This window comes from Camelus ferus, chromosome 8 (genome assembly GCF_009834535.1).
Source record: "Camelus ferus isolate YT-003-E chromosome 8, BCGSAC_Cfer_1.0, whole genome shotgun sequence".
Taxonomy (NCBI): Eukaryota; Metazoa; Chordata; class Mammalia; order Artiodactyla; family Camelidae; genus Camelus; species Camelus ferus.
Window position 1 is genome coordinate 33,318,874 of NC_045703.1, and position 121,896 is coordinate 33,440,769.

Below are 121,896 nucleotides of genomic sequence, written 5' to 3' on the forward strand. Positions count from 1 at the left end.
GGAAGTGGATTAAAAATGCAGATAACTGCACTCTATTCCCAGAGAGCTGAGTTCAAGTGGTCTTGGGTGGAGTTTGTTTGTTTGTTTTTTAAAAGAGACTTTGAAGCAGGTGGTTTGAATCTCACATTTTGAAAAACACAGATGTTGATGTTCTGCTAACCTAACCATTTTAGGTTGACACTTAATACCTATCCTGGATTATTTCTTTCCTAGCCCTGGCTTCTCAATCCATGATTAAGTAACATAAGCAAAAAAATTTTTTTTCACTTTTTAACCTTAATTTTTGGCAGCAAAAATAATTTTTAAAGTATTTTCACAAATAACACAGTTTAGAATAGCATTTATGCTTCAGCACTTTTTAAAGCTACAGCAAACAATGTCAAAAAGAGGACAAGCTAGAAAGGCACATGACACAGGTCATGGATCTAAAAAGGATTAATATCTTTTTTGAGCATGATGTACTTTGCTGATGTGAAAGACGAAGGAATCAAAGGCTGTGAGGCTTGCAGGCTTGTCCAGCTCTTTGAAAGTATGCTTTTGCAAATACCTCTACCTTTCTTAGGTTATGTGATTCATCTTGCGTTCACATTGACAGCCGACTGCCATTTTGCCAAGAAGTTGACACAATCTGCAAAGCAGTAATTGACATTTCTCCCGGAGAGGTACAGCCCTTAAGGGATAGAGGCTTTGCTGAGCAGCCCTGTAAACTCAGCCTAAGTGTTCCAAGTAAACAGACTAATCACAATAGCCCTGGGAAGACCAGGGTGTTTGCTCTGGGCGTGGAGCAAGCATTGTTTTCTCAAAGCTACTACGGAACCTCAGAGGCCTCTTAGCTCAGCAGCTACTACAGTTTGAAGTATCAGAAATTACAAAATAAGCTTAAAAGCAAAAGAGATTTTCACAGTGTGTATCCTTTTACCCTGGTCCATTTTAATTGCATGTCATTATATCTGGGACAAAAATGCATCCAGTTATTAAGAAATTTAAATTGTAAAAGTTTTCCCCAACTTAATTGGTACCTCTATATGGACCTCGTTAGCGCCTACCTCATACTCTGCCCTGGACCAAAAGCCACTGGAGGGCAGGAATATCATTTCAGGGCCAGCCTGGCTCAGAGACTGGGACCTTTTGACAGCAGGGGCTTGGGTGGAGCGACCCAAGGACCTTACCTGGGACCTGTCCTGGCCTAGCGTCTTGACTCACCTGCAGGGCCAGGCCCTGGGCTGGAGTCCCGGCTCTGCCACTCACCAGCTGTACAACCTGACTCTGGGCCACCAAGTTACTAGATATTTCCAAACCTCAATTTTCCTTGGCTGTATAAAGGTGACAATCAGAGCCTCTTCCCCTCAGGTTTGTTGTGGGAATTACAAGAAGTGATGTATGTGAAGCACTTAAGACAGCACCTGGGACACGTGCTCAGGAATTGTTAGCTACTATTTTCAACCAAAAACTTGGACAAAACACAAAAATTACGCTACTGTGAAATCTTGAACTGGGGAAACCTCAGATAATGACAGTCAACCACATGACAGACAGAGCAGCCCTTAGCCAGAGCCACTCATCAGAATCACCCGCAGAGCTTTCTCAACATGCTAATAAGCCAGAGTTCCTGGGAAGCTGTGAGGAACCCACACTGCCATTTGGACACCTATCTTTGTGGTAATGACCCTGGAGCAATATTTCTGGACAGATGGTGCTGAGGGAGTCTGGGATCTATAAGGCCGCTGGGAGCCAAAGGGCACCTGGCTGCTGATGGAGTCTCTTAAGAACGGTTAATAACTTGCTGCTCATTTACAGAAGAGTCAATGTCAGCAGGTCTTTTCAATTGATCTTTTATATTCCAAAATATTTATTTTCTTTTCAGATTCATCTTTATAAGGAAGAGGTAAGTCACAGAGTTCCCTTGTAAAAAAAAAAAAAGATTTAAAAACTCTGCATTCAATGTTCACTTAAAAAAGGATTAAAATGGTAAATTTTATGTTTATATATATAGCTACAATTTTTAAAAATTAATAATATAACAAATATACTTTAAATGGGTGCATTGTATGATATGTGCATTTTTTAATCTCTACTCAAAATAGGAAAAAATTTTCAATCTTTTTTCATGAAACAGGCCCCAACAAATGTCCTTGTGCTCAGACAGAACTCATAACTAACTTCCTCCATTCATGTTTTCAGCCAAAGCAAAGCAATTGGTCACTTGGGACTCAGGGATTTTCCTTAGAAAATACTGACCCAGGTCTCCTAAGAAGAAGGAGGGTGAAGAGAAGAGGAAGGAAAACTAAAAATAAACATGTAATTATAGAGTATTTCTTCCCATCTAGCTCAGTAATCCTACCTTTATCATTAAGAAATATCAAAATACCTCAATTTTGCCATTGCTGGTTCTCCAATCTCCTTTTTCCCCTTAATCTTGCTTTCTCTTCCCAGAAATAATAAGGTCCTTCCTTGGGATGCTTTTGGAGAGGACAGAGCCTTTGCATCAGCTCCCCACTCCAGCTTGCCCTTTCCTTAGTCAGACTGTTCTTATCTGCACACAAAGTCATGCTAAGGTGTGAAGGGTTATCAAAGAGAAGCATCTCTGGGAAAGTTAACTACAGTGAGCTAACATTCCCAGAGATGCTTCTCTTTGAAACGTTTAGCTCATTAACTAAAAGGGATGACTATCTGGGGGCTGTATACATCCAAGGTAATTTTGTTTAGATGGGCTTTTTCATCCATCTCAAATGTAACCACAGTACACTGTGTCTGTGCCTGAGGTTGTCACCATCTATCTTTCCCTTGAAGTTAGAATCCAGCATACCGGGTGGATGCCACCAAGATGAATGATGTAGTTGACCTTGCCTTCAGACTCAGCCTGCTCAGCCTGAAGATGGTCATTTAGAACATTCCTCTCACTGGAGAAATAGAAAAGCCATTTGTAAAGCATGTATCCATGTCCTTCACTGTTTACAAAGCAGGGATTGGAGAGTAAAAGTTTTTTAAGTGCATTATACTCAGAAAGTACCACTTTAGCTTTTTAAAAGTTAAGAGATTCATCTATGGTCAACTGGTCAACTAATGGCCAACAGAGCTTGAAACGGAAACACCAAGTTATTCAAGTCTTCAAATCACTACCTGGGCTTTAATCTTCTTATCTGTCTGCTAGAGTTCAGAAGCCAAGAAAGAGATTATATGACTTTCAAGGTCCTTCCTAGGTCTATGACTGCAATTTTATTGCAGGGAAAGTCTCATCAGGATAGTGACAGATTAGCCAATGCTGCCCCACCTAAGGATGACTCAGGGTCATTCTGCTTTTTTATCTGGGCTAGTGGGTTAACCATCCCTCTTCTGAATACAACATTAGATACACAAGTGCACAGATTAGAATTTGTGATCATTGTAGAAAAATATCCAGTAAGTGGCTGAGACTTGTGTTATCTTAATAACGATGTCATTGTACCAATGGCAGATTGATAATGTCTTATGCAGCTGGGTAACAATCTGGCTGTCGGCTGAGGATGAACACTTTGGCCGGATTTTCCTTCCCCCAGCAGCTCCCTTGGTGGTTCCACTTGTATCAGGAGAACAGGAGCCACATTCTCCCATTTGCTGCTTGAGAAAGAACACAGGCTTCGGAAAGAGACCAAGGGAGACCAAGACCACCCTCCCTTGGTCTCTTTTAAGTCAGAACTCTTACTTGAAATAGCCCAAATCTCCCCTACCAGTCCCCCATCCATCACCTGTTTCACTCATATTTATTTTTGATACATAGCATCTCCATCTTATCTTGTCTTCCTTTGGCACCCCTCCACCCCTTACACAGATCCCATTGCACCTTGTGCCTCCCTGTTTCTCCCTTGGAAGGTAGTTACTATTGTTACCCTCATTTTACAGAGGAGGAAACTGAAGCACAGAGCTAGTCTAGTGATACTGACTTGAAACAGTAGTAGAAATTTTGAAGTTAGAACAAAGTGTGATGAGGCTGTGAAAGGCAAGAACTACTTAACAAGGCTGACCCAAAGGGCAAGAAAGGGGAAGGAAACCTTCTTCTTGCCTTTCCTCCACAGCAAGGCCCGCTTTGCCCGGGGACCTGGAACTCAGAATCCTTGAAATGACTCAGTCAGTTAAGAAATCACTGAAGGCACATCTTTTGTGTCACACAGCCCAAGTTAAAAATGATTAGGGAATTTGCTTCTGATTCCACACTTTTTTTGCATTATCCCAGGGATTCAGATGCTACTTTGAGCACACATACCAGTCAGAAGAGACAGACCCATGTGCTGCTCAGTTCTGTGCCTCCTGTCATCAGTATTTCCGAGATAGGAGAAGCAGAGCAGCCCTTGGGTGATATTTGCCCAAATAACTCCCGTAAAATATAGATTTCTAAAGTAAAGGAAAAAGCCACCACACATGGTTTGTATGTGAAACCAAAATTATACCTGATTCACAGTCTTCAGGTAATCAATTTACAGGCACAGCTTTCATTTATGAAATCCTGGCAATGATCCAATTAAGAAATGAATTAGCTTCTTCCTGTTGTATCACCTTTGTTTGAATACTGACTCTGCCACTTTCTAAATGTGTAATCTGTACCAGTTACTTAAACTTCCTAAGCCTCTGTTTTCTTATATGTACAATAAGGATAAAAATATTTTCTGCTTCTAGGTTAGAAAAACTAAATGAGGTAATACATATATGAACTGCCCAGTCCATAGAAACACTCAGATGTTGCTATCATGATGTCATTTATTAAACAGACATTTATTATCTTACTTAGTACCTTCCAGGTATCAGCTGTGTTAAGCCCTGGGGATATATAGATGAATATTTTCCTTATTAAACCCTCTAAGTTTAGAATTTTTTTCAGATGATTTACAAAGATATAAACAATGCTGCCAGATAACAGGAATTAGAAGTAGATAACACAGATGAGGCGGGGGGGGGGGGGGGGCAGTAGAGAAGAAGAGGCCAACATGGAGGCAGGAAAACTTCCCTGAAGGGTCACATACTTGCTAAGGGTGGGCCACCTTTCTGGCTCAGGACTTCCCTGCAGCCAACAGGAAGCTGCAAAGTTGAACAAGACAAGATTTCCGACCTCAGGGAGCTCTGAGTCCAGTGCAGGAAACAGATGTGTAAACAAACAATTACACTGCAATGTGATGAATGCAAAAGTGGAAGTTCTCTGGCAAACTTTGCAGAGGAAGTGATATTTGAGATCAGTTTTAAAGGATGGAGAGGGTTATAGAGAATAACCAGGAAAAGGCACAGCACAGACAAAGGCTGGGAGCCTTGAAGAGCACTGCTGTCAGCTGGGAAAATGGGGTAAAATTAGTTACAGTCTCATCAGAGAAGTTGTAGAAGGCATCCAGGTGCTTGATAATTTTTTTTTCAGTGAAATAACGAGAGGGCTCGTGATAAGTTTTTCATGGCTGCAAGAACAGTAAACACAGCTTCAAAGAAATCAGAGTGAAGTTAAGAGATCAGGCAAAATGCCAAAAAAATAAAAGAGAAGCCCTAAAACTCAACCTCTCTTACTCTTTGTCCATTACAGTTTGGATTTCCTCAGGAACCTGTTGGGAAAGAAAGGGTTCTATGCTTAGATATAAATATCGAGCAATTCACAGTCATCTAAAAACAGCATCTGAAACGGTGAACTAACAGGACAGAATTTTGGAGCAGTGTCAGATCACTAGAAATTACCTAATCCCACACTCTCACTTTAATTAAAAAGAAAAGAAGCATAAGGTTTTTTTGTTTTGTTTTGTTTTTGCTTTTTTGTTTGTTTGTTTTAAATAGTTGGATAGTGGTAAAGCTGGGATGAGAACAAAGTTTTTCCTACTTTCATTTGAATCTCTTTTGAATTAACCACATGGATTCTCCCAGTCCAGTGGCAGGGTTTTGAGATTTGATATATTTCTTCAAAAATGAAGGAGTAACACAGGGCCAGAAATAGGAGAGTAGCAGAGGGACTAAATAAACTCCAAGGGTCCAAAATATCTGTTGCAATACGCAAGAAGTTATTGACTATGTGAAGAATTCTGTAGAAGGAACTATAATTAAGTACAGTGTTTTCAAAATTCTTCCAGCTTGACATAAATGCATCCTCACATTTACTGATACCCAATTCAAAAATAACAGTTTCAATGAAGGAACAGTGGCTAACACAGAAGTTTTATTTTTGCACATTGCCTTGCCATTGACCCCACTGGCTTAAAGTGTCTTCCCAGAAGTCCTTTATCTTCTTGGCTGACTAATGGTCTTTTAGCCCTGAGTCCTAACACCGCACTGTGGGCTGGTTCCATCAGCTCTCAATCAAATAGTTCATCTATGAACACACACGTGTAAGAGCACTGAGACAGCTTCATATTCAAAGAAACTCTTTGTTGAAATCTTTTAAGTGAAGCAAAGACAAATAATTCCTCCCCCACTGTACTCTTTGGGAAATTCTGTTTACATATTCTGCATTGTATTGTTATATTTTAAAAGGGATCACTTATTTCTTTTTCACAGCTGACCGGATTTTCCTGGTGTGAATGACTTGCACGTAGCCACTCCTGTAGTTGGTCTGTGATTTTAGATTTTACAGGACCTGCTTCACCAGGCCCAGACCCTGCTTCCCAGATGAGCTTCTTGGAGGCACAAAAGCCCTATCCTGGCCAGGACTGGGATCCCTAGGCTCATCTTGGGACTGCCCAGGCCAACCTAATATCTGACTGGGGGAGCACTCAATGGAAATCCAGGAACAAACTGAAAGATAAACATTCAGGACCGGGCAACACAGGTAGGTATGGAATGTGTGTCTTTGGTAACGCCCAACTTCCTTCTCAATTTTTTCTTTTCTTTTTCTTTTTTCTTTTTTTATTTAATGGAGGTCCTGGGCATTGAACGCAGGACCTTGCACAAGTTAAGCACATGTTATCACCACCCCACCTTCTCAATTTTGAAGGGTGTTTTTTCTCTCCCTCTGTGAAAGCAATTGCTCATTGACCAACAGCTGTCCAAAGCCTACAGCTTCACTTTTCGCCCTTATAAACATCAAACACTCTATATTATTTGCAGTATTAACATATACTACTACTCAGTGTAAAAGGTCATTTCTGTTATCTCCTTGGGTCCACAAAACCAGCAAGGGTTGTTACCGGGACACACAAGGGAGCCAGGAGCATTTCTGCTTGAAGAACCTGGCCATTAGCACATGCACTCCATAGCACTGGTGTTCCCACTCCATCACAGCCTTTTGCCCTACTGAATATAGTCCTCATTCTACAAAAGCAGCTTTCATTCTGCATTCTCTTTCACTCCACATAAAAACATCTACAGCTTAGTTAAGTCATTCAGGAGACTCTTCTGATAAAGAGGTAAAACTGAGTTTCCAATCCAACTTCTACCCCATACCCAATGGCTCAACCTGCCTGAATCTCAGTGGCTCCACATGTCAGTTGGGTTCATATATAACTTCTTGTTACAACGAGCATGTATTCATTTATCATCTCTGCAATTTAAAACATGTTAAGAGAAATTTAAATAAAGTGATGGTTAATTGAGACGCCTGTGTAAAGTACCTGATAAAGAGTAGGTCCCAAATGTTTGTTCTCCTCCTTCCCTGAGCAGTCTGATCACCTAATTAACAATACTGATAAGCTTCACTAAAATAGATTTGTTGGAAAAGACGTCCACACTGAGTGACTTTCTAGTTGGTAGACTGTGTAAGAAACAAGCTCACCCACATTCCCTCTCCCCATGCCTTCTCTACTGCAGGGGGAGGTTTGGCCTAGGGGCTGGGGGCTTCCTTGCACATGGGGAGGAGGGCACTGGGGTTGGGTTGATCTCGGGCAAAATAGCAAAATAAGGTTAAGTTTGCCTTTGCTGTCCTTTCGCTTCTCTCTCGAGCACCTTCTCACATTTTGGTTTTCCTCTTCATCCACTCCACGTACATTATTAGATCCTGTATTTTAGCATTACCCTCTCAAACTAATAATTACGAGTTTGTTTGGTTTTAAGGCTAACCATTCCACCACATTCAGTATCTCATGTGCCAAATAAAGTTAATGATTATCAGTACAGAGCGTCAAGACTCATTCTCTTTCAGGAGTAAATCCCATATACTTCAGGAATGCACCATACCTTTTATTTATCACATAATTATCCTGGTCTCACCACACCAGATGGCAGTCAGGAAGCTTTACTCTGCTGTGTCCTGGGGCCAGGACTTTTACAGATACTTCCACTGCATTATGACTTTCCTTAAACAATGAGGCTACTTATTTTTCAGAGAACACAGAGAAGCACAAACAAATATGCAAGTGTGTGTGTGTACGTAAGAATGAACACACACACACACACACCCTGAAATAAGACTTTCTCCTTTCTCTAATTTGAAAGATACATTCCATGAAGTGGAAAAGTCCAAGAATGGGAAGTATTCTTTTTCCATTTGTTTTTAGTCATTGTCAGTTGAACCTTAACTTTGATGAACAATGCGATGCTATGACCAGCTCTACCTAAACATCATATATCTAAACTTTGTAAATGTGTGTTTTTATATTCACATGACCATAGGGGAATCTATCCAAATCTAAAAGGAGTTGGAGCATTCCTTGTGGTTCCTAAATGTGGGAGAATTGACCCCAAATCTCTGAACTGTCGAAATCGATATGTCCAAAATGGCAGCTACTGGCCACATGTGGCTACTGACCGCTTGTCTGAGTAAGTGTATAATACACACTCTAAGTATTAAATACACAGTGGATTTTATGATTTAATATGAAAAGGAATATGCAAAATTATACTCTTTATATCAATTACATGTTGAAATGATACCATTTTGGATATATTGTACAAAATAAAATAAGAGTATTAAACTTAATTTCACCTGTTTCTTTTTCTTTCTTTACGCCTGTGTAACCTGCATTATGTGTCTATAGGACAGCTCTAGTCTAGATGTTAATTCAGTCGTGAAAAAGGAACGTTTTCTTATTCCAGAGTCTATGGGGCTAGCTGAGCAATAATCTCCGGTGGCCATGTTCCATCCAACGTATCATACATTTACTTGCTTATTTGTTCATTATCTCTCCCTCTTCCCCCACTAGAAAATAAAGTTCATCTAAATAAAACTTTATGGGCTGTTAAATCACAGTGTGTGAAATAACTGAAAATTCAACACGCACCTGCCCTCCTCCATTGTAAGCAAAGCTTTGTAGGAAGGCCTTTTCAGCTTTTGTTCTTTAAGAACCATGGGTTTCACGCATGTGGATGCACTCAGCACAGCAGCTGCATGAATGGTGTAGCCTGACCACCGTCAGCCTCTGGGAAAAACTGCCACCTCTCAAAGAGTGTCTGAGAAATGTGAGGGCCAACGTTGGGGACTGTGATTCAGTTTTGGTTGACGGCTTTCTCACTGTTCCCTTCCTTTCTCTGTTCCTTCCTGGGGCCTAAGCCCAGAACCTTCAAGGTATCCCTGACTCTTTTTCTCCCACTCTCCACTTCTAATTCAGTAGCAAATCCTGTTGGCTCTTCCTTCAAAATATTTCAAACTCTGCCACTGTCACTGTGGCCCACGTCACCCACATCTAAATAAACAGAAATCAGATCATGGTGCTCCTGTACTTAACAGCATCCGATGTCTCCACTGCAGTCAAAGTAAAAGCCAAAGCCTCTCTTACTCCCGGAGTCTCAGATCTTAACACCTTGGCCCACTCTGCTCAAGGATTGCTGGTCTCCAAGTTGTTCCTCACACCCCTAGGCACACTCCTGTCTCAGGGCCTTTGTACTTCTGTTCCTGGTGCTTGGAATGACCTTCCTCCAAGTCTTTGCATGGCTGTTTCTTCCTTTCCTTCAAGTCTCTGTTCAAATTCCATGTCTCCTTTGATCACCTCTATAAAATGCCATCTTCTCCCTGTTACTGAATTCATTGTTCTCCATGGGTCTTATCAGCATCTGACGTAGTGTATATTTCCTTATTTGTTTGTCTGGCATCTCCCACCATTACAACTTTAGGTCCAGAATAGTGAGAATTTTGCATTGTATCTCTGGTACCTAAACACGGCTTATATCATAGGTGCTTAATGATATTTGTTGAATGAATGCATGAAATAAATATTTTGTAACTAACTCCCAAATTTCAAACTTTTAAACATCTACACCTACAATTGGTAAAGTACACCAGAGGTATTCCCAGAACCCTGAAAAACAAGCCATTCATTTTAATATCCCCCCCTCCATTGATAATCTCATAAATTATTTCATATGCAAATAATACATATATAATGGTGGTTCAGGTTACAATTATATATATATGAATGCATTCACATATATACAAATTATATATATATTCATATGTATATGTGTGTGTGTGTAATCATACTGTTAAAGTTACATTTACATGTTAGACTTTGTGGGTTGTTAGAAAAAATATGACCAGAACTTTCCAGCCATAACTCATCTTGTTAACTGCACCTGGAGTACCCTTCCATGGATTAGAATTCTATCCATTTTTAAACAGTACATTTTCTATATTTTGAAGCTCTAAATACTTTTTAAAACACAGGTTAATTGTGGGATGTACCTTATTTTGCCCTTTAATATAGGTTTAAGATGTGATTTTATTCTTTCCTACCTCCACTTTTGCAAGTAGCCTAGAAACATCTCCAGAAGGCTGTCTTATTTATTCCTTGCAGCCACTAGAACAATCCTTTGTAAATAATAGATACTCAGTTATATTTGTTGTATAGAATTTAAGTATAAGAATATCTCTATTTTTTAAAAAAGTTTCATCAGTGTTTTAAACCAAATTTCTTTTAGACAGAAATAATTTTATCAGTTAAGAGTCTGAACTCTATACACTAGCTGTGTTTCAGTATACGTAAGTTTAACCTGTCAATTTAAATTTTCCACTGCGGGTAAGAACTTTCTTCATCTCCATTATCAGCATCTCTTTTGGGGGCTTAGCACCTCTAGCCATAGTATCCTTTCAACCAGTTTATTTAGTCTCTTTTTCTCAGAAGAAGTTCTATTTGATAAAACTTTACTGTACAACACACAGCCACACACCAAGGCAGTGTCTGAGGCTGGACCAAGACTGTGCTTCAACATAGAAAAGTATTTTCAAATTGTCTTCTTTCCTTACCCATCCCTGTCCTATCCAAATAAAGTATATATTTAATTTTTTTAATTGTCTCTAGAGAAGAACCTATTTCTTTGTTTTTATTATTGGGAAGAAGTGAGGGAGGAGGAAGCAAATGTCACCCCATCAAGGTCTTCATTTTTTTTTAATTGTTCTACAGGCAGAAAATTTAGGATTTTTTTTTAAGTACCTTCTCCAATTTGCTTTTGCCTAAGAGAAAGTAAAAATGCTTCCTAACCACCTCTCATTGTCTCACCCATCATTTAGGCTTTCTAATTTCATCTCATCACCACCTTGAAATGAAACAAGCTTGTGTGAATGATATGTCACTGTTCTAACTCAAAAGGGCCTTTTTAGAAAGGATTTTAAAATTTTTTCTATCATTGGATAAAAGCTCAAAGAACACACTGAGGTCTTTTAAGCTTAGCTGGAATCAATCTATTGGGCAAGTAATGAATCTAATTGTTATGCTAGCTTCCATGTCAGCAAAATAACAGATGTACAGTATAATGGAGGGGAAAAAAAGTTGCTTTGGGATTGCTAGAGCAGGTGCTACATAAAAAAAAAAAAAAAAAAAAAAATCACATGGAACTTTATCAAGTGCATTGGAAAGAGCTGGAAACTAGCCAGAAGAAACGTTCTCCTTCAATCCCTCAGACATCCAGTTGTGGGCTGGGATTAGGCCCCTGAACAGCTGAGTCAGGAGGACACTGACACCTTGTCACTTCTTCAAGCTCTTTATTCCCTCCTCACCCTCCAACAAAAGCACCAGAGATTGCCCTCCCCCAACTAGACACACACACACACACAAGTCCAGCTGCCAGACACGGCTTTCAGAGAACACTAGATAGCGTTGAGTTCAGGCAAGTTACCATGGTTCTCTGGCTATTATTGTCCAGCACATCAGGGAATGGAAATAAGTGTGCACATGTTCTAAAAGGCCCTTTGGGAAGGATCAGTGGGGCTGCATGGGGAACACAATGGCAGGCTTTGTCGCAGAGAAAGGGTTTGGTCTGGCAGGCAGCAGCAGTCCTGCTGGATGCAGGGTTTGTCTGCAAGGGCAGTGGGGGAAACCATGTGCAGGTTTACAGAGCACCCTCATTGGGAAAAGTAGGGCAGTCAGTGTAATTAAAAGTCATCTTGAAGACATCAGGTAAGAGCCTGCTGTTTTTAATTAATTGCTTCCGTGATCCTGTGACTTTAAAAGGGATGCCGCTCAGAGAGCTTTATGATTATTCCAGAAGCACGCCATTCAGATGAGGGCAAAACAGAGCGTCTCCAAAAGTGTGATAAAGGCGAAAGAGGGAAGAGAGAAGGAAAAGCATGCAAGCATGAGAAAGAATTAAAAGTTACAGTCACCCATCTATAATTTGCTAAAATAATTGCGTTCTCTTTTCGTGCTCTTTGCCTCAACATCCTCACATCCGAAGTACAACTCCCCACTGACCTGCATCCTGCCTCGATGCATAAAATACTTGGGGAAAAAAATTCCAAGAGCCAAGGTTAACAGAAAACAGCTGGAAAACAAACAGAGCCATATGTCATATATTTCTCCAAGTAGAGAGATTTAAAAAAAAAAAAAAAACAACTCTATTTTGAAGAATCAGCACGTCCAGAACAAGCAGGGTGAACCAAGGACTTTTACGTGGTCTCCACACTCCTGAAAATAAATATGGTGAGGACTATGTAACTGTATCAGGCAAAGAGGGGGATGACTGGACAACACAAGAAATCCAATCTAAAATGTTTTTTCTTTTCTCATTTATAAAATCCCCAACTAAATTATCTAAGTAATTACTTCCACTCTTTGCTTCTCTTGTGCATTGTTTGCTTCTTAGATGGAGAAATGGTTACATTTTAAAGAATACTTCACAGTTCATGCCTTTAAATTTTCTGAGATATATAAGCCTCTACTCTTCATGGGTTTTTTGGACGAAAGAATAATGGTGACAGTGGAACGGCCTCTGGAAAACATCATCACTCAGCTCCCACCACCCATCAAAAAGAAGAAATTCGGGACCTAAAACAGGGCACTGTCTGGGCCCTGTCTTGAACTGTCTACCCTGTTTGTTTCCATAAATCATAATAATAAAACAAAGTTATTCTCGAAAAAAGAATACTTTAATTTAGATTTCACTAACTACAAAGTACATTATATAATGTCTGGACATGAGATAGAATTTGGTTACACCAAAGGTTATAAAGGAAAAATAGCATTGACTCACTGACTAAATCATTTTTTTTAAGTTGCATATTTTCTTATTTTCTCCCATTGTTTTAATTGTGTTGTATAAATTTGCAGTCTTCTTTTTTCACTTAATATAGCAAATATCTTCCCATGTCATGGCAGTGTAGTGGACATTCCACTCAAGATGTCTGAGAAGTGTACCTCCCTCTTTTCAGAAGCCCCAGAGTTTTCATCAAGCTCTTAGCTCTTTGCGCGCGCATGTGTGGGTGTGTGTGTGTGTGTGTAGCCAGCTCTGTGCCCTGTGGCCCCACTACCATAGGCTTATTCAGAACTAGTGTTGACACTACTCAACATAGACACTCTGTTCTATTAGGTTTCATCAAATCTGTCGGATTTTCTGTCACAGGTTAGAGAAGGTAAGAGTTGGTGGTTGGTGGAGTCATGAGGAAGCCCAGAGAAAACCACAGAAAAGGCAATAAAGCAGGAACCATGAGGCAATACAACTCATGATGTAGAGAGTGGAGTAGAGAGAAATTGTGGGTCATTGAGATAAAGCTGAGTCACCCTGTCACGTAAACCACTAACAGAGCCAACAGTTACTTTCAAGAAATGATGAAATAATTGAATCAGGAAAGACATGAAATTCTCAGTAATAACAGTTAACATCTAAATAACACTGCTGGTCAGGCGTTGTTCTTTGTTCTCTACATGTGTCGTTTGGTTTAACCTTCCCATCAATCTTATGGTGTGGGTTCTATTATCATCCTTATTTTAAAAATGGGAAAACACAGGAGCAAAGCTGTTAAGTGACTTGACAAAGATTTAAACTCAGGAAGGCTGGTTCCATGATTGAAATATATCTGGTCTTCATCCCCCTTTCTGGCACAGAGCTCCTAAAACCCTTGAAAATTCCTAAGTGATAAGATAGATTAAAGGGTCTTAGCAATCTTGACAAACTCCTTTCAACTACAGCTGGGTTTATGTTAGTGAGGTGATTTAGGGACCACACCTAAGGATGGGGGCTGGTTGCCAGAGGAATCAACCACATGATTGGAGGATTGGAAATTTTCAGTCCCACCTCCTTGACCTCTGGAGAAGGGAGAGAGGAGGAGGGAGAGAGGTTGGAGATCGAGTTCAATAACCAATGGCCTATGATTTAATCGACTGCGCCTCTGTAATGAAGCTGCTGTAAAACTCCAAAAGCATGGGGTTCAGCTTCTGGGTTGGTGAACACCAGGAGCTTTGACAAGAGTGGTGCACCCACGGAGAGCATGGGAGCTCTGTATCCCTTCCCACATACCCTATGCATCTCTTCATTCTGCTTATTCTTGAGTTATATCCTTTTATAATAATCGTGTAATCTAGTAAGTAAAATGTTTCCGAGTTTTGTAAGCCACTCCGGCAAATTAATGGAACCCACGGAGGGAGTTGTGGGAACCTCTCTTATCTATAGCCAGTGGGTCAAAATAATGGATGACAACCTGGATTTGCTATAGGAGTCTGAAATGTGTGTGGGGGGAGAGGGAGGCAGGGAGGGGGAGTCTTGTAGAACTGAGCCTTTAACCTGCGGGATTTGATGCTGTCTCTAACACCTGAATGCACATGAATGCTGAATGCCTGAGTCTTTATAGCTCACACATAACTTTACACATACATATAAATGTTCATATATGTATATGTATGCATACACACATGTATGTGTGTATTTGTGTGTATGTCTATACATATAGACAGAAACAGAGTGTGTGTGTGTGTGTGTGTGTACATAGTTAACCTAGTGCCTATGCCAGTATTTACATAGGCCATAGCCATTACAGAGAGATAGAAAGGTAAGTGGTTGCCAGGGATGCAGATGGGAGAGGAGGAGGACTAAAAGTTATAGGGTAAAATGTTTTAAATTAGATAGTGATGAGGGGGGAGGGTATAGCTCAGTGGTAGAGTGTATGCTTAGCATGCAGGAGGTCCTGGGTTCAATCTCCAGTACCTCCATTAAAAATAAACAAAACAAAACAAAAAAAGATAGTGATGATGATTGTGCCACACTATATTACAAATACCATAAATTATATACTTAAAAGATGTGAATTTCATGTATTTAAGTTATAACCGAATAAAGCTGTTATTTTTGAAAAGTCATACTATGCAACCATTTCTTCTGTAAGTAACATTTCCCACCTCTGCGCATCTCTAAAGGCATGTCAGAGAAATGGAGAACATCTTGAGAGGTCATCTACTTGCCTTCAGGCAACCAACTGCTCAATTCCTGGCAGAAGCCTAAAATCCTGTCAACCTTTGGAATAATGTCAACCAAGGTATCTTTCTTCCTAACCACTCTTTAGTGAAATGTTTATAAGTATGAAGCCCATGATTTAAATAAAAGGAAAGAAATAATTCTAGTTAAAGGTTGATCCAAAATTCTCTCTAGATTTACAGCATATATATCCTGGTGGAAAATGTGGTTTTTAATTCATATATTTTATTATCATATATATTTTTAATTATATATACATTTTTTTTAGCTAAGCAATGCTAATAAAGAAGCATGGATAAATGTGTTGAGACTTTGATTCTACCGACATATGGTAGTTCTACTAGCCGTGAACTCTAAAGTGAACTTATAATTTATCTCCAAAAAGAGAAGGCAAATGTTAACTAATGATTCATTTCATCACCCCGCAAAAGACCTGTTTTCACCAGATGGGGGTACAGAGCCAGGATTCACTGAGACTCGCTTCTATTCATGCTCATCCACAATGGCCAGTAAGACGTGCCCCTGTCTATAGAGCACTCCTCACCACTTCCCATGAGGAGCTGCCCACTTTGAGTGGATGTTTGCTCAAATAAACTCTTAAAATTTTGAACATGTCCTAGTTTATCTTTTAACAAAGTAAAACCTCACTAGTGTTCATATTAATGGGTGTTCCACAGAAGAAAGCAAAGCAAAACTTTCTCAGCATTAGCAATATTTCCTCTCAAATTACTCTAGAATATGTACAAGAGAAATATCAAACACAGAGGTATCACTTTTTAATTTTTTTGTGGTAATTTCCCTTTAAAAAGAGTGTGGCAAGAATACCAAGCAGTCACTTGTGGGATGATACATTGCAGACCATGTGATGTGAGGTCCACCATTGCTAAACAGGTTACACCTACCCAGCAACCGGTGCCAAACTCTGTCTTTTTTTTTATCATTACCAGTCTATGTTAGGTATTTCATCTTATAATTTCAGCATATATTTTTAATGTTATCCAATGTCAACTGTATATTTGCATATAAATCAAATGTCAATAGCTTCTAATTGAAATTAATTTGTTTCATGAGACCCTTTTATGATTTCTGTTGATCCAAGTCTATTTCTCATGAGCTCCAGTTGCTGTCCCATCACTATGCTATACTTCTAAAAGTACTGTATTGGCAGATGAATTTGGGAAATTCAGACTTAAATATACAAGAACATTTGAATTTAGAGAATCCAACAACTTTGGGTTTTAATTCAAACTCTTATCAGTTATCACCTAGTGAAGTGAAATAATCCAATTAACTACAACCAGATATACTTGTCATTCATAATATCCTAGGTACTAAAAGGAGTAGAGATAGAACGTAGAGTTCTGCCTTTCGGTCCTCACAGTCCAGAAGCAACATTCCTTTCTTTTAGTCACATTCTGATCACAGATAGGTATAACTATTTCCCAGAATCGTAAAACTTCAGAACAGAAAGGATGATGGAGATTATTAAAGTCCCCCAATTAATAGCTGAAGATCAGAGAGAGTATTGTGTTGCATATTTAGGAAGCAGTGATAAAATTGTGATTAGAACTTGGGACAGATTGTATCTCTGTTCCCAAATATTCACTTCCCTTTCCTATGAAAGGATTAATTAATTCCACCTGTTAGGATGTAACATGCAGTGCCTCCTTAAGTATATACCTCCACTCCACTGACATTGGGTTGGCCATGTGCTTTGACCAATGGCATACAAAGGGAAACTGCATGCTGTGGCCAAGTAGAAACTTTACCAGTCACCATGTGGTTTTGCCAGCTCCCTATTCTTTTCCCTGTGACATGGACTTACATGCCTGGAGAGAACAGTTTCTTCAACCTGGAATGAAAAGGACACTTGGAGCAGAAATGCCAAGATCCATCTTCTTACACGTCAAGAACGTGAAAAACAAACTTTGTTTATTCTCTGTTGTTGTAAGCCACTGAGATTGTACAGTTATTCATTACAAGAGCAAAGCTGAATAATTTAGAACATGGAACTAAAAAGGATAAGTGATTTGCTCAAGTTTACACAATTAGGCAGGTGAATGGCAGAACCAGAATTAAATCTCAGTTCTTTTAACATCCAGTCCAGGATTCTCTCCATATTTCAGAACTCCTTAATGAACAAAGTAAGATATTTAGAACATCTGCAAAAACAATTTACTGCATGACTACAGCTTTGTCCAGTTAATTGTTCCTTATCTGCTGAGGACAACTAAGAGGCCACTAACAATCCATGAAACTCTCACTCATTGTGGTCATTACTAACCGTACTGACCAGGAACTGTTTCTCCTGATGTGAACAGAGTGCTGTGGAGTTGGGGACTGAGTGAGGCTTGCCCTTTTCCAACTGTTCTCGTTGGCCTGGTCGTCTTCAAGTGCCTGTTATCTGGGGTGAGATAGAGGATTCTAGCAACCGCCCCATTGCACAATCTTATCTTAGGAACATATGGGCTCTTCCACACTTGGTTTCCCTAAGTAGGCATTTAAGAGTGATGGCAAATTCTGTCAGCAAGTCACACCTGTTTTGTGTGCTCTCCAGAAAAAAATCCATCCGGGAGCCTCAAGAAGCTCATTCTACTCAAGACCATTTTGTGCTTCTGTTCCACTTTCTTCCTCCCAAAGTAATATCAAAATATATGTTATCAGTAAGCACCCCAGTTAGAACTAGAACTTTTTATCTACTGATTATGCTCTTTTTTGGACCTTTATATGCCATTTGAACTACATGATACAGATTTTCTATATCTAATTCAATGTTTTTTCTGTGTTCAACTTTTGGGTGATTCTTGGTCCTGTCATCATACTAGACTATGAAAATCTGAACATGGAACTCAAACTAATAAAGTAATTTATTGTGTTTAGTGCTGTAGAATTTAAAGGCATTCAGCATATGCTGAATAATTTTATATTACGATTAATTAAGCTTGTCTTATGAGCAGTTACACCTCTTTGTTAATTCAAAGTTCTTGAGTTTGGGAAAGTTGGAAGTTATATAGATAATATACAGTGTGAACAGATAATATACTGGGATTTTTGGTTGAGTAGTCATTTAGGCAACAAGTCTGAGTGACTCATTTAGTAGATAGATTCCGTTTTTTTATCCAAACTATAGGAAGATTTTATTTTGGTTTTCCTGAGTATGTCAAAAGATACTTTATTGATATATATCTGATACTGTACATCAGGATAAATTCCAAAGAGATCAGAGATTTAAATATGAAAAATGACACCATAGAATATTTAGAAAAATATTTTAAATTTTGGAGTGTGGAAGGCTTTTTAAAATTTGATCAAAATTTAGACACCATAAAAGAGGAAGTTGATAAATTCAACATTTTTTCAAACTTTTTTTATTGAATTATAGTCATTTTACAATGTTGTGTCAAATTCCAGTGTAGAGCACAATTTTTCAGTTATACATGAACATACATACATTCATTGTCACATTATTCTTTTTCGCTGTGAGCTATCACAAGATCTTGTATATATTTCCCTGTGCTATACAGTATAATCTTGTTTATCTATTCTACATTTTAAAATCCCAGTCTGTCTCTTCCCACCCCCCACCCCCTTGGCAACCACAGGTTTGCATTCTAGGTCTATGAGTCTGTTTCTGTTTTGTATTTATGTTGTTTTTGTTTTTGTTTTTATTTTAGATTCCACATATAAGTGATCTCATATGGTATTTTTATTTCTCTTTCTGGCTTACTTCATTTAGAATGACATTCTCCAGGAACATCCATGTTACTGCAAATGGCATTATGTTGTCGGTTTTTATGGCTGAATAGTATTCCATTGTATAAATATACCACCTCTTCTTTATCCAGTCATCTGGTGATGGACATTTAGGCTGTTTCCATGTCTTGGCTATTGTAAATAGTGATGCTAGGGACACTGGGGTGCAGGTGTCATTTTGAAGTAGGGTTCCTTCTGGATATATGCCCAGGAGTGGGATTCCTGGGTCATATGGTAAGTCTATTCCTAGTCTTTTGAGGAATCTCCATATTGTTTTCCACAGTGGCTGCACCAAACTGCATTCCCACCAGCAGTGTAGGAGTGTTCCCTTTTCTCCACCGCCTCTCCAGCATTCGTCATTTGTGGACTTTTAAATGATGGCCATTCTGACCGGTGTGAGGTGATACCTCATTGTAGTTCTGATTTGCATTTCTCTGATAATTAGTGATACTGAGCATTTTTTCATGTGCCTATTGATCATCTGTATTTCTTCCTTGGAGAATTGCTTGTTTAGGTCTTCAGCCCATTTTTGGATTGGGTTGTTTGTTTTTTTCTTATTAAGTTGTATGAGCTGCTTATATATTCTGGAGATCAAGCCTTTGTTGGTTTCATTTGCAAAAATTTTCTCCCATTCCATAGGTTGTTGTTTTGTTTTACTTATGGTTTCCTTTGCTGTGCAGAAGCTTGTAAGTTTAATTAGGTCCCATCAACAACATTTAAGAGAAATTCTGAGACACACATATATACACAAGTCAGATATTTAACAAACTGACAAAAAATTTTTTCAATTTAAATTGAAAAATGCTAATTTTTCAACTATATAGAGAGCTATTAAAAATTAATAATAAAAAGAACAACCACCCCAAAGTGGGCAAATTACACGAACAGAGTATTCAAAAAATGTAACTATAAATGACTCAAACATATGAATAGATCCTCCCTCACTACAAGAGGGGTACAAATTAAAATTACACTCAGATATTATTTTTCATGTAGATTGGCAAAACTTCAGTGGCTTGAAAAAAATCTCTGTGGGAGTGTAAATTTGGACAAAATCTCTATGATGACAGTTTGTCAATATTAACAAGTCAAAAAATGCACACAGACATTTTTCCAGTAATGTTCTTTTTGATAATTTATTTGACTAATGTACTTGCCAGCTTGCAAAATGACATTTGTACAAATTTATTTATTGGATCGTTGTTTATAATACTAAATGTAAATATATACCAATAGAAGACTTTATATTCATTACAGTACATCCTTACAAACAAATACCCTGTAACAATAAAAAAGAATGAGAAAACTCCTTACATGCAACATGAAAAGACTGCCAAGGAAAAGTGCTTGGTGAAAAGAGATAAGAATAAGAGGACAGCCAGACAAGGATAAGGTCAGTAGATTTATCTCAATAGCTTTTATACCTTTTGGTTTTTGAACCATGGAACTGTACTACCTATTCAAAAAATTTTAGTACAAAAAGAGATGTTTTAAAGGGTCAGTGAATTAAACAGAATTAATAAAGCAGGTTAGATGACTTAGTTTTCAAATTTTACTGGACATTAATAACCAGAGCCTCAGATATTTTTCTTCTTTTGTTTTGAAAACTCACTCTAGAGAAGTGGTGTGGGCTAAATCGATACCGCATTTCACAATGCTGCTAGGCAAAATCCCAATGAGCATGTTCTAACACATTTTAAATATACGGGGCTTAAACACTATTTCCTGGCTCCCTCTTAAGAGTAAGTATGTGAGAAGAATTTTGGTGTTCTGATATATTTCTTACAGTGTCTGAAGACATAATGGTATTTTGCAGCTTTCTTTTTGGCAAAAGCCTTATTGGTTAGATAATCTATTTCTAACCACATGGTTTCACAATTGATGGCTATATAGGAGGAGAATCGTGTTTCTTTGGAAATTATTTTGAATCCATTATATAAAATATTTTAAACACTAGGGGTAGGGATTATCTTCTAGTCATCATTATCCAGGCACCTCGTAGAAGGAACTATTTGGTGAAAAAGAAAGAAAGAAAAATAAGGGCCTGACAATAAATAGAATACCTACCTATCTACCTACACACATATGTAGAATAAACAGATAAGTCCTATGTACTGAATTTCTACGGAGTGTAAGGCAGAATTACAGGCACAAATAGAGAGCGAGAGAGATTACTAGAAAATGATTCCTACCAAAAAGAGCTTAACTTTAATAGATCAAATAAGATATGTAGACTGTTCAAAATACAAAGTAGAATGCAGTAAGCTGTTAAGGGGCAGATTTGTGGAGCACAGAAATCACTTCCACCTGGATAGTTGCACATTCAAGAAAAACAAGAATTGCAAAGTAAAAATTTACGAGCATTCCTTCAGCATTGTGTAAGGAAGATCAGCCTTCTTACTCCCAGTGACTTCTAGTCATTTATAAAGATGACAATTTCCCTGGCTCTGAAGCTGCCTGGACAAAATATCCTCCAACATTCACCAGCTTCCTATGTATGTGGTGATTCTTTCCACCCTCAGAAATCTTCTGGTTACTGACCTAGGATGTCTTGAGACCCTGAGATTCTTTGGGGTGGTTCAATTTCCAAAATGAACTCTATTTCATCCTACAGATTACTAAGTCTGACTGTTTGAACAAATCTCTCAGGAGTAGACTAGCATGAGAAAGTTAGTCACCTCAAAGCCCTATCAATCCTGTATCAACAGAAAACCTCACATTTCAGAGCCTGGGAAGACAAGCACCAGCCACAAGACCTGCTGGGACCTTGGGGAAGTACCGGCACCCGGGGCAGCTCAGCCAGAAACAAACAGGGGGCCACACACTCAGCTGTCTCCTTTACAACGTCTTCACATCTGATAGCAAATTTTAGTTCTTTTGGAAAGTAAAATTTGGTGAGCCAATAAATGTGAAAACAGGAAAGTATTTTCTGAGGCAAATTCACGTTTTTACAACAGTTTGAGCAAGGCAGTTAGTACAAGTCCCAGGGCAGACAATCAAAATTATTTGCCAGGATAAGACTGTCCAACTAAAAATACGGTTCAGCAAAACTCCATTTTAGCATCCCATCATTAAATATAAATGAACTAGCTTTGGGTTGTTTTCCTTTTTTTTTTTAATCGGAACATATAACCTTATGTATAAATATAGCTTAAGCTGCCATTTCGCAAATTCCTATAACGGTAAAACACCTCTAAAATTGTCATATAGTGGATTAGAAATTTATAAAGAAATGGATTCTTGGATTAAAGTGAATAGCAAAAAAAAAAAAGTCTAATCTGAACTAATTTTTGAAGTAAAATACATAGCATTATGCTAAACGTGATCTAACTTCTGACAGGAAACTCATTCATACGGGGCTTCTGACGTTCATCTCTCAGGACCGATTTTCCTGTCTTTGAACATCTCTGAAGGACACTGGGGCAACAGTGAACTTCAGCAGAGTCCCCTCCAGAGAACTCATCTTCCTCTTCCTCCCCTTCGCCCTTTTCTCCCTGCCATCCCTCTGCACACCCTCTCTCTCCATTCACACACTGTTCTTTCCGTGTCAGCATTATGAATCCTCAAACCAAACTTTAAATTTTTAAGCAATAGCTTCATCATTTGGTCTTTGATTATACACCCTGCTCAGAGTTACATTTTCATTAGAAAGTAAAGGTTACCAAAGTTCAACATGTGTTTGGCGTTATTTTAAAAGGCGTTGCTCTCTGGTAAGCTACAGGGAAAATTTAAGACTGCAAACCTGCAAGCTAGCAACCCAAGGTATTACTCCATGGATTTGCTACTTTCTTGCAATAGAAACCTTCACTTTCTTTCCTTCTGCTTTTTTTCCCTATTTTAAACATCAGTTTAAAATAGGAAAGGACCCGTAACACCATCATCAATAGCAAACTTCAGTTATGAAGTGAGCACTGTACTTGAGCAAGATGTGGTCTCTACCCTCCAAGGAAGCAGATGACATCAAAATGCCTCCAGCCTACAAAATGAGAAGAAATCCTGGAGTAGAGCTGGGAGGATTCTAAACCCTTAAGAATGTTTAGAGGAAGAAAGTTTTAATACTAAGTCTAATACAAAACAGGGAAGCAGTTTTAATTCTGGCCTTGATATATTCTCTCTTCCTCTCCACCCTTTTTAAAACATCTTTAAAAAAGTTGTAAATGTGTTGCCTTGGTATATTCTCCTTCTTTAGCCAGAGGTAAATCACTAAATGACTTAAAATCTCTTTTTCTCTCTCAATTTCTCTCCTCCTTTCTCTCTCTTTCTCCTTCTCCCTCTTTCTGTTTTAATAATACTTAGCTACCTCAAAGTGTGGCTGGAAGGATTCTTAAGTATGTTAAGTGCTTTGAAGATGAAAAGCAATATATAAATCCTTAAGTATTACTATAAAAGTTCAAGTAAATGAGCTCGGAGCATGTGATTTAAATGGAATGCATGTGAATACACAATCCACAGATAGCCAAACAACTAAAGAAGCTTCAGCTAAGACTCATAACCCACATGACAATAAGCCTTTAATATCATAGAATGTTTTCAGAGCTGAAAGGCTCTCCGAGATCATTCAGTGCAAGTCCTTCATTTTACAGGCTGAGAAAAGGGAAGTCACAAATAACCCATCCAAGGCACACAGAAGAAGAGGGATAGATATGAAGAAACCAAGTCTTCTTAGTGTCACCAGTGTTTCTTACACTGCTCTCCCCAACTACAAGATGTCAAATGTAGGGAAGAAAACAGCAAGTGCAGTTGAAATGTCGGTAATTGTTGCCACACACCTGGATATTTAATATACTGATTTAAGATTAAGTTATTTTTCATTAAGAAGAGGTGTCCTTCTCCTACTGTATATAGCACTGGGAACTATATTCAATATCTTGTAATAACTTTTAATGGAAAAGAATCTGAAAAAGAATAGATACAGATGTATAACTGAATCATTTTGCTGTACACTTGAAATTAACACATTGTATGTCAATAACACTTCAATTTTTTTTTAATGCTAAAAAAAAAAGAGTGTCCTTCTGTAGATATATTTTGACTCAGCTGTATATCTGAAGCTGTTTTCCCATTAGGAGAGTAGGTGCAAGGATCTATATCTATACTCACAGTCTAGTGATCTTCAGAAAATTGGTAAATGTGAGTGAGAGAGGAAGTGAGTATTTTCAGCTGACACCAACCACAACTGGAGCAGTTGGTAAGAAAGAGTAAATAACCATTGACGTAATCCCTAAACTGACAGCTAGTCTTTAGCAGACTTCACAGATGAGGCTCTCCATGCTCCTTTGGAATTACATTTTTTTCAAAGAAACATACCAAAGTATCTATTAACAGGGTAATGATACCTAGCACCACTTGGAATGTCCAGATGACATAACCAGAGAGCTCTGACTCTGGGATGCTGGTAGGGAGTTCATCTTATTACCAACCCAATAGATCTGCCCCAGTTTAATGAGGCTGCCTTAAGTTCTCTTCAAGTAGACTGGGGTCCTCAGACTTTGGGCACCAGAATCACACGGAGAAGCTTGTTAAACCAGATTTCTGGCTCCATTCCCAGAGTTTCTAAGTGGGGGTTGAAGCAGGATATCTGAAACTAGCCCATTTGGGGTGGCCAAATCTAATTTGTATTTCTAACAAGCTCCCAGATGATGCTGATGTGAGGTAAGAGTACACTTTGAGAACCAGTGGGTTTAAGGAAAACCACGCAAATAAGAGTCAACAAGTTGTTTGGCTCTGCTCCGATTAGCTGCCCGGGTAGAAACCTACCCAGAGTACAAAGAGGAGTTGGGAATTAACCAGGAAAAATTAATCCCTAAAGATTGGAGTACACAAATTAGCACAGCCAAAATGGCCCAAATCTATTTTGTCTGACTCACATAGTACTGTTTTTTTAAATTGAATTTGTTGTCAATATTTAAAATTAATGACATTTTATATAAAAATCCAAGTTCTACTTTTCTTCATAAATCAACCACCTGACAGCATGGGGCTATGGATGCCCCATTAAACAGTGGGCCACATTAGGGGACCACAGTTTCCACCTGATTTGCTTCATCTGGTCAGACTGTCTTCTGGCTTTTGACTCTGTGTTCTGATGTAGATAATGAATCCAAAAATTTCAAGCCTCCAAATCAGTTTTTCAGTTTAGGTATCTACTATAACACATCCTTATTAAGTAAACCAGGCATGTTACCCCTCATTTTTTACTGTATTCTGTTTGAACGCAGTCTACATACACAAGGAAGAACAAAATGGAATCTCACATCGTTGGCTGGAATCCCTAGGATTGGCCAATTTTCTATTTTTCTAGGTGATTCTCACGTGAAGTTGGGGGTGAGAAGCCCTATTTGCATTCCAAATTTCTGGCAGTTTTCCATTTTTTACTTCACTTTAGAATAGCTATATAGTATATTATGTATGTTTCAAAGCAATTCAGAAATAAGAAAAAGCTCAGGAATGATATAAGATTTGCTATATAGAATTGATACTCTCAAAAGCATATTTTGATAAAAAATAAGATGTTTTATTTTCTGTATCTTACTTCTTAAAATAGTTTCTATTTGTATGTGCTGTTTGATTTTATTTTACTACTCAAGCTTTCCTTTCACCCAAATTTCCTTATCTTTTTTTAATTTAAAATTTTAACCTATTATGTATACTTTTAGGGAATTGTTCAAATCCATTTTGGAATGAAAACAATACTAAATTAAATATCCACATTATTCTTAACACACTTATAATGAGCTTTTTGGGAGAGGTGTTCTATTCCACCTTAGTCTGCTATAGTCCTAGGTCCAACCTCATTCCATCCCAGACTCACCAAACCAGAAAACCCGGGAGTGGGGCCCAGCAATCTGGATTTTACCAAGTTCCCTGGGTAATTTAGAAGCAAAGTCAAATCTGAGAACCACCACTTCTTTAAGCCATCAAATAAGTATGGAAAATAATTGTGCCGTGCAAATAGTAAATCATGAAGCCAAAGGACTCTGTGAAAGTGATTCCTGAGTCATTTTAAAAGTAGTTTTTTGGTCAATGTTATTCTTCTATTCCGCAGTTTCAGAACAGAGAGATTTTTTTCTTTCTCATCTTTCTAAAAGAGCTGTTGTGTTTTAGAATTTGCTTTCACCACTAGCTTTGAGAACTAGAAGGCATATTTTATTTTAGACAGATATAGGGGACCACAGTGCTAGTGAAAAGGACAAGAAGATTAACTTGCACTGTCATTTTGCCTCATCTCTTTCCAATATTCTTAAAAGTCAAATGTATGTGGACCATTTGGGCAATGGAGCTGAAGTGTTGGAAAAACTGACGTCCTTCAAAGTCCAATGTCCCCCATTCATGGGCTCAGATGTCTGACATTCTTTACTGGGTGTGTTTCCCCTAACAAATTAATAGCCCCAGGTAATGCCTACCTTATCAGAGTCAAGCCCCACTGCCTATCACAGACCCTAAACCTCTTACCTCACCTACAACCAATCAGAGACTTGTGCACAAGCCAATCAGGCACCTTGTGACCTGACCTTATGAAACATCCCAACAACCAGCCCTGGGTGCTCCCACCGGCTCTCGGCTGTGTGGGCCACTGTTGCCTTCAGGAGCGTAACTACTAAAACTTTCCCTTGTCCTTCGCTGCACCTCTCATCCGTGTGGCCCGCTGTTCTCTGTGACAGCGTACCCTAATAAACTTTCTATTCCCATACTTTATCTCTGGTAAAGTTTTTACCAACCCATGCATCACCATGCCACCAACGGGCCCCTAGCTGTGTCCCACAACATGAAGTATTCTCCATCTTTTTTATACTTCACACCATCAGAGTGATGGTTTCCACGATGAATCCAATGATTCTTAATCACAGATGCTTTCAAGTCACTAAGGAGTTTTTAGAAAATTCCCTGGCCTCAGCACCATCCGCAGAGCTCTGGTTTGGTTGGATTTAGATGGGACTAGGTTCCCTGGTATACTTGCAAGGGCTCCCTAGGTGATTCTCACGTGAAGCTGGGGGTGAGAAGCCCTGTTTGCATCCTCCCCCAGTGCTGGCAGTGACCTAAAGCCCAAGTCTCTCATCTCAGCCCTTCTCTCCCTGTAGAACAAGAAGCTACTCTTCTTTACCTGGGCAGAGGTAAGTCTAGTATAACTAGGAAGTGCTGGATAACTATTAATTGAAATGGCTTAAACGTGAAGTCACTCTGTTGATAGTAAGCAAAGATAAAAATCTGTGTAAATAATTCAGGTTTCCAAACACTTTACTAGATAATTAAAGCCAAATTACTTTTTCTTTGGCTTGAAATTTTGGATAATTGGCTTATCTCTCCACCTTACTCTGGGGTATAAATAGCCCACAGCAAAGGGAGTGCATTCTGCTGTTTGCTTGACCTCGGGAGAGAAGGAGAAGGGGTGGTAACCAATTCTTAATTTTATTTGTGGGAAAAGTGTTGATACAACCAAATCCATAAGCCTTCAGTCTCTTGCTGGATGAATTGTTACTTCTGAAAACATTAGATTTGGATCAGAATTCCAAAACAAATGTTAATTCCTTCTCTCCATCCCCTCAAAACTCCTATTTGTTTGTATTTATTTATGTATTTATTTATTTTTGCAGCTCCTGGTATTTTGTGACAATCCTTTTTTCCCAGTATTTCCTCACATCATGCTAAAGGATCTTTGGTTTTTGACCTTTTGATATGAAAACAAGCAATACTGCCATGTTTCTGTGGCTCTTTTTTTTCTTTGATTTAGGGAAGTGGCAAAAATGTGTGGAACAATCACAGAAGTTCACATTTCCTCTTATAAACAAATGAAAAGGGCAATTCACTCAAGTTTCTCACTGACTTCAGGGAACTTTACTTTAGAAAGAGAGAGAGAAAAAAATTTAGAAAATATTTAATTTTATGATATCCACAAAGACCATGAAACTGGGGAAGATCCAACATTTACTTTCAGTTTCAGCAAAATTGTCCTACTGTATATTGCAGCACAAAGATCTGAGCTGGAATCTTAATTGCGTGATTTAGGGAAAATCACCTAACTTCCCTAAACCTTATTTTGTCATCAGTAAAATGATCTTAAAGGATTCTTATGTAGATTAAATTAGATAATATGTGTAAAGTATTTACACAGTACCTGACAAGGAGTATAGAGTCACTAAGGGGTAACTCATCATTATTTCTGTAGGGCAGATTCCCTGAAGGCTAGCTTTGGCTACATTCCTCAAACTCTTCTCTGTCCACACAAAACTGAGGTATTAAACAATTAAGAAACAGTTACAGGGGGGTGGGGGAGAAAGAAGCAGTTACTTGAGATGTTTCCACAGTAGATGAAGTTATTTAAAAAAGAGAGAGAGACAAAACTAGCAAACTCAAAAAACACAGGGTGTATGAAAACTGGATAAACCGGCTTTTATAATGTAACATTCACTCTGGAGAAATAACCCATAAATACGAAGGCAATCAATCCAAATGGACCAGTAATTATGGAACACGAGGGCTGTGTCATCAAGAAACTGAGGGAGTGTCTTTCATCCTAATTCCACTGGGTTCCAGAATGATGGGACTGACTGAAACCCCGGCATGATGCACAAACCTCAGCAGACCTCCAGGGCCAGCCTCCGTGTGATGGTGGAGCGGAAGCCTTCCAGAGCTCTGCCATGTTTTGGAGAAGTCAGCCCCCCTGACTGACCTATTGGCTCAGAGCCTCTGTGGGACCTTCCAAGCAAGCAGCAGCCCCACTTCCGGCTACATTCTGGATTCCTCCCCTGGGTTCGCATTCCAAGGCTGCCCTGACTCTCCTCCCGGAACTCCTTCTAGGTCACAGTCTAGAATCTATGGTTGGAAGATGACACTCAGAAGACTGAGGATGGGAACTATTTTAACTCAAAAACAAATCTGAAAGGGGGATGTGGCTCTGCACTCCCAGATGAAAGAGATGTAGGCTTGTGAATCACTGAAAATAGCAGGAAATCAGACAAGAAGGGCCTTGTCCCAGAGTAATAGCCTCACTCAGAGATTAAAATAGGTCTGACCTTTGTCTATGGAACTGCACTGTCTCAGTCACATTTAGCCACTGCAGCTGAGGACTTCTGGAAACCTCCATTCGTGTGTTGCGAAACCGCATCTCTGGGTCAGGGGGTGGTCTCTCCAACACAGAGAAGCCACTTATCCAGGGTGGCACTTACTGGAGCCTGTGACTTCTAAGCCAAGAAAATGGAGCTCACTGAAATTCCAATTGTCTTTTTTCCCCTGATCAAATGAAGTTAGAAACAGTGAGATGTGACGGTCAAGGAAGCTGAGGTTCTTCGACAGACACAAGTTATGTGACCGTCCTCCTCCTATTCATTCACCTCTGGAGGGACTTGAAGATCCCAACCTCCTGCGTGGCTTCTCTGCTTAGGAAACTTGTGCAGGGAGCCAACTGTTGGCACATTTGGGGACATTGAGGGTGCAGCATTTTTGAGCAGGATCAACTGAATAGAAGGCAAGCTTCTAGATAGGAGGCCCCGATATCAGGAAACTAAAAGCCTATTTTCTGCTTCTTCCCCTGCCTCAAATTTGAATTATTTCTGTGTGCCTCAGTTTTGCCTTCTGTAACTATAAAGTGGAGATAATAATACCCATTCCTCCCTGGTTTCTCAGTATATTGTGGAAAGAAATTATTGCATGTGTGAGCCCTGGGGAGAGATAGCTTCAATCAAAGCATCATTATTGCTGTTTCTTACTGCCAAATAGTCTCCATGAGTAATCATAGCTTTCTTTTACTAATAACTGATGCCGCCTCTGGCCTGGTAACCTAAATGTCAAAAGACAGATGTCACATTGCTGCTTTTGAAGTCTTCTGTTCTTTAAAACTTTACTTGTAATTCACATGACATCTAATTTGCTTGCTCTGTGTTGCCAAAAAATCATTCTGCACAAGCAGCCTCCACTGAGATGCAACAGGAGCTGAAGTGGACGTTCAGATCTTTGGATGTGATACAGACGAGTTGGGTATGTAACCTCTAGATCACAGAGCCTATCATTTCATTAGACAGTGGTGGCCACCTCTTTTCCTGATTTACTCTTCTATTGGTCTCTTTGACCTGGAGAAGATAAGGTGACACCGCTAAACCACATGTTCTCTTTGAGCCACGCCCACCACCAAGCGTTATTTCAAAACTTGCCTAGGATGATCAAGTGCCATCAGACTCTAACTCCCCTGAAAGAGCTCCTTGCTATTTTATATGAAGAGTGACATGTAACAATCAAACATGAAACTACTTTTTAAAAATTATCTTGTATTGTGGTAAAATACATATAATTATTTGTCATATGCAGTTTCCTGGGATTAAAGTGCATAATTTTGTTAGATTTTCTATTTTTTATGGTGGGAAAAAAACACATGACACTAGATGATTTATCATCTTAACTATTTCTAAGCATACATACAGTCCAGTAGGATGAAGTATTTCACATTCTTATGCAATAGATAAAACTTTGGGGTTTTTTAAAATTTTTTTGTTGAAATGTAGTTGATTTACAATGTCAGTTTCAGGTGTACAGCAAAGTGATTCAGTTATACATAAACATACTTTTTTTTCTTTTCAGATTCAATTATATGCTATTATAAGAAATTGAATATTGTTTCCTGTACTATATAGTAGGTCCTTGTTGTTTATCTATGTTATATATAGTAATGTATGTCTGTTAATCCCCAACCTCTAATTTATTTCTCCCTGCCCTTTCCCCTTTGGTAACCATAGTTTGTTTTCTATGCCCATGAGTCTGTTTTTGGCTTGTAAATAGCATTTGTATCATTTTTTTTTTAGGTTCCACATATAAGGGATATCATTAGATCTTTGTCTTTCTCTGTCTGACTTACTTCACTCAGTACAACAACTCTAGGTCCATCCGTAAGATAAAACTCTGTGTTAACCATTTTAAGTGTACAGTTCAGTGGCATTAAGTACATTCATACTGTTGTGCAATCATAACCACCATTCACCTCCAGAACTTTTTCATCTCCCCCAAGCTGACACTCTCTACCCATTAAACAACAACTCTCCATTCCCCTCTCACCCTAACCCCTGGTAAGCACCATTCTACCTCCTATTTCTATGAATTTGGCTACTCTGAGTATCTTATATAAATTAAACTATACAATATTTGTCTTCTTGTGATTGGTTATTTCACTTAACATAGTGTCCTCAAAGTTCATCCAAGTCATAGCACGTGTTAGAATGTCCTTCCTTTTTAAGGCTGAGTAATATTTCATTGTGTGTATGTATCACATTTTGTTTATCCATTCATCCATCCGTGGACACATGGAAGCTTCCACCTCTTGGCTATTATGAATAATTCTGCTATGAACATGAGTGTGCAAATATCTCCTCATAATTTATGCTTTCAATTCTTTTGGATGTACGCCCAGAAGTGGAATTGCTGGATCACATATTAATTCTTTATTTAAATTTTTGAGGAATTGCCATACTATTTTCCATATGGCTGTAACATTTTACACCCTTACCAATGATTCCAATTTCTCCATATCCTTGCCAACGCTTGTTATATTTTTATAGAAGCCATTCTAATAGGTATCTTGAAACTCCATTTTTGATAAGAGAGTAGGAAATAGAAGCACCAAGATGAAACAGGTTACAGGGCATTCTCATATACCTGTATGAGATTTTTCTTGGACTGGAAGATAAAGACTAAAACAGAGTGGCCAAGAGCCATCTCAGAGAAATGTACTTCTTGGTTACCCTTGCTCTGACTAGAGAGGAAGTGTATAAAAATGCCTACAAAGGATGTTGGGGATTTCCCTGCCAACCCTAAGTCAGCAAGAGAAAACTGAACTCCAGAAGAGAATAATGTCAGAAGGAATTCAACGCAAAGTACTCCTTACTCACACTGCGCATCTGGCATACAAATGTTCCGGATGACCCTGGGATGCATTTTAGTGTTTCACTGTTTTGCACAGTTTCACTGTAAAATTCCCTGACAGAAGCAGATAAGCCACTGAAGGAAGAGTGGGAGGGATCTTCTCAGGAACTGAGAAACAAAATGGGGAAAACGTGTATGGCTAACTCTGGTCAAAGGTAGAAATTTAAAGAATGAGATGGGAAATTACACCTAGAAAAACTGTCTTGCTTCTGCTCTTCCCATCCCCAGCCCAAGACAATCACCAACAGGAAGAAATATCTGTTCTTTGGTCTACTGCTCACTTCCCTTTCTAAATTGCTGACGTGCCATTTCCTCTGCCCCTGGGGCCTGCTACTGGCCTGCTACTCTCCAATGGCCCACAGCCCCCTTCTGAGGGATCTCACCCATCCACCACTCTCTCCTAGTTAAGCATCCAAAAAACTGTATTAGATACCTGTGAACTGTAGAAGTCAAACTCTAGTGGACACCTTGAGATTTTGCACATTTTTTTCCCCTCAAACTGTGTTTAAAGCAAAATTAGTATCTTCCACAGTGGTGTACCAAAGATAGGGATGGGAGGGGTCCGCTCACTGTCTGTAGAGAATTTTTAAATAATAAGAAGAATTTTAAAATAATAAACTAAAAGAAATAATAAGCTCGAAGGCACACTGCTTTCTACTTTCTCTGTGCTCTCTCAACTTTAAATAATGTCAGTGATAAAATATTTCTCTCACTTAAAATATATTTTGTTGGTCCAAATTCTAAATAATTGCTGTGGTTATGTTAAATTTTAATAATAAATATGTAATCTTCAAATATATAAAGACTGTACTTTTTTTTAAAATTCTTTTTGTTTTAATTGAAGTATATTCAGTTTACAATGTGTCAATTTCTGGTGTACAGCATAATGTTTCATTCATACATATATATTATATATTCATATTCATATTCTTTTTCATTACAGGTTACTATAAGATATTGAATATAGTTCTCTGTGCTATATATACAGAAGAAGCTTGTTTATCTATTTTACATATAGTAGTTAGTACCTGCATTATTCTTAAATAAACATCATTCTCTATGCACATGGGAATTAAGTCAAAGAACTCCCATTTGTACACCCAGAAACTTAGCTGCCCACATGCATTTAGGGAATAAGTTCAAAATGGCTTGGAATCCTTTGAGCTGGCCTGGAGGGCAGTGAGCATCTCCAGCTCCTAGGGTGCTACAGCTTCACGTATTCAAAACAAACAATAATTGTGAAGACAAAGAAGGAAAACTTGAGTTACTTCAATCCTGCCTCAGGAAATAATGGAACAAGGTACATGGCAATATAAAATATTTTCTCTTTTCCCAGGAAATCATTAATGTATTATATTTTACTTTACAGATGTAGAACTAAAATATTTTTGTTCCGTAACATTTGTTTTGTTTTTATTTTTAATTTATTCATTTGCATGATTATCTATTAAGGTTAATAAAATGTCATTGTCCATGTTTCTGGCTGTTACTAGGATTCATTTCATAGCATAATTATTACTGAAATACATTTTTCATATAACAGTGTTAAAAATGATCAGCACTGGGTGTCAAAAACTCTAGATACATGGCTGCTCTACTTTTTTTTTTTTTTTCCTAATTTGGGCATAATTCATTATTTAATTACCCAACTGATGTCTGCCAGGCACCAGCTCAGATGTGGACATACAGGGACCAATAAAACACAGATCAAGCCTTGAGGTCAGTGTCTCTGGGACCTGGCAAATTGGAAAGGCCCAAGTTATGGCAGAATATGAAGCCAAACTCTAACTTACCAGACACCCAAGACCAAACCGATCAGGTTGCTTATTTCATTCATTTTCCCATAAATGAGAGGCCTGGCATATGCCCCAAAGAAGGGCCAAACATTTTTTACACCTACTTGAATGGATATTAATGAACCTTTTCTAACTCATTTCTGTGATTATGTTTAATAATTGCCAACTATCATTATGCCTCCCTAGGCTGTGTCCATAAGCACACAATAAACAAGGATGGAAAAAACACTTGAGAATATTCTGTAAAGAAAACAGCCCCCATACTGGAAAAGGAGAAAGAAAATGACCCAACTTTCCATCTGTAATTTTCATGATTCTACCCTGAATGACCTCTTCACACATAATATCTGACAACTTAAGGATGTGAGTCCAAAACACACAAAAATGATTTTTGGCCAACTCTTTGAGGCAAGAATTAAAGAACTCTAAATGGAAATATTCTTGTCAATAAAAATCAGACAGAGTTATGATAAGGCACTCAGACTTATTTCATATACATTTATATACTTTCAGGGTGTGTGGCTTATTTTAAGATCAAAATTCAAATGTGTTCCCATGTGTTAGTCATCGTTTCCACATCTCTGGCATTGCAGCTGATGCTGATACTGCCGATTCCCCGTTAAGAGTCAAATCCCATTTTTCAGGCTGAGACAGGAAATACCAGTCAGCACTGGAATACATATGAAAATCAGGACACTTTCAAAGACGCAATGCAGGAAATCAAGCCGAGAATATTCAAATAGTCACAATGTGCCTAACATTTTAAACAGTTTCTTCCTCTTTTAAACAAATGCTGGAGCAAAGCTTCCTGTGTTTCAAAGCAACATCAATGGACTTTCAAAATGGCAAGTCCCACGTATGTATTATTCCTTCTCTTCACACTTAATTTCCCTGGCTTCATATGAGGTTTATGAGGCTTTCAAAGTGGGCTGTATTTAGGTTTAAAATTACATCTTCATGGAGTATTCAGAAAGAAGTATCAGCCATTAACATCAACAACTTGCTCCTTTGGGTTCCTACCGTATGTGGGGAAACTAAGACACCAAGAAGTAAGAAACCTGTTTGCAGTTCTTGAGAGGATTACAAGTTAGGTGGGAAGAGGTGATGTAATGCTAATAACATAAATAATAATACAGCGTTACCTGTGTTTCCTTACCTATAAAATGTAGGTAACAGTATTTACCTGGTGGTAAGGATTAGAAGGAATGATTGTTGCAAGGCACTCAGCACAGCGGTTGGCACGCTTAAGTGCTGCATCAAAGGCTATTGTTGTTACAGGAGAACTGCCAGATAAACAAAATTTTAAAATAAAGGCAAGCTCCAAAGTGGGGAAGCAGAGGTCAAGGAGAGGTGAGGCTGTCTGTAGCAACCCAGGAAAATTTCTTTGACAAATTAGGACTTAAACTGGACCTTGAAAAATGAGGAAGACCAACCAAAAGGCAAAAAAGTCCCATTCACTTCCAAAAATGGCAATTGGCAGGACTCTCCAAGGTGATGACACATTCTTTCAAACTCCTTTCTTGAGTGATCCCATGGCTTGATTTCTGGTATCTTTTAAACCTGTTTTTCCAGGTAAGTGCAAACATCAGAGCATTAGCTCATTTACAGTTTAGTCCTAACTCAATTTTGCTCCATTTCAAACTCCTCCTTAGCACAACCAAAGAGCACTCATCAGCCAGTGATTCCTGAAGAACATCTTTGGGGCAATACCTGAAGACCCTTGGAGAACAACATGAATGGGCTTCAAGGGGGACTTAAGCTACCTTTCAACATAAATCAAAGCTAACCAGGTGATTCCTTTCTAGTCATTATAGACCAGTGACAGCCCCACACCCTTTGAGTCAACTGAAAACAGTTTCCTAATTCATTTTTGGGAAATGCTGCCAGTGATTCAGCACTACCAGCTGGTTCACTGGGACATCATAAGGGATATTTCCCTCAACAGCTTTCCCACCCCGTTGGTGAGAGGTGAATTTCCCAGGCTCCAGTGTTATCCGTAAGTACCCAGTGCTACACTGGGAGAGTGTGTCAGAGGGCCCAGCGCAGTCTTTCCATTACCAACATGACTGAGACTCAAGAAGGGTCTTTGAGTATATACTGCATAATTTATCATCCAACCTGGGAACCTTCTGAGAATAAAATGTGGAACTATTAACAACTGTGCTACGGGTGGGAAGGGATAAATTGGGAGTTCGAGATTAGCAGATACTAACTACTATATAAAAAATAGGTAAACAACAAGTTTATACTGTATAGCACAGGGAACTATACACAATATCTGTAGTGACCTATAATGAAAAAGAATATGAAAACGAATATATTTATATATATGACTGAAACATTGTGCTGTACACCAGAAATTGACACAATGTTGTAAACTGACTACCCACTTCAATTAAAAAAAAAAAAAAAAAAAGAGGACAGTGCCCTGGATTTAGGTCAGAAGATCTGCGTCCTAGCTCAGCTCTACCAGTATCACCTGTATGACCTGAGGCAAGTGACTTACATTCTTTGATTCAGTTCTTGCAGAAATAATACAATCCTCTTAGGACAGTTATTGGAGTTATTATTTTTAAAAAATAAAATAAAAGTACCTGAGTTCTAAAAGAAAAAAAAACAACAACAATAAGAAAAACTGTGCTACAACAGCAGATGTAAATGCAGAGTGTCCCAGGCAAAGTGGATCATCCAATCTCAAGGTCTGGGTCCCTGTATGCTAGTGATACTATATTAACTGTCTTTGCCCTAGAGGCCTCAGATTAGTAGGCAAAACAAACACATAAATAAGCATTTATAAAGCATTGTAGCAGTCAGGGAGCCTGGAAACTTCCCGTGGCAGTTTTAAGAGTGAGAGAAGTCTTCCTGAGAGAGGTGCTGATCCATCTCCAACTTCATCAGACAATGAGGAACAGCACCCAAATTCCAGGCAGAAATGTCATTGAAAAACAAAAATATCTAATATGTATCAACCCCTTACTGTGTATTAGCCACCTTATAAAATATCTCATTCAATCCATACTTCTAGTATCTCCAATTTACCTCCAAGGTATGACAGTTTTAAAACATTGAAAAGATCTATGTCCCCTTCCCTTGAATCTTGCTACGATCAATAGAGTATAGTGGAAGAGACACTATATGATTTCTGAGGCCAGATCATAAAAGGTCAAGCAACTTCCACCTGGTTTGCTGAACCACACATGTAGGATCCCTGAGCTGCCAGTAAAATGTCCAACTACCTGGAGATGGCCATGCTGGAGTGGCCACATGGAGGGTCTCTGGTGGACATCCCAGTGGAGACGATCCTTTAGCCATCAGCTCAGGCACCAGACATGTGAGAAGTCATCTCAGAAATGGACCCTCTAGACCCAGCATAGAAGAACTGTCCCCACTGGCCCTTTTCTGAATCCAAACCCACAAAATCTGGCCATAAATTGGTTATTGTTTTATACTACTAAGTTTTGAGTGGTTTGTTTTATACCAATAGTAACTGGGTCACACAAACACATGCCTAATCAGGCAATAAAAGAGAATTCAAATCCAGAAACTTTGGTATCAAAAATTACTCTTTTAATGACTTTTTTTGTATATGTATAAGCACCTGTGGTAGCTGACATAGAAAGTTCAGAGAACACAGTGATTAGCGATGGATTGGAGAGAAAACAAGAATTCATCAAGCTACATAAGTCCTTATAAATCACATTAATGAGTTTGGAGCAATAAGAAAGCCGATGAGAAATGTTAAAGCAGTAGAATGTTGTACTCAGCTTTGTGTTTTAAAGGGATCACTTGTGTTTATGTGAAGGAAGATCTTAAGGGGAACAAGATTGGTGGCATTTAGGAGCCCATTAAAGCAACTAAAGCAAGAAATAAGTCAACAGCAGTGGCAGAACAGATGACAAGGAAGAGTGGTAAAATTAAGAAATAGTAGCTAGACCAAGGACAATTGTTGAACGTTATTTTCTGACTAATTCCACAAAATATTCTATAACAAAACCTGGAGCGAGAGAAACTGAAAAACGGGTAAAACGATTAGCAAATACCTCTAGAGATGCACTTTAGTGAATACCCAAGGCCACACTTGCCACGTAAATTGAAAACTATAGCTGCACCTTTGAGTTTCCTTCCCTTCCCTTGAAGATGGTAGAAAAGGAACAAAGCATGATAGGTAGGTTAGTTACAGACAATCACTTTGAGAAAATATACCTATATTGTCAATAGTGAGAGCCAAGTTCCTCACTGTCAAAGAAAGTGAAAGAAATGAGAAAGTCAGAAATAACCCTGAGATTATGAACTGGAATTGGGACTACTGGAGTGAACTTGTAATTTTAGATAAATTGATGATGGATAAGTAGATACAGATTTATGTGTAGAAATACATATATATGCATCTGTATGTATATTTCAATTCCGTTTCCCAAAAGAGTCTAAAAGTAGTGATGCTCCAGTAGCAATGAGCATTCTGAGAGATTTTGGTTTCCAGATAATAAAGGAACCAGGACTCCTAGGATAAACACAAAGATTCCAGCACCTGGGTAGGGAAGAAACAATACGGGCTTGGATTATCTTATTGTCGCAGAAAGTAAGGGAATGTTCAGAGAATGATGTAACCATTGTCAAAAAGACTTGGGGGTCAGTTTACAAAGTTTCCAACTGACCAGTTCTGGAAAACTGAGCATCAGAATAATGACAGTAATAGATCACAATCCTTTGAATAAAATAGGAATCTTTAAATGTATACTGATAGAAAGAAATGTTTGAATGAAAAATGAAGGAGAAGAGAAAAAAATCTATCCAACATTAGAACGCCAACAAATAAATGATGGAAATAGGAAATCACCATTTGACAGCCATATATAATAGTCTTTAATTCAGGCAGGAATCAGGAAAGGATGCTAAGGCTGGTGAGTGGAGGCTAAATGAGTTTGAGGCTATTGGCATAGCTTTGAAGTATCTCAACATAAAATTTTTATCAATTACAAAATGGGGAAATGGTGACATTTAAGGTGTTAAAAGCTAGCAACTTGACCAAGCGTTCAAGATTGGCATCACCAGGGGTGGGATGGATGGTGGTCCTGAGCCTCCATTGTGAGATTAACTTGGGAAGAGCACAGCATCGTTTCTGAGGTCTTCCTGCCAGGAATGAATGATCGGAGTCTGGTCATAAGAAAATCTCATAAAGTCCCAGATTGAGGGACATCCTATCAAGTGAAATGTCTGTATTCTTTAATCTGTCAAGGTCATGAATTATAAGGAAAGACTAAGGAAATGGTCCAGATTAAAGAAGATGAAAGAGTGGTAAAAATAATCATAATGCATAATTTTGGACCATAAGGAAAAAAACAGTATTGGAAAAATTCAAACAGCATCTGTGGATTGAAATGTAGCATTATATCATAAGAAAATATAGTAAAATGACCTTACAACTGGGCATATTACTCGGATACTATTTTTATCTATTTTAAATAGTGATTTTTTTCCCCAATAGATATCTAAGGAAGAGAGTTCTATTAAAAAATGAACAAAGTTGAAAACAACTGCGTAGGATATTATTTTTAAATAAGTTGTGGGACAAGATACATTTCCTCTTTCATTTTGTTGGGTGACAAATTATAACAAAATACAAAGGCAGGTATCCTGGAAAAGTGGACTCCTATCTTTTAAATGGCATATTTTGCCAGATAATCTGGAAGAGGGTGGAGTTACCGACTGATAATAAAATACAACTGTATATCATTTGACGTCTTTAACTTGTGATACAAGAACCTGCATTGTTTGCATCAAAGCCAACTGATTAGCTGTAAAGATTCTTTCAACACCTTAGAATCAATTAATTGGTTTCTCCAACACTTGAAGATATAATACAGCAAAAGAAAAGCACCAAGAAAAGCTACTTTGTTAAGGAATTGTGCCCAGCAAGCCTGCCAGAGCATCAGAGCATTGATTTTCTACCACGGCAATCTTGTACCCAACCCTCTCCCAACATTTGGCAATGTTGAGAACACTTTATTGCCACCACTAGGAGGATGCTACTGGCATCCACTAGGTAGAGTCCAGGAATGCTGATAAACACCTTAGAATGCACAGGGCATTCCTCCAACAAAGAACTGTCCAGCTCAAAATATCAACAGTGCTGAGATGGAAAAAATCCTGCCCTATAGCACATATTATTCTTTTACAGAAGTGTCAAGGGTAAATTTTTAGACTGTTCTAGATTCATATCTGACCTTCTAAATGCTTTCTCTTCACTCTTCTGTTTCTGCATAGCTCTCCAGTGATGGATTGATCTTTCAACTTCACTTCCTTGTTAACTCAGAAATGGAGTTTATTACACTATGATGCTTTATTATGATGTCTTTATGCCTACCTACCTCAAAATTCAAAATTACTCATTCTTCCTGTATTTAAAGAGTCATGACAGTAAATGGGAAACTCTTCACAAAAAAGTAAGTACACAGTGCAAATTTCAGCTTTGTAGATCAAGAAACTTGGTTTATTAATTAAACCAGAGTGTATCTGTTCAGACAACAGTGATTCCTATCTCTTTTCCAACAATTCCTATCATTGTTTTCTTTTTAGCCACCCCCAACACACACACATAAGACTCTAATAACCAATGTTGCTGCCCTATGATGTGACATAATTCTTGCAAAGAATCTTTAGCTAGAATAATTGACTATTATAACCCCATCAATGAAAAACATGTAATTTCTATTAGGTTTGTTGAAATATTAGCAATAGTTTGAAGTTTCTCTTTCCTACCTTCATTGACTCACCTTTACCAAACCCATAAGAAATTAAAGATTTATATGATCAGTTTATTTAAGAGCACTAGAGCTGATGAAAAAGAATAGAGCTTGTAATGTGTCCTCAGATTTTTCTTCTTGTTTGGGGTTTGGATGGAACATTGGTGAAGTACAAATTAGGGCAAAGAAAGTTGGAAAGTTTCCCAAGGAAAATTCCACTAAATTGGTGGTCACATAGAATTATCTCCAGGATAAATTTAATCCAAGGGTACTGACACTTCATTTAGGAATGGATGTTCCTGGTCACTGGCAAGAGAAACTAGGAGATAGATCTGAACTCCAAGCAATTCTTTCCCTAACTCATCCTTATCTCAGTCAGATTATGACATCATTGAGTTGACTTCAGTTTCTCTACATCATCACATTCCAGTCATGAATTCTTTAAGCACACACTCAAAATGAAGATTTGAGAAACATTCTATATTAATCAGCAAGGTATGTTTCTCTTCACATGAATATACTTATTGATTCTATGTTGATTTTGACTATATTCAACCATGGAGAATGTGAACCTTTCGTGACCAGGTTCCAACATTTGGGGACTATCTTACTGCAGCCCTCTGTTTAACTTAAATACACTGGGAACATAAAACACTGAACTAAAAGTGCCATTTTACATGAATGCTACAGATAAGTACAACTGCATTACTTCCAAAAAAAATATCTGTGCCCTCATCTGTATGTGCCTTTTCTAGATCCTCAACTTTTAATAATAGCAGGATGGACAGGTTTTCCTTTCCACAAGTTATCAGTGTTGGCCAGATAGAACAGAACCCATTTTAATTAAGTATCTCTGAAATCCTCACTAAAATGAACTTGTGGTTTTCCATCAATTTCCTTCTGAATTGTGTATAACCTGATGACACGTCTCAGTAACACATAACATTGGCATGCTTCATTGGATGTTTCTTTTAGATCAGAGCAGAGATTTAAGAGTTGAGATTTATTGACCAAAAATCTTGCAGAAACTGTATGCCAGATTTTTATTATCTCTCTCTTCCCTTCTTCACCTTTGCCCCAAGCAGCTTGAGATCACTTTGAATTTCTGAATCTAGATTCTTCAGTTATTAAAACAAGACTTCCAGCAGTCAGAGCCTTCAGTTACTTTCCACTTAGCTGACTTTTCAAGGGATTTTGAAATGACAAATAATAATCTTTCCTTATTAAACAATTTAAAAACAGCAATTACTTTTAAAATGCTTTGTAACAGATGAGCTTGGTTTGAATTCTCTAAGGTATCAGAACACTTGTTTCCTTGGGTTTCTACAACTGGTCAACTGGTAAGCTTTCGTCTATGAACAATTTTACAAAAGCATAGTCATCCAATACCAATTTTAAAAAATCAGTAATACATTTTAAGTTCAAGAATTCTTCACCAATAGAGTTCTCAATAATCAGATTTCATAGTAGAGATTCATGATGTGGCTCTAGTTAATAGAACATCTGTTCTATAGAAGATATTCACCTACAAAAGATCAGTTCTGAAGAAGAAATTATCTCTTGATTTGGTAACTTCCTATAATACATTCTGTCTCACTGGATGTTAGAGACCATTTTTCCAAAAAGGGACAAAATCAAAATGATTTCTACTTTATATACTGAAAACACATTAAATACATACAAACTTCAGTCCAAAGGATTAGTGCTTTATTTAGAACTGGTCACTCCTGGTTAATATCCTATTATAAAATAGGATTTTCACCCAGAAGTGGACTGTGAAAGTGGCTATAACAGAAGTTAGCCATCAGTGCCCAGACTGTACAAATAATGTGTAAGCTCACAATCCATCCCCAGAGGCCTGCATCACAGAAGGAAGTACCACCAGTGGGCTAGGAGAGGAGCCCTGCAGTGATACAAGAATAGGCAAGAGATGCAGATGGGAAGAAAAGCCTCAGAAATAAGCAGATGCCACGAAAGCAGCAGAGGTGACTTCAAATCTCTCTAGCACCAGATCAGAATTGGTTCCAGTGGCTGAGCCAGGGATCAGCATGCTCATAATAGTTCAGAGCCCCTCGCTGTGGAGAGGGAAGAGCTAGCAAGACTGAGAACTGAGCATGGCCAGTGGAGTAATTATAGCATGGAGCTTAAGAGCCTCTGGCCTGACCTAAGCTGATTTCAGTTAACCTGCTGAGTGATCTTGAGATTCTTAACCACCTCTGAGTTTTATTGTTTGCCTATAAAATGTGAATCACAACTGAACTAGCCTCACAATGTTGTTGAGAGAGTTCAATGAGGTAATAAATGTAAAGAACCATAGAATATAGCCAAGCTCTCCATAAGTGTTAGTGGTTGTAATACCAATATTATTGTTGCTATTATTATTACTGTGGCCTGATCCAAAATACAAATGATTGTAGAAACCACTCACAGCTCAGCACTGTCAGCAAAATCAGGAGATGTTTCATTTAGAACCTGTGTGATGGTGACAAACCTCACTTTTCTGTGTGTCATTTCCTTTGTGCAATTGAACTGCTTGGTTTCTAAAATCACTTCCTTAGATATTTAAAATCTTTTTGAGTCTAAATGATATAGAAAATTACCATATGGCACAAGTTGTTAAGAATCCCAAATAGAAAATTTAAGGTCATCAACCTGTATTCGATTTTGTGGGGAAAAAAATTGTGTAAGTAGTGTAAATTTATAAAATTATAAAAAGCCTATCAATGCTGTGCAAAATCGGTGCTTTATTAAAGGACTCCACTTGCACTACTGAAAATAATTTAGTATAACTAAGTTTCCTTTCATGTCATATAGGCCTGGGTTTGAATTCCAGCTTTGCTATTTATCAATCACCTTGGATAAATTATTTAGCTACCATTTTCTCACCTGTAAAATGAAGATAACAGTGACTTTTTTCTAAGGTTATGGTAAAGCTAAAATACAAATACATACAAAAAAGTATTTAGCAAAACAATTAGAATACAGTAAATGCACAAAAGTGATATATCATTAAATATGTTATTAAAGAGAAGTGCAAATATTCTTGCGCATTTTTTTTGAAAAAATTTTAATTTTGGTAGAAACCAAGACAACATATTTATCTTCTGAAGAAATTACTGTTGACCTTGTGCAAGTTATGTAATCTCTCTGACCCATGCTTATGTTTAAAATGGGAAAGTGGTACTAGGATATTTTGAGAATTAAGTAAGATATGAAAGAAATTCTAGCACAATGCCTGTGCAAAAGAGAGGTTGCTTTAAAATCATTGTGAATGTAATTTATCACATTTAACAAAACATTGTTTACATTTAACTATTGGAGGTATAGAAATATACCATTTTTAAAAAATAATGAGATGAATGTTATTTAGAGTTGTCTTTGTTTTTTCTTAAAGAAAGAGAAGAGCAGAAGAATAGGCCTGTGATGGCGGTAAGCGCCAGGGGTAGCTCTGCGTAGGGTGATCCAAAGCTTAATCTACTTTCCTTGATGAGGTCATTTGTACAATAGAGAAAGCATCCACTTGTTTGTAAAGTGATCAGATTGAAAGTACCAGGCATTGTTTGTTGAAATATTCCTTTTCACTTGTAGATCTCTAATCTTTGCCTTTATAGGCGGCCTGACAAGTGAAGTGGAATGCCAACAACCTTTTCTCAACAAACTAAAAGGGGATAGAGCTGGCAAGAAAAAAAATGTACTTAAAGAAAGGGTCCAGGACTTCAAACAGATGACACTCACTTAGAGAAAAACAAACTTTAGCCTTAGCAGAGGCAGGACAAGCTCAAGGGTTTTTCACAGTGTGAAACTGGGGTCTATCCCAGGCTGGGTCCAATTAATACTAACAAATTAATTCTGATTGGTTCACTCATCTCACCTAGAAACATGGAAGTCATCTGCTAGAGGCTCCACCTAATTGTTCACAGGTCTTTAATTATCCAAGAGCACCAAGTACATCAAAACTACCCCTATTACATGTCAATGTGCAATTTAAAAAGAAAAAGAGAGTAACCAGCAAGACTGTTGGATATATTGTCTATGTTTCCTTAGTTAATCGCCACTGCTTCCCACAAACTTCTATTCCCCCAACTCTGCTACAGACATTAGAAAACAGCTAGCTATCACTTTCGGCTATTAAATTCTCATAACCATTATCTGCCTTTTCCCAGGTCCTTATCCTTTTGGTCTTTGCTCTCCCTTCCCCTATTTTAAGCAAGCAAAGAGATGCAGTAGAGCACAGAGCACTGAAAAGAATCCACAAATGCTGTGTGACCATAAACACATCACAAAATGCTCATCTGAAAAATGAGTATAATTCCTACCTCATAAGGTTTTGAGAATTAATTCATATGAAGCATTTAGAATAGGACCTCGCACAAGATGGGTGCTGTTGGGGGATCACACGTCCCAGTTTATCTGGGCTGGTGCAGTTTATGCTTGTTGTCTCAGCTTTCCAATTTGACATTTGCCATTCTCAAGGAGTCTTGGTTTGGATGACAATTCATGTACTCAACCTGTGTGAAAGTGGTAAAGCTGCTATTATTATTGTTATTAGTAATTTGTTAACATGCAAATATACTTTAGTGAAGTTTTATTACGAATTTATATATGTTGAGATATTAATACATGTTGAGATATTAATACATATTCCAGAATCAGAAGTCATAAAAAGAGCTAATTATTGCACATTTACTTGCTGTATTTTTTATAATTTTTTATTGATTTATAATCATTTTACAATGTTGTGTCAAATTCCAGTGTTCAGCACAATTTTTCAGTCATACATGGACATATACACACTGATTGTCACATTTTCTTCTCTGTATTTGATGGAAGTATCCTGACCTTTCTCAAGCTCAAATCCTCTGCAGTAAAGCCAGATAATATAGAGTTTCTGAACTCAATGGTTGTAAGAATCCAATGAGATAATATATAAAATATATTGTCAATTACAGCATTTGATATAAATGAAATATAACTCTTGGATTAAAAATTGACATACAGAATCATATTACCACAGATGCCATATTTAGAAGCTGGCTTAATATTTCCACAAAACTTTTATGTACCTAGTATTACAGATGTATTACTTGATTAATAATACTGGGTTTTAAAAAAGGCATCAAGGAATCAAAATAATCTGCTTGCTCAACCATGCAGTAGGAACTCAAACTTAGCCCTTCCTACTTTTGGACTTGATTTGAGCACTTGAATAGGCACAATAGACTCAGTAGTTAAGTGCTGTTCAGGTCTTTGCTTTGCCATTAGTGAGCTGAGTAGCATTAAGCAAACTATTTCATGAATCTAGGTCTCAATGGGGGAACATTATTACCTATTCTAACAAAATTATGAGACATAACTAAAATGATGGTTATAAAAGTCTTAGCACAGTGAATTTGCTGTGCCTGATACTTAGTAAAATCTAAGTAAATGTTAGCTATTTTATATAATTTTTAAAAGTTATTAGCAAAGCACTGAGGTGAGCTCACTCTCTCTATTTTAGGATACATTTTATCATCATGGAGTAGGAGGAGATCAACAAGGAGATGACTTAGCTCCTGACCTAAGAAAACCCTAAATTGTATCTTATGGTTGACCTACAACAAATGTTTATTAAATAACTGCTATGTACGAAACACTCCATTAGGCACAGCGCAATAGGAGAAAAAAAGTAAAAGCTCAATGAAGATTATAATACTGAGGATGAATTTTAAAGGTCTCATGGAGACAAGCCCATGGATGGTGACCTTTTGGATTGGCTCTGAAGGTTTAGACAGGCAGTGGGGAAGGCAAGAACAGTCTAGGTGAGGCTGAAGGAAAGAAAGACAGATTTATTTCCAAACATTTAGCTGACTATTGGAGTTAAAATGCATATGTGAGCTATTAGTGTGAAACTTAAAAACAAGATAATAGATTTTTAAAGTCTCTGTATCAACCCTGCTCACAATAATCCACAAAGTAGTTACTCTTCACTCACTTAACTTACTATATCATTTTTAGCTATATTGTATGTCTAAGAGGTCAAAGACATTTGGCCCACACTGAACCTCTGAAAACCATATAAGGTAGGATAAGTCAGTATTATTTTAAATTGTTTATTTTTATTAATTTTTAGGGGGAGAGATAATTAGGTTTACTTATTTATTTATTTATGTTTAGAGGGAGTACTGGGGATTGAACCCAGGACCTGTGCATGCTAAGCATGTGCTCTACCCCTTGAGCTATACCCTCCCCCCAAGTCAGCTTTTTATATTGTGTTTTATGTAAATAAGCTCATATTATAATCATGATAGCTTACTGCTGATAAATTTCATAATAACATTAGTGGTGTAGAGAAAATCAAATATGATTCTAAATAATACCCATAAAACCAGTTTGAATTTTTCTCCAATTCAGTGTCATTCATTCCTTCAAAAAAATTCAACAAATATTTTGGTATATATGCCAAGAACTATGAATAAGGAATTAAATTTAATTGAGATTATGGGACTTTCTATGCCATTAGTCCACTGTAAACAACAGGAAATAAAATTGGCTCATAATTTCCACAGCCGTAGTCTGTGAATGCCAAAATCTATCATGTATGCCATTTTCACTCCATCTGAACTGATGTGGTCTTTTCTAAATTGGTTTATCTCCTTAGATAGATTCTGTTTTTGGTTTTGTTTTAATTTCAGAAAATGAGATGCTCTGCTTACATGTTTCAGCGTCCTGGGTCAAGGCAGTATAAATCATTGCTATTGAAAAAGCTGCATAAATGTGTATTGAGTGAAATACAGTTGCTACATTTGTCTAATGGCTAAATTTAGCTTTCCAATGCCAATTAAAGCTGCCAATCCTTTACTGAAAGGAATGTTTTCAATCCTGACTGCAAAAATATATATTTACTCTCCATTGAAGAGTATATTTTTCCCTTTGGCAGAACAGATCCCATTTCTGCATGTTGTTATCAGACAGAAACATAACTGGGATTATAACATCTCCTAAAACTCTCATTTTCATCCTCAGAATCTTCACCCCTCTTCTGACTCTGATATATGTTTCACTAAATCAGCAATCACTCTTGAAAAATGTACATAAGCAAGGAAATTTTATATAATTTTAAATTGTCCATCTGCAACATTACTTCAAGCCACTTATACATGTAATCAAATCAATTATTCCAGTGTTCAACCCAATAAAAAATAGCACTCATAATTTTTTAAAGTGGAATCATTTGGCTAAATTAGAAGCCTTCAAAACTAACCCAATCTACATGCATGTTATCATAGACTTAATTTGGGTGCACTTTTGCATGATATTTAAAGAGAAGATATAAACAGGGAATATTAGTTAGGAAACAGATTAATTTTTTTTATGGTACCCAGAGCAACAGTCAAAAAGGAACACTGTAATGGTCATTAGCTCTAGGATTCTATCTGAAGCTGACTGATTCTGAGGAAGGCTTTTACTTCCCTCTAAAACAGCAAACATAAATATTTCTTCATAAATACCTTATAGATATATTGCTTTATAAATGCAAGAAATATTATTGGTAATATCAGTAACAAAAACAATTTAATATTTTAAATAAATAACTAAAGCATCATTTTTAAAAAGCAAGGTTGGTGGGGGCAGTTGGGGGGCAGAGAATTTAAGTGTTGGCCTTGAGCACTTCTCAGCAGATTAAGGCAGAAACAGCCATGCTCTGTTTACAATGTTTCTAAGATCAAGGAAAATGCCAAAATAGCTAGGTTATCCATGTGTTTAAGTGACCCTACTTCTGACGTTTAGATCATCACAATGATAAATAACACTGAAACCAAAAAGGTCTGTTTGGGGCAAAGGAAATAACCCCAAAATGTGACTGAGTGAAAAGCACTAATATTTAGGGAAATATGAAGGACTGCTTGGGCAGGGCTGGTGGTGCGCCACCTCCTCAGGCTCCATTTCATTCTCAGCACTCCTGACGGTACTTACTTTGAAATTTAAGCACTTACATGAACATTAAGCATTCAGAACTAATGAAGTATTCAAGTTATATTTTACCCACCTTAGAAGAGCTGTTTTTCTTGTTTCTCAGTAGGTGCTTTAAGAAGCAATAAGTAAATTAATAACCCAAGATTTTTTATTTTCACCATTGAGAATTTATTTTTCTCCTTATTTTATTATGAGGAAGAAAATTTAACACCTAATTGCCTTTTGCTCTTACAGCAACAGAACAGAGGACGTCTTGAAGTGTCTTCTAGCTTTAAGATTTGGGCTCTCCACTTTTCAAGATGTCAGAGATCTTTGGGGAGTGAGGAATAAAAGGTTGCCTGTGTAGAAAATGCACGTGCAGGAAGGAGGGAAACTAGTGTTCGTTATCCTCCCGTTTACAGGGATGCTGCCATCATTTGCAGTGGTATTGAACCCTGCTGAGCAAATATTAACTCCAAAAGCCACTTTAGAACGGAGAGAATTTAGAACAACAGCAGTCCTACTACTGCTCCTTCCAGCCATGGTATGATGCATAGGAACACAGTCGGCCCTCCAAATCCGCGGGTTCCGAGTGCCCGGATTCTGCGCGCGCTGCTGAATCCGCGGATGCAGCGCTCATGGAGGCGGAGCCCGCGGCTCAGAGGCCCAGCAGCACTACACCATTTTACATAACAGACTTGAACTTCTATGGATTTTGGTATCCACGTGAAATCCCCTTGTGTATACTGAGCGACAAATATATACACACTGCACGGTCTGTGACACTCTTTTCTTAGTGGCCTGCACATTGAAACGTGGTGGGCAGTGACTGCCACTGTCTTTTCCTCCACTCTGTTATCCTTCCCTGTATTCAAAGGGAAAGCTAGAGACATCCCTCCCCGACTAAAAGGCCTCTATATCCAGAAAAACATATAACTACTGTAAGGAGAGAATAAAGACCCTAGTGTGTGTCTATTTCTGCATTTCCTTTTTTTCTAAAATCTGAACTGTACAATCTATGAGCATAGGCATCCCAACATCAGTTAGATTCTTTAATTCTGTATCACTCCGTTACCCACCAAGGAATTCAAATTTAACATAGTTTGCAGCTTAAAAGTGGCGCAAAATAAAATTTCAGAAAATGTCATGGCAACACATCAAACATTTAATGTCAGGTTCCCTTATGTTCATTGCATTGCAAAAGGCAACCACCAATTATGCAATTCTGGAATGGTATTTTACTTTGTAATTAAAAACCAGGTTCCTTGTACTTGATATTTATAGAGCGTATGTGCAACGCAACAGCTCCTTGGGAAGGAAAGATGGTATGTTTGCACTTTGAAAGACCTCTGCCTACAATGCTGTTACAAATATAAGTTGTTCTTTGTTAACATTGCGCACGTAACTTCACACTTAGACGTCTTATCAAGGAATCGCCAAATAGCAGGCAAGCATAAACCCCTCTGTTCAAAACTTGGGGTAGATTTCATTAGACAATATCTTTGTTCAATGTGACAAATATCGCCTTGATTTAATTATAATACTGAAAAATTCATCTGATATGTTCTTGGCCTTTGTTTTACAATCCTAAACTGACATTGGGCTATTTGAATACAATTTGAATAACAATGTACCAATTGATCTGATGCTGAAGAAAAGAAGATATCTAAAATTGCTGAAAATATCCCATCTTGTTTATGATCTCTTGCTTCCCCTTTAGTAGCAGAGCTCCAAAAATTTGAGGCATACATTTTAATAAAGTTTCTTCGCTTGAAGTCCATTCATTGGTGAAATTCTGTATGCTGATATTGGGGGGCATCCCTTATTCTGATACAATATAGCTTTCAACGTGCCTACGTAGAGTACTACAAACATTTTCTTTCGTATCACCTCATAATTTATTTTCAGCCAGTGGAATAAAGTCTTTATCTTACTAAGTAAAATAAATTAAGGTACAATCATAAACGGAGGCATCTTAGCAAAGGACATACTTTAATTGGGATACTAATAAAACCTCAACTATGTAGAGAGCAAATTTTTTGATATTGCTAAATCTTTCCCTTGGTAAGTACCAACTTCTTTCGATATCTGAACAGTTTTAAAATGGAAATAATTCTCAAATATATTACACAATTTTCTACCACCTTAAACAGGGCATATTGATCACAATAAAATTTTTTTTCAAAATGACTCAGGGCAACTTTGAGCACCATACTCTAATATAAAAATGACCTCAACTTACTGTAGCATTTTACAGTTTTTTTGTTCCTTCCTAGCTACTAAGTGTTTAGATTTTCCTTCTGAGTCTTGTCATTGTGCATAGGAGGAGTAAAACGTTTTATTTTTATGACTTTCAATCTGCTTTGGATTTAGGAACATCAAGAAAAGTAATTGGAACTATGCAGGAACCATGAGTACACAAACAACAGCTAAGGACTCGGGGGCATGTCTGTCAGCAAACCTTTGAGCTTTCTTGTGTGGACTCTGTAATGTTCAGGTTGTCTACTCAGAGGTCTTTATATAGCTCAAGTCCCAGGCTATTACATCAGGTAGGAGAGCTACTGATTCACTCAGTTCTCATAAAAAGGGCATCACTCCACTATAACCAATTCAAACTTCATAGAAAGCAAGTAATTTATTATTGATTCCTAGGAAAGAGCTTGAACAAGAGGTAGTCAGTTGTTCTTTAATTAACTATGACAATATTTTAAGTAGTAAACAAAACAAACTCAGGAAAAACCCCAACTGAGAGTTGATTTGTCAAAAATACATCCTTGATTGGTAATATACCAAACACTAAACATATTAATTATTATAGGATGGAATTTAAAATAACAGGCCTACCTATTTTATAGCCTATCTATGGTGTTGAGGTAAGAGAAGCGTAAGATCCCACTTATAACATAGTCCTACAGCACAGACTCTAAATGTGATGTTTTAGCAAAACTCCAGTATCAGGCTGAAATCTCATTCAAGTCTGTATGGTATAACATGAAGAATCTAGCACTGTAAAAATACACTGCTAGATTTCAAACAGCTAACCACTAGGGAGCTAACTAAAACTGGGGGAAGAGTGAAGAATGACTTTCATTTTATAGTCCATATTTACATATAATTTAACTTTTTTTTAACAACATATGTGTGTGAATAAATATGTATATGTAACTGTTTTTAGTTAAAATTCTTTTGATTACAAATAAAATCACAAGAAACCCCACTCAATTCCATTTCAAACAAATATACAAAAATTTCATTTTGCAATGACTCAAATACAATCAGAATTTTTGCTGCTTACTTATTCCTTAAATTTATACAGGTTGGTTGTATTGTTTGCTAGGGCTGCTGAACAAAGTACAACAAACCAGGTAGCTTAATTAACAGGAATTCGTCTCCCAGTTCTGGAGGCTAGAAATCCAAAATCGAGATGTTGGCAGGGTTGGCTCCTTCTGAGGACTGTGAGGGAACTATCGGTTCCAGGACTTACCCCTTGGCTTGGTGATGGCACTTTTCACGTGCCCATGGTATTCTCCCTGTATATGTGTCTGTCTCCAAATTTCCCCCTTTTGTAGGAACACCAGTTATATTGGAGAAATGCCCACCTTAATGACCTCATTTAAACTTGATTTCCCTGGTAAAGCCTCTGTCTCCACATAAAGTCATATCCTGAGGTACTAGGCGTTAGAACTTCAACAGACGAATTTTGGTGGGACTCAGCTCAACCCATACCAGGTACCAGGTGTCAACAACCGAGAGCTCTCAAGGCGATCTTGTCAATCAGACCACGTTCTGAAGCAGCTTTGGGCCTACTGCCTCCCCAACCTTACTGTGACACCTCCTCTCTCCTTCCTCCTAGATTCTGCTCTCAACTACAGCAAAGGTGGAAGCAGCCACAGATCACCTCTGCCATCAAGCAAGTCACCATGACAATTCCATTTTCATAGTCTTTTTCACTCTTTTCAGGGAAGTAATTCAAAGGGAAGCTGGAAAATATCTTTTCATAAAAACAGAAATTTTCCTGAAAGTTGAGAGTCCCGCCTACACACTTCCTACACAGACCAAACCAGCATTTAATTTTCTCCTTAGGGAAAACACTATTGCTTGAAAACTCATTTTGTTAGTGCTGGCACAACAGTGTACTAAAGCATATTAAAACCAAAAAAATATTCAACACATGCAGATACTGAGGCTGGGATTCTAATTTTACCTAGTTCTGAGTAAAAATTTTCATGATAAAAGGGTATATCTTAGATTAACATCCATTTATATTTTCCTAACTCCTGTTTTCTTAAGTTCCTATTTTAAAAAGATCCCAAATTTCCCATATTTTTTGTTTGAAAATGAAATTTCAAAGATAATTGTTTTATAGAATCATAAAGAGGTCCTTTAGCAATTAGCCATTGCAAACCACAGATCAGGAAATTGGACCCAAAGGGTATTGCTTGGTGATGCTGAGTTAATCACCAGAAGAAAATGGTCTCCCTTAGACAGACAATACCTCCCCACTGCCACCACAGGCTCTAAGCATACTTTCATAATATTTACAACAAGGAGACCTCATAGAATCTTTATAAAATAATTAATTTGTGGGGAAAAAAAACCCACTGCATATATGCCTAAAATCCAAAATGTATTTGTTAAGGCCTGGCATAAGAGGAAGATGGAATTTACTGCCAATAGGTGCACATTTATATACTGAGCTTGTCCATGAAAACAGAAGATTACCAAAGAATATATAGCACACACAATATTGATATACTAAATGTTAACACTGACCACATAAATCAACTTAAAGAGATAGCTCCCATCTTTCACATAATACTTTTATCAGCTTTCTATACAGAGGTCTATTTTAAATGTTTTTAAAAAATATCTACTCACTTTGATATTCTGTTCTTCAATTTGTAAATCATATTCTTCTTCCTGTCAAACCTGTCGTCCACAGTAAATCTAGAATGGGATGCCTGGCTAAATTTCCTTTGTTATGGATATTACAAAATCAGACAGATAATATTTTCCAGGCATTTGAGACCTTCCCTGTTGACTGAATGAGCATTGATAACAGTTTAAAACACAGTATATACATTGTGAAAAGCATATGATCATGACTACATGTATAATTAACTTGGGAGCATAAAGGTGGTTTAAAGTCCATGACACTCTTATTTTGAAACTTTAAATTTTGTTTAGATTTCTAGTAATTCCTAAATAACTTATGCTTTTATCTATTGAAATGCATTTTACAATTACAATACTTGGCCTCAAACAAAATGTAAAATTAAGTCAATGACTGCCTGAAATTAGAGGAACAAGATCTTCTAAAGAATGAAAACTTTAGACGGCCTCAAACGAAATCCTTTTTTATTTCAAACTTAATGGTTGATCATTTTTCTAATATTTTAGTAGTTTTCCTACTTTAGTAAATATAGTATATAAAAATTGCTTTAACCTCTTTTATGACAGAAAATGTTACAGTGCCTTAGAGTCACTGGTAACAATTACAATTAAATGGTTGTGTAGATTTATCTGGAAAAGTATGACATATTGATGAGAACCTACGTTGACCATAAGAAACACCCTGCAATTATTATGTTGTCTTTTAAAGTCTTTGAAATGAGTTGTTGTTTCTTGTTTGTATTTTAGAGCTATTCATGGACCCTTAGCAGAAATATGGTGCAGTCACAATCTTTTCTCAATTGGACCACCATGCATCCTGCCAATTTCTGTGATTTGTCTTTCTTCTTCTTACAGAGAAATCCTAAGAAAGCAAATGATGGTTCCTTACAATTTCACTTTACTGAATTCCAGTTAATTAAGGCTTTCTAAATCCAAATCAAGATAATATACACATAAGTAAAAGGTTTCTTTCTTGATTCATCTAGTTGAATTTTATTGTGCAATTACCTATATTTATTTAAGTCCTTTATACAAAAATTAGGATAGAGCATTCCCTTAAGTCCTGAATATGTCCCTATTTTTTCCCTCTGACTGTTAATAAAAATAATTGTATTTTTTTCAGATGTTAGAAATAATTTTATTCATTTTGACACATAAGAAGTCTAAGTTTATAGGAGGTCAAAAGAGTATTAAAGGCCACTCCTATACCCACGCCCTGGGAGAGTCTCAACCAGAGCATGGAGAATCAGGAGAAGGCAAACAACGGGCCAGATGTTCAACATAGTTGTGATAGGAGGCGGCATCTCAGGATTGTCTGCTGCCAAACTCTTAAATGAACATGGAGTTAATGTTTTGGTTTTAGAAGCTCGGGACAGAGTTGGAGGAAGAACACATACAGTGAGGAATGAAAATGTTGATTACGTAGATGTTGGCGGGACTTATGCAGGACCGATCCAGAACAAAATCTTTCGGTTATCTAAGGAACTGGGTTTAGAAACCTACAAGGTTAATGTAAATGAGTATCTTGTTCATTATGTCAAGGGGAGAACTTATCTATTTCGGGGCACCTTCCCTCCAGTATGGAATCCCACTGCATATCTGGATTACAACAATCTGTGGTGGACAATGAATAATATGGGAAAGGAGATCCCAGCTGATACCCCGTGGGAGGTTCCACATGCGAGGAATGGGGTAAGACGACCATGAAAGATCTCACTGATAAAATCTGTTGGCCAAAGACCGCTAGGCAGTTTGCATCTCTGTGAATATCAGTGTGACCTTGGAGCCCCACGAGGTGTCTTCCCTCTAGTTCTTGTGGTACGTGAAGCAGTGTGGAGGCACCACTCAGATATTCTCAGTTACCAATGGAGGCCAGGAATGGAGTTTGTAGGTGGATCTGGTCAAGTAAGCGAACAGATAATGCAACTGCTCGGGGACAGAGTGAAGCTGAGGTGTCCTGTCACCTCTGTTGACCGGTCAGGTGACAACATCACCACTCGGACACTGAATCATGAACTTTATGAGTGCCAATACATAATTAGTGCCATTCCTCCAATAAGAAAATAAGTTTGACTGCCAAGATACACTTCAGACCAGAGTTCCCATCAGAGAGAAACCAGTTAATTCAGTGCCTTCCAATGGGAGCTATCATTAAGTGCATGATGTATTACAAGGAAGCCTTTTGGAAGAACGATTATTGTGGCTGTATGATCACTGAAGATGAGGAGGCTCCAATTTCAATAACCCTAGATGACACCAAGCCAGATGGATCACTGCCCGCCATCATGGGCTTCATACTTGCTCGAAAAGCTGACTGCCTTGCTAAAATCCATAAAAAAATACGGAAAAGGAAAATCTGTGAACTCTACGCCAAAGTGCTAGGACCCCAAGAAGCTTTACAACTGGTGCACTATGAAGAGAAGAACTGGTGTGAGGAGTAGTACTCCAGAGGCTGTTACACCGCCTACCTCCCCCGAGGGATCATGAATCAGTACGGAAGGGTGATTCGCCAGCCAGTAGGCAGAATTTACTTCGTTGGCACGGAGACTGCCACACAACGGAGTAGTTACATGGAAGGAGCAGTAGAGGCTGGGGAACAGGCAGATACAAAGATCTTGAATGCTTTGGGGAAGGTGTCAAAGCAAGACATATGGGTCGAAGGACCAGAATCATTGGATGTTCCACCTGTAGAAATCACCCACACCTTCTGGGAGAGAAACCTGCCATCCGTGTCAGGCCTGCTGAAGATCATCGGGTTTTCCACGTCGATAACTGCCCTGTGCTTTATGGTGTACAGATTCAGGCCGCTAAGCTGATCCTGAAGTTTCGGCTTTGTGCTTTCTGCTTACTCTTTCCCAGCAACATCAAAAGCAAAATCTTGAGAATGTAAAACGGTGTCATCGGATCATCTTTAAGTGTTCTGATTTAACCCTTCAGTTTAATCTCCATCAGTGGATCACTTCATTAATTTCGGTAAGATCAAATTCCATCAAGAGATTTGTCTGTAGACCACCTCGTGTTGATTGGTAGAAAATAATCCTGTGATCAATTTCTTAATTTCAAAAGTTAAAGTTGACGTGCTCATAAGGAAAAAAAAAAAAGAGTATTAAAGGAGTGCTTGAAATAAACAAGCTGTCCGAACAGTTTCATTGTGCAGAGATCTGCAATCTAACCAGTTTTGCTGCAATGGAATTTCTTATACAGGCATACAGACTTACACGCACATACATATCTACATGCATGATTTAATGGGATTAGTCCTAGGCACATTCTAAGGAAACAATGATATTACTCAAACTGTGCCCATAAAACACCTTAGAATAGCAGCAGAAGAACCACTATGCTAGGGAAGAGAGAAGTTTCTAGCACATTGTGACAGGAATACCCTGACTTACTGACAAGATTCATTACCTACAATTGGAGGAAAATGCATGTTAAAAGATAAATGTTTAATGAGGAAGGTATAGCTCAGTGGTAGAGTGCATGCCTAGCATGCACAAGGTCTTGGGTTCAGTCCCCAGAACCTCCAATAAGAAAATAAGTAAATAAATAAGCCTAATTATCTCCCCCTCAAAAAAATTTAAAAGATAAATGTTTAAAGTAAATGACCACTGGTTTCATTCCCGACACAGAGAGGACACAGCTTGCCTTTTATTTCTCCTGTTGATGGTAGGCTACCTTGACTGCAATCAGGCGATGCAGGGACCCTGCCAGAAGAAATGCACACACTAGTCAAGCAGAGCCCAAAGGACCCAAGATGACTCCTAGAAGGGCGGGCACTGTGGTTCCACCAGTCCCACGTTGCTAGTGCCATGCCACTCCAGGGCCAGGACCATGTTCTCAGGCCTGTTCCTGAGCTTGGTCACTGAGCAGAGAGGTTTCTACGCTCCTATCATTCGTAGTTATCTCTCTGGTCCTGCTCCACTTATGTTCAGCCTCACAGGTTTTCAGTGTCAATAATAAATATGTTTTCAGTGTTAAAAGAGTTCAGTCCTCTCGCAAATCAGATATTGTTCAGTATCACTTAAAATCCTGATGAAAATTATCAGCCACAGAAAATCCATAGTTCAATGGAGGCCTTGGAAGGGTTAACATTTTCCAAAAAAAGCTTTTTTTTTGTTCCACTGGGTAAAAAAATATCTTCCCTGCTTAGCTTCAAGGAAACATTATTTGAGACAGACTCAAACATAACTTTTGTTAGTTACATTCATGACTTTCCACTGGCCTAACTTTTCATTGCAAACATGTGCCAAGAACACCGTAATATGCTCTCTGGTGAGGCATTTTAGGCATATTCTGTGACTCTGCTCAGTCTGATTCTTCTGCCTCCATGTTCTCCAAACCCATCCCTGTCTGTTACTCATAACGTTACTTATCATATCAGATCTTCTCTTATAGCTCTCTGTTTGCAGACTGTTCTCCCCTACAAGACTAACAGCTCCTTAAGATAGAAAGTCTTCCTTAACTTTGTACTTTCTCTTACACTTAGTATACTCACAATGAACCACAAGACCCCCTTCCACCTTGTACATTTTGTTATGTGACATCTTGCCCTGCTCACATTCAGATCATGTGAGATGCAGATGTGAAAGTATTTTGAAAATGAGAAGAAAACCCCAATCCAAATGCAAGACACAATATTAATCTATAAGATAATAAACAATAAAAACTGCTTTCTCTGAACAATGTTTATCAAGGATGATTTCTTAAGTCAGTTATTATAGCTCTGTATTGATGTCTTAAATACATTAATATAGAAAACAGCATGAACATTTCTGAAAATCTTTCTAAAAATTTGTACGTGTCATGGAAGAAAGATGCAGAATTGATGTACAATATTGCATACACAGCTCATGCTAAGTGAATATGAATAAGCAAAATTAGTTTAAAAAAAAGCAGCATGTTAATTAGTAATAGGTAGGTGATAATATGGAGAAACCAGCCATGATGATTAATTTTATGTGTCAACCTGACTAGCCACAGGGCAGCCAGATTAAACATTATTTCTTAGTATGTCTCTGAGGTAGTTTCTGGATGAGACTAACATTTCAAGTAGCAGACCCAGTAAAGTAGATAACCCTCCCCAAAGTGGGTGAGCATCATCCAGTCCACTGAGGACCAAAGGCAGAGGAAGGAGGAATTTGCCCCTTTTTTCCTGCCTCACTGATTGAGCTGGGACATCTCATCTTCTCTGGCCCTTGGACTGGGATTTACATCATCTGCTCCCCTGTTTCTCTGGCCTTCAGACTCAGACTGAATTACACCACTGGCTTTCCTGGGTCTCCTGCTTAGTTAGCAGATTGTGCTCAACCTCCATATTTACGTGAGCCAATTCCTCATAATAAAAAACTCTCTCTCCCGACCAGCTTTTCAATCATACTAAGCTAGGTGCTGCTATGAAGGGATTTGGCAAATGTAATTAAAGTCCAAGTCAGCTGACTTCAAACAAATCCAAAGAGAGATTACCCTTAGGGGACCTGGCTTAATCAGTTGGAAGGCCTTTAAAAGAAAGCTTAAGACTTCCCTGAGCTAAAAGACTTCAAAGCAGCAGCTGAATGTACAATTACTCTCTCTTCCCCCTGGATCAATCTTCCTGAGTGGCTGCTGCCTGAGGACAAACTTCAGCCTGTGCTCACAGGGTTCCAACCTGCTCATGACTTTTCCCTCCTGACCACCTTTGCTGTGGACTTCAGGCTTGCTCAGAGACCCCCATGATGGCAATACGTAGGTTAGTCCCATGTCATAAATACACACATGCACACACACCCCACACACAGATTCCCTTCTTATTCTGTTTCTCTGGTTCAACCCTGACTAATGTAGCAAGAGTTCAATGAGTATTTGTTGAATGAAAAAAATAAATAAAATAGAAAAACTGGAAGAATATGCTATTATTTATCTATTGCTGTGTAATGAATCATGCCAAAACTTAAGGGCTAAACACAGTAGCAATCATTTATCATCTCTCATGTTCTTGATAGGTCAGGAATTTGGGAGGAGCAGAGTCTGTAGCTATTGCCTGGGTTCTCTCATGAGGTTGCAAAGCCAGGGTGTAGTCATCTGAAGGTCTGACCAGAGCTAGAGGATCCACTTCCACAGAGGCTCAGTCACATGGCTTGTGGGTGGATGCTGGCTGTTGGTAGGAGGTCTCAGTTCCTCTTCTTATGGGCCTCTCCAGGGACGCCTGAGTATCTCCAAACATGGTGGCTAGATTTCCTCAGAGGGATCTATCCAAGAGACTGGAACAGAAGCTGTGGTTTCTTTAATGATTTAGTCTCAGGAGTCACACACAGTTACTTTCAAATGATTTTAATTCTCACATGGATCAGCCTGATTCCATAGGGAAAGAGGCTACACAAGGGTGTGACTATCAGGAGGTGAGGACCATTGGACGCCAAGTTGGAGGCCAGACACAAATACAGAGCAAAATACTAACATCAGATATCTCTGGATATTGGGATAAAGTGTATGCTTTTATTCTTTGTGCTTTTCTGTCTTTTTAAAAAATTTCTACAATGAAAATGTGTTATTTTTAAATCAGAGACAAATACATATTTTCATCTATCTGTATGTATATATACATATATGCACTTTTAGGCATATTGATCTTGGAGAAACTGTCACCATCTCTAAAGTTCTCTAAATTCTTCTTATATCCAGGATTGAATTTCCATAGGCCTAAATATAAAATTTCTCTCACTACAATGTAACTAAATCAAGTCATTTGGAAGAACATTCACCTGGATATGTTTTAGAAAAGAAAAAAGGCATTGTAATTAAAAAAAAAGTTTCAAAGATAAACTCATGTTTTAAAGTACAGAATACTTTTAACAATAATATCTTCTATACCCATATAATTAAATGACAATATAATTAAGAAAATATTTGGGTAGTGGATGTGGAAAATGGAGGTGGCAACATTTATTTAGAAAGCTAGACACTGATTTTCAAATTTACAAAGATGTTACAAATAATCACCAGTTAAAGTAAGCTACATGAAAATTCTTTCACTTTTAGAACTTTATTTTGCATCATTTTTTTAGGTTTAAACTCATTTTATAAGTTGTATGTTATGGACTGATTTATGTCCACCCTCCCCAAAATTGACAGGTTGAAGATATAACTCTGATGTTACTGAATTTGGAGAGAGGATCTTTAAGGAGATAATTAAGGTTAAATGAGATCACATGGGTGGGGTTTTAACCCAACCAACTAGGATCCCGATAAGGCAGGGAAGAGACATCAGGAACTTGAGCACAAAGAGGAGAAGCCACGTGAGGACACAGTGACAACCAGTCTCTGCAAGTGAATGAAAGAAACCTCAGGAGAAACAAAACATGCTGACACCTTGATCTTGGACTTCCGTGAGAAATGAATTTCTGGGTTTAAGCTGCCTAGTCTCGGTATTTTGTATTAATCCTAGAAGATTAATACACTGCATAAATTAAGACCTATGATAACTGAGCAATATCTTAAACAATAAAATATTTTGAGTACTGATGTCAGCCATATTAGTCTCTGAAAATTTTGAAAATTATGAAAACAGAAAAAATAATGAAATAAAGTCATTTACAATCTACCACCTACTCTTCACTTAACAGTATTTCCTTCTATCCTTTTTCTATGTATATATACTTTTAAAAAGTAAAATTAGAGTCACCCCATTATGCATGTTCTTTAATCTTAGTTTTGCATACATATATGCTTTATATATGTGTGTGTATACATATGTATATATATATGCAGAGTGTATATATATATACATGAGTGTATATGCATATGGGTGTGTATATAATGAGCATATGATGACTCTTTCCTCTGTTTAGAAATACTCTTCAGAGATGTGATTTTAGTAGCTATATAGTATTTCACAGATGTACATATAGATAATGGCTGTTGAGTGTTCACTGTATAGATATGCTGTAAGACTGCTATGTATTTGTATGTCTTGATTACACACACTTCTCTCCTACTAGACTAGATCTTTTAAGATATAGATGTGACTTTCATCCTTTTCCTCCAGCATATAACACTGTTTCTTGGCACAAGGATGACACTTAATAAAGTTGAACTGAGATGAACTAGATTATGATTACCTTCTCATTTCAAGAATCAGTGTTTAGCGCCTTGCAACTGGTGGCTCCACCCTAATTTCTCCATCCCACTTTAAGGAGGCGCATCCTCGGACCACGAGAGACACAGAACACACAGAGCAGTGCCTACAGGGGCGTTAAGAGCACTAGTCTAGAGGGGAAATTTGATCACACAACTTCCCTTGCCAGTTTCTCCCACATTTACATCACGCTTTCCCCTCCAGAGAAGGACTGAATCTCTCTTCTAGATCCAGTTGAAAAAGTCCCAAGGAAAAAACTGTGGGAAGGGAGCAAGGTACACAGCTAGTGTGGGTGAAGGACATCTACCAGGAAAAGTGGAACTGATTCTAGAAGGGATGGAAGCTGGGCAGAGGAAACAGTATGTTTCCCAGCAGAAGATCTGGACAGGATTATACACGGGGGCCTATTGTCCCTAAATGGTCTGTCATTTCTCCTTCACGTATTACCTGAAGTCCTTACTAACTTTCCAGTTCAGGAAATTGAAGACAGTTACAGTTTTTGACACTACTAATCTAAGAGCACCAAGTGGAGAAGAGGGAGGGAAACTGATTTCTCTGACAAAGTGATTTCTCTGGGAAAAAAAATATTCTAGGATTTTCCAATCTGATTTTGAGTAAAATTTTATTGACATTTAATTAATATTGAAGTCAAAAGTTAGGCTCAGACTTTGGTTGGCAATAGACACTGGGATTGGGTCCTAAAGCTGGTTTGTACCTGCTCATAAAAGCCAACTGTTAAACTCTGGCAAAAAACTTTGGTGAGCCAGTTGTTAAACACAGATATTATTTAAAATTGAACTATACAAACTAAATATTAAATAAGTGATATTAAACACAAAGGTAATAATATTCAAAATCCATCACCTCCTAATAAGTTGATTATGTTTGACTATACCAACTCTTGAATTTATTCATATTTATTGTACCTGCATGGTAGAAATACAAAACAGTAGCAAGTTATCATGCATCTCTCTCCATTGTCAACCTGAAATCAACCAAGGTGAGAGTACGTACACCATGGAAATTAGCAAACACTACAAATGGGATCTCTTTTTTTTTATGAGAAAACTGTTAAATATTTACCATCGCACCACTGGACATCATCTTCAAACATTAAAGAAATCAATTTAATTTGAACAGTTATGACTTTTGGGACAAATGGCTTAAAACAATCTAAAATGATTTTAAAATATTACCTCTGATCTCTACTGGCCAAATTTAGGGCAATTTGAACACTACAATGTCCAAAAGAGATTACAATATATTACATTAAAAAATTTTTTTTAAGAATCCATGGTACTAAAATAGAGAAGGAGGAAAGAGGAAAGCACTGTTACACAGAAGAATGTAGCTAATAAATGTAAAAAACAAATAGAATTAGAAAATCTCCATTTACAGCTTCATTGTAAAAACTGAGTCAGATAAGGATCATTGGTAAATGTTATAATTATTAGAAGAAAGGTTATTGGAGGGCACAATATTCACATGATCACCCTACAGATAATTTCTTAGTTTCAAAAAGGAAGTAATCTGGTGAAAACATTTAAACCAAGAGATCAAGCTTAGCTTCACCAGCGAAGGAACACAGTGACATTACATAATGCAACACGTTATACACATCACTCATGTGGTATTCTTGCCAAAAATGTTCAACCTGAACCTAATCATGAGGAATTAATCAGACAAATCCATTTTGAGGAGCATTCTACAATGTTTTAGAGCCCTAAAAATATCAATGTCAAACAGAAAAAAAGGTAGAGAGGTTGTTCTAAAATAGATTAAAGGAGACTGAGGAAACAACCAAATGCAATGTATTATCTTTGCTTGGGTCCTGAAACAACAACAAAAAAAGTAGGAAGGGAAGTTTGAGGTCCATTTAGAAACTTTGAACGTGCACTCTACATTTGATAATATTATTGCATCAGTGTTAAATTTCTTGAGAGTGATCATTTTATTGTGACTTTGCAGGATATTACCCATGTTTTCACAGGCTTAAGTAACATTTGCAACTTAAGAAAACTTATGTGCATGCACACACACACAATGCAAATGTAGCAGAATGTTAAGAATTGGTGAATCTATGTGAAGGATATACAGGCATTCATTATACTCTTCTTTATCTTACTTTTCTAAAGAATTGAACTTTTTAAAATAAAAAGTTAGGTAAAATACACAAAGTGGGAGAGAAAGAAAAGAAGGGTAAGGAAGAAGAGGAGGAGGAAAGGAAGAGAGGGAGGAAAGATCCACCAGGAAACACCTAATGAAGAAAGACCTTTAAGACTCATCATCTAATCAGGAACCAGCTACCCTTGAAATAAAAGCTTAAATATAATGTTCCTATAATCATAAATGCAAACAAGACAAGACACTTAGAGATAAGAGGAAATATACCATTGCTTGTTATAAAATTTGAGATTAATCTTAATATTTATAAATTCAATAGTGATATATTCATATTATGATAAACAATTTTATTCATATCATAATATTTATATTTAGATGGTATCAACATCCTGAAATAATATGCAGCCATCAAAAGACTCACAAAAACAAAGGGAATAGAAAAACACAATATAATTTTAGCCAAAGAAGCAGTAAATATTCTCCAGATGAGCTTCATTTTTATTTTTTATTATAGCATTATTAACATGAAAAATGCACACATCTTAGGTATTCAGTTTTATGAATTCTGGAAATTGTGTATGCTGGTGTAACTACTAACCAAAACAAAAAATAGAGCATTTTCATCACCCTCCTAAGATTCCCTCTTGCCCATTTGCAATCAATTCCTTGCCTCTATTCTCACTAGGCAATCATTTTCTTATTTCTGTCTCTATAGATTAGTTTTGCCTGTTCTTAGACTTCATATAAATGGCATCATACAATATTTACTCTTTCATGTCTGGTTTCTTCTGCTTAATAATTATATGAGATCATTACATTTTGAGATACATTCATGTTGTTGAATGTATTAGGAGTTCATTCTTTTGTATTGCTAAGTAATAACTGATTGTATAAATACACATTTTGTAAGAATTCCACCGTATAAATTCACTTTTCCTTCTCCCTGTTAATAGACATTGGACTGTTTGCAGTTTTAAGTGTTTATGGATAATCTCAATATTGCCACGTCTTAGGTTATTTTGTGGACATGTGTTTAACTTCCCTCCAGAAAATATCAGAAATGGAGTAAGTTAGGTGTAAACTTTATAATACCTGCTAGGAAATTCACCAAAGTGTATATGCTATTTTACACTCTCACCAACAATAATGAGAGTTCCAGTTGCTCCATATACCCTCCAACATTTGGTGTTGTCAATCTTTTTCACTTCAGCCACCCTAATGAGTTGAAATAGTATTTCATAGTGGATATAATTTGCATTATCTAATGACTAATGATGACTAATGAAGTTGAATACTTTTGTTCCTATACTTACTGCCCACTTATGTATATATATAATATATATATCTTCTTCATTGAAGTATCTATAGTGATTTAAAAATATATCCACAAATTATTTGATATTCCTTCATTTAAAAGGTGGAGCCTAATTTCCTTAAATCTGGGCTGTACTCAGTGACTTGATTTTAATAAAGAGACTATGGTTGAAGTGATGGTGTGCATGTCTAAAACAGAATGTGAAAGGCATTGTGACTTCCTCTTGGCTGTCTCTCTTGGATTGCTCACTCTGGGGGAGGACAGCTGCCATATCATGAGGACATTCTCAAGTAACCTATAAAGAAGCCCACGTGGCAAGGAACTGATGCCTCCTGCAAACAGCCATGTGAGTGAGTCATCCTGCAAGGGAGTCTTCCAGCTCCAGTCAGACCTTCAACTGACTGCAGCCCCAAGTGATATATTCACTGTAGCCTCATAAGCAACACTCAACCAGAACCATGCAGCTAACTTTCCCCCAAATTCCTGACTCTAAAAAGTACAAGATAATAAATATTTGTTGCTTTACCTAATTTTTATACAAAAATAAATAATTACTATGTATTATTAATTTATTACTGATTTTAGGAGCTTCTTTATACATCTGGATACAAGCCTTTTGTCATATATATGTACTGAGAATATTTTTTTCCCCAGTTTATGACTTGTCTGGTCATTTCTGAATGATGTCTTCTAATGAGTAAAGAAATTTTGTATTGTTGAATTAAACATTATTTATCTTATTTCTCTTATGTGTTTGTTTTTTTTCCTATGAAATCTTTGTCCCAAGATCAAAATGGCCTCTTTTTATTCTTCTTAAAGCTTTGTTTCCGATTTTAAGTTTATGTCTATGACCTATTTCAAATTAATTTTTTGTGTATGGAGATATGGGTCAAAGTTCATTTGTTTTCTTCCATATGGATATTCAGTTGTTCCAGCAGCTTTGGCACATTAATTGATCTTGATTTAATTGTTTAAAAAGATAATATACACACAAAAATGCTAAAAGTAATTCTAAAAATGTTCACCATGATTATTATTAAGCGGTAGGATTAGAAGTGGTTTCTTGTCTTCTTTAGATTTTTCTGTATTTCCTTAATTTTTGACAACGAACCTATAATACTTTATACCCAAAATGTATGAAACATTTAATTTTTCACATTTACTTTTCCTTCTTTGCTTTAAATATAGCATAAAATCTGTAAAATTATAGCTTAAAATGCATGTAAATACACGTATCTTTAGAAAATTTATATGTATGACTCTATACAAATGAATACAGTAATATCTTACTAATTTAGATAAAAGTCCATCTGAATAAATGGACACACTGTAAAAAGTATTATAAAAATTATTTTATATTTAAGCTCAATTTTTATTACTTTCATTTATATTGAATAATTCTGAAAGTCCATAAAGTCTGCCAAGTAGAAAACCCTGGACTCCATTTTCAAATAAGAATACTTTGTCATTTCAATTTTGTAATTATTTATATTCAAATTATTTCTGTGCTGGTAAAGTGTTATACAAAGGCCCAGGCATCCTTTCCCTCCTACAAGGGTTAAACATTTATCTCCCAAGTTTGTACAGCATTCTTTGGAAACTCTCTCTTGTCAGAGCAAAAGTAAACATCAACCTCTATGTGTCTGAGTATCACAAATGTAGTCAAAATGAAAGCAGTTTTACTGTAACATGGTATTATTCCCAAAGAGATAAATATACACTGGCAAAAGAGGAAGACAAGCTTAGAATCAACAGTAAAAATGCATAACTCATCAGTTTCCATCACAGAAATGTCCCATAAAACTTTCTTCTTTCTGTTTTGAATCAGTTTTGGATTCCTTGAGTTTTGCTTGAGGTTTAAATTTCAGCCTTAAGTGATCAAACACCAGGTCTTTCAGCCTGGCTTTCTCACTTTCACAGCAATTCAAGCCAGCCTAGGAAATTCAACTTAACCAAAATACAGTCAAACTCTTGGAAAACTCTCAACACACCTGGCCTACATTTGAGCTGTATGACAACTGGGGTTTCAAGCTTCACTGCATTAATTTGTGGCACAACAGTTAGCCACATGCTTCTGGCGGGGGGGGGGGGGGGGCAGCGTGTGTGTGTGTGTGTGTGTGTGTGCTGCATCACCATCACCGGAATGCTGAGAATGGAGGTATGGCGGGGAGTGTAACAGCAGTCCTTCTAACAGACCAGGTAATCAAAACATTTCACTGTTAAAGCTACTGGGCCAACTGAAACGACACATGCGTACTGGTGAAACTGAGTAGAAAATTAGAAAACTACTGTATGGAAAGCAGCACTGTCAGAAGCATATCTACCAGAAGGGCCTTGCAACATGGAACAAATAGTTAACATGAATAAACATGGAGGGAGGAAAGAATCCTGGAAAAGCGATCACAAAACTGCAAAATGACTATTGAGGACTGAAAGATTTCATGTGGAAACTTTTCTGCAGCTGTGGCCGTTTGTCTGTATTAACAACAGACCTGTTTCGTTTTGTTTGGGGGTTTGACAAATTACAGTATCCTGTGCTCTTCTGTCTTGTGGAAAAACAAAGGAAACGTAGCTCTACAGATTATTCATTCTGTATTTTTACGTTTTCCCCACTTTTCCTGAGCTCTCTCATGGCTGTTGACTAGATGAGAAAGCCTTCAATCTTCAGTTGCAAAGTCAGAGGAAAAGGTTTGATCTTGGCAATTGTCAGTCAGTCTCTAATGGAAATGCAAGCTGTACGCTCTGGAAACCCTGGCTTCGGTGCCGGGGGATCATGTGCAAACTGCAGAGTGAGTGGTTGGGCTGGAATCTGGAACAGCGTTCCCAGGCCTTTGCCCAGTCTCCCATCCCCACAATTTCCATAACTGCTTATTCCAAACCTACTTCTCTGCTTGCTTGCAACCAATACAAATTAACATTTTCATCAAAAGCATTTACGTGCCTAACTGGTGAAGAAAGCAAGCTACTATAACAAGAAGTGAAACAGGACAAATGTAAAATTGTAAGAAAACAAAATCAGTTCAGAAAGTATTGCTTTTCAAGGACCAATGAAGGAGATCCTTGTGTTTTGTTGTTGTTTTTTCCTTGTCTTTTTAAGCTTAAGGAAAAGGACTTGGTCTCATTTAGGCAGAAAGGAGAATATTCTTAGCGCTTAACCCATGCCCCTCAACACACACACACACACACACACTTTTTTTTTTTAAAGAAGAGTTTGTGGGTGATGACTGGTTTGAAGAGAACTGGAATAACAGAGTACATGTCTATCACCTTCTATTCATTGTTATGACATGGGATCCAGAGGGCAGAAGAGGATTTCCTGCCTTTCTCCTATTTCTACTTATGAATACCATCCTTATTTTTTTCACAGTGCCTGTAGTGGGTTGAATGGTGGCCCCCAATAAGCTATGTCCATGTCTTAGCCACTAGAACTTGAGAATGTGATCTTATTTGGAGGGGGAAAAAAAAAGTCTTAGAAGATTAAATTAAGAGTCTTGAGATGAGATTATCTTGGATTACCCCGTTTAGCCCCCAAAGCAACAACAAGCACCCTTATGAGAGAAAGAAAAGAAAAAGGGAAAATGGAGACAGAGTTTGGAGTGATGCAGCCACAACCCAAAGAACAGCTGGAGCCCCCAGCATTTGGAAACAGAGAGGAAGGAATCTTTCCTAATGCCTCCATAGAGTATGCGGTCCTGCTAACACCTTGATTTGAGACTTCTGGCCTCCAGGACTATGAGAGAAAAAGGTTCTGTTGTTTTAAGCCACCAAATTTGCAGTAATTTGTTACAGCAGACTTAGGAAACTAATACAGTTACCCACGGTCTTGATCAGTTGCTGCTTCCTCAGTTTCTGTTGCTCATTCATTTGTTCAGAAAACAGACAGGCAATGTATCAGGCACAGAGCAATACACAGGGACATTGAATTGAAAAAAACATTGTTCTCAAGAGCTTTATAATCTAATAGAATCAGACATGTAAACTAAGAAGTACAATACAGTACTGCTGATGTCATTATAATGTGTGGGCAAAAGAAAGTGGTCACTGCTCCCTGGAATTGTCACCCAGCGTTCAAAGAGGAGGGACATACAAAAGCTGAGAAGATGTCTGCTGGTTAAATGGATATGGGAAGGAGGGAATCCCTGGAAGAGAAAGGAGCACGAACAGAGGTATGGAGGCGTGAAATTATGTAGCCTCTATGGAAATTGGTTGTTTTTAAGTATGTCTACTAAGATTCCAAAGTAGGCATGATACAAGGAAAGAGTACATAAGAGCTAGGTTATAGAGAGCCACATTAGCCAAGCTAAAGAGTTTGGAATGCATCCTACAATAAATGGGAAGCTACTTAAGGGTTTTAAGCACAGTGAGACTATCATCACTCTTGTATTTTAGAAAGATCACTTTGGTAGAGGTGGGAAGGGTGGCTTGGAGACTCAAGACCAAGGCAAAGAGATTAATTAGAAGAGTATTGATTTGGTCCTAGGTAAAAGATTTACCGATTAAAGACTGATGTGAGGCACAATTGTGAGATTAAAACACAGGGGTGGATATAAGAGAAACTTACAAAGGAATCTGATACAGAAAAATGTCTGAGTTAGAGAAGTAAGAAGGAAACAAAGAAAATTCTATTACAGTAACTGAGAGAGATGAAGGTATCAAGAGGGGAGCAACAATAGTCAGAAGCCACCGAGAAGCCAAGTAACGTGAACACTGAGAGATGTCCATTGGGTTTGTCAACAAAGAGACCATTGGTGACTTTGTCGGAGACATTTGAGGGCAGATGTTAACAACCAGCAGTGTAAATTTCCAGCAAATCAGTGAGCATCAGCAAAATGAGGAGGCTCGTCAATAGAATAGTAGCTGTCAAAATGTGTTCCCTGCACATTCCCCAACATCATCTGAGAACTCTGAAATGCAAATTCTCAGGCCCCACTTCCACTGAATCAGACACTCGGAGGCAGAGACAAAAAAAAATTTGTGTTCTAATAAGCCCCCCATTGATTCGATACTCGCTAAACTATTGAGAACCACTTACACACACCATACAGGGCCTTACTACCGAAATTGTGAGGCATAAACCGTCAGCATCAATAACACTTGGGAGCTTGTTACACATGTAGAATTTAGAACCCCACACCTGACCTGCTGAATCAGAATCTGCATTTTTAACAAGATCCCTAGGGATTCAGATGCACATGAAGTTTGAGAAGCATGGCTGAAGGATTTCAATCTCAACAGCTTCCATGCCCAACACCTCAGAATACTTATTATACAAATCCAGTAAACGATGTTAATCGATGAGATGAGATGAGATGAGATGAGATGAGATGAGATGAGAGAGAATTCCATATAACACACCAAAATATCCTCCTCTCAAATGGGATAATAAATAAGAGACAGAAGACAAGCAATAGTTTAGATGAGACCAGGAAAACTCCAGGTGTAATCAAAGCAGTACAGGTGCTTTCTGGTTCACTGGCGTTTAATTCCGTGTTACAGAGATATATGCTTTTCTTCAAAACACTAACAAACTAACTGAAGTTTATTATATCATTCTGATGGAAAGTAATAGCAGGCCACTAGGACTTTATTCAAAAAAGGCTCTTGGTATCCTTGACAGAGACAGCATATGGGAACAGGCAGATCTTTATCAGGCCTAGTAGGGAGCTGCTTATGTTAGGAAACCAAGAATATTAATATCCGTGCAAATTACTGTATGTAACATATAGCTCAATAAAAACAATGCCGACAACAATTACACTTATTTTGTGTGAATATGGCTTAACCCAAAGGTTCTCAAGGTGTCCTCAGACCAGCAGCATCGGTATCACCTTTGAGCTTGTCAGAACCTGCACTACGGGCTCCACGCTGACCTAGTGGATCAGAATCTCTGCTGATGGGACCCAGGAAACTGTTTTAACAAGTCCTCTGGGTGATTCTGACGCATGTTAACATTTGAGAAGCACTTCAAATAAAACAGTGTCTCCTCTTTGCCTAAACTGCCTCTTACCAGTCTCTTCTTCATTTAAGTGTTTTCATTTATCTTTCATGCTCTTTCGTGGCTCCTTTCCTCCTTCCTCTTTTTTCTTCCTCTATCTACCTATGTCTTTCCGTTCTACTTTTTCACTTCCTGTTTCTTTCCTAACTCACTTTAGCTTTGAACTGCCTCATTCTTGAAGCTGCATACAAATCTAGCACTTCTGCTCACAAGTTTGCCAACCTAAGCAAGTCTACCAGATACCCATGCTCAGCATTATGAAAGAAACGAAACAGAACATCAGCCACTTTGCTCTTGAAACAATGCAGCTTGCAGAAGTGACTTTATAGAACTAGTCATTGTACAGTTCTTCGGTATTAATGTGACTTTAATTAGCAAGGGTACTCATGACAGTCATGTGCTAATTGTCCACAAAATGTCTGATGGCATGGATGAGGACAAGACTTTCAGTCTACAGACAATTTACCAGAACATTTGGCCCCTGTTTTAGGATTAATGGTCCCTGCCTTCACCACAGGAGGTGGCTAATAACCATAGCAGGAACAAATATTAATAATTTTACTAAATAATTTCAAAAATATTAATAAAAATATTATTTTGTTTAACTGTAATAGTCTGTCTTTATCATATAGCCTACTGCTCATAATAGTAATTGCTCGTAATTATTTAGTACTGAATTTGTTCCAGGCTCTTTTCTAGGAGCTTAATAGTTATTAATATATTTAAATCTCCCCACAACCCTATGAGGTCAGTAGTATTGCCATCTCCATTTTACAGATAAGGAAATGAAAGCATTGAAAGGTTAAGTTACTTGTCGAGGGTCACACTGCTAAGAGGTACTGGAGATGGGATCTGCACAAAGGGAATTTCGCTCTGGGGTCCTAGATCAGATTCACTCTGTTACACTGCTTCTCATGTGAGAATGAGCTGAATTACACAAGGCCCATTTGAATTTCATACTCCTCCATATTTCATAATAAGAGATTTAGTAAACATTTTCACATCTTAATACTTTCAACTGGAAAAAGTATGGTGTAATGGAACTAGTGCTAGACTAGGAGCCAGAAGTCCTCAATTTCCATGTTTGTGTTATAGGCAACTAGCCAGATGATTATGGAGAAACTCACGGCTTTAATCTCAATAGGTCACAATTTCTTCTCTTGTAAAAAGAGAGACCTAGACTTCATTAAGTCACATTTACTGTTCTCTCCAGATCTAACATTCTATAAATTCTAAGAATAAAACATAGTCCCAGGAAGTAATTAAACTTAGGAATAGAATCGTACACAGGAGCATAATTAATTACTTTTCTAATTATTCCTTTAGCTATAATATAAACAAATAACTCAGTATGGCACAATTCTTGTTTACTTGGGTAGAACAGCGTTTGCTACTATGTGATAGTCTCCTATTGCTGTTTTAACAAATTACCACAAATTTACTGGTTTAAAGCAAAACAAATTATTATCTTACAGCTCTAGAGGTTAGAAATCTAAAATGTGTCTTACAGGGCTAAAGACCAAGGTTTCAGCAGGGCTGCATCCCTTTGGGGGCTCTAGAGGAGAATCCCGTTCCCTGGCTTTCTAGCCCGGGGGGGGGGGGGGGGCTGCCTGCATTCCTTGACTGATGGCACCCTTCCTCCATTTTCAAAGCCAGCAACTCAGCTTCAGTCCTCACATTACATCATTCTGACTTCTGTCTCCTTCTTTAACATATGAGGACGCTTGTGATTAGATTCGCCTACCTGCGTAATCCAGGATAACCTCTTCATCTCAAAACCCTGGACTTAATGGTATCTGTAAAGTCCTTTTGTCATGTAAGGTAACACATTAACAGATTTCAGGGATTAGGACTGGTACATGTTGGGTGGAGGGGTATTACTCTGCCTACTATGGGCATATTTTAGGGTTCTCGGGAAGCCTTCTGTTTCATATATTTAAAACAAAAGTGTTCCTTAACAAAAAGGAAAAATACTCAATTCTGAAATATTGTAACATTAATGAAGTTTACATTTAACTAAACGATGAAGTACATATGTCCATTTATTGAATATTTTCTAGAGTTGTTATTGTTTCAAGTACATAAGAATGTTAGAGCCCAAAAAGACCATAGAGACAATCCAGTGAAGTCAAGCCTCCTTATTTTACAAATGAGGAAACGAGGGTTTAGGGAGGCTAGTGATTTGTTAGTGAGTGAAAAGGGAGCAGAACACCTCCTGGCTTGGTTCCCAGGTCTCAGCCTCCTCCATGATTCCTTTAGGCTGCCTTTCATTTTTTCAATCTACCAATAATTCTGGGACTTCTGCATAAAATTTGTTACCTTAATGCTTAAGGAAAAATCTGAGCTAAATATTCCTTGGCATACTGGGCAACTCAGACACTCCTTCATAGCTGATGCTAATGATTAGAACAGGACTCTTACTCTTCCTTCTTCTTTGGGGAAGTAGGTGAAAGACTAAGATACAGCAGAAGGGAAAAAAGTCTTGGTCTTTTGATTGCCATGTGATGATAAAGAGTAAGAGGAAAGCTATGCTGTGGTAAGGAAAGTAGCTAAACCACAGATGAGGAGCTCACTGAAAAAACATCTTGTAAATACGCTTTCTTATGCTTAAAATGTGTCAAATGCAATGCCTTAGATGTCATGCTAGTAAGGGGATTTAATTCCATATGGGCTGTTCATAAAGCAAAAACTGTATTAAGCACAAAATGTCTAAGAATAACAACAAACTTAGTTGACTCCTTAAAATATGTCATTGTCTTTCTAGGTCAAATCCTTGTTTTGAAAAGGAAAATGTTAACTTCTGCATTGCACAGAGCACAGAGGGTACAACACCAGCCCTAAAAAGGGCAGCATGAGCAGCATTGTCAGCCTTCCCACCCCAGCTTCCCCTTCCTTAAAAAGCAGAAATTTTTAGCTTCTCCTTGAAGAAGGGCAACAAAACCCTTCTGAAATACCACTGTTAGAAACCCTACCATTAGGAAACTACATTAACAGATTAAAGGTTAAAGAGTATATGATGATTTCAGCAGATGCCAAGAAAGCATTTTTGAAATACAATCCATTCTTTTTTTAAAAAATTTCATCTTAGCCAGCTAATAATGAGAATAAACATTCTTAAATAAATGTGCTGTATAGGACCTACCAGAATTCTACAACAAAAAATCTTAATGGTGAAACCCATGTTCCTGGAGATTCCAATTAGCGTTTTAGCGACTCACTCACAATAAGAATGAATAGCCAAGGATCCTTAGACATTTGGTTAAAATCTCTAATAAGATCAAGATAAACAAGCACACAGGAAAAAAATGCAGAGAGCAGAAGAACAATAAAAGATTTTTTAAAAAACTAGAGAGAGGGAAGAAAGAAGTAAAGGAGGGACAGAAGGAAGGAAAGAAGGGGGAAAAGGAAAAAAAGACAACACAGAGAACACAAAAGAGCTCCGGAAATTTTAAAGTACATATGGAAAACAAAACAAAGAAAAACCAAGAAGATAGTTGGAAGATAAAGCTGAGAAAATATCCAAGAAACTAAAACAAAAAGATAAAGGACTTAAAAATGGTAGAGAAAAGATAAAATAATTAGAGGATCAATCTAGGAGATCCAGCATCTGAATAACAGGAATTCTAAAGAGAAAGCTCCAAGAAAATGGTGGGGAGGACATTACTGAAGAAACAATAAGAGAAAATTTCTAGAACTGATGTACATGGTTTCCAGATTCAACTACAAAGCACAAAGGCACACCAAGGCACATTGCTGTGAAATTTCAGAGCACTCAGGACAAAGAGAAGATTCTTCAAACTTACAGAAAGGAAAACAGGTTACATTAAAATGGCACTGGATTTCAAATAGTAACACTTTCAGCAAGTAATTAAAGAATTAACATCTTAATTTGAAGGGTAAATATTGCTAACATAAATACCTGAATTCAGCCAAGTTATAAATCATATCTAGTGTGACACATTTCAGACATTTAGGGTCTCAAAAACTTTACTTTCCACAAGTCTTTCTAAGGAAGCTACTGAAGAATGTGTGCCACCAAAACAAGAGAGTAAAATAAGAAAGAGGAAGACTTGATATTCCAAAAACAGGGATGCAAGAAAAGGAAGAGGTCAAAGGACATCCTAGATTGATGGCAGAGGCAAAGCATGGGATGACTGAAGTTCAGCACTTATATTTAGCTAAGGGAATACTGTAACAGTCAGGACAGGCTAAGTTATGCTGCAGTAATAAACAACTCCAAAAAGCCCTCAGTGAATTAGAACATCAAAGATTAATTTCCCTCTCACACTACATGTCCATTGTAGATTAGCTTAGTTAGCAGACAATCTCTACTTACTATGGTCACTTAGAAATCAGGCCAAGAGGGCAGTCCCCTTCTGTAAAGTTGTTAAATGACTACCACCATAACAGCAAGAAGAAGAAGAAGTCCCTAAGATTTTTAAAAGAAAAAGTAAAATATACATATTACTTTACTTGACCATATTGAAATAAATTTTGTAGTTTTCTTGGGAGGTCTTAGGCTCAATTAGTGATAGGTACACAAAAAACTCAGCAAAAAAGAAAAAAATAAAAGTTGTACAAGAAAGGAAATATAATTATAGTATATTGTATAGCTTATCTGGGAATAAAGTTTTTACAGTCATATTAATATTGACACTGAACATTTTACTTAGCAAAAAAAATATGGTGTAACAAATAGGAGTATGTGAGGATGGAGAAGTATGTGTGGGGGTAATGTAAGAGAGCTAAATTCTCTTCTAAAGCATGAAATAAGCAGGAAATAAAATAAATTTAAAACTTAAAAACAGAAGTACAAGAATGATACTAGAAATATAAAAATAAATATCAGAAATAAGGGTTGGAAAACATTTGCTGTAGTGGAATAAAAAATGGAGCTGGAGAAAGTTGGAAGAATACTATTTTTGTAATAGCATACGACAAATTATGTACATGTATTTGATAAAAATTAAAGTTGAATTAAAAATTAAATCTAATGTAAAATTTGCAAGGCATATGTAAAAAAATCATCCTACATATGAAGGACATAAAAGAAAACATGAAAATATATAAAAATAAGCAGTGATCCTGGAGAAAAAGTCTCCATATTGTCTACCACTTCACAAATAGTATAAGAATCTCCCAGCTGTGTATGTCTAATCACCCTCTCCCAAGCTTTGTGCTGTTATTTTACATATTGTATAAGCTACATGTGTTGTTATAAAACTCACAATATAGTTATTATTTTAGCTTTAAGCATTCAATTATCACTTCAAGAGATTTGTTTAAACAATATTTATATTTATGTACCTATTAACTCTTTCTGGTGTTCTTCATTCCTTTGTGTAGATCCAGACTTACACCTGGGATCATTTTCTTTCTGCCTGAAGGGCTTCCGTGAACATTTCTTATAGTGTAAGTCTGCTGGTAGTAAACTCTTTTAGCTTATTTGAAGATGTCCTTATTTTGCCTTTATTTTTGAAAGATAATTTCGCAGGCATGGAATTCTATGTTGATGAATTATTTTTTCAGTACTTTAGAGACATTGCCCAACTATATTCTGCTTACATTGTTTGTATTTTTTTTTACCACTTTTAAGATTTTTTTAATCATCAGTTTTAAACAATTTGATCGTGATAGGCATTGGTGAAGTTTTCTTCATGTTTCTTGTTCTTTGTGTTAATTGAACTTTGATCTCTAGATTTATAACATTTATCAAATTTGGAATTTTTCAGACATAATTTTTTTATGTTTTAAATATGAGTAGTTTATTATAAACAAATTAGTCTTTTTTTTTTACTTTAACTGTAAGAAAATGAGAGCAAAACCATCCTGTTTGGGAGTCTAAACGCAGCAGTGTATGTAACAAACCATGTGATTTCCATATAAGTAGAATTAGCAACTGGAAGTGGTCAGCCCAACACAGAGGACCAACCATCAATGCCCCATAGCTCAGCCAGGTAGGGAGAAGCAGCGAAGCAAGGGTGCCCAGAAGCAGGTGGAGAGAAAACAAACACAGGCAGTCACAGCCAAAAAATCTCCATGCGAGGGACCACCTTCCAGTGTGCAGTCCCAAGGAGGAACTTGAGGGAACGAGGGATGCCAATGATGACTCCGGCTGAAGATTAAGACTCACAAATGATTTTCATTATCATTGTTATTGTTGCCCATGCTGCCTTCTTTTTTTGGTCCTCCAAAATAGGTAGAGCCCATGCAGGAGACAGCCAAGTGCACAACACTTGTCCCAAGTTGTGCACAACACTTGTATCCAAGTTGTGCTACTCAATCCAAAACTATTGCTCTCACTAGGCAGGACACTTCGTTGAAGGAGACTTCAGAACCAACCTCTCACCTTGACCCAAGTCTCACAAGCCGCATTCTTTCCTCCATGCCCTACCCTCAACTCCCTCCCAGTTCACCACCAGCGACATGCTCCAGCCTTCACCCTGTTCTCCCCCCGCCCCCCCCAAGCCCGACCACGCACAGGCCCCAGACCCTCAACCTGGTGCCAGGGCTGTCCCTCACTCCTGTCCACAGGAGCCCCAGCCCCTCAGAAAAGCGTGTTCATAGTCCCTTCCATTTGGCCCCTCATACTCAGAAAGCATCCCCGCCTCTCATACAACTCAGCTCTTTACCTGCCAACGCACTCCCGGCTCCCCTGCTCCGCTACCTGAGACCCTCACAGCCGCCCCTCACCTCATGCCAGCCCCTGCCCCTCACAACCAGGTCACCAAGCCCTGTGGTGCCGGCATCCCCCAGCCCCTCATTCCCTCTCTCGCGCCTCTTTGGGCTCTCTGGCCCGTACTTACTGTTCACTCACAGAACCCCGAGCCTGACCAGGCCGGACACCACCGCGCTGCTAGGTAAGTTCAGGCCGCCGCCATCGCTCCCCCGCGCACCTGCCGCGCCCCGCCCTCCCCGCGCTCCCCGCGCTCCCGGCGCGACGCACGCACGTAACCCCCCAGCCTCTCATCGCCGGGCGGGGGCGTCCAGACATTATTTCTCCAGACACCTTTTTTGGACCCCACTTGGTCCACTTCTCCTTCTGGGACTCTAATTAGACATATATTTCGCTCTATACATTGTTCCACATCTGCCACCATTAATGCTTTATTTTCACTTTGTTTCACTTTGGATAGTTTTTACGGAAATATCTTCAAGTTCACTAGTCTTTTTGCTCTGCAATTTCTAACATGCTGTTAACCCTAGCCAGTATTTTCATCTCTAAAGCTTGATTTGTGATTTTTAGAATATCTTTTCTCTTTTTATAAAGTTCATGCTTTCCTACCTTATTGAATATATGGAGTATATTTTCAGTAGCATTTCAGTGTGCTTTCTACTAATTTTTCATCTATGTCATTTCTGGATTAATTTCAATTGATTGGTTTTTTCCAATTATGAGTTGCATTTTCTTGCTTTTTTGTTACGCCTGTTAATTTTTAAATCGGATGCCTGATTTGTGAATTTTGCTTTGCTGAGTCCTGGATGCTTTTGTATTCTTACAAATATTCTCAGTATTGCTCTGGGACATGGTTAAGTTACTTGGAAACAGTCTTTTGATGCTTGCTTTTCAGGTGGGACCAGAACAGCTTGGTGGTATAGGACTAATTTGTCCTACCACCGAGTACTTCTTGTGAGTATTCCACTTGATACCCTGTGTGTTAGGCCTTTCCTCACAGGATGGTGAAAACACAAACTGTCCTCAGCCCTGTATGAGGTTTAGGCATTGTTTGCTTGATATTTTCATGAAGTTCTTTCCCTGTCCTTAGGCACCTCACACGTGCATGCCGATCATTACTCAGCAGCAGATTTGAGGAGAACCCTCTGTGGAACTCCAGAGCTCTCTTCAGTTCTTTCCTCTGGTACTCTGCCTTGTGAATTCTAGCGGCCTTGGTCCTGAATTCTGAGATATTTAGATAGCCCACCCATCAGGCTCTGTCTGGGTTCTCCCCCCACTGCATTGTCACCTGAAATTCTCTACAGGTAGCAAACTGGGGCATTTGCAGGCCCTTCCTCATTTATTTCCCTCTCTTAAGGGTCACAGTTCTGCACTGTCTGTTGTCTAATGTCTGAAAATCATTGTTTTATATATTTTGTCCTGCTTTTAGTTGTCTAAGGCAAGGGGTAAGTCCGGTCCCTGTTAGTCCACCATGGCCAGATTGTATAGATGTCAGTTCTTCCCAGATTCAACCATAAATTTAATATAAACTCAATTAAAAGCCCAGAGGATCTGGAAAAAAAAAAAAAAAAGTTGAATCAGTTGACTTAAAACTATATCTAAAAGTGAAAATGTAATCAAACCGCCAAGAAAATTTTGGGGAAAAAAAAAAAGATAAATCTTGCCCTAAATGACATTTAAACAATCTTACAATCCTAGAATAAAATTAAAATGGAATCATTTGAGAGCAGAAATACACATATATACTTGGACAAGGGTGGGGTCCTGAAGATTCAATTTTCTTAGCTTCACTATAAATCTACCTTTGACAATGAATATAAAAGGTACTATATAAAGTTCAAGTTAGGTTTACCACAGGAAAAAAAATAGTTTAATGTTTGAAAACATAATTTTATTTACCACATTAACAGATTAAAAGGAAAAACTATATGACTATCTCAATAAATGCAGAAAAAGCACTTGAGTAAGTTCATTCCATTCATGATTTGTTTAAATGGTCATATCAAAATGGAAAAAGGGACACCTCCTTATCCTACTAAAATATATCTACAAAAAATACAATAAACATCATAAGCAATGGAGATTCTTTTAAAACTAGAAACAAATAACGCATATTTACTACTCTTAGACCTATTTAACATTGTTCTGGAAGTCCTAGCCAGCACAATAAAGCAGAAATGAATGAAAATGTTGACTGCATATACAAGGCATAAGGACTGTAATGGAAAAACTAGACTTTCATAATTTGCTGATGATACAATCATCTATAGAAAAAAAATCCAAAAGAATTTACAGATAAACTATAGAAAGTTTGGTAAAGTTGCTACACAAAATAAACAGGCAAATCAATTAAACGTCTAAGCTTCTGGGAAAAAAAAATTAGAAAAATCTAATTTTTTTTTAAAAAAGATAAAACAACATGGATGAATCACAAAAACATAACATCAAATAAAAGAAACATGACAGAACAATGCATAAAGATTCCATTCATATAAAGTTCAAAAGCAGGCAAAACTACATCATTTAGGATGGCATATCTTAGTGTGGAAACTGAAAGAAAAATAAATATCTGATTATTTAAAAAATCAGGATAGTGGTTACTTCTAGGGAGAGGCTGGGAGATTGCAACTTGGAGTATTTTCTTAAGGGCTTCATTAAAAAACATTTACCATAAAAAAATTTTTTTGATTGGACTTCATTAAAACTTAAGAACTTCTGTTTATCAAAAGACAACATGTAGAGAGGAAAGGGTAAGTCATAAACCAAAAGTAGCTATTACATATGTCTGACAATGGACTTGAATCCATAATACATAAAGAAATAATAAATCAAAATCAGAATGACTGACAATCTCCCTCCAAAAATGAGCAAAAGACACTAGCACTTCTTTTTTTTTTCTTTTTGAATTCTTTGGGTTTTTTGGCTGGGGGAGGTAATTAGATTTATTTATTTATTTTTAATGGAGGTTAACTGTAGTCTTGGAGTGCTACACTTTATATACTGATTTAGGTGATGGCTATATGGGTCTGTATGTATATAATTCTATACACTTAAGTTTATTCACTTGCAGATTGTAGATAAGACCTCCAAAATATGTATGACAAAGGATGTGAAAATGTTAAGCTTGACTGAGAAAAGCTATTTGCGAAGCATAATTGACAAGGAATTATAATCCAAAATACATGAAAAATTTCTGTGTATTTTAAGAAGAATACAAATAACCCAATAGAAAAATAGGCATCACTGAAAAGGAAACAAGAATGTATCATAAAAAAAATACAGAAAGATATTCAATCTTGTTAGTTATCAAGGAAATGCTAATTAAAATCACAAAATACCATTTCCAAACACCAGAAAAGCAAAATTTTAAAGTCCATCAGTATCAAATGTTGACAAGTATGTGGAACAATCAGAACGTAAACACTGCTGGTGGAATTATTATCACGACTCCCATTTATATCAACTTGAAAAAACATACAAAACTAAACTATATATAGACCAGGATAATGGTTTTATATTTTAAGCTAGATAAGAATGCACAGAAGTAGTTGTTATTTTTCACAAATTTTTGCATTGACCTTCTATATCATATTTATATCAAGAAAAAATCATTTGATAATATTTTGTCTGGGTTCAGAGCAGAACTATGTTAAATCTCCTCTAATTCTAGTAAATCAGGGTTTTGAAGGTATCATTAAAAGTCTTTCCACCTAGCTGTAATATTCTGGTTATCTGTGCATTCCCAAATAGGAAGCCTGAGAAGTATTATTATCCAAAACATGGTCTCAGGCACTCTTTCTTTTGTAATACAGTAATTTGAAAAACATTTCATACCCGTCTTCCTTCAAAGGATGTGACCACAATGTTCAAGGTCAATGAAACAATTTACAAGTTTTACCAAACAGGAGAGGGCAGGGAGAAGGAAAAAAGAGAGACAGATAAGGTTTGATTCCCAAGGACCTTCTGATATATGAAAAGTCTGTTGGAAAATTAGTACCTTTACAAAGTAAATAAATACTTCAGAAATCACTCTATTCTGTTGGTATTGCATAAGCCAAAGACAGATTTAAAGAGAGAGAGAGAAGTGAAACTGACCAGCTGAAGCAGCACTGTCCTTTCAGATTATCATTCTCTTTAGACATTGCACATTTAGAAGACAAACTCTAAGTAAATAAGATTTAATGTCACAAAAATGTACTTTTCTACCAGTAGCTATAGAGGCATTACTAAACACTCATTTTACAAAACCTTTGGAAGAATGAAATATCTCTGACTTGAGCATAATATTAACTGTTGGACTAACAAAACATGACACAATTATTCAAACTCTTAGGAGAACACTCTGATCAGTATATACATTGTAATTTTTGTTTGTTTAAAGGTATAGTTTAAAGGTACACTAAGTAGGGACCTTATAGAAATTGTCCATTTCTGCAGGGTTACTTATCTTTGCCATTTCATTAAATATTATTATTCATCTCTATCATAACTAAATTACTTCAATAAGCCTTAATATGATATATATTATTACTTTTCCCTCACCTTCCATGCTCTTAGCCTCCAGACTTAAAATTCAACTAAACTTGTGAAGTAAATTTATGTACATTTCACTTATAGATTCTACTGAAGTCATTCCTTTTACCTTGAGCTTTTGTTAAATATTTACTTGCTATGCTGTTTGAGAGAATCCGGAGAGTAAAAGAAATCCTACTGTTTTTAAATAAAACAAAAAAGTTCCCTTAATTATAATTATAACTCCTTATCTATCACATTTCATAAACCTGGAACTGAAATTCATGTTCCCTTTTTAATTGTTTTCTCCCTTGTTTTTTCATTTCTATAGCAATGAAGAGGAGAGGTGGTGATTCGTAAATGTTTGTGAAAGCAAAGATAGCTTACTGACAACCTGACACTTCCTGGTTCACAGCCCAGACCTGAGGCTCTCCCAGACCTGACTGAGCAAGGCCAGGCCAAGGTGTGTGCTCACTGAAAGGCTTACCACTTGAGGATTTCATCAGTATGGCCCAAACTATTATTTTGATTCAGCACATTTTCTACTACTTTATCTTATTTACAGTGAAATGGTGGCTTCTTGGTTACATCATGGTCATTTTTCTATCAATTGTTGTGCCCCTTTGCTCAGCCATTTTGACATTACCCTGACCTTTAAAACTGAGAGTCCCTTGTAAACAAAAACGGAATTTGGAAGAAGCAACAGTGTCCTTGGTCTCTCTTGACACTTACTAAGAGGAAGAGAGAGCTAGTGGTGAAATTACCCAATACAGCTGAACTGTATAGTTGCAGCATAGAAAAAAAATGCTTTTGATCTCCTTGAATACATCTATCTAGGTATGTATCACATTTATGCTCTGTTATTAAACCCTTAATTTCAGTGTTTGTTCTAAAATCAATAGGGAATTTCAGTTATAAATCCATGTAAAATAAAATATTAAGGAATCAATTTAAAAGGAAAATCAAAGTAGTAGATAAAACAAAGTTACTAAGCATATTTTCTGGAATGCTAACATAAGTTAGACAGCCCCCTCCAACCTTGGAAACTGCATTTTAGATTGTAATATTTCAAAGTAGGCATCATAGAGCTAAGAAAGTGGAACTGAAAGGGTAGATGTACAGGAAAAAAAAAAGAAAAGGCCCTGATGACCTTTTTAACCCACTTTTGGTGTTCATTATAGAGTAGACATCTAATTCACACTCAAGTTTTAAATGAACAAAATCATAGAGCTTATAAAATATTGGGTACAGTATGATCCGATCTTATTTTTTAAAAATCTACACACTTTAAAAAAATCTACACATATATGTGCAGGAAAATATCTGAAAAAAATATATACACTAAATAGATATTTTAGGTTATGGGATTGTGTGTTTTATCTTTTTTAAAAATTTCAAAAGTATATATATATATATAAATTATATGTATATAGGTTTACTATATATATACTTACCAGATATATATAATACATATGCCTATTTTGTATGTGTATATATTTTAATACATTTTTATATTATATATTATATATACTATTACTACTAATAATAAAAATTATTTTTAGTTTAAAAATAAATTATATTATTTCTTTGTGACCTAAGAGTTTTCTAAGTTAAACTTGGAGAAATTTGACAATTCATTCATTCATTTAGTTAATCATTTATAACAAATATTTTTTGAGCACTGGGGCCAGGGACACAGTAGAAAACATATGACATACGACAGTGACACATAACTGTTCTGTTCTCAGGCAACTGAAAGTCCCAAATCAAGGAAGTTCAGCTGTCTCCCAACACTGTCTAGGTTATTTCAATGAGTACTTGTTGAGCAACTCTTATGTGCAGAATTGTGTGTTAGATCCTCAGAGAAGGAAAACAAAAGGGACTGGGGAGACAGATGCACCCTTAGACTGAAGACCAGCGAAACACTGAACATGAGTGAATGGTAAGAACTAACACTCTGTAGTGCTCACTCTGTTAAGACCCATTCTTGGCACTTCATGTGTATAACCTCATTCAGTCCTCACAACAGCCTTATTAAATAAAGTCTGTTGTTATCATTCCCCTGTTATAGATGAATAAACTGGGGCTCAAAGAGATTGTGTCCTGCACAACATGAAACAGCTAGTAAATGGTGAGACAGAATTGGAACCCAGACAATCTGGCCCCAGCACCCAAGCTCTAAACCACCACCCTGTATAGGTGTGGGTTTGGCAAAGAAAAGGAAGGAGTACGTTTGGGAACAGAGCAAAAGAAGTTAAACACATTTGGAAGTAAATCTGTGGAAGGAATGTGACTGACAGTGGGCGAGGCTTTATAGAAAAGGTGCAAGTAGCACAATGAAGAAATTTAAGTAGCGGGAATCTGGGAGCTTTGCCCTAAAAATTACGTATGGATAAATTAAAGGTAAAGCTAAAGATGAGAAACATCTGATGAAAGAATCTGAAGCAAAGTAGGTTGCAAACACGCCAGAGAGAAAAGAAATTTTTGTTCTGAAACATTTTATACCGATCAAAGTTGAGAAAGCTCAGACAGGGAGTCCAAGTGAAAATACTCCAGGCATGAGAGGACGAGGAATGGCAGGGTGAGGCGTCAGGGACACAGAAACGCCAGGGTTCGGGAACCGCCCAGTGAGAACAGCTCAGCGTTTTGAGGGTGGCCGACTGTATGCAGGAACCGAGTGAAGTGAAGAACTCTCTATAGAAAACGACCCGGGCTGCGTAGTCTGACCCGCCAGGCAGCTGTTGTGCAGCAGAGACTCTGGAGGTCTGATCGAGGAGGAACCGGATCAATGGACAGATAATTGGATGATGAGGCCACCACACCAGGATGATGACACCATACAGCGGAGAAACTGTACCAGGAAAAGAGTGTGCACTCAACAGAGGAACCTCGTACCCTGGACAGGGGGGAAGGTCTCCAAAAGAGGAGTCAGGAGTCAAGAGAAAAATAAATAGAAACAGAAGGAGAAAAAAATCAATGCCAAGACAGCCCCAATCAAAAGAAAGATTTTAAGGAGTTAAAAAAAGTCAATATATAATTGTCTTCACATAACTTCCATGAAATTTGAAATATGTCATTTCAGTTTATTATGATCTTAAATTACATCTATTGTTTATGTTAAAAATGAGAAAAAATTGAATTTTGATGTAAATTGATTTTTTTGAGGAAACTGTAATTGCCGTTATGTTAATCACAAAATAAAAGCATGAGAGTAACTTAACGCTTTTTGGAGACTGCTGAAGTCAAAACACACAAATCACATGTTAACATTTCTGCTTTTTAGAATCATGTGCTGCTCTATTTATGTGGCTGAGCCCCGCAGTTCAAAGGTATGCAGCATTAAGATCCAAGATCATTTCGGTTCTGCGGAAACACAGTGCAGTAGAACTGTTCTATGCTTACCATGCTTTGGGTCTCACGTGTTGTACAAATGGCTTCTGCAGGTCTGAATGTGACTGGGGAGGAAATAGCAATTGGAAAGCATCCCCTGTACTACTTGGGAACACAAAGAGCCATCACATTCAGGATAAAATAAAAGAGAATCCTTTTGTGATAGAGATCTTAGGGTCCAGCATCAGAAAATTAGTTATGTCTTAAGAATCGTTTGATTTTTTTTTAAAGCCTTATCCAGTAAGAAAAGGCAGCAGGGAAGAAATCCTTTCAAATGTACGAACTTCTGTTACATATAATAGACAAAGGGTCTGTAGTCTTCTGTCTTCAAGGTTACCTCAGATACACAAAAAAGGTGTCATATTTTTAGGTTCCAAAGAGTGATCTTTTCTCCCCCTAGCTGTTTACTTACTGACCATATATAAGCCAGGTTGTTTATAAAAGGAGAGTAGAGTGTGGTGACCCTTCCCTGGCACAGAGTTTCATTTCATAAGATGCTGGTGAACCCTTTAACATCCCCCAGACAGACACCATGACCCTTTCACTCCTGACAGACCATTTTCTTCGTAGCCTCTGTTCTGCAGCACTTTGGACGTCTGCTAAATTGTTGTTTGTTACAAAGCATGCTTTTGCTATGACAGATGCCCTCAACTCCTTCTCTCCGCTGAGCTCATGGAATCACAGCTGTGTTGTACCACAAGTACAGTGTTGTCAAATCTTCACTTTGTTCAATTATTCAAGCTGGTTCTACCACAGAATTAAACTGCCTGGGGATATTATGGGATTTCAGCACAAACAACGCACGTGACCCTATAGATGCCAACCCTTGCCAAAGCATCTACACAGACCCCACGGCTCACTCACAATGGTGACTGACTCCACATCCCCCAGCAACCAGGAGCAAAGCTAGATGGAACAGTTTCATCAAAAGCCATCCTGTATCACAGCCCTTCAGCCTGGGAGCCTAGCTTGTTCAAGGCCAGCATAAGTCAGAAGCCCAGCCTGGAAGTGGTTACCTCCTCAAAACTCCAGTTCTGGCCACTTTATGAACACTACTCCAAGGCTGTAGTTTCCTGAATTTAATAGAGTTGTCAGGATCAATTTCATCCTCTGAACTTCACTTTTTCTTTATGCTTTCCTTCCCAAAGTACTTCAAAAAGCATCAAGAAGTGTTTATCAGTACTCCAGTGGGATTATGACAAGACTAACTTGGAATGTTTATTCTCTTTCATCCCATAAAATGTTTAAAAAATAGAATATTAAGAGAGGAAATAGGCTTTAGAGATCATCTAGTGAGAGTCCCTCTTTTTGCAAAGAGGAAATGGAGATAGGGTGGTAGAGTAACTTGCAAAGTGTTACACAGCTCCAAGTGGCAGGCCTCCTGCTGGGTCCTAAAACAGGGCTCTGCCGCTGGAGGGACACCAAAAAAAAAAAGCCCTTTTCTACCATCCCACCCTCCCTTTTTCCCTGCACTGTGGCAGGGGTGACTGTCTCTCAGGAAAGGCAGCCAGTCTCTTTGCTGTGTGACCATGTAAACTGTAGGGTGGGCTAGCGCAAGGAGGAGGCTGTATTTATAGGGCAGTGGGCCTCCCAAATCCCGACGACATCCTGGTGCCTCAGTGTCTACAGGCTCAGAAACCAGTGCATAGAAAGGGACTTTTCTTGGTCACCGTGTAACTAGGAACGCAGCTGCACTGGCAGCCGCACAGTTCTCCAGGGGCGACCGGCATCAGTCCAGCCCCTCTGAGAACTGACGGAGCTGGGGGCAGCTGACTTCTTCCCTCCACGCTTGGAAAGACGCACTGCCCAGCTCTCTGGGAGGGGAGACGCAGATTAAGAAGTTACAGGAGCTGAACCCAAAAAGTACCCTTTCACAAGGCTCAGCCATCATTTCTCAGGGCTGGGTAAAGTTATGGGGAAACATGGGGGGGAAATAGAGATGCTGGGTGTAATGTACACTCTAAGTTTTTCAAGGGTTAGTAGATTTATCTAGTTTTATCTGTTTTTTTCCCCCACCTAACTTAGAGAAACAAATTTCTTAGAATTTTAATGGACCTGAGAAGCCAGCAAGTACAAAATACCAATTAACTGAGGGAGCCTATCTGTAAGAGGCTTAAAGCCTTTCAAGTTATTTTATATTTAAAAGAAAATATAAATTTTAATTTAGTAACTTGTACTAATAAAATATTTCCCAGGGGAGAGAAAAGACTGAGACTATTTCCTGAATGTTTCACAGTTCTGTGAATTTCACATTGAAGTGCTTTCTTTGTACCCCAATCACAGGCACAGATAGCACAGAATTGCTTATGATCCCAGGTAGCTTTCAAGAAAAATGATTCACGAAATGCATATTACATGTTGGGCAGATGGGAAAAATAAACGGGACTTGGTCCTGCCATCAGGGAGTTATAACAAAGGTAAGTAGCTGGACAACTCTTATCTGTAGTTACTTCCCACCTCCTGACCTCCCTCCTAAGCTCCAGTCCTGAACTTCGAACAAGCTGCTTAACACCTACCTCCTCTGCGCCCGTATATTCCAAAGCATTTCTCAAGCTGAAATGTCTAAAGCCAAAGGCATTATTTTCCCTCTAAAACTGATTTTATGATTTTTTTGTAAGTGGCATCACTATTTTCAAAAGCATCCAAACACAGGACTTGACAGTCAGTTTTTATTCCACTCTTTTCCTTATCCTCAAACTCAATCACATGGTCCTGTTGATCTTTGCTCCATACTCTTTGCAGTCCACTCTTCTGCTCTAGTCTCTCTGCCTCATGCCTTTATATCTATCTGCACCCAAGTGTTGACATAACCTCATGTACCCTTGCGCTAGTAACTAATTCTTTTAGTTCCTCATGCCTCCAGGATGTTTCACTACGTTGCATACATTACCTGAGAAATCGTTTTAAAATATCCCTTCTATCTCATCATTCACTTGCTCAAAATGTTTAGAAGAGTAGCCTTTGCTTTCAGAAGAATCTAATTGCCTTAGCTTGTCATTTGCAATGTCCCATCCTCTAGTCACTATTTATGTCTATAATGTCCCCTGGCTCCCCAAAGATGTATTATTTTTGATATGTGCCAAGTGCTAATAAAAGCCTTTGTTCTACCCAGAATGCCTTCACCCCATCTCTACCCATTACCATCCTGACTACCTCAGCTATCTCTCCATGCTCATCAATTCATTTTCTCTTTCTTCCCTGAGCATTCATTACATGTAGCACCATATGCCCATTTAACATCATATATTGTCTTATTGTTGTTATTTTTCTGTTTTCTTTTACATATTTATTGGGTATCTGTGAAGTATAAGGGCATGTGCTAGGCAGTTTAGGTATTTCATGAGAAATGAGAATAACTGTAGAGGAAACAAACATGTACACAAATAACATTAATATGTATCATCATATGGTAAGTACCATAAGAAAGTTAGAAAGTAGGAAACCAGAGCAAAGAAAGATTACCTACAACTAAAGTATCTGGAAAAGAAATTCATAGAAAAGGCAGCATTAGACCTGAATCCTAAAATTTGGATATCATTCTCTGGTGTCTTAGACATACCAGGTTCTCCAAGAATATGTGCTGATTGAAAAACAATGAATTAATGAATAATGAAAGTGATCACAAAGTATAAGATGATTTATCAAAAATCACCCACTAACGTAATGACAAAGCTTAGAAAAGCTTAATGGGAATGGCTCGTGAATGGTTATCTATCCAACAGACATTCCAGCCTTTTGTTTTTCCTTAATCTTCCAGTCTACCCAGATCCTGTATCAGGATCTACCAGGGATGTGTGACATAGTTGTGTCGTTCCAGAGCTGGGCAGTATCTGAGAGCCAGTGGAGTGATGGACACACACTTGCCTTTCCAGGGCCTGTAACTCTATGCTGCTCCTGGAAATCCCTTCTTTCCAGAGGGAGGAAAATACTCTAGCTTTAACCTTTCTGTGAGCAGCAGAATGCCTTGAAGGCAGCTTTGCAGACATGCCATTTGTCCTATTTATAATAAGCCCCATGCAGACACTCAGTCCATGTTACAGTTGGGGAAATAAAGGTATCAAACATCAGGGGACTGCCCAAAGTCACAGAGCAAACCAACAGCAAGTAGTCACAGCTGCAAAGGGCTGGGGTCTCCTGCCCGAGACCAGTGTGCCAGGCCACCTACAATTAAGACTACTTGGAGCAGCCAGAACTAGTCCAAGGGCTTCTTTTGACAGGGACCTTCTGACGACCCCAGTCTCTTTATGTATTAACCCTCCCGTCTGCCATGTCCTAAGATTCTCACCCCCACAGGCACTGACATTACAGGTGCCTAAAGAGGTTTATAAATATTAATCAAGAGAGTGAAGTTCATGCCTGAGAATGTTATGACAGTCAAAGTAACACAGAAGACAGAAATTGCTCCCACTGAATAAAGAGACATCTTTTCTCTGCGTGAAGCCTCTGCCTGCAGTGTAATTTCCTGTAGAGGTGGCGGCATGAGGGAAAGAGCAGAAAAGCAAACCAAGTTGGTTCTTTATAATGAACACTGATGAGGTCTTATGAAAGTAAATAAAGTCCCTGTAAAACACTAGGGAATTTCTTTGAAAATAGCTCATAAATTGGCCGTAAAGGTTACCTCAGCCTGAAAGCCAAGGCCATGAATATAATTAGGATCCTTAAAAGAATCCAGACCAAGGGTGAGGACGGGTCTAAGTCCTGCACAGTGTGAAGGGAGCAACCCGAGAGCGGTCAGGTAGGAATGTTAATTGCCTCTTGAACGGACCCCTGAGGAGATCCTGCAGGCCCTCTCCATTCTGTTGGGGGGTGAGGCCCAGTGATGGAGATGAGAAGTTAACCATAAACATTTCACTGCTGGACTCAGTTCCTGGCTCTGTACAGTCACCAAGGTTGTGATGATTCCCAGACTTGGGGTTTTTCTCGAGTATTGTTGAACTTAAAGAAATAGGAAAGGTACAGAGAGTGGTTCCAAATAATTCTTGAATCCTTATAAATCTAGTTAATTAAGAATTCAAAATAATTATGTTGGTCCCTCTTAATGGTACTTTGTTAGGGCAGGTTTATATTAATAGCTCATGTTTCTATCACTTTTAAAGGTTTACAAATGATTTCTACCTACATTACCTCATTTGAACCTCCCATCAAGTATGTAAGGTATTGTGTTGTGTGAAAGTATAGGCTTAAGGAATGTTGATCTCTCACTAAAGAAATCTTTGGGAACCTCCTTCTCCCTGATGCATGGAACATCTACAAGTTCTGTTGGAGAACTATGCCTGTGCAGAGTGAAATAAAAGACAAGACAAATACATACACACACACATATGCTATATAGTATATACACAATATAGGATATGTGTGTATATATGTATGTGCTATATATATATAGTCACACACACATATATACATACATACATGTACAATTTCAGTATACGAATGTGTATGTGTGTATATAGGACAAACCAGTTTCTTACCATAAAATGGATGTAGGAATTGCTAATACTTAGGATCTAAAAAATGTGGAATTCAGCAATTCTGGTGAGATTCAGTAAACATATAAGTATAATGCGGAAACAACTGAATATATATATTAACAATCTCCAGAAATGAAACATAGACAGAAAAAGAGAATTCACTAAGTTCTTAATGAGAGTATCATTTATACAGTCATTTTCCCTTAAAAAAATTATAGCTGGTCAGACGTTTATTGAATGTGGTATAGCTTTAAAAACTGCAGAGCTCTCTAGTAATTACTTTTCTTTGTCCCTTGCTATGTTAAATGACCAATGGGGCACTCCCAGAGACCTCTGGGTGCAGTACGGAGACACGGTTACCAAAAGAACTAAGTTTAAAATCCGCTTGTCTAATAGGTCAGCAAATTTGAGTAAGATTCTTAACATGTATGGGCATCAGTCTACATGCCTATGAAATGAGGATAATGATCTAACAGGCACCTCACAAAGAAGCTTGGAAGATTTTTTTAAAAGCAATATACGTGAACATGCTTTGTAAAATGTGAAGCAATACAGAAATGTTAGTGGATTTTCTTGTTCCCCTCCTTAAGTTCAGCCTCCTTAATTGGTAGCGGGTTTTTTTTTTTTTTTAATTTTATGGACTTAGCTTGTAGCAAATATTGTATGTAAGTGTGGTAGTTTTTGAAGCCATACACAGCTGTGCTCACTGCTATACCCTCTTATTGAACATACAGAATAACGTTTACAGTGACCGGCTGGGATCAACTTCAAAATGACAACCAATTTCTCAAGGCCCTGTATGCAAGCAAGCCCCTTTTGCTGTTCCTCCCATCAAGAGGCAAAGTCTATATTTTCACCTTTGAATCTGGGCTTTGCTGTACGATCTGCTTTGGCTAATGGGATATAAGAATATATGACAATAGCGGAGACTTGAAAATGGCACATTGATATTTGTGTTCTTTTGCTGCTAGGACATTATGAACAAGTCCAGATTAGCTAACCTGCTGGATGATACCGCAGGGAGAAAGACTCCAAGCATTTCAATCATCCAGGCCACCCAGATGAGGCCTCAGACATGTGAGTGAGTGAGACTATCCTCGACCATCCAACCTCTACCAGGCCAACCCAGCCAAACAGAAGAAAGAATAAATGTTGTCTCCTTAAGCAAGTAAATTCTGCAGTGGTTTGTGATGTAGCAAAAGCTAACTGATGCTTTGACCTATGGTTGTCATAGCTACAGAAATTTCCAGAAACTTCTCTTCAGTGACTTGTTTAGGGAATCACTACTCCTATGCTTTAAAGAGCTCTAAGACTTTGAAACACTATATTTGTGCACAGTTAACATTTTTAAAAAAAAGTTACTTAACTAATGGAACCAAGAGACCAAGCAAATCCTGAAAGACTCAGAATCCCTAAAGATGCCCCAGGAAGTAAACAGAAGTTTGGTTAAGTTTTTAAAAGCCACCTGCAAAATCTTTTTATCAGAGACCACCTTCGCTGACATTTCTCTTCAATTAAACCCTCACGTTGACACTTCGTGTCACCCTTTTGCCTGACTCCTCATCTATTACCTACCCCTAGCATAGAAAAGTTCTGAGCAGCTCCCTCCAGCCTATCAAGACTTTTTTATTTCTAAATTTTAGGTGGTCCTGACTGACACACATTACAGAATGTAAATAAGAGACCCTTTTTAATGAAACAAAGCCTAAAGTTTCTATAATCAGATCATATTCAGAATTATATCACAAAGTTGTAAGATTTTCTGAGTAAATTCAATGCAATAAACATGCCCGAAGGCTAACTCAATGAAAAACCAAGAAGAAAAATAACAAATCATGGAATCAACAAAATACGAAGGAATACAGAAATATGGTTATGTTAGGATATCAGGCCTAGACCAATAGATGGAAGACAGATATTTTCCAAAGATGATATAATTTAGATTACACTAAAAAGAGACAAATGGTGGATTTTTTAATCACACACATACAAAAAAAAATTATGTAAGTCACCTCAATAAAACCAAAACCAGGAAATACATAGAGGTAGTAAAATACTGAGTACATGAGACATAATTTCAACTGGACATGGAAATATAATGTAATTAAATAAGGACACATAGTTATGACAATGCAGACTATTCCCCTTGCCCAATTAGCAATCATCAAAATCAAATTTATCTGGATTAAGTCCCAGGAAAATGAGCCAAATAACATTAATCAGATTGTAATGCTGAACTAATAACCAGAGACCTGTAATTATAATACAGGTCAATAAAGTTTTATTGTACTCTATGGAATTGTATAAATTATTATATTGTCTTAAAGTTTCATATCAAAAGTAACCCTACAATAACTGGACCACTGTGTAAAAATATTTAACTACTACTTATTCAGTGCCTATTATATGTAAATCAGCCTTTTTTTAAAAAATGGAGGTACTGGGGATTGAATCCAGGACCTCATGCATCCTAAGCAGGTGCTCTACTGTTAAGCTATATCCACTCCCTGTAAATCAGCCATTATAAGGAGTTTCTTCATATAATTTGGGTTCCAAATGTTTATTTTGGTTCTGTTATTTTGAAGTTGGACCCTTTTTTATCCCAAAACAGTGCCATAAATGGAAGGCAGTTTCCCAAACCATTTCACAGAAGCTCATTTATCCCCTTATGTACATTTAACTCTCATTAGTACGGCATTTAGGTAGAAAGAGGTGCTACGTTACAGACCCTTTTGTGTGGCATCCTCTGGTCTCTCCTCTTCCCACAACCCAAACCACATCAAACTATCCAAGCAGCCATGAATATGCCACACCCTAATACCTCCATAACTTTTGCACAGGCTGTTTCTTTTATATAAAACACCACCTCCAACCACCGATCCCCTCCCAAACACACACATGCATACATACACACACTTAACTGCCTTGCAATCTTCAATACAGACTTCAAGGCTAGACTCAAATATCATGCTACTTCCATGAAGCCTTAATGGTTCCCCAAAGCTGAGTTAGACCACTATCTCAACCATTTTTTAATAAATATATATAAAATAATTCCATTATAGGATCTAAGAAACTGACCAATAATGTACCTGTTTATGCATCTGCTTTCCATTAGACTGGAAGCTTCTCAAGATATTCTGTATTTTATTCTTCATTATAATCTAAAGGTTCAGTACTGGAACTTAATGGGTACATAATAAATGATGAATAAAGAATAAATGGATGAAAAAATAAATGATAGAAAGAAGACTGGAGTAAGGATCAGAAGCTTTCTGAATCCAATTTCGGCTTCCATTAAATCGGAGGGTTGGATTGATCATCCAAAGATCTCTCAAATAGTAGCAATAAAAAAGAAATAACATTATTTGAGCTCCTCCTAAACATGAGACAGTGGCTCAGTGCTTTACATACACATTAACACTAATCTTCACAACACGCCTACAAAGTAGGTACTAGTTATACCCACTCTACAGATAAGAAAACCAAAACTCAGTTTAAGTGACTTAAGGCCCTGTAGATAATGGGAATGAAGTTAGGATTCGTGCCTAGCTCTGGGTGGCTCCAAAGCCCACATGACACTAGAAATAGAGTATGTTGGCATCTTGTAGGCATATCATTAGTGTTAAGATTATCTACCCACCTTTGTGTACAAGTGGAGGATTATCTATCCACTTTTGTATACAAGATTTCCATGTCATCTAGGAACGATGATAATTCAGCCATTCTGTTTTGGGCTGCTAAGTGCATAAACCACAACGGTCATTACTGAAATCCACTTAAGATCCTGGCAATCAACTCTTCCCTACATCAAACTGAAACTCACAGGATTTTCTTAACTCCCAGCCAGATAAAACCTCTACTAACATGTTTTATGGATGGCAAAACCTCATTAAAATGTTGTTGTCATCAAAGAAGTTGGATATCTGTTTAAAGTCTCTCTATAGTAGAGAGAAAAGATCCATTGCTAAACCCAAGGCATGGTAAGTTTCTGAATAACAGAATTTCACTAGATACATACACAAGTTATTATTTACACTGGGTTATTCTGGAATTACTGGAACCAAAACAAAAACAAAACAAAAGCTATATTCCTTAAGATCAGGAAATGTAACTTTTTCATATCCTATTACCAGCATACTATGAGTTTAATGCATAATTAGATATTTTATAGCCAATCATGCTTTGCTCTTTATGTTCATGAACTTTGTCCCAAAATCTCTTTAAAACACTCAAAATATCTGTTTCAGTGTACATCTCACAGTTACATGGGATGGAAATATTTGGAAAAATAACTACCAACTCAGAAATTATTCCTGGGAACTGGGATTATGGGAAACTTTCACTCTTTATATTATTCATTTTGGCATTATTTTAATTTTCTACAAAAATCATATATTGGTTTTGTAATTAGAAAGAGCAAATATATAATCACAACCTTTAATAATAACTTCTACACATTTTTATTACATAAATCTTATTAGAAACAATATGCATGATAAACTAGAAATTTAGATTTATTTTGCCCTGGACGACTTAACAACTCAGCATTAGAAGATGAAGTTTGTTCAGATGTGCAGAGTATAATCTAATATCTGGCCTTGAATGAGTATCTAGGGATTGACAACATCTCATCAGAATGCCATGTAGTATTGAGTCACAAAATGCCTTTAATTTAAAATCACCTCAATAGTATACTCAAACATTTGGCACAGGGAATACTATAAGCCCATGAGGGAAATGTTCTAATCCTTCAATATAAGGACTCCAGGTCATGTTCCTTATTTAAGCCTGCATTACCTCTTAATCTTGACAGCAAAATCCTCACCAAACTTTTGGCAAGCACACCAGGAATGATGCTGCCAAACAGGCATAATTACTGATCAGTTTGGTTTCCTCTCTGCTGAAACATGAAGCTATCTAACAAAAATTGCTTAATGCAAATCACAAACAGGTTTTCTCAGAATTTGGTCCTTTTGTTTATGAGCAGAAGGAAGGAAAATTACCCTATAGTTACCTCTGTCTGCTCAACAACACTATATATCAGATGTTGGCAAACTACGGCCTGTGCGTCAAATCTGGCTGTCCCCCACCCCTACTTGTTTTTGTATGGCCCACAGACTAAGAAAAGTCTTTTAAATTGCAGCATAAAAATCAAAAGAAGAACAATGTTTCAGGACATGTGAAAATTATATATAATTCAAATTTCAGTGTCCATAAATTGAATGTTATTGGAACACAGCCTACTCATTTATTTACGTACTGTCTACGGCTGCTTTTTTGCTACAACAGAGTTGAGTAACTGCAGCAGTGACCATATGGCCCTCTGTAGTGAGTTCAACAAAATCTCCCAAAAACTCATGGCAGCCCAGAGCCTCAGAATGTGATCTTACGTGGAAACAGGATCTCAGTAGATGAAATTAAGTTAAGATGAGGTCATACTGGATTAGGATCCAATGACCAGTGTTTTCATTACAAGAAGAGGAGAAGACACAGAGATACATAGAAGGAAGGAGTTGTGTGGAGATAGAGGCTGAGATCCGACTGAAGCATTTACTAGCCCAGGAACACAAAGGATTGCCAACAACCACTAGAAGCTCAGAAAGAAGTATGGAACACTTTCTTCCTCAGAGCCGCCAAAACTATAAGGGAATAAATTTCTGTTGTTTTGTGTGATATATTACTACAGCAGCCTAGGAAACTAACACATCCACCAAATCTAAAATATCTAACACTTTCCAGAAAAATGTTGTTGACTCCCTGTGTAGAAGATGCTACCCTGGAAGAAAAGTTGCACAGGGTTAAGTTACTGCGGGGCCATACTGGGCTTAGAAAGGGCAAGAAAGCACTTAAAGATGACAAGGCAATGAGAAGAGGGCAGCTCTTACCACACGTGCTTATATTTAACTTACAGTTTTTCTCAATCTCATAGAAGTAAAGAATTTGAATCATTTATTTCAACTGTTGATCACATCACATGAATTTCAATAATGGCACCTCAACTTAAAAGTTTACGAGCACCTCACAGTTCTATTATCTGAGAAAGTAACAAGAAGTCAATGTTTTAGTATGAGGCCCATGGTTAAGGGGGTAGTTGGAAGAGAGGGGTTGATTAGCTGACTCTCAGTAAAGAATAATGCACTGTAACTACACTCTACACTCCAATCTGGCCCAGTGAGAATGCCATCCCTCCTGGGTTCTAGGAAGCTCTGTTGCTATCACAATAGTCTAACAGCAGTATTTTAAAAATCTTTAAACTCAGAAAGACTAAATAAATATATGTTGATTGACTGAATATCCATTTCTACTCATTGGTTATCTCTAAAGAAGATTCAGGTCTTTAGTGAACTTCTGTTATATTTGATTACAAGAACCTCCACTGCTGGTGCTCTACTGAATATAAGAACACAGTCTGAGAGCCATGAAATGCTTCTTTCTCAATAATCACTTAATTTTTGTGTGCCTTGAATTTATTCAACTCAAGACTAAATTTGTATTCTCTTGGCCTAATATTCAAGTAAAGGATGAAACATACCTAGTGAGAGAAAGATGAAACATAATGTGTAACTGTAAGACAAAAATACCCGTGATGATGGTTACGGATGTCTGGGAACTCTGCGCCCAGGATACCAAACAACTCAAAAGGAAACTCACATTTCAGTTAAGAACCAAATTATAATTTGCCTTGCACGTCAGAGAACTTCAAAGACTTTGCTGATTCTTATACCAACCACCATGATTTTTCAAGTGGAGCTGAAGGTTCAAATTTGGTTTGATGAGCCCCTTGCTTCTTCTTGGCTAGGAAGGAAACAAAATTGCCAACCAGGCAAGTTACACGAAGCAAAGCTCCCTTCCAAATATTCTTTACTAGAGAAAACATGGGTCAGCCAACAAAGCATCAATTCCTCAGTGAAAAGCTGGGACACTGGTATCCTAAGAGCTGCTTTCAACTCCTTTCTGGGTACCAGATCCCAACAGTTCTCATTCCAGGTGTGGCTGCCTCATGAAAGAGTAGGGGTTTGCCTGTCAGAGCTTGAGGGTTTTATGTGAGGAGCAATGAGAACAAGAAAAAATAGCAGAACTATGAAGCTTACATGTCATTACTATAAACATTTGCATTTTTTAAATGAAACATTTCATTTTTAAAAATACTAAATTTCTGATTGGGGGTATAGCTCAGTGGTAGAGTGCATGCCTAGCATGCATGAGGTCCTGGGTTCAATCCCCAGTACCTCCATTTAAAAAATAAATAAATAAACCTAATTACCTCCCCCATCACCACCCCCCAAAAAAGTTTAAAAAAATTGTTTTAAATAAATGATATACAAAAAAACTCCCTAAATGTCCCATGAATAGGACCTGGATGAAAGACAGCAAAACAAAAACAGAAATGGTATTTAATGTACTGGATCACCTTCTGCACCATGTCTTCCCAGGATCGATTTCACCAGAGAAGAGCTGCAGACACCAAGAGTAGGAGCCAAAAACCTCCATAAGACCCCCATGAAGAGTGATCTAAAGATATCACTGAAACACAAGACTTATCCAAGTCCTATCAGTCACTTGTGGAACATTCCATTTGGCTTCTGCACAACAACAGGTATCATAACTGCCTCCTTATTAAGATAAGACCTGCCCCTGAAAAGAAGGATGGTGGAATCCTCATCCTCACGTATGTCTTCGGGAAGATACCTAGACCTTCTTGAGTACTTCATGACTATCTCTGCATGCGCTGAAAACTCAGGCACCTCCAGGGTCAGGACAAGCCATGTCTTTATTTTACTGTGTGATCTTTACTGCTTCAACTGGCCTTCCTTCTATGCAACCTGGCTCCCCTCATCTGTGATCCTTTCAGTCAGTGCCTTTCCCAGCTTAAGAACAAATCATGTTTTTATCATCTACTAAATCTGTTTTTGCTGGATCAACGTTTAAATGGGCTGACAATACTACACATTTCAAAATTTTATTATTACATTTGTTCTAACTGGCATAACTGCATCTGACTGGAGGGGCTGTGCTTAAAAACAGGGAAGAATGGGAGGAGGATATAGCTCAGTGGTAGAGCATATGCTTAGCATGTACGAGGTCCTGGGTTCACTCTCCAGTACCTCCATTTAAAAGTGAATAAAGTAAACAAACAAACAAACCTAATTACCTCCCCTCCTAAAACAAATAAATAAATAACAAAAACAAATTTTTAAAATGGAGAGGTTATAGCTCAAGTGGTAGACTGCATGCTTAGCATGCACTAGGTCCTGGGTTCAATCCCCAGTACCTCTTCTAAAAATAAAGAAATAAACCTAATTAACACTCCCCCCCAAAGATAGGGAAAAATGATTCAGAGGTAGCTAAATCTTTTTAAGTTCTTCTCTTTGTGATAGGGAATTAGCATACATGTGTACTTAAAGAAAGTGCCTGGAGACCTTTGTATGATCACAGGACACTGCATCAGGCTTCCTCCCCACTAGCTACCTGTAGAAATCTTTAGCATGTATCAGTAAGCCAGACTCTACCCATTTACTTCCATTTAAGGTTTTTTTTCTTTCTTTCCAAAACACTGGATTTACTTTAAAACAAAAACAAAAATTTTTGTGCACAGAGTTTCTACATTCTTCAATTAACATTTTTACAAAGCATATCTTATTAATACTAATTTATAGAATTGATAAGCTTAAATTTATTTATGTACTGTACTTGTCCTTTTCTATAATTTCTTGATAAATAGTGAATTGGTCCTGCATATCATCTTCGTGTTTATGAAAAACATCTCTTGTTGGATTCCTGTTACCGCGGTTGTCTTTGCTCTTACTGTGCTTATAGTAGTTTCATGTATCTTACAAATAGCCGCTCTGTTTTCTTTAATATCTTCAAAACATTTATGAATTCTTTGAATCACATCTTCTTTAGTACTTAGATGTTGCTCATACTAGAAAGCAAATTGTAGCAAAAGTCTGTCCACTGACAAACAGGCTGTCATTCATCTTGGATACTGTGCTCAGCCACTTCTCCTGGACCTGAACACCAATGCCCTTCTTTCCCCAGGTCCCAGACTCCACTCAGGGTCTCGAAGGCACGGGACGCAGCCCATGCAGACACTGAAATGCCAGAGCCCAGCTTTAGCCCTGCCCGGCTCTGCTGCATTTAGGTTTTGATAAGAGAACTCTAGCATTGTATTTATTTATTGAAATTTGAAGATTTATCCTAGTGTCAAAGCACTTGATGACAGAGTCACGGTGTACTGATAATCTAAAACTACTCTCACTTTGTCAAGTGTTGACAGTGATCAAACAACTTGTTATGCAATCATACTAAATAAAAGACAAATGCTAAGCTTCATTTTAATGCTTTTTAATTTTATGACTGATACGACATTTTATAGCTTTATTTTGTAGGTGAAGTGTGAGATTATTGTTTTGCTGAGATTTCACTTATGTGAGGCCTTTAAAGAAACAGTAGGTTAAAAGTAAATCCCAAAATTCTATCAACATATTACTCACTTTGAACATGAATCGGATTTGAGAAATTTTAAACTTATAAGAGCTATTGTTCTAATTCTTATGATTTGGAGACTTAGGAGATTATGCTAATTTCCTTCAATTAGATTCATTATTCAACATGAAGCTACATTGAAAAAGAGAGAGAGACAGAAATAAGAATGGGCCCATAGAAGAAGCTGCCTTGTTGTGGGGGTAGCACCCAGTCAGAAGACTTATTCTAATCTTTATTCGGTGATTAACTTAGTTGAATTTAAGAAAATTACCTACTATTTTGGCACTTACTCCTATTTGTTACAAATTATCTCTTTTAAATATTTTTTTCAAAATTGGAGGAAAAAGCAAAAACCGCAAAAAAAAACCTGCATATAGATTAAAAAAATATTGCCTCAAGAAATTCAGGGCATAAATACATTATTAATAGATTGCTGCTAACAAGATTTTTAATTAGCACTCAGGGAAAAAAAAAACCAAACCTGAAGAAAGCTCATTACTCTATCTGGACTTTCTATGAGAATGGTGGGATTAAAAAAATTGAATGCAAATTTTTCAAATTGCTGTTTATTCTGACATCTCTCTGCTGGCTCTCTCAGTTAAGCCTCAGATGAAGAGATGTCCAAGGGAGCAGGGCAAAACTCCTACTCATGTTAAATGGCTCTGGCTTGTAGGATACTTGGGGAAAAGCACAGATTAGGAAAAGATAGTTACATGAAGAGCAAAGTGTGGGGATACAGCATTTGCTTAATCATTTAAAGTCTAAATGTTAATTAAAAGTAGCATTAACTAAGAAATACAATCCCACCTCCTTCATGAGAGCGGCTGGCTTCCTGGAAGAAAAAGATAACCACCAATTCTACAACAGGCCTTCTAGCACCTTCACTCATCTCTAGTCAGCTTCTCTCGGAATTCCTTTAGGAATTGTGCCCAAGAAAGAAGTCAGTAGTTGGTTCACTCCAAGTCCTAAACTTAACAAATGAGTACTTAATAACAGCTCTGCGGATATATGTTTGCTTATTTCCCTTTTACTTCCAAATCTACTTCAAAATTTTCACTCATTTCCCCTCATTCCAAGAGGAAAAGGAATCCCAGCATTTACTGAGGACTTACTAAGTGGGACTTGTAAGTGCTGGGTCCCAGTTATTCCATGTGTTATCTCAGAACATTCATCTTAATCTCCTGTCTATTTTCATTCAAATCCCAACAGAAAACCTCTTACAAAGCACACTTTAAAACAACAGCAGCAATAATAATACACTATCTTAACACCTCTTTAAGATACGGATTTTTATCCATTTCTTACAAAGGAGGAAACTTGGGCTCAGGGAACCTGAGTCAACTGTGTAAGATCACAACGTAGCTACCAAGTGTTTGAATCTGAACTTGAACCCATGTTCTCAAATACTGTAGGCCCTTACACCACAGCTGCTTCCCCTCAAGAGTGGTACAGTCTCTGAAGTCAAGGATTAATTTTACAGACAGCCAAAAGCATGGTGAATAAAATTATATTTTGAAAAGTAATTGAATACTTCTTAATGTACCTAGAAAGTGTTAGTATTATTACAGTGAGTGATCGAAGTAGGTAATACAATTTATAGTAATAAAAATTATCATCAGAAAGTACAGTTATAAAGTACTGAGATGGAGTTTCTTACATGGCTTGTGAGGCCCAAAGAGTGTTCCCCCAGACTGATTTTAAGACTGGCATTGGTCTGATGGGTGTTCTCATAAAGTGATCATTTCAAAAGATAGTTGCTTATTCCTGTGAGTGCTGATACAATACCAGTGGAAATCAATATTTTCAACATCATACTTTATACCTCACTCATATTACCCCTGTAATAATTAGATGTGGTATGTGATATATAGTTAATGTAAATATAAATAAAAATGTAATCAATATATCATGTAATAGATATATTCATAAAGTGACAAACTACATCTTAGTATGTTTCATGAAATAGTCCTGAAGACTCATTAAGGACTTAAAAAAGAATTAAATTAAAAGATATGGGTGAAACAACATAAGTAGATGTTTCCCTATCTGGTGTCAAATAATTCTGTACCGTTTTCCCTCACTAAATTGAATGAATCTTTTGCTTGTATCAGTAAAAAGAAGATTACATGAAACCCAAATTCTTTTCAAAAAAGTAGTGATAATGTCTAAAATATAACAGTTCTTTATTTGCTCATTATGGGATACTCTCAAGACACCCCAGTTATAATAACATGGATTATGTAAATTCAGAAGTTGCAGATATTTTCTGCTATCTGGTGAAAAGAATATGTAACACTTGAAGGGAAAATTACTACCTGTTTTAATCAATTAATGAACATTGTATAGTTTAAAGTCACATTAAAAGTACTTAGGACATTTAAAGTATAGTGGGGAAAAAAAAACAGGAGATCAGGCCAAGGAAATTTAAGTGTTAAGTGTGAGAAAATGAAATGTTAAGGATATGAAAAAATATTTTCATCAAGAAGGAAAAACTAGTTTAGTCTATATAATCAGGAGGAAATGTCTATGATTTACCAATTGCTGTTTTCTCTTCTCTTCCTCTTAGGGGGACATTTTGCCCCTTCTGGTGCAATTGTTCCTGTGGTTGAGTCAAATGTAGGAGCCTGGAAAAGGACATGGAGAAGTTCAAAGTCAGGGCTCTCTCCTCAGCAAAAAGGGAGATCAGACCACCATCCCCTTGAAACCTGCTCCTTTCTCATCCTTAAGAGAAGCTGGTGGAGGGCTGGCTTCCTAAATTGTTTTAAATTATGAAATATCTTGAAGAAGTTCTTCAATCTTCTCTCTATAAAGAATATTTAATGGGGTGATGCTAAAAACTTATAATTACTAGCTCTTTGCCAGGAGACGGATGAAACAATTATAGGGAAGAGTTCAGTAAATTGTCACTCAGTGACCCAAACTACCTCTGCCTAGAGATTATAGGGACAGATCATAAAGAATGTTGGAAGTTAGGCGGGGAGGGTTCGATCCCAGGCAACTGAAAGTCAGTTTCTTCAGGGACTTACAGGGGAGATGTTTGTGGCACAGAACGCCCTGGAAGGGAGAAACTACCTAGGCGGCGACTCAGGCAGTACTTTGACTTCAGTCTGAGCACTGGTTGGGAAAACACCAGCGATGTTAGGAGGGAAAAATCTTAACAAGGATGATCTGTGGGGTGTTCTGAACTGTAAGAAAACATACAATGAGAATCCCATTTCCTTGCTACTGAGTTATTTTTATATTTTGTAAAGTCTAACGAATGGGAATTTTAAAGGGAGAAAAGGCAACATAAGGGAAAATGTGTCCAAGATGTGAAAGAAAGATGGTGGCGATCGAAGTTTGTGGACTGATCAAACAGGCAAAGCTTTGTTTTAGTTTATTTTTTGTTTTAGTTTTTAATGTGTATTAAGAGTAGAGTGGTGAGCCATACTAAAGTCTAAGGAGCTCTTATATGTGGCTGTAAGCCTGGAAAATGAGGGAGAGTAATGAGTCAAAAATGTCTCCAAGAAAGCTAAAGAAATCCTTTCAAAAGTTGATGCCGATTTGGGTGGGAAAATGATAACCTGAGTTTGAGGGAGTGGTGAGAAATATACACACAGCAATGCCCAGATCAGTAAGGAGACAGCAGAAATTACAGATCTGGAATTTGGGTTTGCAGTTAGGACTGGAAATTCTGATTACAGCATCATCGGCATAGAAGCAGTATTTGAAGTGATGAGAATAAAACTCAAATTAATTAGAAACATGCCGTGACTGTCTTTTTCTTCAGTATCCAAGTGGAATGGGAGTGGAAGAAAAATGCTGCATAAGGGCAGAGACAGCAGGATGGGGCACTGAGAAAGTCCCTGCCTGTCCCAGTCGACCACAAGCTACTGGCTGGTCTGGGAAGCTATAGTTAGGACTTGGAGCAAATTCTTTAACTCTTTTATCATTAGGAATTACCTTAAGGTGTCTAAATTTACTGTCAGTGTTAAATGAAAAAATATATGTAAAACAGCTTTAAATTTTAAACGTTAACAAATAAAACTTCCAACCAAAATGTAAATCAAATTCCAACTGTAGACTTAGTGGAAGAATGTCCCATTGTCATCACCTCCATATTCTCTATTGTGATTCTCTTTCTTCCCAGGAATGCTTAGAGTCTTCTCACAGTAGTGCTGTAAGGGTCTGCACGTTCTCATCGCTGATCTCACCTCCCAGCCACATCTCATACCTCGGTGTCCTTCCAAAATTGTAACTTCCTCTCCCTGGTTCTATACCCTATTTTACCTACCTTCCAATGGCTTCATTCTGCTCTCGGGGCAACACTTATACTTTTGCTTCTAAAAAAGGTACAGGTAAGTTCTGAGTGCGACTTTACCATATTTTCATTAATTGATACCAATATCTAAGTTGTGACAACTATATTCTAGACAAAATTGCTATGGAAGTTTCCAGGTTCAAGAATATGATCTGTCAGATTGTGTGTGTGTGTGTGTGTGTGTGTGTGTGTGTGTGTGTGTGTGTGATTCTTTGAATGCTAATTCTCATTTTATAGATGTGGTCCTTCTCTCACAATGCATAAATCAAGTAGAATATCTTTTGGTTAATTTTTAGTGTCTGTTGGCATTTTTGTTCCTTCCAGGAGAACTGGAAACATCCCATAAAATTCTTACTCTAAGACTGCATGATATCCAGGGAAACAGTGCCACAAGCTTTGGAATCACCAAGAGCTGGATTCAGAACCCAAACCCAGCCCAGACCACTTAGAAGTAGCAAAAACTTGAGCAGGTTATATAACCTCTTCAGGACTTGATTTGTGAAGACAAAGGAAGTAGTGGTTTGTACCTTATAAGATTACTGTGGAGGTTCAACGAGCTATCACAGGCAAAGCACTATCACCCAGCGCCTGGTATAAAGTAGCTGCTTAAGACACATCTGTTGAGCAAATGAATGTCCATGACCTTCCCAGTCATCCCACCAGAGAGCCTCACAGTGTGCTGAAGGCACTGAAATGTCCTTTGGACCAGAGGGGGCCTTACTGAGGTCTGGTTTACCAGTAGCTTAATAAAAACCTAGTCAGTTTATCAATTGCAACAGTGATTTCTAAAGGTTAACACAACCTTTTTTAAAACTACATCATTTGGAATAAAAACAAATGTTTAATATAATTTTATGCTTTAGCCAGGGATTTACTCTGCTTATTAGTATTTTTAAATAAGTATTTATGACTTCAAAACAACAATGAAAAATTAACCTTTGCATGGTTCCTACGCAATCACACTGTAAAGTCACCTTTTTCTCCATGTGAATTTTCCACTCTTTCTTCTGGCTGGCCAGTTAATTACGTAACTCTTAAGGCGAAGATCGTGATTCTTTTAATGTAAATTTTGATTGCTTTTCTTTATTTACTTGCCTGTTACTTCTGGAAACAAAGGTGGGAAGGAATTATCTCCTTCTCACAACTCAACTCTTTCAAAAGCCGATAAGGAATGTTTTCAGACTGTCCCTTGAGGGTAAATATTGCAAAGTCTAGGAAATGCTACTGTGGTTAAACTTTGATTTAAAATGTCTAGAGAAAAATTCTTTAAATTTTTATTTTTCCCTGCTTATATTTATTTGTTTTGTATTTTAAATTTATTTATTTATTTTTAATGGAGGTACTGGGGATTGAATGGAGGACCTTGTGCATGCTAAATATGCACTCTACCACTGAGCTATACCCCCCTGCTGCTTTTTTTTTTTTTAATTAAACTTTGTTTTAATGGGTCTCAAAATTCTGTGACAGATTTTTGGTCAAGTTGTTTCCATTAAAAAATACTGATTTTAAAAACTAATAACTTAAAACTGCCACACACAAAAAAACAAATGGTGCACAAAATATTCTCCTTTCCTTCTGAAAGTTTTCTGGTGCATTGTTATCATTAACCAGTCTTTTACTATTAAACTTAAATGGCCAATTGAGACAAACAGTTCTGAGGTCTCATCTCTTCCACCACTGATTAAGACTGGGGTGACAGGTATTTAGCCTTCTGAGCTTTCTGGACAGACTTGGTGACTTTGCCAGCTCCAGCTGCCTTCTTTTCCACTGTCTTGACACACACAGCAACCTCATGTCATGGACAGCAAAATGGCCCAGGGGAGGATAGTCAGAGAAGCTCTCAACACACAAGGGCTTGCCAGGAGCCATGTCAACAATGGCAGCATCACCAGATTTCAAGAACTTGGGGCCATCTTCCAGCTTTTCCTGAGAACGATGATCAATCTTCTCTTTCAGCTCAGCAAACTTGCAAGCTATGTGAGCTGTATGGCAATCCAGCACAGGTGCATTTCCTCTGTTGATCTGGCCTGGAGGGTTCAAGATAATCACCTGAGCTGTGAAGCCAGCTGCTTTCATTGGTGGATCATTTTTGCTGTCACCAGCCACAATGCCATGACAAACATCCTTGATAGACAGCCACAATGCCATGACAAACATCCTTGATAGACAGGTTCTTAAAGCCCACATTGTCTCCAGGGAGGGCTTCACTCAAAGCTTCCTGGTGCATTTCAACAGACTTTACTTCAGCTGTAAAGCTGACCAGAGCAAAAGTGACCACCATGCCAGGTTTGAGAACATCAGTCTCCACACGAGACCCACAGGGACAGTACCATTACCACCAATCTTGTAGATGTCTTGGAGGAGCAGACACAAGAGTTTGTCAGTTGGATGAGCTGGTGGCAGGATACAATCCAGAGCCTCAAACAGCGTGGTTCCACTGGCATTGCCATCTTTACGGGTGACTTTCCATCCCTTGAACCAAGGCATGTTAGCACTTGGCTCCAGCATGTTGTCACCCTTCCAGCCGGAAATTGGCACAAATGCTACTGTGTCAGGGTTGTAGCCAATTTCCTTAATGTAGGTGCTGACTTCCTTAACAATTTCTTCATATCTCTTCTGGCTGTAGGGTACCTCAGTGGAACCCATTTCGTTAACACCAGCAATTAGTTGTTTCACACCCACAGTATAAGCCAGAAGGGCATGCTCATGGGTCTGCCCATTCTTGGAGATACCTGCTTCAAATTCACCAACACCAGCAGCAACAATCAGGACAGCACAGTCAACCTGAGATGTGCCTGTAATTATGTTTTTGATAAAGCGTCTGTGTCCTGGGGCATCAATAATGGTCATGTAGTACTTGCTGGTCTCAAATTTCCACAGGGAGATATCAATGGTGATACTGCGCTCACATTCTGCCTTCAGTTTGTCCAAGACCCAGGCATACTTGAAGGAGCCCTTTCCATCTTGGCAGCCTCCTTCTCAAACTTTCCAATGGTTCTTTTGTTGATGCCACCACATTTGTAGATCAGATGGCCAGTGGTGGTAGATTTGCCCGAATCTACATGTCTGATGACCATGATGTTGATGTGAGTCTCCTCCTTTCCCATTTGGGCGTAAATTTCGTGGTGATTTTCATGACACCCGTATCCTGGCGGCAAATCTGTTTCAAAAAAGCTGCTTTTTTTTTTTTTTAATCTTTCTCTAGAGTGTATCTTACCCTTTGGTAATCTTTTCAAATATAAAAACTCTTGCTAATTCAATCAATATACTTGACGAGCAGAGACTAAAACTATATTCATGCTTCTAGTGGTTTTGCAATAATCACCTGTGTATCTGGAGGGGATTTAACATTCCAGAAACTTCATTCCTATTGTAGGTGTGTTAGTTCTTGAGTCTTCAGATCAGTTAAACAATGATTCTGATGTTTTCTAACTATGAAAGAATCTTTCTATTTGAGTGTTACAGTACTGAATAGTTAATAAAGAAGACTAAAGCAAAGTCTAAAGTAACAGAAAGTTTAGGTACATGGTACCAATTAAAAAAATAATAAAGCTCCTACTATAAACAAAATACGAGATCCCTCTTTGCTATTACCACCATTTGAGATCTTATTGGATTCCTAAAATCAGATAGCCCTCAATGGACAATGGCTCACACACTAGTTGAATTTCACTTTCCAAATCTTGCAGAACTTGAATTTCCAAATCTGCAAAACAGGGATAATGATACAAGTCCAAGGGTTTGTTGTAAGGGTGAAATAGAAGCCTAGAACAGACTCATCTGGTGCAGTGCCTGGCACCCAGTAGGTTCTCTTCCTTTCCCCATTCAGCTTATATGTATCTATACAAAATCATATAGGATTAACTAAAATGGAACTTTATAAGAGCAAAGCCATTTTAATCTATATTTTATTTTTGTGCAGATATTGACTGTATAGGTTTAAACAAATTGGGTATAGGTTGGGAAAGTAAATGACTGGTAATCTTAAGGAGGATTGTAGTAGATACTATTTTTCAGTCAAAAGTTTATATGAGACAGGGAGGGTATAGCTCAAGTGGTACAGCGCACGCTTAGCCTCCGTGAGGTCCTGGGTTCAATCCCCAGTACCTCCAATTAGAAAAAAAACTAATTATAAATAAAGAAATAGACCTAATGACAGCCCTCCCTGCCCATCCCCCACCCCAAAATACACACACACACACACACACAAATAGTTTATATAAGAGAGAAACTTTGATATACTGGTTAAGTATCATTGGGATTTATCAGCCTCAAGTGGGCACTCATTATTGCTCTAAAATCTTACTGTACCCGAAAGGTTCAATCCAATGCTTCCCACTAATTATTCCACACCCTCTATAATATAATCAAATTCCAACTCTCCTTTCTCTCCTTACCCTTAGCTGATAAATTTCAAAGGCAAATAGAAACCATCAGAAGGGAGCTCTCTTATCTTCCCACCAGTAAATCTTGGCCATCCTCTTCTTCCTCTGTTACAGGAAAGCAGCAGGGTCTCTTTCAAAAGGTAGTATCTCCGCATGTGCCCTGTATCTTTATCCCCTCCTGTATTCTTAGGGACTTCATTCCATTCACTATTCATTTTCTTTCTTATTTTTACAACATTTTCCTCTCTACTGGATTAATTTCCCGAGCAGTCAACTTTGCTCTAATACCTTCCATCCAGGACAACACTTTTTTACCTAGTCAAGCTTCATGAAGAAGGAATTATTGATGCCATCATCCTCTTTACCTCTCATTTCCTCCTCAGCACACTAAATCTGCATTCCACTTTCCACATAGGACAAAAGCTGCTTTGGAGTCTGTAACTAGTAACTTCTGTATTCTGTATACAGAATGCAGTTCTGTAACCAGCAACAGCCAGTGTAAACTTTTCAGTCTTTATTTGATGTATCAACATCATTTGACGTCTCAACATCATTTGACAAAACTAACCAATCCTCCCTGAGACACTGTCTTCATCGATTTTCCAGACACCACACTCCTGGTTTTCTGTCTCCTCCTTGGGGATTCCTTCTCAGTCTTCTTTGCCAGCTAGACTCCTTTTCTACCCAACTACTTTTTTTCTGTTCAGTTATTTTTATTTTATTGCTTTATGTTATTTTACATTTTCAGCTTTATTAACCTATAATTGACAAATATCTACCTAGCCTCTTAAGGCAAAAGGCTCTTAAGGTGTGATTCTGTACTCTCTTTGTATACTCTTATGATTTGGCTTCAGAAAATATTTAACATGGAATGATCACATATCTGTATTTACATTCCAAACCACTTTTTAAGCTCCAGACTCTTTCATCTGCACATTTAACTTTTCCACTAGGATGTTTTATAGGCACCCCAAAATATGTCTAAACTAATCTCTTGACCTTCCTCCCAAACCCACTTGACCTTGTCCCTCCTCAGCTTTGCTATTTCCTCCACCTGAACACAACTCTCCACCTACTTACCTGGCTAATGCCTACTCAACCTTTAGATTTCCTCTTAAATGTCAGTCCTTTAAGAAGGCCTTCTTAAACCCTCCTAACTAAATTAGACTATTTTATAGCACCCTGGATTTCCCTTCAGAGCACATATGATCATTTACAATTACATATCTATTTGTGATCTTTTTGTTCCATTCTGGCTTTTCTTTGTCCTCCTAGTTAGAAGCAACATTAAACAACTCTGTCACTCTTCAAATCTGCTCAAAAGATACCTTCTCAATGAGGCCTTCCCTGACCTCCTATATAGAATTTCAACCCTGCACTCCCAACTCCCTTACTTGGTCTAGTCCCCTTCCCAACAATTAAGTACTTCTAAAATTCCATATAATTTGCTTACTTATATATATTATATTTTTCTTTTTCCCCACTCTAGAATGGAAGCTTTATAAAGATTTCTTGTCTCTTTTGTTCACTGATGAGTTCCAACTGCCCAGCACATGATAGGAAGTCAGTAAGTATCTTTTGAATGAATGAGTGGCTGTGTGTTTTGTTCCACACTAAATTCTAACCAATCATCTGAATTAAGTAAATAATATAAAGGTAATACAAAATCTAAGATGAAAAACAGAGCAGAACACCATAAACACAGGGTGGGATCTTGTATTTTGTGAATGAATGAATGTTGAATGACTGCTTTCTGATTAAAAAGGCATATTTAACTTGGAATCTAGAAAGAGGTCCTCATCTTTTTTATTGTTTTGGGTGTTTTTTTTAAGCACACAGTTAATCCTGTCCTTTGTTCTCTTTCTTCGTATTCTAAGAAGTTTTAAGAGATAATGTTAAGTGGAAGCTACAGGAGAGGGAAGACATGTTCATGCCCTTCCCTGCTGTCAGCTGACATCTAGCCCTTTGCTGTTACTTAGCAGAAGCCGAATAAACACTTCAGGAATGAATAATTAGCCTGTCCAGTGAATCTGTGACATCAAGGAAAGGTCAGACAGCCCCAGAGAGTAGTGGAAGAAGTTGGAGACTTGGAATCCTGGCTCTACCATCTGACAAAATCTGGCAACTTCCCTGGGCCTGTTTCTTCATCTGATAAGGGAGGAAATGAAACTAGATGATCCAGTTCACCTAAAGTAGACCATCTATTAAAATGTAAGCTCCTTGAGGCCAGGGATTGCATCTCTCTTTTCACTGATGTGAAAACAAGGCCTAGATCAGTATGTTCGGCATACAGTAGGCCCTTAAGAATTTGTAGAAATATCTCTAAAAATTCCTTCTAGTGCTACGATTTTAAAGGAAAAAATAACTTTGAGGTATCCTAAATAAATTGCTCTTTTTTACTAGAGAAAACCATACACAGACTGTCATCATCCTAGAAATACCCCAAGTGGATGGTGAAAAGAGTACAAATAAAGAATAAATGCTTATTTCCTTCTTGGTGAGTTGGTCACAGATATTTACCAGTTTTACATTTTCACTACGACCCCATGGGTTCTTTCATCATATTTATATAAATAACCACATTTATATACTTAGAGCCTTATTTGGAACCTTTAGCTCTGGGTGTGAGAACACCAAACTCCTGACGAACTCTGTACTTACGTCGTACAACTTCCTATTGGTTGCAGTCTTGTTTGGCGGTCCTTCCCGGCCATTATGTAGTTCCTGAGGCAGAATAATCTCTTCGCATTTCCCAGCCCCTTCCTTCCTCACCCGTCCTCCGCCTTCACCCCCCAACCACCCACATTCGTGCCTGGCCCGAGGCTGGGGGAGGTTGGGGAGGGGCTGACCCAGCGCTCAGCCCCACCCCCACCCCCGGCAGCGCCCCTCAAACCTCCTCCCACTGCCAGGGACTGCGGACTGTCGGCTTTCCAACCTACGCTAGAAATGCACTTTCTTATCGAAAGGAAATCACCTTTTCTACCCTATACTAGCGACCGCTCGTGGGGCGTGAATCTCTGTGTTTACACTTGTTTTCTAGCCCCCAGAGCTGCTGCGGGAAGTGATTGGCTCCCTCGCGCCCGCGACGCTTGGGGTCCCCCACGCCCCGCCCGGGCCACGCCCCCTCGCGCGGCCATCTGCTTTGCTGTCTGTCTCTTGTCTCTCGCTCAGCGTCTCTTTCCCCTCCACCACCTACCTGCCCCTCCCCCGCCGGCTCCGCCCCTTCCCCCTTCCCTCGCGCGGGGCTCCGAATCGTCCCTGCCCGTTGCCAAGGAGACAAGCCGGTACCGGGCAAATAGGCATTCGCGAAAGAAAAGGGGGGAAAGCTACACGGCAGCCTGGTAACAAAGGAGCAATAAAAGCAGCCCCCAAATGGAAGGCTAAGAACATGTCTGGAGAAAATCTGAAAACGAGATAGCAATCACCCCAAATTTAAGGGGGAGGGGGATGCAGAGGAAGAGGCATGATTCACGTTGGGGTGGGGGAAATAAACAGTTTAAACGAGTTTTGAGAATCTCCTGGATGGTGGTTTTGGATCTGCCCAGTTGGCTTTTTAAGTTGGAACTCCGATAATGCAAGGGATTCGCATCCATCGTGGCGTTTGGAGTCTTGGGCCAGGCCAGCGGGCTCCCTTAAGGGTTATAACACATTTGGCAAGATACACTTCTACGGAAACATTTTCCATCGGCTCTGGGGAATATGACTTAGGGATTGAATGATGCATCTGAAGAAGTGGACTGTGAGAAGACGATGTTTCACGTAGCGATCGCAGCTTGGTGATTTTCAAAGCAGTACTTGAACAAAGAGATATTGGCTTGAACCAACCGTCTTTTTCATTCAGAGTGTGACCCATTTCCCTACAATGAGCAAAAAAATAAAACTGTTTTGAGAATCCAGAGCCAGCACCAGGATAAACGAACCACTTCTGCGACTGCTTCTCACCTTCATAAGCGAAAGATTATTCATTTCAGGATCACTAAATGTAAACGAGAAAAGGTAGTCTGATCTGGACACAAGTGGGAATAAAAATGTAGGTAGTAGGAGAACGCTTATACGGGTGTATCCTTGATTTTTGCCCCTACCCCCGCCCCTCCATTCTTTAAATCTGCGCGTTGTCTTTCACGCACAAATAGCGTCTGGTACTTCGGTGCCAAGTGTTGCAGATGAAGGTTCCCCGGGATGCCCTTACAGAAGCTTTTTCTCTAACCCAAATTAGTTAGACTTGGAGCGTTCAGGGACCTTCTTGCTATCTTTCAATACGTAATTTCTCCTTTGAACTGTAATAGTCCGCTTGTTTCTTCGCTGCTGCCTCCCTCCCTTCCAAGAGCCCACTCGCTTGCATGCACACTCACACACGTTTAGAAAAAAGAGTTCATCCGATTCTGGCAGTAGGCTGAAAAAGATTCATATCAACGTGAATTGCATACCAACTGTAAATATGGATTCATACACTCGAGGCTGTGTCCCATTTCACTATAGAGGAAAATTGTCATTTCATACAGTGATAAAATGCAAACTTTTCCCATCTTTTGTAAATGGCCCTCAATATTGTGGGGGGTTGAAATCACTAATTGGGAAGTGGGGGTTGTTGATGAGCGCCGCAGGCCAATCTCGAAATATTTTATTTCCTGCCAATGTGAGATGGGGAAGGGAGTGTGGCTTCGACTGCTTGCTGCTTTTGCATTTTCCACATCTGGCCTACAGACCTAATTCTAACTCACGATCTCGTTTGATGAAATTCGATCTTCTTGGTTTAAATACCTTTCAATTTGGGGCGATTTCACATTTGCAACCGTTAAAAAAACCGAACACTGCAGTATCTCTGAAACCAATATGGAACACAGAGAAAGAAAACATGCTGCACACAAATCTCATCTATTGTCTTTAAAACTCGTATACACACACACACATAAACACACGGGAAAGATGGGGGAGGGGAGCGAGTGGCGAGAGACAGACGGATATAGACCGACAAGAGTCAAAGGGAGTCAAGTTAACGCTTTCTCCGCCCCCATCCACAAGTACCCTCCCCGCGTTAATTAATTACAAACAAGCCAGTCAAGTAATGCATTATTATTTTCAAGCAGAGGGAGGCGAGAGGCATGTATTTTTAATTGATTTATTTATTTGGAGGACATTAATTCTCAGTCTGAGGCTGATTTTCAAACCTTTTGCAAAGCGCGGCTCCATTGTTCGCGGAGCGCGCAGGCCCCGCCCCCTGCTTTGTGTGCGACGCGCGGATTGGCCGGTGCGCGCGGGGGCCGCGTCAGCGCCCGCGAGCCCATTCATCTGTGCACTTGGGCGTTGGACCTCGCATCTTATTAGCAACCAGGGAGATTTCTCCATTTTCCTCTTGTCTACAGTGCGGCTACAAATCTGGGATTTTTTTTATTACTTTTTTTTTTTTTTTTTAAATTACACTTGGGCTCCTTTTTTTGTGCTCGACTTTTCCACCCTTCTTCCCTCCCTCCTGCGCTCCTGCTTCTTGATCTCTTCGACTAAAATTTTTTTATCTGGAGTGTATTTAATCGGTTCTCTTCTGTCCTCTTCACCACCCCCACTCCCCCCTCCCTCCGGTGAGTGTGCTGCTGCTGCCGCCGCCGCCGCTGCTGCTGCCGTTGCTGCTGCTCGCCCCGTCGTTACACCAACCCGAAGCTCTTTGTTCCCCCCCTTGGATCTGTTGAGTTTCTTTGTTGAAGAAGCCAGCATGGGTGCCCAGTTCTCCAAGACCGCTGCGAAAGGAGAAGCCGCCGCGGAGAGGCCCGGGGAGGCGGCTGTGGCCTCGTCGCCTTCCAAAGCGAATGGGCAGGTAAATTCTACCTGTGGTTCTGGTCATTTCTTTGGTGTCTTTCTCTAGTCTATACGCTTCCTCTTCTTCCTGGTCGTGCCTTGAGACGCATTTGGCGGAGAGGAGCGTGGCCAGATTCCAGTCTGAAAGTTGAATGGAAAGCGATAACCTAAATTGTCAGTTTCTCATAGATGGGGGTCTTCCTCCACCGCAGAGTGGTGGTTCCCGGAGAATCCTGGCGAATTCTTGTGTAGACCAGAGGAATGAAGTGACTAATTGTCTAAAATGGCGTGTTTGGAGCTTGGCAGAACGTGACTTGCTAGGTGTTACCCCCCATCCGCGCCCTCAGCCAGGTTGCATTTGTGTTTGGTGGGCACAAAGGTGGTTGGGTGTCTCTCGTGTTTGTTGTCGAGACGGGGTCGCCTTCAAGATTTCTGAACTGGTGTGATTCTGTGTGTGGGTAGGAAAGCGGGGGGTTGGGGGGGGCGCGATAGGGATGGTGATGGAAGAGAGGAGGGAAGGGCTGTCTTATTGTATGCCGAGGCGGCGTGCCCTGGGTTCTTGGAAAGGTTGCTGGCTGGCTGAATAGAGCTGGGCAGAAAGGTTTCAGGGCCTTTCGAGGGGCTTTCCCACTATTCTAAATCTTTATTAGTAGCTGTCTGTGGAATTACACACCCATCTGACTTTTAAAGGGTCTCCCTAGGGTAGGAAGACTCTGTGGGTCCTTGAAGAACCTGTCCAGATGGCCAACAAGAGGCAGTCCTTGTGTGTCTGTCAGGATTGTTGGTGTGCGTGGCGCCCCGACCACTGCGGAGGCTGTCCCGGCGCTGCCCGAACCCAGGCGGATGGCCACGGTTGGGTGGGCGCGAGAGGTCGGCCAAGGGTGGCTGCTTCACAAACACGGGGCACCTACCACGCCTCTTTTCCTAGAGCAGCAGAGGCCGTGTTGCTTCGCGTGCTCTAACCTAATGGGGAAGGCGAGCTCTGCCTAGAGGCTTTGAACCCGTTAAAAATGCAAAATGAACCGCCGGGGCGCGCCCGGGCTTCACAGAATCACGGACGAAGGTGGGCGTGGAAGCAGACGCGAGACCTCAGAAATAATGGGTCTCCCCACAGCCTTGTTGGTTTTATCCCGACCAGGGTGCCACCTGAGCTTTGTTTGCGGACTGTGGGCTGCGCGATCAGGGCTCGGGGGCGCCTCGGCCGGCGGGCAGGGCCCGACCGGGCAGGGCGGGGTGGCCCGGAGGCCCCGCCCCTCCGCGTCCGCCTGCGCCCGGCTCCGCGCCGTGGAGGCGCAGCGCCCCCTGTTGACCCCATGCCCTAGGCGAGCGTAGGGCCTTTGCGCACGGCCCGGGTGCTTCTGGCTGGAACGCTGGGATCCCCCTGGGAGTTCTTGGTGTTTTGAAGACGCCTGTAGAATTTAGGGAGAAACGGGGATGTGTAACATAGGCGCAGATCATCGGCTCTGGCTCTGTGCCTTCTTCCAAAGGGCGTTTGGTATATCATACATTACGTGACTACTTTATTCCAAAGCTCGTGAGGGGAAGGCTGGAATGGGTTACCCTTTGCTTTCCACGTTTCGGACTGGGCCCTTTTAAGTCCTTAAGACATTTGCTGAGTGGTCAAGGCTACCGCTGTGCCTTTAGGCACCCCAGACTGGACTGCCCCGACGTCTTCTAGGAACTCTCATCTGAACATCCAACTCCGCCTCCCCCTAAGGGAGGGGATCTCCAAAGCCAGAGGGGATTAGGGGGGATGCTGGTCCCCCTCGGCCCAGGGGTTGGGGGCAGGAATGCTGGCACCCGGGCCCCTTCAGTGACGCTCCCGCTTTCTCTGCCCCGCAGGAAAATGGCCACGTGAAGGTAAACGGCGACGCTTCTCCCGCGGCCGCCGAGCCGGGCGCCAAGGAGGAGCTGCAGGCCAACGGCAGCGCCCCGGCCGCCGACAAGGAGGAGCCCGCGGCCGCCGGGAGTGGGGCTGCGTCGCCCACCGCGGCTGAGAAAGATGAACCGGCCGCCGCCGCCCCCGAGGCCGGGGCCAGCCCCGCGGAGAAAGAGGCCCCCGCGGAGGGCGAGGCGGCCGAGCCCGGCTCACCCACAGCCGCCGAGGGGGAGGCCGCGTCGGCTGCCTCCTCGACGTCTTCGCCCAAGGCCGAGGACGGGGCCACGCCCTCGCCCAGCAACGAGACCCCGAAAAAAAAAAAGAAGCGCTTTTCCTTCAAGAAGTCTTTCAAGTTGAGCGGCTTCTCTTTCAAGAAGAACAAGAAGGAGGCAGGAGAGGGCGGTGAGGCTGAGGGCGCAGCCGGCGCCTCGGCCGAAGGCGGCAAGGACGAGGCCCCTGGGGGCGCTGCCGCGGCCGCCGGCGAGGCAGGCGTGGCCTCCGGGGAGCCGGTGGCGGCGCCGGGCGAGGAGGCGGCCGTGGGCGAGGAGGGGGCGGCGGGGGGCGACGCGCAGGAGGCCAAGCTCGAGGAGGCCACCGTCGCGCCCGAGAAGCCGCCCGCCAGCGAGGAGGCCAAGGCCGCAGAGGAGCCCACCAAGGCGGAGGAGAAGACCGAGGAGGCTGGGGCCAGCGCCGCCGCCAGCGAGGCGCCCTCGGCCTCCGGGCCCGGCGCACCCCTGGAGCAGGAGGCGGCCCCGGCGGAGGAGGAGGCGGCGGCCGCAGCGTCGTCAGCCTGCGCAGCCCCCTCACAGGAGGCCCAGCCCGAGTGCAGTCCAGAAGCCCCCCAAGCGGAGGCGGCAGAGTAAAAGGGCAAGATTTTTTAAGATAATCGAAGAACTTTTCTCCCCCCGTTTGTTTGTTGGAGTGGTGCCAGGTACTGGTTTTGGAGAACTTGTCTACAACCAGGGATTGATTTTAAAGATGTCTTTTTTTATTTTACTTTTTTTTTTAAGCAGCAAATTTTGTTTTTTTCCCCCTCCCCACAGATCCCATCTCAGATCATTCTGTTACCACCATTCCAACAGGTCGAGGAGAGCTTAAATACCTTCCTCTGCCTTGTTTCTCTTTTATTTTTATTTTTTTGCATCAGTATTAATGTTTTTTGCATACTTTGCATCTTTATTCAAAAATGTAAACTTTCTTTGTCAATCTATGGACATGCCCATATATGAAGGAGATGGGTGGGTCAAAAAGGGATATCAGATGAAGTGATAGGGGCCAGGATGGGGAAATTTAAGTGGTGCATAACATTGCCAAGATAATGTACCACTAGAAATGATGGTGTAAAGGCTTAGTCTTTTTTTTTTTTTAAGAAAAGTTATTACGATGTATTTTGTGAGGCAGGTTTACAACACTACAAGTCTTGACTAAGAAGGAAAGAGAAAAAAACACCAATACCCAGATTTTTAAAAAGATCATAGTCTTAGGAGTTCATTTAAACCATAGGAACTTTTCACTTATCTCATGTTAGCTGTACCAGTCAGTGATTAAGTAGAACTACAAGTTGTATAGGCTTTATTGTTTATTGCTGGTTTATGACCTTAATAAAGTGTAATTATGTATTACCAGCAGGGTGTTTTTAACTGTGACTATTGTATAAAAACAAATCTTGATATCCAGAAGCACATGAAGTTTGCAACTTTCCACCCTGCCCATTTTTGTAAAACTGCAGTCATCTTGGACCTTTTAAACACAAATTTTAAACTCAACCAAGCTGTGATAAGTGGAATGGTTACTGTTTATACTGTGGTATGTTTTTGATTACAGCAGACAATGCTTTCTTTTCCAGTCGTCTTTGAGAATAAGGAAAAAATCTTCAGATGCAATGGTTTTGTGTAGCATCTTGTCTATCATGTTTTGTAAATACTGGAGAAGCTTTGACCAATTTGACTTAGAGATGGAATGTAACTTTGCTTACAAAAATTGCTATTAAACTCCTGCTTAAGGTGTTCTAATTTTCTGTGAGCACACTAAAAGCGAAAAATAAATGTGAATAAAATGTACAAATTTGTTGTGTTTCTTTATGTTCTGATAAAATTCTGAGACTGAGGTCTTAGGTTCATTTTGAGGAAGATCTTGCATGCCATCAAGAGTAAATTTTCTTGTGGTTTTTAATCTGAAGTTTTCGAACTCAAATTTATAATCAGTAGTATCAGATGACGTACAAGAAAATCTTACAACATTCCATGTCAAATCTGTTGCCATTTATCTGCATTTAGTTTTCATTTAAAAATTGAAGTTATTTTTATTGTAGTTATATAGCATATCAGAATAAATCACTTAATACAAAAGTGGTATGACCCGAAGACTATTTGAACGTCTTAAGTGAAAATTTCATAAAATTTTGTGTGTGTGTGTGTGTGTGTCATGCAGGTCCAGAAACAAGTTTATACTGAGTGAGAGTCCACTTAATCCAAACTGCAGATGGGTCATGAAAAGTGACCATAGGTGTTCTGTTTTGTTTTTTTGGAGTATTACCTGCCATTGTAATTGTTTAGTGCTTGGCTGATTTCCAAATTATAGCTTAGATAATGCATTATACTTTAGGGAAACAAGCTTATGTAAAGAAGTAATGGTGATGAATGGACAACATTGTCAGTTTATGGGCCTTTAGTACTTGCCTCATTTCAATAGTTGCAAGCAGTTTTGTTTTGATGAAAGTAGTGTATTAGCATCTTGTTACTCAGAGGAAAAGATAGAGTATAAAACTTCCTTGTATAGTAATAATCCTTACTAGTTTACCCTCTTTGCTCTCTACCACCCCATAACTGGATTTATTTTCCTTACTGGACCCTAAACTGAATTGAATTTTAAGATAGAGATGTGTATTAAATACCATTACTTCACTAAATACAAAAGAAAGTGTTTATGCACACCTGCTTTGCTGTTTTTGAGCAGTGTGCCTGGTAGGGTTCACAATAAGTCAGTGAACCATGTTTGTAATAACTGGATGCCAAATCTTAAACTCATTAGAAAAATAACAAATTAGCTTTTGAAATGTGCTTTTAATTGGAATAGTGGGTCATAAATAATAGTTCATGACCTCTCTTTACCAAACACCCTCCCTGCTAATAAAATAAGTAACATTTGGAAGAGTGTGTACTTTTAGTTGGGGTTTCTTCATCTTGGAGGATGTTTGAAAGTTAAAAGTCAAATCTGGTAACCAAAGGACTGCTTTATGGGGTCTCCACCTTAACAGCTTTTTCTCAAATACCTATTTGGACAAGTACAGCACCTGGTATGTGGTAGGACTCAGAAAAAATGGATTTAAAAAAGTAACTCCTGAGTAGTTAAAAATACTGTGTAGCCAACTATATTTCTAGGTTTGTTCTTTTAACAGCTGGAATTTATTAAGATGCATTACTTTGATTTTAATCATTGCCTAAAACACTTTGGGTGGTACTGATGGAGTGGTGGATTTTCCACCAAATGATTAAATGAAATTTGACATATATCTTTTCATCCAAAGTTTTGTACATCACATTGTTTTCTAATGGAAAAATGTTAATATGGCTTTTTGTATTACTAAAATAGCTTTGAGATTAAGGAAAAATAAATAACTCTTGTACAGTTCAGTATTGTCTTTTAAATCTGTATTGGCAGTATGTATAATGGCATTTGCTATGGTTATAAAATACTTCTTCTGGATTATAATCATCATTTGATCCAATTCCTATTGCTTGTAAAATAAAGTTTTATCAATTGATATAATCAAGCTTGCTAAAATAGGATTTTTTACAAATTTAATTTTAAAACAAGTTTTAGAAAAAATTTTTAAATCTTAAGTGTTGATGGTAAGTACAACTATTATTCAGTTTAAGGAACTGAAAAGTATGCTTGACATTATACTTAGGATATAAGATTATATCCACTGAAGGTGAGTTTTAATGGTCACAAGTCAATTAAAAATTTTTATGCTAGAACTTGATAATATAGTTGAGAAAAAATGTAATTTATTTACATTTTCCCCTCATGAATATAAACTTAATAAAGGTTGCAATTAAAGTTAAGTATGTGAGGGAAGGGTGCTTTTTGTTTTTGTATATTTTAAGTAGATCCAGCTGGGAGGGGTATATAGTTTAACATAGCCCAAGTTAGCTTTGAAAATTAAGAAAATTGGTTAAGTAACAAGACTATTATCTTTTATCTTTCCTTTAATCATTAACTGCAAATTGAGAATTTTTCCCCCTCTTCACTTCCCAGCTATATGAAAGTGCTTAAAGCAGTGTGTAGCCAACAGGAATTTTAACATGTTTTCAGTCTGTAAATGCTCCAGTCCCTCCTGGGGATTTGAGTTCCAGCACTCCTTTAAATTACACCCAACAATGCTATTTTAAAAATGGAAAATAAATACTTTTTAAAGGTGTGAAAGTTAACCATATTTTATGTTCCTGAAAAAGTGAAAAATTACTGATCCTGAACTACTGTCTATTGTTCTTCCCCTCAGCTGTTCAACATCAGCTATAAAACAAACCTAAATATCTACCCCATCATAAGACCCATAAAATAATTATTTCAAAATTTTTAGAAACCCTGATAATCTCAGTTCTAGTGTTTTGGTAAAATTAGAGCATAGACTTTTTAGTACTACTAGTAGATAAGAAACGAGAATAATTTTATCAATTGCTGTTATTACAACATCTCTCATTTCTGGGGAAAGGTGAAAGGCAACAGGATTACTCATCACTTAGAATTTCAATAAATATAACATTTCAGTTGAGTTTGTTAAGTTAGCATTACAGATTGTCTTCCTAACAAGTGGGCAAGTGTTCCTTAGGTTTAAAATGTGGCTTAAGGGCTGGATATGGTGCTAGCATTCTGTACCTGGGTAATT

General features: G+C 38.4%; 1 protein-coding gene, 1 long non-coding RNA gene, 1 other non-coding gene and 2 pseudogenes across 5 annotated transcripts; 3 read left to right on the forward strand and 2 right to left on the reverse strand.

Annotated features, from left to right (window-relative positions):
* Positions 1-37,349: 37,349 nt before the first annotated feature.
* Positions 37,350-112,266, reverse strand: LOC116665341. Of its 3 annotated transcripts, XR_004321911.1 has the most exons (4): positions 111,998-112,266; positions 103,187-103,275; positions 37,597-37,605; positions 37,350-37,377 (listed from the first exon to the last, which is right to left on the reverse strand). It is a non-coding gene; the product is annotated as an uncharacterized LOC116665341 (long non-coding RNA). The 3 variants fall into 3 exon arrangements; XR_004321913.1 differs by lacking the exons at positions 37,350-37,377; positions 37,597-37,605 and adding an exon at positions 44,024-45,249; XR_004321912.1 differs by lacking the exons at positions 37,350-37,377; positions 37,597-37,605 and adding an exon at positions 57,281-59,805.
* LOC102509474 lies at positions 54,805-56,382 on the forward strand (annotated as a pseudogene).
* Positions 98,328-98,399, forward strand: TRNAA-AGC. Its single transcript has one exon. It is a non-coding gene; the product is annotated as a tRNA-Ala (tRNA).
* On the reverse strand, positions 106,365-108,169 carry LOC102509721 (annotated as a pseudogene).
* A 2,353-nt stretch (positions 112,267-114,619) lies between the features above and the next one.
* MARCKS (myristoylated alanine rich protein kinase C substrate) lies at positions 114,620-119,065 on the forward strand. Its single transcript, XM_032484732.1, has 2 exons — positions 114,620-115,145; positions 116,969-119,065. The coding sequence occupies exons 1-2, from the start codon at positions 115,044-115,046 to the stop codon at positions 117,866-117,868; spliced, it is 1,002 nt and encodes a 333-aa protein (XP_032340623.1). The 5' UTR covers positions 114,620-115,043; the 3' UTR covers positions 117,869-119,065.
* Positions 119,066-121,896: the final 2,831 nt, after the last annotated feature.

Excerpts from the sequence above, each read along its gene's own strand:
- MARCKS (XM_032484732.1), top strand. The coding sequence starts at position 115,044 with ATGGGTGCCCAGTTCTCCAAGACCGCTGCGAAAGGAGAAGCCGCCGCG. Across the intron at positions 115,146-116,968 it reads CTTCCAAAGCGAATGGGCAG|GAAAATGGCCACGTGAAGGT; the intron begins GTAAATTCTACC and ends TCTGCCCCGCAG.